The 140,624-nt window shown below is 42.2% G+C and overlaps 13 protein-coding genes across 38 annotated transcripts in view; 8 read left to right on the top strand and 5 right to left on the bottom strand.

The window, feature by feature from the left end:
- Positions 1-1,315, bottom strand: part of ube2l3a (ubiquitin-conjugating enzyme E2L 3a) — a 4,915-nt gene extending 3,600 nt beyond the window's left edge. The window contains exon 1 of one of the 2 annotated variants that reach the window (XM_070924667.1): positions 1,192-1,315. In XM_070924667.1, coding sequence (XP_070780768.1) covers positions 1,192-1,218 — 27 coding nt within the window. In that variant the 5' untranslated portion in view covers positions 1,219-1,315. The remainder of the gene's footprint in view (positions 1-1,191) is intronic. The other variant, XM_070924669.1, reaches the window with a different exon arrangement.
- Positions 1,316-6,802: 5,487 nt separating this feature from the next.
- On the top strand, positions 6,803-20,666 carry zfyve16 (zinc finger, FYVE domain containing 16). Its single transcript, XM_070924640.1, has 17 exons — positions 6,803-6,872; positions 7,275-9,331; positions 10,191-10,287; positions 14,055-14,231; positions 14,328-14,467; positions 14,644-14,863; positions 15,247-15,369; positions 15,450-15,605; positions 15,686-15,910; positions 16,637-16,719; positions 17,807-17,911; positions 18,654-18,804; positions 18,916-18,996; positions 19,111-19,273; positions 19,921-20,026; positions 20,122-20,298; positions 20,386-20,666. Exons 1-17 carry the CDS (start codon positions 6,803-6,805, stop codon positions 20,542-20,544), a joined length of 4,290 nt encoding a protein of 1,429 aa, XP_070780741.1. The 3' UTR covers positions 20,545-20,666.
- Positions 20,667-25,688: 5,022 nt separating this feature from the next.
- On the top strand, positions 25,689-35,026 carry sec14l7 (SEC14-like lipid binding 7). Of its 2 annotated transcripts, XM_070925051.1 has the most exons (12): positions 25,689-25,759; positions 26,728-26,803; positions 30,535-30,578; positions 30,716-30,778; positions 31,288-31,476; positions 31,635-31,730; positions 31,808-31,868; positions 31,956-32,039; positions 32,475-32,581; positions 32,667-32,806; positions 32,991-33,160; positions 33,764-35,026. In XM_070925051.1, exons 1-12 carry the CDS (start codon positions 25,706-25,708, stop codon positions 33,892-33,894), a joined length of 1,215 nt encoding a protein of 404 aa, XP_070781152.1. In that variant the 5' UTR covers positions 25,689-25,705; the 3' UTR covers positions 33,895-35,026. The 2 variants fall into 2 exon arrangements, with proteins under 2 accessions (XP_070781152.1, XP_070781153.1); XM_070925052.1 differs by lacking the exons at positions 30,716-30,778; positions 31,288-31,476.
- A 1,522-nt stretch (positions 35,027-36,548) lies between these two features.
- Positions 36,549-52,279, top strand: LOC139301613 (metal transporter CNNM4). The gene is made up of 8 exons (XM_070925050.1): positions 36,549-38,055; positions 42,968-43,111; positions 43,922-44,056; positions 44,307-44,476; positions 46,689-46,785; positions 49,261-49,350; positions 51,391-51,566; positions 51,737-52,279. The coding sequence occupies exons 1-8, from the start codon at positions 36,549-36,551 to the stop codon at positions 52,277-52,279; spliced, it is 2,862 nt and encodes a 953-aa protein (XP_070781151.1).
- An 8,821-nt stretch (positions 52,280-61,100) lies between these two features.
- On the top strand, positions 61,101-68,928 carry LOC139300947 (metal transporter CNNM3-like). The gene is made up of 11 exons (XM_070924160.1): positions 61,101-61,808; positions 61,886-62,220; positions 62,317-62,493; positions 63,054-63,211; positions 63,891-64,034; positions 64,108-64,266; positions 64,589-64,758; positions 65,572-65,668; positions 66,359-66,489; positions 67,075-67,201; positions 68,832-68,928. The coding sequence occupies exons 1-11, from the start codon at positions 61,101-61,103 to the stop codon at positions 68,879-68,881; spliced, it is 2,256 nt and encodes a 751-aa protein (XP_070780261.1). The 3' UTR covers positions 68,882-68,928.
- A 5,919-nt stretch (positions 68,929-74,847) lies between these two features.
- On the top strand, positions 74,848-81,836 carry il1b (interleukin 1, beta). The gene is made up of 7 exons (XM_070925008.1): positions 74,848-74,923; positions 76,920-76,968; positions 77,277-77,328; positions 78,208-78,397; positions 78,666-78,842; positions 80,295-80,431; positions 81,138-81,836. The coding sequence occupies exons 1-7, from the start codon at positions 74,848-74,850 to the stop codon at positions 81,351-81,353; spliced, it is 897 nt and encodes a 298-aa protein (XP_070781109.1). The 3' UTR covers positions 81,354-81,836.
- A 9,139-nt stretch (positions 81,837-90,975) lies between these two features.
- purbb (purine-rich element binding protein Bb) lies at positions 90,976-92,279 on the bottom strand. The gene has a single exon (XM_070924494.1). The coding sequence runs from the start codon at positions 92,246-92,248 to the stop codon at positions 91,337-91,339; it is 912 nt and encodes a 303-aa protein (XP_070780595.1). The 5' UTR covers positions 92,249-92,279; the 3' UTR covers positions 90,976-91,336.
- A 3,390-nt stretch (positions 92,280-95,669) lies between these two features.
- Positions 95,670-96,996, bottom strand: ved (ventrally expressed dharma/bozozok antagonist). The gene is made up of 3 exons (XM_070924082.1): positions 96,786-96,996; positions 96,231-96,490; positions 95,670-95,984 (listed from the first exon to the last, which is right to left on the bottom strand). The coding sequence occupies exons 1-3, from the start codon at positions 96,994-96,996 to the stop codon at positions 95,670-95,672; spliced, it is 786 nt and encodes a 261-aa protein (XP_070780183.1).
- Positions 96,997-107,841: 10,845 nt separating this feature from the next.
- On the bottom strand, positions 107,842-112,316 carry polm (polymerase (DNA directed), mu). Its single transcript, XM_070924675.1, has 11 exons — positions 112,097-112,316; positions 111,313-111,478; positions 111,098-111,196; positions 110,805-110,975; positions 110,639-110,710; positions 109,518-109,638; positions 109,307-109,439; positions 108,576-108,678; positions 108,164-108,490; positions 108,011-108,094; positions 107,842-107,928 (listed from the first exon to the last, which is right to left on the bottom strand). Exons 1-11 carry the CDS (start codon positions 112,300-112,302, stop codon positions 107,842-107,844), a joined length of 1,569 nt encoding a protein of 522 aa, XP_070780776.1. The 5' UTR covers positions 112,303-112,316.
- A 2,658-nt stretch (positions 112,317-114,974) lies between these two features.
- Positions 114,975-124,245, top strand: gnsb (glucosamine (N-acetyl)-6-sulfatase (Sanfilippo disease IIID), b). Its single transcript, XM_070924504.1, has 13 exons — positions 114,975-115,332; positions 116,293-116,352; positions 118,152-118,355; positions 119,690-119,755; positions 119,839-119,937; positions 121,245-121,412; positions 121,508-121,590; positions 121,757-121,875; positions 121,966-122,069; positions 122,192-122,293; positions 122,375-122,485; positions 123,239-123,349; positions 123,437-124,245. Exons 1-13 carry the CDS (start codon positions 115,144-115,146, stop codon positions 123,584-123,586), a joined length of 1,566 nt encoding a protein of 521 aa, XP_070780605.1. The 5' UTR covers positions 114,975-115,143; the 3' UTR covers positions 123,587-124,245.
- A 1,993-nt stretch (positions 124,246-126,238) lies between these two features.
- On the bottom strand, positions 126,239-128,568 carry mrps24 (mitochondrial ribosomal protein S24). The gene is made up of 4 exons (XM_070924995.1): positions 128,388-128,568; positions 127,511-127,588; positions 126,849-126,960; positions 126,239-126,667 (listed from the first exon to the last, which is right to left on the bottom strand). Exons 1-4 carry the CDS (start codon positions 128,427-128,429, stop codon positions 126,384-126,386), a joined length of 516 nt encoding a protein of 171 aa, XP_070781096.1. The 5' UTR covers positions 128,430-128,568; the 3' UTR covers positions 126,239-126,383.
- Positions 128,569-128,918: 350 nt separating this feature from the next.
- nudcd3 (NudC domain containing 3) lies at positions 128,919-132,541 on the top strand. Its single transcript, XM_070924943.1, has 6 exons — positions 128,919-129,257; positions 129,772-130,082; positions 130,703-130,835; positions 130,922-131,065; positions 131,151-131,339; positions 132,208-132,541. The coding sequence occupies exons 1-6, from the start codon at positions 129,060-129,062 to the stop codon at positions 132,316-132,318; spliced, it is 1,086 nt and encodes a 361-aa protein (XP_070781044.1). The 5' UTR covers positions 128,919-129,059; the 3' UTR covers positions 132,319-132,541.
- Positions 132,542-135,537: 2,996 nt separating this feature from the next.
- The window catches only part of LOC139300883 (calcium/calmodulin-dependent protein kinase type II subunit beta), a 33,460-nt gene continuing 28,373 nt past the window's right edge, over positions 135,538-140,624 (top strand). For all 24 annotated transcript variants that reach the window (XM_070924075.1, XM_070924074.1, XM_070924070.1 and 21 more), the window contains exons 1-3: positions 135,538-135,599; positions 138,965-139,059; positions 139,981-140,040. In XM_070924075.1, coding sequence (XP_070780176.1) covers positions 135,538-135,599; positions 138,965-139,059; positions 139,981-140,040 — 217 coding nt within the window. The remainder of the gene's footprint in view (positions 135,600-138,964; positions 139,060-139,980; positions 140,041-140,624) is intronic.

Raw genomic sequence — 140,624 nt, 5'->3', positions numbered from 1 at the left:
GATGAATATATTTTCCTCCAGGTGGTTGGAGGAGTCTGGAAATACCTTCAGAGCAGCAGTAAGTGTTGTTGAATCAACCTCGCTGGGTTTTTATTGACTCACTCATCATGGTGGTCTACATGAAGTCACTGTAAGAGCTGTGACTGTAGTCGATCAAAGGAAAATTAAATTGGCAACCATTTTGCTAATAGTTAATTTAAAGCAGACATTCAATACTTGAAGGTGGTGAAAATTTGCTGCTTTTCTTGGTCTTATAGGAGAAGACATTTGATGATGCTGCCTTATGCTGCAGGATGTTGTGGTGGACATATTTCACTGTTTTCTGATGTTTTAGAGGCCAAATCGAGAAAATAGTTGTATTGATTGATAATAAAAGTAACCATAAGTTCCAGATCTATAGTCATGTTACTGTGGCTGCAGGTGAGCACCACCAGCTTCAACTGACAGCGGCCGGTAAATCTCTGCAGACCGCTCCTCCTCAGGTCCGCGGACCCTTCACGGTCACCTGCTGCCCGGAATCATAAAACCGGATCGTTGGGAATCCAGGGAGCGCAGACATGACACGTTGCTGACGTTTTCATGCGGGAAACTCCGCTTCAACGAAATCAAAAGTAAAAGCTGGCGTCAAAGTGAGGGCGACAGAAAGCCTCTCACTGCGCGCGGCCCTCGACTCAAAGAAGTTTCTAAACACATTTTAAACAGATTTAAACATCCGCCGTGACATCACTGACTGTCATGACGTATTATAATTATTTACTGTGTGAGATATCGCCCAGCTGAGGTCTGACGTCACGTCCCAGCCCCAAAGTCTCCATGTTTTCGCTGCCGCGTCCGCCTTCAGACGGTGACAGCGCGTAAAACAAGCCGCCTCAGTTTTCACCCTGGAGGGGTCCGATAAGCCCCCCCATCAAGCACACACATGTCGCGCGACCTCGTGCTCTATCTGCCGGTTTTGTTAAAGTGCTGATTCACGGCCCGCCGGAGGCTCAAACTCACTAACTAGGTTTACCTCTCTGTCACCGTCTGACGGACGTCATTATCCTTTCATTTTGTCGGACGGATGAACGCCAAACACTCGCGTCACCGACATTTTCTCTTGGTCGACGGGTCTGTAGCCACGGCATAAAGCCGAAACAAGTTATTTAAACCCTCGCAAAGTGGTATAAATTCAATAATAAGGGGGTTTATTACCTTGCTTAGTCTCTTGGCCGTATGCATTGTGGAACCTCTGCTGTCTTCTTCGTCTTCTTCGTCTGCTTCTTCTTCTTCTGCCTCTTCTTCCTGTTTCTTTCCGCTCCTCCTCCCCTTCTTTTGGCTTCGCTTTAAGCGGCTGACGCCCGGTACCCAGGCTCGTTACCGCCACCTACCGGCGTGGAGTGCGAAGGTCAGACTCAGGATTAACGGAGTAGCACAGATTAAAAAGCAAACAAATGGCTTGCAGTACATGACTAAATAACAAAGAAAAAAACAGATAAAATAAAAAAATAAATAAAAATACACTTTACAGTTTATCATAGGTACACCTGTTACCTCTTTAGAAATATATTATTGTACGTAGGCGACGTCAATCCACACACCTGTGGGTAAAGCATATACACGACAAACTTACTGCGCTTACCTGATCATGTCAGCAGCACTACAGTAAAGCGAGCAGTGATCACGGATTCAGGATCATCACCCCCACCCCACGGTGACATCAGCCTTTACTGATCCCGAGAGGACAGAAACAAGAACAGATAAATAGAGAAAGTAACCAAAAATAGATGTAATGTGGAATAAATAATGAGTATAGTATGATATATAACAAAATATGTAATATACATATGTATAAAATGTTCAGTTTTTATTGAAACTGTTTCAGAGACGTGTTGATTCAACTGTGTGTTCATTTCGGAGGTTGCAGCTGAACTTTTTTAACTTTTTATTTCATTATACAGCCTCCAAAATGACCGTACAGTTGAATCAACACGTTTCAACATCAGCTTTATTAAAAAGCAGTGTGATTCAGTTGTTTGTAACAGGCCTGACTCCATGTTATTTGCTGCCCTTTTCCAGATTGCTCCATCATTTGCACACAATGAAGACAGTAGCCTCTATATGTTTCCTTGCACTTTCAGAAAAGTGATTAATAATAAAGGGCTAATGTGTGCCATTTCACAATGTAGTTTCTGAACTTTCACTTTGATAAACGTCAAGTATATATAAGTAACTGTATATAGTTCATATTTTAATTTTAAATATTTGTATATGTTCTGTGTGTGTCGCATGACGGGAGCTACAACTTTAATTTCCTTGTGCAGCTCTGTGTTGTAGAATGGCAAATAAATGTGCCTTGAACTTTAATTTGTAAAATGGTGTTTAGTCTTTTCCATACTGGGGAGACTAAAGAGAAGCATTGATAGTGAATGTTACAAGGAAACATTAAGATACCAGTCAAACTTGAAACACAAGGATGCAGCAGTCATATCAAGTATGTCACAGTGGAGGAAGAAGAAAAACAAAGTCATCAACGTGAAATTCATTGGAGCTCTGGAGAAATGTGAGAGGTTACTTCCACCTGGATTTTATTATCATTTATTTATTTGAAAGATTGATAACAGTTAGATGAGTGAAACAATGAGACGCTCATATTTCAACTTTAGGATTACGTAAGAATTAAAAAATGATTATATGTCTGAATGCAGCTCCAAGCTCCAAGCAGCCATTGTCAAACTGTATCGTCTCATCACAAGTGAGAACTGCTGTCAGGTGGTTGGACTCGAACGCAGACACACAGGATGTTTGTTTAAGATATAACAATGCACCATATCTTATAATCATTTTTAAACATTCTTTGTGTGTAAAATCTTCATCTCAACTAAAGACTTCAGATATAGGAACATAGGCCTCTAGAATGTAGGTGAATACAAAGTCCAATATGTCCCCCTGAAATGAAGTATAAAGTACTCAAGTAAGTACATCAAAATTAGACTTAAGTACAGTACTTGAGTACTTAAGTGCAGTTAAATGTAACTACTTTCTACCAACTACTGCTGAGGTGCCCATGCCATTAGTTATATCTACAAACAAAAAAAACAAAATAATGACATTTTTTAATCAATTATCCAATAATGGTTTACAATTTTCAAGAAAATACATAATTAATAAAAATAAAAGAAATATGAGATATCTTTAAAGAAAAGTCAGTGGGCTCACCCACATAAATAAATAAATAAATAAATAAATAAATAGCTGTTGTACCACCACTTATCTGAACTATAATCCCGAATAACTGCAGTTTTGTACACAGAGAAATCACACGGCAGTCTGGCTTCAACACTTCGGCCGAGCAGATCCTGTGACCTCCCGACGGTCTGTTCAAGATGGCCGCCTGAGTAGAAAATTTACACATCTCCAATAAAACTAATCCAACAGCTAGCTTCTTATGCAACTTTAACTGCCTTAACAGAGAATGAGACGAGGACACGGGCGACGTTTGTTCCTGTTTTAAAACTGAGGATGAACATAATTGCTGAGGACGACGTCGGAGTTATGGAATAAAACAGTGCTGGTAAGGAATTCAGAAACAAACCAGGTTAACCCACAGTAAGCTAGCTACATTAGCCAGCTAACGCTTTCAATAATAACCAGCAGGCTAACGTTAACTTTAGCTACACCTGCTTTAATCGCGTTAATTCCAGGTGACAAACAACAGGCTGTTTGTCGATGGTTGCCGTTTAAGAGTCTTAAACAGTTAGCCACAGGCGGCTCTGTTGTGAACACCCAAGCTAAGTGTGAAGTGTGTTTGTTGTGGTGAAATGTTAGTTGCTAATGTTACCTGCTAACGTCAGCGGTTGCATATATGTATCATTCGCTCACTGTTGTGCTATCTAGGTTAGTTAGCCTGTTTGCTAGGTTTGTACAGGTTTTTAACGGTTCACAGAAGGCAACCACCCGCCTTCATGTACCGTTAGACGTTGACAAATGTCACCCAAGCTGCCTTTTTGTGGTCTGTGGATTATTTTGAAGTGAATTAAGGTAAAGCTAAACGCTCTTTAAATGACAGGAAGGAGGATAGATTGAATTAGTAAGATGACTTTAGCTTGATAGGGTTGCTGTCGGTGTTACAACCGTATCTGTGACCTAAGATTCTCTGACCTGATCTTTCAGCTGTATTACAACTGCAAACATCTGTACCACAACTGCAAACATCTGTACCGGGTTACACTGGATGCTGACAGTATTTAACAGGGTCTCTTCATAGTATTTAGACACACTGATAGCTGTGACAGCAGAACTCGTGGCTGGTAATGTGCAGCTATGTACAGAGGTGAAACTGAATTAAGTTATATTTATACTCAGATACATTTCAGAGGGAAATATTGTACTTTTTAAGTCCATTACATTTATCTAACTAAAGTTACTGCTTACTTTTCGGATTATGGTTTTAAATACTGAACGTATGATCAACTCATAAGATGGTTAGAGGTTAAACTAACCAACAGTGTATAAAGTAGTTCAAACTAGCTTCACCATTATTAAAATGTTGCTTATGTGTGAATGCATCAGTTTTCAATAATATCTCTCTCTCAGGGGGCTACTCTGTCCCTGTGTGTGTACTTTCACTTTTGATACCTTTTGCTGATAGTACTTTTGTACTTTTACCTTTGAATTTTGGGCTTTTGCTTGTAACTGAGTATTTTTGCTACTTTTACTTAAGTAAAGGATGTGAGTACTTCTTCCACCTTTGGCCATAACATGCGTTATTGTAGAGCGTTAATCTTTTTCTCATAGTTTCCCCAGTAACTTCACTGATTCCTCTTCCTGGAAAGACAAATCCTACCTGTCACCTGACCCTGGGTGATAGTTGTATAACATTTTTAAGAAAGTTGGAGAAATGTTTATAATGATTCTTAATTGTCAGATAAACAGACTGTTACTAACAACAGGTAACTCCAAATCCAAGGAAGTGCGTGTTTTACAGTGATGATTAACCAGAAATTGTGTATTGAGTAAGACTGACTTCCTCATTCACTTCCATATTTAGCCTGCATAGTTGCCAGTGTGACACAGCAGTACAACGAGAATTACTGAAGGATTAGGTAGGAAAAAAGTTGTTTGCTACACAAACACACACACAGACAGTGACGTCTCTAGCAGTCTTTAGTGTCCTTTGTGTTGCGGAGTCACCGCAGGCTGCAGTCCACAGTACTTTTCTACTTAGGCACGCTGCCAGGGACGAAGTAATACAGGGTTGTCTGGAGAAAGTTAATTACAATATTTGCAGGAAAACAAAGAGTCAAATCCGTCATCTGATCAAAACACTACACTAATGTGTCAAAAATAATCTGACACATGCCATTTTTGGCCTGATTTCTATTGCCAGGATCATCTAGATCTTAAGTAAGCTGCCAAATATTGTCTTAGGCTGCACCTCTGCTATATAAAGTATGGATTTAAAGGTTCTTTTAAAGGAAACTGCTTGTCATTTTTGGACAAGAAGGTGTTTGGTGATGGCCATGCAGACTCCGTTTATCAAACAGCTGTTTTAAGAACATATTTGATGTTTGTCCTCAGTTTTAACAGAGAGTTATTTTCAACCATGCTATGCTTTTCTAAAATTTGACCCATTTTCATTCCCAGTAATAATACCCCATTTCTGTTATTCCAGTTTAAAACAAAAGGCGTCTTAAAGTTGATTTGATCCTTTTACTTTAGAAGTGAAGAAGTAAGAAAGAGTTAAACTCGCAGGGAGGATAATTGGCAGTTATCAGTAATACTAAAAACATGTTGACTGATGGTTGGAAAGGGAAACAAAAGGTACATAATGCAACATGACATGTTTGCTGTGAAACTGGTCTGTGTGGGGATAATGATGACAATTCCTGTTTGACGCTGGTTTCACGCTGTACTTAAAACCAGAGATGTTGTTTTTCCATTCCTGTAGTTTTGAATTACACGGCTAATTAAGAATTACTAATTAGATGTAGGATATACAATACAGCATGCTCTAAAGAAGGTTGACTTATTCAAGGATGTTTTGCAAAGACATCATACTCGCAGGAGCTTCAGACTAGTCATTGTCTTGACAAGAGCCGGACGATATAGCAGCATAGTCTCGATTGTTACACTATACAGTATGTAATGTAGCAGTTAGCTTAATACAATACTGCAATACAGATTAAAAGTTGTCTTTTTGGCTGACACAAATGCCTCCACCTGTTTGTTTATCATATCCACATAATCATTGTCTGTTTATCATCTGACAAACAGTCTGATGAACTTTGCTGCAAAAGCAAAACATTTTATAATTTTGTCTTTGAGCAGTTTGCAGGAAAGTGTTTGTTCCTCGTCTTTCATCGTCTCCTGGCACATATTTATACAGTTTGAAGGTGTGGTCGGTACCTTGCAGTTTCTCTGATTTTGAAGCCTGATTTTGAAGCCTGATTTTGAAGCCTGATGTCGGCGCCAACCCTCCTGTCCTGGCAAAGCTACTGTCATGAACTCCTGCTTTAGAAGCAACGGCTGAATAATTGGTTTCACTTTATAAGGTTTTCACGTGCTTATATATCTGCAGCCTTATTCTTTTTAAATGTTTCTCTTTGGTATTACTATAATTGTTCATGTTCGACTTTGTGTTATAGTTTGCATTAATCCTTACAGCTGTTGCTATAAAGATATACAGGTCACAGTGGGTTAATGTGCCATGAACCGAGACTTTTACACTACCACTAAAAGAGGAAAAAACTATGATGTTTGAAATAAATCTTTTTTTCTTTGTAGGAATTGGAGGAGGGTTAAAGGCCCTTTGTTTTAGCCCAGCATGGACAGCTTCTTCAAGGCAGCTGTATGTGATCTGGACAAACTGCTTGATGACTTTGAGCTCAATACTGGTAAGATATTAAGCTGCAACTAATGATTGTTTTCATTACTGATCTCAATCTGTCTATGTTTTTCTCGATTCATCGCTGTTAAGTGTCATAAAAAGTGAAAAATCTCTTGTTTTGTCTGACCAACAGTCAATTCAATTTACAATAATACAGAAGAGAGAAAAACATCAAATCTTCACTTTTGAGAAGCTGGAAATGGAACATTTTGGACATCTTTACTTAGAAAAATAGTTAAATGATTGTTGTCAAGTGATTAAACTATGAATTGTTTTAGTTCAAGTAAGAGCTGATCCATCGTTTTGAATGCATACACTTATTTTGTATTTTTGTATTCCTCATAAAAAGTCTTCTAATTGTACTACTTCAGATCTGTGTTTAACTTGCTTTGTTTTTTTCTTCTTACAGATGAACTTGAATGCAAATCTGTTTTCCTGAAGCCTTCTGTGTACCCCTTCTCCTCACTGGGCTCTCAGTGTTTATCCTCAGAGGCGTCCACTGTCCCACCAAACTTCCCTGACCTTAATTCTCTTCATTATGGTTCTGCCACCAGCTGCCCTGACCGCTCCGTCAGTCAGAACCGCAGCACCGATGACAGAGAGGTCAAAGGTCAGCCGCTCACCGCAGTGGACCTTCTCTCCTCTGTGGATCGCAGGCCGGCTAAGAGCTCCGTCCCTCCCTGCCCGGATAGAGCTCTGAAGCCAGTGTGTGACCTTGTGAATGACACAAGCTCAGCCATCCTGGTCAGGGCCAACAGCCACGATGCTTTCAGTGAGCTGGACATGGTGGAAAAGCAAATGGAGGAGGAGGAGACGCTGCTTGTGGACTTTGACAGCCCTGTGGTCACCGTACATGGAGAGGAGCAAGGACGGCCGAGCCAAAGTGCTGGCTGTAGAGACGCCAGGGAGGATCAAGGCTCTGCGGGGAAAGACGAGCTGCTGGGTTTAGATTCCCACGAGCAGAGTGGTGAATACTCTGCCTCGCTCAGTCTGCTGGACGTTATTCTTCCTGCTGCAGTGGAGAGGGGCTGCGAGTCCACAGATGATTCACTGGCACCGAGGACCACTGAGTCGGCTGACAAAGAGGAGAGGGACTGTGAGGAGGGGGCTTCTACAAACCAAGTGGTGGATAACTGTGAACCGGAGGGCTCGCTGCCTGTTGATAGCATTAAAGAAACAACAACAACAACAACAACCTCAGTAAATAAAGAGGACGAGTCACAAGACGAGGCAGAGTCTCCTGTAGGTCTAAAGTGCGACCAGGTGGGCTTATCGTGCCTGCCCATAGCTGTGTCCATGTGTGGAGCTCTGGTGAACCCAAAGACTACAGATGATGAGGCGGCGGAAGCTACAGAGCAGTGTGACGCGGCAGACATCTCAGAGAGCACAGAAGCAGACTCCCTGTCAGCCTTAGAAGCCAGTGAGGACAGGTCCCGTTTAGAGGAACCTGTTGACTCGTTAGTGTCCCAGCAGATTGCAGAGGGCAGGGTGTCCCCAGAGGGCCAGCATGTCTCTCTTGAACCTGCTGCTGCTGCTGTCCCTGTCCCTTCTGCGGACCTCGCCTCCTACGATCGCTCAGAACCCAGCCCAGTTGATCCTCCTGAGTTTGGCTTCGAGTATCTGCCTGAGAGCGACCAGGCTGAGCTGCTGGTCACAGACGAGGAGTTGGATGCATTCCTGCAGGCACATGCCGAGGCAGAGCAGGGTGGAGGCGTCTCTTATTGCAGCAGTTCTGGAGATTTTTCTCAACCTGAGGGTCTCTCAAATGGAGATCTGGAGGGCAGGCTTGTAGAGGAGGAGCTGAGGAGCTGTGGACGGGAGGATCTAGAGGGTCTGGCTTCTCCAGAAAGTGACAGAACTATGTGTGTGTCTGTGGAGGGAACTTTTAACCCTGGTGCTCCTTCCATATTGCGGGACTCTAGCCGGCCTTCCCAAGAAGAGCGAGAACTCTCATCTGGGGAAAGCCATTCTTTGACCAGCAACACTTTCCAGTCCCAGTACAGCAGTAGCCCTGATCAGCAGCCCTCCTATGGAGGTGCAAGACCTAAACAGCTACACTGCCAAACTGCCAGATCTCCACCAGCGGGGGAAGAAGGAGAGGAGCAGGCTCAGACGCTTAGTGGTTCTACAAAAGGGCCAAGTACAGCAGAGGATGAGGAGAGTTCACCCACAAGCCCCAGTCTCACAGAGGAGCATTCCGACATTAGGGATCTGAGCCCTACATACGCCACTCAGGAGCATCAGGATTACAGTGTGGGGTGTGATGAACTCTCAGAGCCCCCGCCTTACCCTGGGGAGTCACCCACAGATGGCGCCAGGTCTGTGAATTGGAAGAGAGAGGGAGTGGAGGAGCTGGGGAGCAGGCAGCCTGCCTGGGTTCCAGACTCAGAGGCTCCCAACTGCATGAACTGCTACCAGAGGTTCACCTTCACCAAGAGGCGCCATCACTGTCGAGCCTGCGGAAAGGTTTGTCAGCCAGCTCGAACTGAGACGCTCCACTGAAACTGTTATGTTGCGCAGCAAGTTTGACTTCAGTGTTGTTGTTTGGTCTGTCGGCTCGTCGCTGCAGCTCGAGTTGAAAGGTTCAGTTTTATTGATTACAAAATGAATCCATCTGTAGTGCTTTGTGTTATTCTCTCAGCATAGCTCAGCTGTTTGAATGAACAGTTAATCACGTGAAGATTGCATTTGTATTCAGCGCTTGACAGCCAGTCAACACCTCCCATTTAGCACATGTTCCCTGGGCCAAAACACAAACCAGTTCTTTAAAGTTGTTATTTTCCTGTCAGAACACACGCTGTCCGTGTGTTTACAGGGAACTCTATGAATGTTATAAGAAATATTCCTAGTTAAGTAACTGGTGTTAAATTGTCTATATTCAATAATGATGCATTTGTTTTTTTCCCTACAAATTGTATAATTGTAGAAATGGAAGAAGTACGTGCATTTTCATTTATAACGCTAATATCGTGAAGTGAAATGAAGGTTCCCATGAAGGGTGCATGTTTCAGATATAGTCCGTTAAAACGGGTTACGTCCGCGGACCAAATATAGCTCCGTGGATTCATGGACGCGGAGAGCGTGAGTCAGCAGTTCTGTTTTCAGCTCTTCTATAGATCCCCACTGAGCCGTGTGTCCTAAAGATGGTGCTAAGTCTGATTAAATCAGCATTAGAGAGGATGTGTTGATGTTCACAGCACGACTGCTACGACTTAAGGGACAACGTGGACCAGCGTGTTTGGATAACCCGTTGTATCTTAGACGTGAAGTTGTTGCGGATGCTCGTTTCTCTGTCGTCACGCTCGTCCTCTCTCCTCTGTGGCAGGTCTACTGTGCCGTGTGCTGCAACAGGAAGTGTAAGCTGAAGTACCTGGAGAAGGAGGCTCGCGTGTGTGTCATCTGCTTTGATACCATACACAGAGGTAAGGCCCTGGTTCCTGATCCGAGATCTGACGATTCGCTTGCACATGTTCCTACAGACGTGAGCAACGACTAGCTCCAAGCAGCATTCTCAAAAGGGAAGTTTTTACCTCTGCAGGATGATTGTGAGCAGAAATGCACAGTCATTCAGGAGCTGTTTGATGATTTATTCTTTCCACCTCTGCTCTCATGAGTTATGAATTACTGGCGAAGCCCTGAAATGGGATAAAGCTGTTGAGTACGCTCAAATTATTTATACGTGTGCATCTCCTGGAGGAACATATAGTCTCAGAAGACTGTGGGCTTTGAAGGACTTTTTTAATGTTGTGATTTAAGTGATATTATATTTTTTTCTGCTGAAAACATGTGAGTGCACATGTGATTGGCTGCACAGAAAAGCATGCAGTTATTTGCCTCCGTCCCTCCTTTTCTGAAGTGCTTTTGTTTGCTGATGGAGGACAGATGGAGTAAATACAAGTAATGAATACGGATCAGGTAGGAAAAAGCAGAGCGGTAGAACAAGCTTTTGACAGTTGACATACTTGAGTAGCTTGACTGAAAGCTTTTATGTGAGACCCCCTAATTGATTTAGAACATGTACTAAATCAGTATACACAACAGTCTAAAGCTGCACTAATCAATATTTTTGTATCAACAATGGATCAAATGGCTTTGTGTAATGTACAAGATGCTGTTTGTAGTGATGAACCCACGGAGACTTATTACCGGACTCTGTGGTTCCCCTCGGCTCTTCGGAGCATTTTAGTGTCTTTCAGCACGAGGAGATCACAGAGTTTCAACAGGAAGTGAGTAACCATAGCTTTAAACGTGTTCAGGGTTACTTTATTTTGAAGTTTAAGATCGTTCTGCAGATTATTCCAACCAGTAGGTGCAGAAGAATATTTCAGTAGAAAGATATATACAATATTTTACTTTCATTCATCAGATGGATGTTAATGTTCCTCTGTGTTTGCTGTTTGCTAGAACAACTTTATTAGGTGATAATATGTCAATGTTATGTTTACAGCTTGCTTTGCTGCCCACAAGTGACCAGAAAATAATCAGATAATGTAGCTTTAATATTTCGGTTGTCTCCGAAGAGATTTTACCGCCTCTGAATGAAAGTGAATATATGAACAGAGTATTTTCATCCCCTCAGAGGAACAGACTGAACCTCCGAGTCATCTTTAAATCCTAAAATAGACAGAATCCACTGGTTGTCATTAAAACTTAATAACATCACAGTAACATTTTCATTATGCAGTTGATGAATATTTAGGGCACGAAACAAAAAGAAATGTCCTGTACAAACTGTCTCAGGGGCTCTCTGTCGTGTTGTTGGCATGTTGTTGTCTCTCGGTGTACACGAGTGTACAAAAGAAAATGTTTAAAATCAGATGTCAGTGGTTTCTGTAGTTGTTTTTGTCTGCTTTGATGATAAAAGGCGTTTCAGAGAGGCACCTTTTTATAGTTGTAGACTGCAGCACGGACATGGAGGGAGAGACGGGAGGGGGAAGATGGATGGAGAGGGCAGGAGAGAGGGAGGAGAGTTATAGCAGGACACCGGCATTTGTCCTTGATTGTGTGTGTGTGTGTGAGTGTGTGTGAGTGTGAGTGTGAGTGTGTGTGTGCTACAGGACGCGCCTAACGCAGTAGACATGTGATGCTCACACACCATGTCTAAATTAAGAAGAAATAGAAAGAGGTGATCCACTTCTTGTGGCTGCTGGACGCTCGAACGCTGTGATGCGATCCTTCTCTGCTCTCCGTCCTCTCTCTGTCTCCCCCCCCCGTCCTTTTCTTTGCTCTCCATCTCTCACATCAGTATGGTGAGCTGCATGTGAGGCTTACCGCACAAACCTCAGCCTCAAGCTAACAGGCTATTACGGCTAACAACAGACAGAGACTCGTGGAAATGGGCGAGGAGCAGCTTCAGGAAAGCTGTGATGGGAGAGTCTAAAGTCAAACTAAGGACTAGACTCGCTGAGATGTGGACTGGTTGAGTTTAGGAAGAGGGGATGATGAGGACGAGGTAAGATGCAGCCGACTTCTTAACAGGTAGACTGTTGTTATTGTGTTGCTTAACTGTGTGCTGCTATTTGTCGTAGTATTGATATTGAAAATCACCATTTTGACTAGATTTTAAAGAAGAATATTTGCGTGTATTACTTAAAGTAAGGTCACCAGTGAAATTTAAATTATACTTGAAGTAATTTGCCTCAAGCCCTGGATGACTTTTTTGTGCCTTGTCATCGTTTCCTTGCTGAACAAGGTGAAACAACTGACTGACGAGGGACTTTGTTTTTTTCCATTAACAAGCGTCTGAATTATTGTAATGTCTTCGCAGTGTGCGTCCTCCTGATGTGGCCGCGTCCCCGTGCTTTTGTAAGCCACTGTGTGGTTGTTGTCGGTACACAGAACAGATCGATAAAGATCTATGATGCCTAATCAATATAATGCAGACGAGTGCCACGTCAGCATTTTCTGGGAGTGCAATCAGAAGGCATTGAGAAAGCCTCTCAGTCATAACCAGCTTTAACCAGCAGTAACAACTCGTGTCTGTAACCTTCAGTCATCTGCACTGTATAATGTGCAGGAGGTGAAGCCGAGCTGTCATTCGAATGTTAACCGAAGCACACAAAACAAGCTTTTTATCGGAAACCATGAAATGTAGCTACAGGAATGTTCTGGGATGTTGTTGTTGTGCGTTGCACATCAGCAGGCATTAGTCATTAGAGTCACTGCCTTGTGGTCATTGCAAACATGGCTGCTGCGCTGCATGCAGCAGTCCACTGTTTATCTGTCGAGCCTCTGAGCTAGCACAGTCACGCTCGCGCTCCAGTTCTGCTTCTGAATGATCTGATCTGATATCTGATCATCAAAAGTATAAACCCTCATCATCATAGCCTTCATCCTTGTGTCTGCATTGATTTATAGTGTCAGTGACACAAAATGGGTCCACACAGGAAAGTAATATCAGCACATTAGCGCATTAGCAAACATAAGCGGCTATTCCCTGCTACCTGCATACTGTCGAAACAACATGACACTCTTGTATACCTCAAGTGTCTGAAGACCTTTAAACACAAAAAAGAATGAATTAAGAATTATTTTGATTCTTTGACACCAGCCAATTGTTAAAAGCAAATAGTTTGATGAAGGGACGGGACAGCGTGTCATATGGTCCTGGGACACGCATAACAAATGAAGACAATTCAAAGAAAAACTAAACAAGCATGTAGCTCCGACGCTGCTACAAGTAGCTTTGAGCTTAATGTGAACATTTGTATGCTAGCGTGCTTACAATGACAATGCTAACATGTTGCTTAGCAGGTAATGTTTACCTTATTAGTTTAGGATGTCAACATGCTACCATTCGCTAATTAGCCAAAGTAAACCAAAGTATTGGACGAATAACGACTTTGACCTGACGACGGCGCTAGAGTCAAGCACAAAGTCATTACAGTTCATCCTGACAGGAACATGAATGTCTAAACCAAAATTCACAGCAAAGAATCCAATTGTTGTGGAGACATTTTGCGCAAATCTACAAATATCAACCTCATGGCGGCGCTAGAGGAACTCAGTAGGATTCATTGTTAACAACAATTCACGACGCTGCATCCAGTAGTTCAGATATTTCAGTCTCTCCGCCGCGCTGGTGAGGTGAAGTCACATCAGGACCGATATTTGAGTTCAGAGTCGATTCAAAGCAACTTGAAATCTGTGCTAAAATGAACACACCTCTGTGACATGTGTCTCCTTGTAGCCCAGGCCCTGGAGCGGATGATGAGTCCTGCGGGTCCCAGTCCGAACCCCAACGTCCCGTCTGAGTACTGCAGCACCATCCCCCCTTTGCAGCAGGCTCGTGCCGCCGGCACTCTTAACTCTCCTCCACCGACCGTCATGGTGCCCGTATCCGTTCTCAAACACCCAAACAACGACAGTACGGTTACTCTTAAATGCGGAACATAGTCTGAACTTTACCGTGAGTTCGTTTTCCTGGACTGAACCCTTGAAAAGACCTTCTGTGTGTTCTCAGGTTGTCCTCGCGAGCAGAAGCGCGTGTGGTTCGCTGATGGCATCCTGCCCAACGGAGAGGTGGCCGACACAACCAAGCTGTCGGTGACGAGCCGCAGGAGCTCCCAGGAGTTCAGTGGTGTCAGTCCAGACCAAACACCAGTAAGACCTGGACACAAGATCCGTCACTGTTTCTTAAAGCAGTTAGCTTGTTTTGAGAAAGTTGGGATGAGTTCTTCCTCAGCTGCTTTATAGGCTGTTTGTTTTGAGCTTTCTACAGAAAGATTAGACATATTTAAGTGTTGTGTATTGTGTAAGTGTTGGCCCTCTCGTTCCAGCCTGGCTCAGCAGGGTCAGAGGGCGGGGTCGGTGTCCCCTCCACAGCCCCAGAAGCTTCGGGGGCTGTGGAGGTGGTTCGACCTCCTGTGTCTGGACCCTGGGATTACGCCCTGCTCTCTGGAATCAGTTCTTCAGTGAAGAGGGTTCCCAGTCTGCTGCCAGAAAATGAGAATGAGCTCCCTCCTCTGCTCATCACCACCGGAGAGGATGAAGCAGGAGGTTTGTGGGTTCATCCTTTAGACGCAGCATGTGAGCAACGAGGAAGTAGATGAGAGTCCCAACGTAACATGTCAGTGTCATTCTGTCAGTTTTTATGATTCAACTGGTTCAATTTAAGAGACTCACTAGAATGAGGAGGATACAAGTGCTCCTCACACTCACGTTTATTTTGGCTTTGATGGCAAAATCAGGTTTAAATCTTATCTCATCTCATCTCATCACTGTTTCCCAGCAGTGATGTCGCTTCCTCTCGTGCACCAGGTGCCACATATTGCTTAAGCACGCTTCTCTTCTCTCTGTCGATGTGCTGTCATGGCTGAATAAAGTTGTATTGTCGCCGTCACTTTAAAGGACAGATGATTCCAGCTGTGTTTTCTTTTTAGATGTCTTGGTGGAGGAGAGTCCTGCCCCGTGTCAGATCCTGCACCTGTTAGAGGAGGGAGGACCCCGGCCTCTTACTTTTGTTCTGAACGCCAACCTGCTCGTCAACGTCAAACTGGTTACATGTGAGTAGAATATATCTGCATATACAGTATAAAGTACACGGCCGAGTTCCTGTTAACTCTGTGTTTGTTCTCACCGTCAGACGGCAGCCGGCAGTGCTGGTGTTTCGGCTCTAATGGGCTGCAGGCTCTGGGACAGAGGGAGTTGGTGTTTTTGTTGGAGTGTCTGTCAGAAGAAAAAGCTCTTCCTAAAGACCTCTTCACACTCTATCTCAACATTTACCAAGAAGCCCAGAAAGGTAGGCGGCACAAACAGGACATTTGTTTGTAGTTCTTGTTTCCGAAACAAAGACTGCACAATCGTCATCTTGTGTTGCAGGGAAGTTCTTAGAGGAGCTGGATAATGTGACGTTCACCAGCAGCTTTCTGGGCAGTAAGGACCACGCAGGGATGCTCTTCTTCTCCCCCACCTGTCAGCCTCTAGAGGGCCTCACCCTCCCCCCTCGGCCTTTCCTGTTCGGCCTGCTCATACAGAAACTGGAGGTGCCCTGGGCCAAAGTCTTTCCTCTCAGGCTGCTCCTGCGGCTTGGAGCTGAGTACAGTGGTGTGTGTCTCTGCTCTTCTTCTCTGCTTTACTGTTCAAGGTCTTTGTGGTCTGGTCCAGTTTCATGTTGCCTCGAGTTCACACCAATTCAGTCAGAATCAGAATCAGGTTTTCACATACAGAGTAAGAGAAAAGAAAAAAACAAGTACCGCAAAGTCAAGAGTCATAAATATAAAATAGAAATGTATAATAACAATATAGAATAACAGCCATTTAACACATATAATATAATCTGTTCGTCCAAAATGATTAGAGATGACGTTATTAGTTGATTAATTAGTTGTTGTTAGTCGATTAAAAAAAATATTGCCCAAATGATCTGAAGTGTGAAGATTTGTTTAATATATTAAACTGAATCGTCTTAGTCAGACAGAACAAGATGCTTGAAGAAATTGTGATCTTTCAGTATTTTATGACATTTTGTTTACCAGATGATTAATCAAGAAAATAATCAGCAAATTGATCGATAATAAAAACAACTGTTAGTTTCGGTTCTAAAGGTTAGGTTATTTATGTATTTTTTAATTATTTGAGGAGAAACGTGTCTTAATTCAGTCTTTTTACATTTGATTCATATTTTTATTTGATGGATGATGCCTTTAAAGCAGACCTTGTACATTATTGTCTTTAAATTAATCACCAAGCTATTTATAATTAGCAGATAAAGAGGAGTAATTGTCATTTCATGCAGTGATAATGACAAACTAAATATCCTCTCTCTTTCAGTGTATCCCACCACGTTGACAAGTGTCCGTTTTCGGGACTCGGTGTATCGAGAGACGGGACACACCATAATGAATCTACTGGCTGTGAGTATTAAAACAGTCTGAGGTTGTAAACTGTTTTGTTCTTAATCCCACTGAAACCACAAAAGACTGTTAACTGGTGGTTAAATCTAGCTCAAAGAAAAGGAAGTTCATCACTGTGGAAACCAGTGAAATAGTTATTAAGCTCTTCTACCACAGAAACATTCCTGTCATCGTTTCTCTGGATCCACATCAGCTGTGATGACACGCTGAGTTAAAAGCACCAGAATGAGACTGGATGCCAAAAATACTTCCACTCTGGTCCAACTTGATCTGAGAACATTTGACGCAGTTGATCACACGCCTCATCTGAGGAGATAAATATGTTGGCCGAGTCGTCAGCCGGCTCCACTTCTGCTCTAACAGGAACAGAGTTTATGTGGTTTTCACAGTATGACGTTTTCTGCCTTTAGGGTCAGTTTTGAATTTTCTTAATGTACGTGCCAAAGTCTGCGCTCTAATATTAGTAGTGACGTGCGGACGAAGCCTCATGAAGGCCTTCCTTCTGTTTTTTGAGTCAAACCTTCGGGGCTTTAAAGGCAGCAGCACAGTGACATCTGGTGACGTGTCAAACTCACAGCAGCCCGTCAAGACCGGAGCCGGAGCACCACGAAGAGGTCTGCGTGTTAGTACTGGATCTGCTGCATTAAATGCAATAAGTCATTGTTATGGTGCAATAAGTTGCAGTCAAATAAATAATAAAAGCCTAAATATAAGATGTTTTTGTTGACAGGAAATACAAATGTGCCTTATCGGCGTAGTTTGGGCCTAAAGTTACTGTGCTTTAACTTCATGTTGTAGATTTATGTAACATTTCATACGAATCACAATAAGATGTGTTGATTACTTTTATTACATTATTACTTGGTATCAGGTGGAAATGTTAGTCTCCTCTCTTCTTCTCCCATGATGTTCTGATCACATAGTTTCTAAACTGAATGAATCTCTCTGAAGCTTCAGACGTCATCAGTCACGTGACGTTCTTCTTTTGACACAAGCTGCGGCTCAATGTGCTGAAACAAGCTTTGAAGCTTTGGTGTCATCCGCCTGTTGGCCTTTTGTGAGTTTCCCCCAAACTGTTTCCCCACAGGACCTGAGGAACTACCAGTACAGCCTGTCAGTTGTGGAGGGCCTGAGGATCCACATGGAGATGGGCCACAGCTACATTGACATTCCCAAATGTAGCTTCAATGAGGTAAGAGAGCAGGAAAGGAAGAATTCAACATGTGGGGGACATTCGCTCGTTGGCTTTCTTGCCGAGAGTTAGAAGATGGACTCCAGTCCACCGCTCACCCGTCTTCATGTTTACTGTGCAGACATGAGGGTGAATCGACCTTCTCATCTAACATTGGCAACAAAGCCAATCAGAGTATCTCCCAAAAAATCTCAAACTAGCACTTACAAGTACACGTCCCTGAAGGGGCCTGTGTCATCCATCTGCGCCGCTCTCATGTTTAGAAAATGTGGGAAAACGGTGAACAAGCTTCGGCCTCAGAGCCGTCGAGAAGAGGGAGGAGTCCATTTTATTCATCTATCTAAGTTTGCTTCGGGGGGGGGGGGTTTACACCTTCTGTCCTTAGACCCTCGAGTCAGATAAGGACGAACCCTCCTGGAAAAAACCCCGTCAGCAACAGAGGAGGGACCCCTCTCCCGGGACGGACAGACAGGAAATGCATGTTGCATGTAGAGAATAGACCCACGTAAAATTACAGTTTGGACAATCAGAATGACAGAGTTATTGATTGGACGTGGAGACCTGGTCCTCACGACCTCCTCTCACACAGGCAGCACACAGGTAGATATTTCTTTAGTTTTGAAGACGCGGGTCGTTGGATTGACGACCGCAGACCACGTTTCTCTCACAAACTCGGTGTCTTTAGAGTCAAAATAAAACACACAGGCGGTTCTCTGTGAATAAGGTTGTCTGTGTGTCACAGATGCAGAAGGTGGTAAACGCGTCCAACGAGCACGTCATCAGTATTGGAGCACGTTTCAGCCCGGAGGCCGACTCTCACCTGGTGTGTTTCCAGAATGAGGAGGGGAGCTATCAGACCCAGGCCAGCAGCATGCCCGGGAAGACCCGCACAGGTGAGAGTCATCAGAGGACCTGCCGACTCCTCCGTCTTCTGCATCACTACCATTCAGTGATGTGATGGTTATTACTGTCTCTTGACCCTCTGCTGGTCTGCGTTGTTACAGTGACTGGGGCCAGTTTCGTGGTGTTCAATGGAGCCCTGAAAGCCTCCTCAGGCTTCATCGCCAAGTCCAGCATTGTTGAAGGTAAAGTTACCGATGTGTCGACTCTTTATTGCATCAAATGAAGGCTGTGAAGAACTTAATACCTTATGCTCGATTGTTTTTGGACCTTAACTGGAGTTTGTCTTTGTGTGTCAGATGGGTTGATGGTGCAAATCCCTCCAGAGACCATGGAGTCTCTGCGCTCTGCCCTGAGGGAGCAGACCGACTTCCACATACCCTGCGGCAGGAACGACGGAGGGGAGCTCCGAGAAAACGTCACTGTCCGCTGGATCGACTGGAGTTCGCCTGTCAACACAGGGTAGCGGCACACACACACACACACACACACACACACACACACACACACACACACACACACACACACACACACTCTTGTGCTATCTGTCCACCATTGCACTGCACATCATGTCACACACTCTAATCCAGCTGCTCACATGTGGAGTAACCTTCTGCTGCAGTGAAATCAGGTGTTTTGCTCCTCTTTGTTGTCTTGGGTTCACACAGTTACTGTAACCACAGAGACGGCGCTCATCAGGTGGCAAAAAGTACGATAAACAGACCTCAGAGCAGTTTTTCACTGTAGTCTTTAAACCTGCTCATACTGGCCATTAAGAGATCTCTTTCTAACGGAAGAGACGGTCCAAATCCACAGTCCTCGCTGTGTGTAAAGACACGTGAAGACATCAAATTGAGAAAGTTTTAGGACAAAATGTCCTCCTCCTGTTTCCCCGGACTGTTTCTGTGCTGAGCTGCACACAAATACATAAATACAAACTAAGAGCGCTCTGAACCTTAAAATTGTGCTCAACTTGCCAGGTGCAGTTGACGAATGAATGATGGTGTAGGTAGGGAAGTGCGTCAGATTAGTCGCTAATAGCTCCTAATATTAGGCTCACTGTTTAACGACTCGAAAACTATTAATTTATTTTTAATGCTCCTCTGCAGTAAAACTAGCGGGGTTGACGGGAGACCCCTGGACGGGGTCCGCAGCGTGAGGGTGCAGCAGGACACGGAGTTTGAGACAGACGGACGCACCATCAGATGCACTGAGGTGAATTTTCCTTTTGACTAACACCCACCTGGTACAGTCTGACGCTGGCAGCCAGTGGACAGTCCAGATGTGTGAATGTGTGAATGTCCCTCCAGGTGTTTTACCAGCTCAAGACTCCAGACTGCAGCCTGGCGTCGGTGCTGTCGTCCTGCAGCGTGTTTCAGAGGGAGATGGCTTTGGCCACCTGCAGCGCTCTGACTCCTCACCTGGCTGTTCTCACCTCCAGCGGCATCAACTCGCTGTCTCTTCGCATCTCTACACAGGCTGACATGGTAAAGGAACAACGTTTGTAACACAGTACAGAATGTCTCCTGCTCGGCTGGGAAAGGCGTGGTGAGTATTTCTGTGTTTGCTCTCAGGTGGAGTACCAGGCCGGCTCCGGAGGCAGGCTCCTCCCTCAGCGCTACATGAACGAGCTGGACAGCGCTCTGATCCCCGTCATCCACGGAGGTAGCGCTAGCGTCCCGCAGACCGCCATGGACATGGAGTTCACCTTCTACATCACACACACCATCTAACGCACACGCAGGCCAGGACACACTTCACAGTCCTGAATCCGAATCGGTGGTTGAGCACAGAGAGAGGAGCTGTTGACGTGGCAGGAGACGCTAACGCTACGGCTCAGTTTGCACAGTCGGACAAGCGGCCGCCGGCTCGACACCCCCGCTCTGAGGTCGGGGGTGTGTTTCGGAGGGATGTAAACTGATACGATGGTATTGGTTAAGGAACTGTTGTGTGTTTGTGTGTTTCGTGCTCACCAAAGCTGCTTTAACACAAGAAGCCAAACGCTAAACAAGGACTACGACAACACGACCAAATACAACCAAACTATTCAAACCGTTCTCTTCTGCTCTGCCTTCCAGGCTTCCTGCTGGCCCCCGTCAGCTCGGAGCACCTCAGTGAATGTTTCCCACAGACGCTCTGTCGAAATGTCTCTCATTTGGATGTATTTATTATATTTTAATACGGGCTTATTGAATGAAATGACGATGTTGAAGCACGGGACATTACTGACTGCAGTATTCAGTACTTCGGAGGTGATACCTGTGATCAGGTGCTGCTGTACGCAGCCGGCCCGTTCTAAAACAAACGCAGGGATGAAAAGAAATCGCATCTCATTTCCTCTCCAGGTACTTTGCTTTCATTTGATATGCTGATTCATGGCGACACTGGGCCTCCTGCAAGAAAGAAACGCTTGTGTTCTTAGACTGAACCTTTCTCTCCAAGTCAAACTCATTCCTCACTGTTCATCCTGATGAAGGACACCTGCTCGTCTGTGAGGTGGCATCAATTAGTGACAAGAAGAAGTTAAAACACGACAGTAGTCGTATTATGAGACCCGGCACAGTGACGTTGCCAAACACTACATGTGAACTGGCAGACGTGACGGTGAGGTGGTGAAGAGAAGGTTCATTTAACAGGAAGCTCCTTTAAGATCTTTGTAGTTTTTGGCAGCATATTTAAACAAAATATTTTTGGAGACGAGCCGACTGTTTCTACGAGACTCAGGTGACAGTTTTGTTCAAAAGAAAATTCTAAATATGAGAAAAATGGTCTGAATTGAGTCGTACGAGACTCTGGAGAAGGATTGCGTCTGAACGTTTCTTGCACGAGGCGTCATTGTGTGTCAGGAACAGCTTTTGTGTTCGGATGGTCGGAGTTCTCACGTTCGTTACCTTTGGTCGCTGCAGAGGTGCTTCTGCTTTACTTCCTGTCTGAACGTTCGTACTCTCTGAAGGAGCAGCCGTTGGGTCCGTTGCAGAGCGCCCCCCGTCTGTGCTGACCAGTATTTGCCAGCTCTAACTCAAATACCAATGATTTGTCTTTACTTGAAGAGATTTCTCGTGTCTGCTTCAGTTTTTGAGTCTCAGTTAAATGATCACATTTTGCACAGCTGATGGATCTTCACATCATCTCATACCTTTTTTTTTTATTCTTAAAGTTTGCGATTGTAAATGTGCAGGCTGTCTGAAAACTTTTAAATGAATAGTTTGACATTTTGGGAAATACGCTTATTTGCTTTCTTGCCAAGAGTTGGAAGAGAAGACCACTCTGATATCTACCCAACAGCTGCTTAGTTTAGCTTAGCTTAGCATAAAGACAGCTAGCCTGGCTCTGTCCACAGATAATAGCACCTCTAAATGAACATGGCATATTTTATTTGTTTACTTTGTACAAAAACTGAAGACAAGTTGTGGTTTCACGGAAACAGTCCGACATGAAACCTCTCGTAAAACCACAACTTTTCCTTTTTATACTAATTATACAAAAGAAGCAAATAAGCAGATTTCCCAAAACATTGAGCACATAACTTAGAAAGCGTTCGTTGTGGAGGCCCTGAGCCCAGCGGCAGTCCTCTCAGGTGTCGCTTGGAGCAGCAACCCACAAAGTGTTTTACCACACAGTGAAAAGCATCAGACCGATTTCATGTTTTGAGTTTATTTATTGTATTTTCACAGCAGCTGTACGGCACTTTAGAACCACTGACACAGCCTGAGGGTTTTCAGTGTGTGGGTGTACAGCCGGTGTCATGTGAAGGGTTTAACCGGGATAACGTCGCCCCCCTTTTTTCTTCACCAGCCCCTCATCGTTTCCACAAAATTTAAAGCTGCATCACAGCCGCCAGGTTCCATGTACGAGTGGTTGAAGGCGGGCCTTGTGGTGAATAAATGCTCTTTAAAGACAGAATATAGGAGCGCAGGTTAGCACGTCCTGTTTAAAGTAGCTTTGTGCTTCGCAGCTCGTCCCAGAGTCGGAGTCTGTCGGCTTTGTCCAAATGTATAAAAGAATAATGCATAGAGATTCTTTTTTTTTTTTTTTTTTTAATAATGAAGAGTTATTTTTGGAATCATTGTTATAAAAGTTTTAATGAACAGAATAAGAGTTCATATTTTTGATAGGACGGAGGCTACATTCATGTTGCAGTTTGTGTAGCACAAAAAACAAACAAACACTAACTCCACAGTTAATTCCAGAAATAAATAAATCCAGTATATCGTTTTGTCATAAAGTGGAAAATATCTAATCCCAAAGTGCAAAGCATAAAGATGGAGGTGTAAAAATGTGAAGCTTTACAAACCGGCCGTCAGCTTTGACCTGTTGGATCACATGACGTCTTCATGCTCAGAGGCGAGACGTTCGATCTGAAGCGGCTCGGAAACAGATCTCAGTTTAAATAATCAACAAAACATTATTTTCATCTCTTCATCATATAAAACAAGAGGCTGTTTCTGAGGCTCGTAAACCTCCACAGTGGGCTGTTGGTAACCCCCCCCCCCCGCCACAACTGACTGTTGTTTTGATGTTAGCCATGTTAGCAGCGCAGCTCTAGACCACTTTGGTGTTGGATGAGTTGTTATGAAATCTTACGCAGACCTTCATGGTCCGCAGAGGATGAAGCCTGCTGACTTTTCCTCTAGCGCCACCAGCAGGTCAAAGTTTCCAAACATCAAGTGAAATATCTCAACATGTACTGGATGGATTGGCACAACATCCTGTAGCCATCTTTAAATATTAACACTATATTAACAGTATATAAACCTTTAATGAATAGCTTGTAACACATGATAATGTAGTTTTAGTGTTTATTACTGTACAGTTTGTCACAATTGTAACTTCTCCTATGAACACTTATTATTCCCACTGTGTTTTACTATATTGTCATTCATGACCTGTTCATAGAGCAGCCTTCAGAGGCGTTCATTATATTTACAGCAAGTCTCCACAGGAGGAGTTCTAGTTGTTGATAAATACACTAGTAAACACTTATATCTGCTTTTAAATGCTTAATATGTGTGGGGTTAATTAATTAATTAATGTTACCCAGACTTTCATAGTTTCTAGATAATGTATCCTAATAACTTTGGTGGTCTTTTCATCTAGCGCCACCTTCAGGTCAAAATCTTACTTTGTCCAGTACACCTGCCAAACTAATGACATTCCCATCAGCCTCAGCTGTTCTTATTTATTACTAATTAGCTAATGTTGCCACTTTGTCTTTAAAGCCCCCAAAAAGCTGGTTTCAAATCTTGTTTCTCAATAAGATAAAAACCAAAGTCCTGCCTGAATCAGCAACAATCAAAGTTAACGATCCTGATTGGTGCAAGGGAATTCGTGACATCACCTTTTTTTTTTTCCATCTATGCCCCGCCCACTTCAGGCCAGTGAGAAGAGCTCAGAAAAAAAAAACACAGATTCAGAAATCTCTCATACAAAAACAACCGAAACCGCTCAGACTGTTAACGATTGCTGTGTTTTCACGTCGCTCATGAAGAAGCTGATTTAGAAAATATCTTTAATGTGCATCTTCACTTGAATCAGAAGCTGTTAAGGAGACGTTTGAAAAAACATTTTAAATCATTTTCTGAGGTATTTTGGTAGTTTTGGAGTTTTGATGCAAAAGGAGGGAAAGCCAACACGTTTCACCTGCTGTGCAAATGACTTCACAACATACGTGGATATGGATAGTTCCTGGACAGCTGATTGATCTGAGACCGTACACGCCAAGTTATTCTCATTATTTCAACTTTGGAAACAGAACGATTCAGTTTAGAAAAAAATGTCCTCAAATCAAGTTGATTATATTTTTCTTCCATATTGTCCATCAGGGCAGTATTATCTTGGGAGGTAAATTATTATTATTATTATTACTATTTTCTTTGTAGGGTGATCTAAACAACTTTCCACTCTGTCAAAATGAGAAGTATTTTCATGCTTTGATTGTTTCTGACGTGTTGTTTTGTGTAAATCATCTATTTATTCATAAACACCAGCTTTATTTGGTGAACCTGGTATCTGGGTCCTGATCAGTTTCTGAATAGCTCGTGTATTTAAAGAATAAAATGAGTTTTATCAAAGTCTTTGTAATCTTTCTAATCTTTGTGCTCCATTCGTTTAATTTAGATTTCATTTCATTTATCCCAGAATTCTACTTTTCTACTAAAACAAAAATACAAAGAGAGCCGTCATATCTCCTTTTTCAGAAGTACATGTACTCAAGTACTGTACTTAAGTACAATTTTGAGGTACTTGAACTTTACTTGAGCATCTTCATTTTATTCTTCTGCTCCACTACAGTCCAGAGGGAAATATTCTTAAATATATTCTTTTTACTACATGTATTCGATAAGTTTAATTAATAATACAAAATATGATCAACAAATAAATTATGATGTATTATTATAGATTAAGATTTAAGACTTTATTGATCCCAGGGGTAGAGTAAATAATTAAGTTATTAACCCATGAATGCGTCGATAGTTATAATCCAGTAATGTACGGTATAAATTATTCTGGAACATTCTGCGTAATGAGTACTTTTACTTTTGGTACTTAAAAGTACATTTTGATAATAATAAACTTTATTTATTTTATACTAATAAAATGATGAGATAAAACCAACAAAAGTAATCATAAAACGATGCTAATATTTTTGTACTTTTACTCATTGTGAATTGTTGTGTTACTACTTTTGTTTTCTTCCATCTCTTCTTTGTTCTGAGTGTGTTGTGTTGCAATAAAGAGCCTCCAGCTAAGGGATGAAAGTCCACTGTGTGTGTGTGTGTGTGTGTGTGTGGGGGGGGGGGGGGGGGGGCGTGGTGTTTCCTGGTCTACCTACTTTTCCCTCCAGTTCACTTCACTCAGACTCGGCTGCTGTCGGAGCAACACAACACAGGAGACATGAGCGGACGAGTTGGAGACTTGAGCCCAAAGCAGGCTGAAATATTAACTGAGGTAAACAACATTTAATCAACATGACTCCTATGATTTCCCTGAAGGTATTGATTAGTTAATAACACTGAGCAGTGGCTGTTTTGTACTTGGTTGTATCCATGGTTGCTTTTGTTGTGGTATCACAGTGATTCTATGGCAACTTAAACTGTCTGATGGTGTTTATAGTGACAGTGTGAGTGCACGTAAATACACTTTTGATATTAATTACATATATTCAATTAAATTTAAAATGTAAGTATAATCCAATAATATAGATGACATAATAATATAACTCTGAATGGCATAAGTTTATTCATTATATATATTTTACATCAAGTACATTTTAATAATGCTTTTTTAATGCAGGACTTTCACTTGTAAAGGAGTGTTTCTATATGGTTGTATTAGCACTTTTACTTAATGATTTGAGTACTACACATCTGTACCGTAAATATAAAGCTACGTCCAGCAGCTGCTTAGCTTAGCTTAGCACAAAGACTGGCATCAGGGGGAAACAGCTAGCCTGGCTCTGTAACTCTAAAGCTCATTAATTAGCACGTTATATGTTGTTTAAAGTGTAAAAGCGATAATTTGCTGTTTTGCAGGAGGTTGTGTGAGGGACTATTTCTTGGCTGGAGGCTGTAACTGTTTGGAGGCTCCACCTGGCATTTGTTGTTTTTACACAGTTTGTAGAGATTAAACAAACAAGATACATGTCAATTAGTGAGCTTTAGAGGTGCAGGTAGGTGGTGCATTTTGTTAGCTTTAGACAGAGCCAAGCTAGCTGTTTCCCCCCCAGCTTTCAATCATTATGCTAAGCTAAACTAACCAGCTGCTGGCTGTAGCTTCATGTTTACAGTAGAGACATGAGAGCGGTATCAATCTTCTCATTTAAAGTGAATAAGTGTATTTCCAAAGACCTCAAAATGTTCCATTAGTAATAAAATTGTAATGTTGATGTTATGTTCCTTCTGATTCTCTGGTTCCAGTTTCGGGGGAGGATCCAGGACGTCCTCCCCCACCTGCCCGCACAGCACGACCACTACCTCCTCCGCTGGCTCAGAGGTGAGACCTGCAGCCCGCCGTTGAAACCTGGACAGGCAGGATTTAGTATTTAGCATTTTGTCTGTGTGGGTACGATGCTGGCAAAACAACAATCACACGGCCGTCCAGGTACAAGGTGACTTCTTCAATACAAATACAAATGAAAGAAAAACAACCAGCGGGCTCACTGCCAGATACACAGATTAGACAGACGAGATAAAGAACTGACAAATAAGTACAGAGTAAAGTCAAATGGAAAAACACCAGGAGGATATAGAAAGGAAATTCAACTATAGGTCACCTTTAGTTTGAAGAAAGGCTTTAGGGCTCGTGACCTCTTAGTATGTCCTCCAGCTTTTGTTCAGAATTGATTGATTTATCCATTTTCAATGTAATACAACATCAAATACTGCTGTTAGCAGCTAATGTAGTGGTAAAGTAGTTCAAACTAGCTAACTGTATATAAAGTAGTTAAACTAGCTAACTGTATATAAAGTACTTAAACTAACTAAATGCATATAAAGTAGTTAAACTAGCTAACTGTATATAAAGTAGTTAAACTAGCTAACTGTATATAAAGTACTTAAACTAACTAAATGCATATAAAGTAGTTAAACTAGCTAACTGTATATAAAGTAGAAAACTAGCTAACTGTATATAAAGTAGTTAAACTAGCTAAATGTATATAAAGTAGTTAAACTAGCTAACTGTATATAAAGTAGTTAAACTAGATAACTGTATATAAAGTAGTTAAACTAGATAAAGTACTTAAACTAACTAAATGCATATAAAGTAGTTAAATTAGCTAACTGTATATAAAGTACTTAAACTAGCTAACTGTATATAAAGTACTTTAACTAAATGCATATAAAGTAGTTAAACTAGCTAACTGTATATAAAGTAGAAAACTAGCTAACTGTATATAAAGTAGTTAAACTAGCTAACTGTATATAAAGTACTTTAACTAAATGCATATAAAGTAGTTAAACTAGCTAACTGTATATAAAGTAGAAAACTAGCTAACTGTATATAAAGTAGTTAAACTAGCTAACTGTATATGAAGCAGTTAAACTAGCTAACTTTATATAAACTACTTAAACTAGCTAACTGTATATAAAGCAGTTAAACTAGCTAACTTTATATAAACTACTTAAACTAGCTAACTGTATATAAAGTACTTAAACTAGCTAACTGTATATAAAGTACTCTAGCTAACTGTATATAAAGTACTTAAACTAGCTAACTGTATATAAAGTACTCTAGCTAACTGTATATAAAGTAGTTAACAGTAAAATGCTGCTCTAACATTGATGCAGATAGAATCAGATATCAGTCACATTTTACTGCAGAACCAGTACTTTTACTTTTGATGCTTTAAGTGTATTTTGCTGGTTTTATTTCTGTACTTTTACTGAAGTAAGATTTTGAATGCAGGATTTTTACTTTTATATTGGAGTATTTTTACTTTGTTGCATTGGGAGGATGTATAAGGATACCTCCGGATCTGAGTACTTGTAATTCCCCCTTGGTGTTGTGGTCACAACCTCGGGATGATTGACGATCATCAGGAGAGAAAACTGAAAAAACACATTTCTGCTGTGGGTTTTTTCAGGAAACAAATGTGAATTATTGAACAACTTTACCTTTTAAATTAAACCTTTTAAAAAAAATTTAAATTAAAATGAAAAAGTAAGTCTTTTAATTTAAATGGCCAAAACAGTAGATCTGTGATGAGGCCTCACAAGTGCACATGGCTTTGTTTTAAAGGGAAACAAGCTAAAAAGGTTGTAAACACTGAGTCATATAGAAGAGGATCAAATCAAACAAATACAAAACTGAATCTCCAGCGTGACCCTCTGACAGGTGTCGATACCGAGGCCTCCAGCTCTGGTATTTCCCCACGGTCCTCCACTGAAACTGGCTGTAGTATAAAAACATGGGAACAGGTTTGTTTGTGAACCAGCTTCAAACCTTAGAGAGTTCAGCAGAGACTGAGTGCAGCCTCAGGTGTTCACGCCGGCATCTGAAAAATGTTCAATAATGACGGCCAGTGTTAAGCTTGTTTCAGAGGAAAGTTACATGAGACATGAGGTCCGATACCGGCCGTGGGAGAAGAAGTTCTCTGATCGTTAACACAAGTAAAAGTACCACTACAACAATGTAAAAATACTCCGGCTTAGTCCAGTGGTTCCCAACCGAGGGGTCGGCCCCCTATATAAATCTGAGGGGTCATGAGATGATTAATGGGAGAGGAAAGAAGACAAAACAAGTTCTGACACAAATCTGTTTTCAGTTTTTGGACTTTTCTTTAATCTTATAGAAAAATCCAAAAACAATATTAGAGACTTTTTACCACTTTGGGCCTCAAACAGTCGTTTAAATGAAATCATGTGAGAAGTTCAGAGTGGAGAGAGACCCAAACTCAACCAACCAAACTCAAGACAAAATGTTTGGAACAGTCTTTGACAACGCATTAACTAGTAACCATAGCAACAAACAAATGTAGTGGAGCAAAAAGTACAATATCTGCCTCTGAATTGTAGTTTAAAGTAATCAAAGTATGGAAATACTCAAGTACCTCAAGAATGTTGAGTAAATGTACACGTCATTATGCTAAGCTATGCTTCATATTTAACGGACAGACATGAGAGTGATATCAATCTTCTCACACAATTCTTGACATTATTATTATACGTTATTAAGTATTCCTCGAGTCATCTGTCTAACATTAGCTAACATTAGCTAACATTAGCTAACATTAGCTACTGGTCATACCAGACCTCTGAGTGTCTTTCGTGTGTTTTATTTCTCACAAATTCAACTTTTCATTTGTAAGAAGAACAACGTTTTATTTCTTCTTTCAAAAGTTACATAATTGATTACATTTCCAGGGCTCTCTTTGTTAATCAGTCATTTATTTTCTATAGTATTCCTCCCTCTGACCCTGTGGCCATGAAAGCATACAGTATTTACTCAGCCAGGACGCTGAACTCGCCTCCACTCAGCGGTCTTATCCTGCAGTAAATGTTTGTTTTACGCTGTACATAGTCAGACTTCAGTAAAGCTGCAGAGATTTAAATTCATTTACCTTCCCCCTTAAAACTAAGCTTGCTTTCTAAAACTTCAACAGCTGATAAGATAAAAATACAGCATGTATAGGTTCATATCTGCAAAACAATTATGTGTCATAGTAATATTATCCGAATCATCTAGTACCTCCGCTGTTGTCGAGCTGGTATTTGAGGGACAGGACATCAGGACATTGTGTCTCATGACTCTTCTGTTTAGTGATCCATAGTTCAGGGAGGCTCAGATCGATGGGGGACTCTGTGACTTCAATATTTGCATTGGCTGTTAACCTCAGTTCAAACTCTCTCAGGTTTTCTATGGTGCGATTATCGGACGTTGTCAGTCTAGAGCCGCTGCAGCATTTATAGATCCGTAATGATTAGCAAAGGAAAAAATAGTGCTCAACGTTTCATGTGTCGTACCCCCACAGCCCCACGGTGTTTTCTCAGTGTGTTTGCTCGTTGTCTTTTATCTCTTATCTTTCTATTCTGCTGACTTTATCTACGTTGCTGCTTATCGTAGCTGGTAACTGAGCAAAAAGTACAAAACTGTAGTGGAGTAGAAGTATGTATGTAATTTAAAGTGCCGTGAAGTATTAGTTCCTGTCCTCTGCTGCTGCATGTGAAATGGGTTTAAATCATGTCTCTACTTCACCAGTCAGGACTTTTTCTTTCTCTTTGCAGCTCGAAGCTTCAATGTTCAGAAAGCTGAAGCCATGGTCAGAAAGGTGAGGTCTTCATCAGTCGTGCTGTTTCCTGTACGAGGCTCATGTGGTCGGTGAGCATGTTTCTGACCTCCCTCTCTGTGTCTCTGTGTCTCTGTGTCTCTGTCTCTCTGTGTCTCTGTGTCTCTGTCTCTCTGCAGCACCTGGAGTTCAGGAGGAAGATGAACGTGGACACCATCATCAGTGACTGGAAACCTCCGGAGGTGCACGGGCTCTGTTCGTCACACATTTAAAAAACTACACACAGTTCAGTGGTAGAAAGTAATTAAGTACATTTACTCAAGTACAGTTAAGTATTTTCATCTTAAGCTACTTTATACTTCTACTACACGACATATCAGAGGAAAATATTGTAGTTTAGTTTTTTCTAGTTTAGAGTTTCTAAAATGATATTGTTAAACAACCAAATAGTAATTATATAAAGTACGTAGTTAAAATTAGCTCCAAAGTAAAGTAATGATAATTCGATAATATAGTATATGATACTTTTACTTTTGATACTTTGTTGCTAACACTTTTGTACTTTTACTTAACTAACTTTTACTTGTAACAGTAGTATTTTTACAGTGTGATATTGCTACTTAAGTACTTTCTCCACCACTAACTATAATAATTGTCGATTTAATACCCGAACATCATCATCACCATTATGACGAAGGGGAAAGCATGCATGCTGATAATAATACAACGCTCTCCGCCATGTGCTCGTCAGGTGATCGAGAAGTACGTCTCTGGAGGGATGTGTGGATACGACCGAGAGGGAAGTCCCATCTGGTACGACGTCATCGGCCCTCTGGATCCTAAAGGTCTGCTGCTGTCGGCGACCAAACAGGACTTCATGAAGACCAAGATCCGGCACACGGAGATGCTGCAGCGGGAGTGTCGGAGGCAGTCTGAGAAGGTCAGGAGGAGATTCTCTTCTCCTCTCTCCTCCCCTGGCCTCCTCTCCTCTCTTGTTTCCTCCTCTATTCTCCTGTTTCGTCTCCTCCTCTTTTGTTTCCTCTCCTCTCCTCTCCTTCTCTAAATCCTCCTCCTAAACCTTTTCCATCTCCTCCTCAGTTGGGGACGAACGTTGAAGCCATCACTCTGATCTACGACTGTGAAGGACTCGGACTGAAACACATTTGGAAACCTGCTATTGAGACTTATGGAGAGGTTTGTCAGCTACATGATCACTAGGTTTCATCTGTCCATGATACACATTAAATACCTGCATATCCTCATGTCTGCAGATCCTCGCCATGTTTGAAGAGAACTATCCAGAGGGGCTGAAAAGGGTGTTCCTCATCAAAGGTACTTCAGCAGATCTGCATGTTCCAGGTCTGACTTGGTCCCAGGTTGTGTTCACGGTCTTTGGTTTAAACTCTGTCTTTGCCGCAGCTCCCAAAATGTTTCCGATGGCCTACAACCTAATCAAACACTTTCTGTGTGAGGAAACGCGACGCAAGATCATCATTTTAGGAGGTGAGACTACTTTTCTTTTTATCGCAGAGTTGCAAACTAAGGCTAGCAGCTCTCAGGCAGAGCGGTGCTTTGAGCTGAATGCTAACCTCAGCATGCTAACATGCTGATGTTTAGCAGGTATAATATTTACCATTTTCATCATCTTAATTTAGCATGCTAACATTTGCTAATTAGCAGCTGAGGCTGATGTCAGAAACAAATTCCATGGCAGTCCATCCAATAGTTGTCAAGAACCTTTGCACAAAACCTCATGGTGGTGCTAGAGGAGAGCCCCGGGAGTCACCAAAGTCAGGAGGATTCATCCTCTGGACACCATGAATGATGGCTGAGATATCTGTCTGACTGACATGGCCCTCCTTACAGACGTGCTGCTAGCACGGCTAACAACACCGCTCCTGTTTACCTAAATCATACTTTACGCTCCTCTGTTCATAGGTAACTGGCAAGAAGTGTTACGTAAACATATTGACCCAGATCAGCTTCCTGTGGTGTATGGAGGGACCCTGACTGATCCTGATGGAGACCCTCGCTGCAGAACCATGGTTAGAGCAAAGAGACGGATCGGCGAGGCACCGAGTCCTTTCCGAATGATCGTGACTGAAATGACGGATGTTTTGTGCGTTGCAGCTCAAGTACGGCGGTACGGTGCCCAGGTCGTACTACGTTCAGGACTCGGTGAAGGTTCAGTACGACAGCAGTGTGACCGTCAGCCGCGGTTCGACCTTCCAGCTGGAATACGATGTTACAGCAGCCAGCAGCCTCCTGAGGTACAAAACAACCAGCAGCCTGTTTTAGAGGCACAAAACTGAGTGAGAGAGAGTGAGAACGTCACACACAGCCCTTCATTTATAACAAAACCTCACATTAGTTAGAGTGCGCATGTGTTTTTTGGTGCAACTTGTCACAGGTACCATTTAAAATGTAGTAAACTTTGCCCCTGTTTCTTGCCAGGTGGCAGTTTGCCAGCGACGGAGCAGATATCGGGTTCGGGGTGTACAGACGGACCAAAGAGGGCGGCGGTCAGAAATTGGCTGAGATGCTGCAGGTTCTTCCCAGCGAACGCTACAATGCTCACCTGGTCCCTGAAGACAGCTGCCTCACCTGCCCCGAGCCCGGAGTCTGTGAGTCGCCACACTGTAGGGTACTAGAGTTAAAGGGTTAGTGGATTACATGCTGCACCCCACTACAAAAACCTCAGGATTAAAGGAATAGTTTGACATCATGGGAAATACATTATTTATGCTTGAGCCAGGAGACGGTTCGCTTAGCTTAGCATAAAGCAGGGGGAAACAGCTAACCTGGCTCTGTCTTAAGGTGACAGAATCCTTAATTAACGCGTTATATCTCATTTGTTATATGAGGGACTATTTCTTGGCTGGGCGCACTGACTTCCTCTAGTCTTGTTGTCACCATGAGGTTGTCAGAAAACCAGCAGAGCCGACAGGAAGTGACTGCTGACAGCAGTGAAGTGAAATATTGCACATAATCCATGTAAAACAGCAACTTGTCATTTCAACACTTCAGTTTTTGTCCGGATTAAACAAACGTGTTAATCTGTGAGCTTTAGCCCTCAGACAGTGTTTTCAGTCTTTATGCTAAGCTAACCAGTTGCTGGCTGTAGCTTCATATTCAACGGACAGACATGAGGGTGGTATCGATCATATTTAAAGTCCTGCAGGATGCTAACGGCTAACGGTGTTCCCTCTGTCCTTCGCTCTGTGCAGACGTGCTGTGTTTTGATAACAGCTACAGTATCCTGCAGTCCAAGAAGGTGAACTACAACGTCGAGGTTCTTCCTCCTCCAGAAGGACAGACGCAGAGTCCACGAAGCAGAGGGGACCGGAGGCTGCAGTGATCAAGCCCTAACCCCAGGAAAACCCTGATCCCTGTGTGACAGAGCTAAATCAATCCTTTTCACCCAGTGACATCGCCACTTCACTGCCCTCTGTGGCTGAAGTTCAGTGTGTGTACATTCACTTAAAGAGGCTATAATTAATATCATGTAGAAACATGTAAAAAGCTGATTAGGAACTTTTAAGATGTTTCCAAATGGAGGAGAAATCTTCCTGTGGAAACAGTTTCTCTAATTGTCTACCAGGTTTGTCGTGTACGTGATGTTTAAACGAGAAAGCAGACTGTAACACGGTTACTTAAGTGCATGTAAACGCACTGAGTGATGTCACAGGGTACTCACACACCCTGGAGTACACTTCTACATCACTGCAGCATGGTGAGAAACCACTGGAGGTCAGCAAAAACAAGATTCGTGTTAAGTTACTCTTTAAGCACAAATGTGTCATTGATTTTAACGAATTTTAGGCTCCTGTCATCGTGCTGTTCGTGGTGCAGTGTTACCAAAACAAATTTCCATTCATAATTTTTCACAATTGTTGACACTCATTTCTCTGTACTGAGTTCACTTTTTCAAAAACCAAAACACTTCATTCACATCAGAATCAACTCTTGTACCAGAACACTGACAATACAAACACGTGTAAAATTGAGTGTAAATACACAGAAGTCTGGTGGAGGTTGAGTTTGAGTGAGACGCGTTGTTGTGCTGACTGGGTGAAGAAGTGAACTTAGTGTTGAGAAATGACCACAAACCCCCACACAGTGACCCTCGAGCCTTCGGGCCCCCTGGTGGCCTGGTGGCCTGGGGTCCCGGGGCAGGGTCCCGGCCCTGCCTGGTAGATAATCCAGCCGTCTTCTGCATTGCGGTGTTGAAAGATTTACAGCATCTGACTGTGAGGATTCATTCAACGAAGACATAAAGGTTGTTTAGTAAGAACTTGTTTCAGCAGCATTTCAAACCAGAAGCAGTTAAACTGTTTAAACTCATCTTCTCATGTCGAAGCATCACATCAAGTGTTAGCATGTTAAATGTCTACATGTATGTTTATGTGCTACTGCATCAGTTATGCTGCTCATATTGTTTGACTTATTATTAGAGGCTGAAAATGGCTGACGCACTAAAATGTGTTGAAATTTCACAAAATCATGTAAACAAAGTAAGTTTCTTAATTTATGAAGAATCTTCAGTTTGTATGTTGATGTTACTTGTAATAAAAGCAGAAATTGTGTATTAATATGTTCATGGATGCATTTAGCATCTTTCTCTGTGGTGCAGATTAAGTTCAGTCTGATGTTAATGAATGAGACGAACAGGAAATATAAAACAGATATTTATATTTATATTTTACATCGAAGCTGCTTCACTTATTTTAATGTGGACTTACAGCCTCAGTTTCAACTGTTATAATAATGTAAACAAATACATATTAATGAACAAACAGTATCATTATGATTAAGAATTAATCGAATTAAATGAATTCCTGTCACAAAAATTGTGAAATAACATTAATAACATTCATTATAAATAAATAAATAAATACATAAATAAAACATTACACATTCCAGCTTCTAAATATTCAAAAATCTGCTTTTTTGTGCGTCTTATGTGATATTAAGCTGAATATTTGGGGGTTTTGAACATGTGGTCAGTCAAAACTGAGCCCAAGGACAACCAAACACTTTTAACTATCACATGACATTTTCAGTCCATCAATTAATCGATAAAACAATCGTTATTTAGTTATTAATGTACTGCAGTCATTTTCACCAGCTTCTCAAACCGGGATCTCTTGAACTGGTTTGACCACTAGATGGAAATGTAAGCAAGGACAGAGGAAACTGTTACAGGCTGTATTACATAACAGCAGATCACTGAATATTAGGACCTAATAATAGATAAAGATGGTTAATAAACTTTAAAAACATGTTCGCAGGACTAATTATCAGATTAGGAGTTTAATTTCATGGTCAAACACAAACAGTTCTTTCTCCTGTTTGACACATTTAATGAAAAGTAACACATTCCTATGCAGAGACAGGAAGTTAATATTATTATTATTATTATTATTATTATTATTATTGTTACACAGATCAACCCGCTGCAGAGACTCCATCTGTGCAGAAAATGCTGAGTGTCTCTGCAGCCAGCAGCCAGGGCCGGGCTCGGTGCCAGAGGGATGCGGGATGGTGCAGGATGAGGATGAGGATGAGGATTGGGGGGTGGGGGGGGGGGGGGGTGCACAGATGCCATGTGCCTTTACATAACAGCTGCTGGCTCCGGATACAATTGGATGAGAAACCGCTGGCCACAGCAGCAGCATCCAGCCGCTGAGTGCCGCATCGCCCCGAGCTGTCAGAGACAATAACAAGGCCGGGGAGGGAGGGGGGAGGGGGGGGGTGACGCAGGGTAGATGCATAATTTGGGGGTGTTCACCATCACGAGCTGCGGCAGAGTGAGCATCAAATAACGGGCTGTAAACTGTGTGTGTGTGTGTGTGTGTGTGTGTGTGGGGAGGAGGACGCGGGAGTGTGTGTTTGTTTATTAGCTCTACCTGTCGCTGTCCGGTAGGCGGTGATACCGGTGTGTGTGTGTGTGTGTGTGTGTGTGTGTGTGTGATGGGGCGGCGGGGGGCGGAGCCGCTCGGACATGAGTAAATGACGTCAGCCCCCAGGTCGCCGAGCAGTGAAACAAACATGGCGACAGAATGGAGCGGGCAGCAGGGTTACATTCTCACTCTCATGATATTCCTGTGGAGCGCCGTCGGGGGCCGCACGGAGACGGCGGCGGGGTCCGGTGTCAGCGGCGGCGGCAGGGGCGGCGGCGGGAGCCAGGTGCTCGGCATGCGGCTGGAGAGGAGCGACAAGCCGGCCAGCACCAATGACGACGGTGTCATCCAGGTGACTGAGGAGAGCTCCGTGCAGCTCCGGTTTTACGGGGTGCAGCTCCACTCGGGCGCCTGGACGCAAATCCGCTTCACGGAGCTCACGGACGGCGACGGGGGGGACGAAGGGGAGGATGAGGAGGAGGCGGTGGCGGCGGCGCGGGGCGGCAGCGGCATGATGGACGCGCCGGACAGGACTTGTGCTGATTTCACGAAGGACATCAGCGTCGGGACCTTCATGAACGTCAGCAGTCGAGGCACGTCAGGGCTGCTGACCGTGCACATTAAGCCGCTCCGCAAGAGCGAGCCGCAGAAGGAGTACGCCCTGTGCACGCCGGGCGCGGACGGGAGCAGGTGGGTGCTGCTGGGGGACAGTGATGGCAGGGTGCTGGTGGTGGAGGAGAAGAAGTCCCTGCTGCCCATATGGCTGCAGGCCATCCTGATCTCCTGCCTGCTGGTGCTCTCTGGGATGTTCAGCGGCTTGAACCTGGGCCTGATGGCTCTGGACCCCATGGAGCTCCGCATCGTCCAGAGCTGTGGCACCGACAAGGAGAAGAAAGACGCACGAAAGATCGAACCCATCCGCAGCAAAGGGAACTATCTGCTCTGCTCTCTGCTTCTGGGCAACGTCTTGGTGAACACCACCCTCACCATACTCCTCGATGACCTGATCGGATCCGGTTTGGGCGCCGTGGTGGCCTCCACCATCGGGATCGTCATCTTCGGCGAGATCGTTCCTCAGGCGCTGTGCTCCCGCCATGGGCTGGCCGTAGGAGCCAACACCATCCTGGTGACCAAGTTCTTCATGTTCCTCACCTTCCCGGTGTCCTTCCCCGTCAGCAAGCTGCTGGACGTCCTGCTGGGTCAGGAGATCGGGACCGTGTACAACCGGGAGAAGCTGGTGGAGATGCTCAAAGTGACGGAGCCCTACAACGACCTGGTCAAAGAGGAGCTGAACATGATCCAGGGCGCCCTGGAGCTCAGGACCAAAACTGTAGAGGACGTGATGACGCCAATAGCCAACTGCTTCATGATCCAAGCGGATGCTGTGCTGGATTTCAACACCATGTCAGAGATCATGGAGAGCGGGTACACCCGGATACCCGTGTACGACGACGAGAGGTCCAACATCGTGGACATCCTGTACGTGAAGGACCTGGCGTTCGTGGACCCGGACGACTGCACCACCCTGAAGACCATCACCAAGTTCTACAACCACCCGGTGCACTTTGTGTTTCACGACACGAAGCTGGACGCCATGCTGGAGGAGTTCAAGAAAGGTGAGTCAGCATATAACTGTGATCTCTGCAGCTTCCTCAGACACATCAGCTGCTGTCGGGTTTGTTTGTTTGTTTGTTTGTTTGAAACCTGCAGCCATCACTGCACCCCCCCACCCCCCCCACCCCCCTCCCGCAGCAGCCTCTGTCTGTATCGATCAGCTCTATTGACGGGTGGAACAAACCAGCCTACATCTAAACACACATAACTGAGAGCAGCAAAACTGTGACGCACAGTTCAACAATCGTCCAAACACGCTGCATCCTGGAGCTCAGTGGTCCAGGTCCCAGCCTCATCACCCCTGATCCCAACAGGAGGGCTGTTATCAGTTATAGTCAGCGGTGGAAGAAGTATTCAGTATCAGGAGGGTTTAAATAGTTTATTTAGCTGAAGGAGGAGGAGGAGGAGGAGGAGGATGTTCTCAACACATGAAGGAACTCTTCATCACAAACATCTGGAGATACATGGTTTTCACTGGACAGGAAGGGGATGAAAAATCTTAATTTGTAGAGTAACGAGTACACAGTGGTGGAATGTAACTAAGTACATTTAGTCAGTTACTGTACTTAAGTATATTTTTGAGGTACTTGTACTTGAGTATTTCCATTTTATACTACACATCAGATGGAAATATAGTACTTTTTACTTCACCACATTTATCTAACAGCTTAAGTTACTTTACAAATGAAGATTATTGCACACAGAACACATGAAGAGCAAATAAAATACGATGTTTTGTTATAAATGAAACTAACAGTTTATACTGAAGTACAGCTGAAACGATTAGTCGATTAATCAATTAGGTGATAGCCGTCGTTTGAGTCTTTTTTCATGCAAATGCAGGGTGCATTATTATCGATTAAGATTAAACTTTAATGATTAATGTCGTTTAAATGAGCTCCACCTTCAGCAGCTGCAACTTTAAAGTGATGAACACATGAATGCATCAATAATTATAATCCAATGATTTGCTGTTTATATTATTCTGAATAATGAGTACTTTTACTTTTGGTGCTTTAAGTATATTTTGATGCTAATACGAATGCAGGACTTTTACTTGTATTTTCACAGTGTTGTATTGCTCCTTTTACTTCAGTAAAAATTGGAGTACTTCTTCCAACGTGTGCGTTGATTAAATGTGAATTTATTTAAGAATCAGAATCATTTAAACAGAATGAACATAAGATGAACACATGATCAGACAAAGTGTTTGTGTCAGTGAGCGCAGAGAAACGTGTTACTATGCTAATATCTTATAATCATATACACCAGACCCCACTACAAAAACTCAATATTAAAGGAATAGTTTGACATAATGGGAAATACATTAGTTGGACGAGAAGATTGATTCCACTTTCACGTTTATCCATTGAATATGAAGCCAAAGCCAGCAGCTGGTTAGCTTAGCTTAGCATAATGACTGGAAACAGGGGGAAACAGCTAGCCTGTCTAAAGATAACTAAATCCACCTCTAAAACTCACTAATTAACATTTTTAAACTGCAAACAGTTTTTGAGAAGCGAGAACGAGTGGATTTTTCCTTTTGTTGAAATGATTTGTTGTTCAAAGAGTTGCTGATATTTTTTGACAAATTGTTTCAGCTCACAGGAAGACAATAAATGAGAAAATGTCCTGATGTTCTATCCAGACACAACTGGAGCGTTTCCGCTGAACTACATCGTGTGGTATTTTATTTATTGGTTTCACCAGTGTTTTAATCTGGCAGCAGGTTTTTTATTCCAGCAGCTGATGATCGTCTTTAATCGGAGAGCAGGAACTAATCAGTGAAATCAGCTGATGGGATGAAAATCTGCACATTCAGGCGCACAGGATTAGTGCAGGAAATCTCAGTGCTGACATCCACACCTTCCAGTACAAAGCGGCTGTCACAACAACGTCGTTCCTGCAGTGAATTACAGCTTATGATGATGATGATGATGATGATGATGATGCTGCTGCTGTTTCAAGATATTTACATTCGTATCAAAAACAGGCAAACACGGCTCATCACACACAACCGCTTGATTAGACTCCAGTTTTATCCGATTTATGAACTTGTGCAGAACCGTAACACTTATTATACAAATAAGCCGAAGCGCCGTCGTCGTTTCCCCATCAAACATCACAGAGCTAAGCAGCGATTTAGCTCCAAACGAGGGACGATGCAGAAGTTATAAAGGTGCCTTTGAGGGACATTTTAGAGGTCGTTGGGTAAATCACGTGTTTGTTGTTTTAATTATGTTGTTATTTTATTAATCGTATCGTCTGTAAAACGTCAGAGAATAGTGAAAGCTCTCCTTCAGCTCGAGCTGACGATTCAGAGAGAAGAGAAGCATCAAATCCTCACGTTTAGAAGCTGGATCGTTGAAAAATGACAGAATAAAATAACAATTGATTATCAAAAGTCATTAGTTTACTGTTAATCAACTAATCGTTTCAGCTCTGTTCGGTCACCGTGAACAGGAAACGTTCCCCTCAGCTTCAAGGTCGAATGTTTGAATGTTTATCCTGCTGAAGTGCTGCAGGGGGGGCTGACCGTGACCTCTGACCTCCCTGTGGAGTGACTGAGGGAGTTCAGAGCAGCTGAGGATGATGATGATGGTGATGATGATGATGTTTGAGGCGTTCACGTGCCGGCTGATGTTGGAGGATGACTCATGACAGGGCCGTCCTCTGTCCTCTGTCCTCTGTCCTCCAGCTTCTGTAACTCAGTTCAGTCTCTCATCGTGAACAAGTGAACGCAGAGTTTATTTTAAAATAAATCTGCATCAACGACAGCAGTCGGAGTTTGAACCTTTCACTTTGTGAGCAAACAAGAAAACTACAACTCCCATGAAGCCTCACCAGCGTGTCTACAGACCTCAACAGCGTTCAGTGTCCTGCTGTTATTATGTATTATTACTGACATAACAGGTGGCCTGTGGGCTTATGGGAAGTGGTGTTATTTCAAATCTGCTAAAAAAAAACAGACATATTGAATAAACAACACTACACTGATTTTAAAATGGCCGCCCTGTTCAGTAAGACTCTGATCCAAGCCTGGAGTTCGAGTTATTTGCATTATTACAAATGTTAATGTGATTTTGAATCGGGTTTTCATACGTATTGTGTGGAGCAGAACCAGTTCCATTTAAATATGTCATTTAAAGGTAGCTTCACGACACCAAGTCAAGATTAAAGCTCAGGCTAACGGTGGCTATCTGTTAAGCTAGCTTGAACTCGATGAGTTTCAGTGAGTGTGACATCAGACTCACACTCACTATAATGATTTTTGTGATGTAAAACATTCTGGACTAAACGTGTCTGATGTCTGCCATGTTGTCACATGCCTCTGTGAAAGTGATTCGGTTCAGATTCACTTCATTTTGACTTTAAAAGGTCACAAATAGAGAAGAGAGCGTTTGAGAAGAGACCAGGATGATGACCGGAGTCAAAACGGTTGAAAACCAGCAGCCATTTTGGACTCGTTTCCGTTAAATATTACATGTTTTTCTGTTTCACAATGTCATGCAGGTCTGTATCCAGTTTGTTGCACACGATGACATTTTTGGACACTTTGGGCCACACATGAACACACACACACACACACACACACACACACACACACACACACACACACACCGAGGAGGCCGGGAATAGATGACGTTGGTGTTTTGATGCCGAGTAACTGTGACAGGTTTCTGTCCTGGCAGCCTCACCAGATACTGTGCCGAGGTTTGTGTGTTACCTCACTGTGCTGCAGAGCCGAGCAGGCTAACGTGCAGGCTAACGTGCAGGCTAACGTGCAGGCTAACGTGCAGGCTAACGTGCAGGCTAACGCTCGGCCTGAACATAAGCAAGAAAAACACTCGTATGGTTTTTTAATGAGGAGCTCAGGAGAGGATTAATCTGTTGCTGCTTCTCTTTTTTTTCTTTCTTCTCGGCCGTCTCCTCCTGCTGCCTCTCCTCCTGCTGCCTCTCCTCCTCCTCCTGCTGCCTCTCCTCCTCCTCCTGCTGCCTCTCCTCCTCCTCCTGCCTCTCCTCCTCCTCCTGCTGCCTCTCCTCCTCCTGCCTCTCCTCCTCCTCCTGCCTCTCCTCCTCCTCCTGCCTCTCCTGCCTCTCCTCCTCCTCCTGCCTCTCCTCCTCCTCCTGCTGCCTCTCCTCCTCCTGCTGCCTCTCCTCCTCCTCCTGCCTCTCCTCCTCCTGCCTCTCCTCCTCCTCCTGCCTCTCCTCCTCCTGCCTCTCCTCCTCCTCCTGCCTCTCCTCCTCCTCCTGCCTCTCCTCCTCCTCCTGCTGCCTCTCCTCCTCCTGCTGCCTCTCCTCCTCCTCCTGCCTCTCCTCCTCCTGCCTCTCCTCCTCCTCCTGCCTCTCCTCCTCCTGCCTCTCCTCCTCCTCCTGCCTCTCCTCCTCCTCCTGCCTCTCCTCCTCCTGCCTCTCCTCCTCCTCCTGCCTCTCCTCCTCCTGCCTCTCCTCCTCCTCCTCCTGCCTCTCCTCCTCCTGCCTCTCCTCCTCCACTCTCTTTTCCTGGATCTGGTTTTGGCAGTTCTTCCAGCCCTCCTCTCTCCAAGGCTCTTAGTCCAGTCTGGGCTATATTAAGGCATCAATCTGTCCTCCCGGCGGTCAGAATAAATCCACCGACAGATCGAACGGCAGCGTCACTGTAGCTGCGCTGCCTCCAAAATAGAAAAACAAGAAAGGATGTTTGATGTAGCCGATTGTGTTTGAAGGCCAGCTGCCGAAGCTGCAGCGAGATTCACGACGTCCCGGCTTCACCTCCTCCTCCTCCTGGTTGGAGCTGCCCTACTTTCCTGCCAGTTCCATTTCTTAACTGTTCAGTTTGAGGGAACGTACGAGTGTAAAATCATCCAGTGTTGATTTCAGCAGAGCACTGGTTGGCTGGTTGTAACCTTCAGGTGATCTCTCCCTCCTCTCCAGGTAAATCCCACCTGGCCATCGTCCAGAAAGTAAACAACGAGGGGGAGGGAGATCCTTTCTACGAGGTGCTGGGGTTGGTCACGCTGGAGGACGTCATCGAGGAGATCATCAAATCGGAGATCCTGGACGAGTCTGACCTTTACAGTGAGTCAGCGGGTGACACACACACACACACACACACACACACACACACACACACACACACACAAACTCACACGCGATGGTAAACACACTGACATCGATGTTACAGGTGATTTAAGGGAATTTAACACATTCACCTTTTTTATTCTTTCAGGGGTTCATTCAGAGGCCTGACTCAAAGAAAGACTAAATATGAAGCTACAGCTAGCAGCTGCTTAGCTTAGCTTAGCACAAAGACTGGAAGCAGGGGGAAACGGCTAGCCTAGCTGTGTCCATAGGTAACAAAGCTCACTGATTGATATGTTAAATCTGGTTTGTTTAAAACCTGAAGTGTAAAAACAACAAAGTTGTGGTTTGAGGGGAGTCTTGTGCTGGACTATTTCTTGGTCGGGTGCGGTTATTTCCTGGAGTCTCGTTGTCTTCATGAACAGCCAGCGGAGGCTACAATCATACATTTATTATGTCTTCTTTTAACTCCTGGTAGGGTTGAGTGATATGACGATAGATATCGTAGTAAACAGTAGACAGTAGAAATGTGTTTCTGGATTCTCGCAAATCGCAAGGTAACAGTTGGTGGCCGTGATGAAAAAGACGGTGACGTTATTAACACAGAGCGTGAAACATGGTTTGGGTATTTTAAACCATTTCTTAACACTCTGTTGTGATAAATACCATTGCCGTGACATTTTGGCCCTAACTCCTGAGTGAATGAAACTAGGTCGTCTTTCGTAGCACCGACGTGCACCGACTGAAACCTTCTGTCGTGGTGTCCGTTGTTCTCTAACGCTGCAGTTCTTTGTCTTCCACCTGCAGCCGACAACAGACACAAGAAAAAGGTGGACCCCAATAAGAACAAGCCCGACTTCTCCGCCTTCAAGCACGACGCCGACAGCAAAGTGAAGATCTCTCCTCAGCTCATGCTGGCGGCTCACCGCTTCCTGGCTACAGGTGAGCTCTAATCTCACAGCGAGCAGCGCAGGTTTGTTTTCACTGGCGTTCAGCCGCTTGCGGATTAACACTGTGGGACTGACCTCGGGGGGGGGGGGGGGGGGGGTCTTCTGGTCTAAAAAGTCTCAGTACACAAATATATTCTGGCTTCTTTTTCTGTGGTGGTGAGTTGTATTTACTGACCAGTTTGTTAACAATCAATCAATCAATATCTAAAACATGTCATGACCCCCCCCCTTCCCTCCCCCAGAGGTGAGCCTGTTCAGCCCGTTCCAGATCACAGAGAAGGTCTTACTGAGGGTCCTCAGACACCCAGACGTCATCCAAGAACTCAAGTTCAACGAAAGTGACAAGCGTTCACCGCAGCACTTCCTGTACCTGAGAGGAAAACCTGTCGACTACTTTGTCCTCATCCTGCAGGTACACACACACACACACACACACACACACACACACACACACACACACACGCACACACACACACGCACACACACACACACACACACACACAGTGATCTGATCTCCTGATGTTGATTTAAACTGTTTATCTTCTAATATTTTCCTTTAAATCTACACAAACGTCTTTTTATGTCTGTTTACTCGAGATGACGAGCACACAGTTCACTTATTAACTTATTAACTTATCAACCGATAAACTGATTAACTGATTAACTTATCAACTCGTTGACTCGTGTGTTGACCTGTTTCATAGCAGCGTGCCATCTGCTCATAGTGCAGTGAGATTAGTTAACACAGGTTGACCTGTTTTAAAGAGGTGATGAACTCAGGTTTATCCCGGGTCACTGCGTCAGTCTGGAGGGGGTCTTAGCTCAGCTCCACCTTTGAAGACTGACTTAAGATAATTAAGTATAATTGTTTGTTTTACTAAAAACAACCTGAATGTTTTATTATTTGTCTCGTTGACAGTTTTTATTCAGTCAAAGTAGAAAATGACACGATCAGACAAATACTGACACTGACACTAATGATCATTTTCATTAGCAGTTAATCTAATCTTCTTTATTTATTACTGTCATGTAAATATTAGTCCAAGCTGACATGTTGCCCGACCAACAGTCCAGAAGCCAAAGAGATTCAGTTTAAAAAGCAGCAGATATTTGGTGACTTAATTAACTGATTATCTGTCGATTGACTAACTGGTTTAGCGACTCATCATCTCGGTACTAAAAGTAATCGAATATATTTATATAAGTTATATTATAAAATCTAAATAAACAGTAAGATGCTTATTTTCTATTTAAGTCATTTTCATTATCAATTAATCTACTGATTATTTTCTCAGTTAATTGACAAATTGTTTTGGAAACAAATAAAATAATAAAATATGTCAGGAACGTGTCTGTAACAACAAATGTCTTGTTTTGTCCAACTAACCAAAATATTTAGTTTAAGAAATCTGACGAACGATTAATCAGTTAATAAAATGGCAGCAAATAGTTGCAGATACATTTTCTGATTCTACTGCAGATTAAAATGATCACATTTTTGTAAATATTCAGCACAATATGCAGAAGAGCTGCAGAACAACGCGTCTCTGGAGGTAAAGGAGATGTGCAGCTCAGCCGAGCCGTTAATAAACATCCATCTCTGCATAAATACGGTGATCCGGGCGCATGAAGAGCTCTCGTTCTGCGATCAGAGGGGCTCGTCGCTCTGCGAGACCTTCACTAATAGATCCTCTTACGTAAGAGACAGACAAATCGAGGGGATTGAAGGGTTAAGGAGGATGGAGGGGAAGAAAAGCAGATGAGAAGAGACGGCGTTGAAAGTCAGCAGCAGAACAAACAGCAGAGAGGCGTTCAGGGACGGAAGCCGAGACGCTGTCTGTCAGTTAATCCCTCCTCTGCACCAGGAAGAGAGGTGACCGAGCTTCACTTCTCTCTATCACCTCCTTCTCATTGTAATAATAACAATAACAATATCATCACTGCAGCAGTGACCTTCTGTGTTTCTGTGAACTGGAGAAATGATTGAGGTACAATAAGCAGAGACTGTCGTCATGCGAAGGTCAAATTTGATCACAAATGCCACGTTTGTTGGTTAGAAAACTGGTTGGTATCGTGTTTATTTATAGATTTGTGTATTTGTGAATTATTGTCGACTCTCAAGCTCGATTTGTAGTTTTCATGTGGAGCCATAAAAGTCGTCATCATCTGTCCATGTCTGTCCACACACACACACACACACACACTCCTGGTCTGTCGCTGTGTGTAAATGTTGGTGTTTGAAAGTGTGTGTTTGTGCTGGGAGGCTTTGTCGTCGACACCTGAGGTGTGGATGAAGTGACTTCAGACACTCAGCATGCAACCTGAGCCCAGCTGCTCCTGTTCCACTGAACTACACACCTGCGTGTGTGTGTGTGTGTGTGTGTGTGTGTGTGTGTGTGTGTGTGTGTGTGTGAGGTAAACAGACACTGGACCAGAGCACCTGTGGCAGCCTGTAATATTTATAGGGCGTCAAAGTGTTTCTGTTACCTGCCACAGGAGCCACAGCAGAGCTTCCTGACTCTCTCACACACACACACACACACACACACACACGTGTAATGTACACTGTCAGATATTAAAGAAACTGTCCTCTGTGTGTGTGTGTGTGTGTGTGTTTGTTTCAGGGGCGAGTGGAGGTGGAAGCTGGAAACGAAAACATGATGTTTGAAACCGGCCCGTTCTCCTACTACGGAGTCATGGCTCTGAGCTCACCAACACTGGGTGAGACCGCACACACACACACACACACACACACACACACACACACACACACACACACACACACACACGGGTTTCATTTATAAAGAATGAACATGCAGTTTGGTTGGAGGAGGCAGAACACCTCCTCTATAATGTTGAGGTCTTCTGCAGTGTGACATGTTTCTTGTTGTAACGAGATCCTTTTCTCATTATAACAAGATATTTTAGATCTTATAGAGACGTATTGTTCTTGTTATTACTACATAACAGAGGAATAAGTATAAGTACTAATACCTCACTGTAAAAATACTCTGTTACAAGTGAAATTCCTGCAATGAAAATGTTACTTAATTAATATTAATGAACATAATAGAGTAAAAGTATTCGATGCATCATAAAACACCATATTTTATATCATATGATTTAATCACATAGTTGGGACGAGACACAGCCGAAGTCTCATCCATCCACCTTTTATCCATAAGGGCTCGTTCACACCTGCAGGCGACACATATACAGACCATCATACTCACATTCACGCCTGCAGGCATATTTCATGTCTTATGACGTGAAAAGGACGCCGTTAAAACAAGAAGACGCTCTGGTCACGACGAGAACGACACGTCGGCGTCTTTCTGTTTCCCACAAAGTGCTGTGTCAGCGGGGTGGTAATAAAGCTGCGAGGAGAGCAGTGGAAAAGTCAAGAGGCTTACTCCAAATGAGGAAACACTTCGAGTTCAAATAGAGTTCGTCTTCTGTCGTCCGAGCCGACAGGTGACGCCTGAGGCTAAACAGAAGTCGACTTTTTTAAATCTTTAGATGTAATTGATGATTTAAGCTCCTGTTGTTATTAATGTGTCCGAACAAACGCTGCAGAATGTGAGTGAACTAACACTTCGGTCGGGGTTGAATAGTGCTGCTCCTCTCAGCTCTCAGCCAGGCTGAAGGTTAATTTGAGTACATTTAATTTAGTCGATCAGAAAGTTCATCACTGCAGTTGTGACAGCGGTGACTCCTGGTGGTTCAGCATCGTAACTGCTGATAAAGTCTTCCTCTTCTTCTTCTCTGCTCTCCTGTTTCCTTCCTGTTGACCTGTTTCTGTCCTGATAATCTGCTGTCTGCACTCCGTGTGCACATGATGCCGCTCAGTGTGTGTGTGTGTGTGTGTGTGTGTGCATGTGCAAATGTGTCCGTCAAACACGCGACCATTTCTCATCCCGAACGCACAACGTTTGTTTTAAACTCAACGTTTCTCAGTCAGGAAGTGTCAGATGGTGTCAGTGACGGGCAGCACGACGTGCTGTGATACAGCTGTTGTACTGATGTGTGGCTGTATTTTAGGCTCCAAACTAAAGACAAACTTTTATCTGACAGAAATATTGTCATCATCGTTCGTGTTATTTATTAATCAGACGACAGAAACAAGATATTTCAGGTAAATTAAAAGCATACAGTGTACATGTCCCCACCAGAGAGCGCTGCCACGCTCAGTTATAACTTTAGGTGACTGTTTTTAAATACTTTGGTATTTTACTGGTTCTTAATGTGCTTATAGAGAACAAATTATAGTTAGTTATAGTTATTTAAGTTTACTCAGTCGTGTTGTTAGTAAAGTTTATAGTTTATAGTTCATTTAAATCCAAGTGAATAATTATTAATTAGTTATTGAACTTTTTTCTCTATATTTGTTAAATTATATGTTTGCTGCTGTTCACTTACTAAAAGTTATACTGGTAATATATAATAATTCAATAAAAATGAATTATTATTATTTATCGTATGATTAGTACCTTCCTATAAATGTACTGTTACTCTAAAATGACCCGCTCAGTTCACGTTGTGGTCTCAAGCCTTTAATAATCAGATCTGAGGGATCCCTACCAGAGATGTCTGTTTGTGTTTTGTGTTTGATAATAAAAACTGCTCATTATCAGATCTGTATCTGTGTAGTCGGCCTGAACTCCAGCTGTTTTCAGTAAAGATGCTCACCAGCCAGATCTCATGCAGAAAGTTACGTTTTTTTAATGAGCCAGAACCTTTTCTGAACACTGACTGTTTAAACTCAGATCTGGACCGTATGTGGAGCTGATGTCAGGTGGTGTAGTCCCTGGATCATCCATTCAGATTAGTAAGTACTTAGTAAGTAACTAGTATTAGTCTGGATCCTTTCTGGGAAACACTGAGAGAAGACAGTTTCATTGTTTTCAGTTGTGTTTTGGAACAGAAGATGAAGCGTAGAGTTGCTGAACATTTGAATGAGCTTCTGTTGAACAGCAGTGGATCTCAACCATGTGACATTAGTCCAGCCAATCAGCCCCGAGGCTCATTCTGCTGATAGTTTGTAGAAGAAGTCGCTCAGAGGAATCAGCTGTTGTGTCACCGAAAGAGAACGACGCAGTTCACTGACTTCCACTCTGCTGAAATGAAAATCCAATAAACCAGCATCTCTCTCTCTCTCTCTCTCTCTGCTCCTTCCTCCCCCCTCCTCTCTCTCAGCCGTCACCCCTCCTCTCTCCCCATCAGTGGCGTCCCCCCCTCCACGACGCCTCTCTCTTAAGAGGTTTTCTCTGTTCTCTCGTTTCCCAGGTAAACACTCGCATGGGCCAGAGGAGGGAGGGAGGGAGTGGAGGGAGGGAGTGGGGGGAGGGAGGGACGGACGGGGGTCCTCTTCAAGCCAATCTCACCATTTTCCTTTTTCCCATCATCTTCAGAGTCCTGATCCAGCAAGGCCCTTTGACCTCATTCAGGCTGACAGAAACAGTTTTGTTAGCTAGGACGGTTTTATCATTTGTCAAAATCAGAGCTGTACTTTACGTCAACAAAAGTTTTATATTGTGTAAATATAAACGTCTGTACAAGGATTTTACCTAAATACAACACAGTCTAAAAGTGCCCCAAATTTTAGATTGAAATCAGAATTGTCTGTTCGGACACACGAGATCATGAACCTGACACGACTTGGTACATGACAGTGTTGAGGACACAGTCAGTCAGAACCGGACCTTGTTGGACTCCTCCATCTCTAAAATGCTAAATATTTGCTGTTCCCAGCTTCTCAGATGTGACGATTTGCTGCTTTTCTGTTTTGGACTGTTGGTTTAACGAAGCAAGCGATTTAAAGACATCACCTTGGATACATTTTATTGCATTCATTACATTTTATACAGTAATTAGACTTGTATGAATATGAAAAAAAAGAATCATTGGGCCTTTATTGATTACTCACTTCAGTCTTCACAACTGTCATTAGGTGAAGACATAAAACATCGTCAATAGTTTTTTCACTTTAATCCAAGTTGTGCAGTGATATTCTAAAATATTGAAAATCACAAGTTCCCAGAGGCCGAGACGATGTCTTTAAATTGATTGTTTTGTGAAACCAACAGTCAGAAAGCCAACAGATATTTAGTCCAGTTACGTGTCTAGAATCAGTGATACTCAGATTACCACAGCGTGAAGACAGTTGGACAGACTTGCTGGGTGGGACTCTCGGTGCGGCGCCCTCTGTTTTCTAACCCTGTCGCCACCTCCTCCCCTTTCACCACTGATCTAAGGTCAGATAATAATCATAACTCCTGTGCCTTCGTACCAAGAAGTGGAGTCGGCCAATCTGACCGCAGACCTCAGGCTACAGGACTAGTTTGACGTTTTGATAAATACGCTCATTTGCTTTCTTTCTCTGAGAGTTAGGTGAGAAGATGGATACCGCTCTCATGTCTTCCATTTAAATATGAAGCTGCAGCCAGTTAGCTTAGCTTAGCATGAAGACTGGAAGCAGAGGTAAGAGGGTAATATCTTGTTTGTGTAATCTGCACAAGAAAAAACAACAAAACAGTGTACAACGTTTTGATTAGTGCTTTTCTTTTGTTTCCAGCGTTTATGCTAAGCTAAGCTAATGAGCTGCTGGCTATAGTTCCGTACAGACATGAGAATGGTATCAAGCTTCTCATCGAACTCTCTGAATGAAAGAAAGAAAGTATTTCCCAAAATGTTGAACCGTTCCTTTAAACACAAGCCCTCCCTCGTTCCCCCCTCTTGATCTCTTCGGTGCGACGCTGAACTCTCTGATCACCACCGACTCTCTCCTTTAACACAACAACCCTTCAAGCAAGATGACCAGGATGCTTTCCCGCCCCCACATCACCCTCCATGACATCACTAAAACCAGCCAATGAGAGAGGTTCCTCCTCTGAGCTCAGGCAGTCCTGTTTCAGCGATGCACTCTACCTCATCGCACGGCATGTTTGTCGCATTCTTTGCATAACAAACACAACCTCAGCTCCACCATCGATCCATCGATTTACTGTGATCCATCGATCGATCGATGGATCGATGGATCACAGTAAATGTGTGATGTTGACATGAACATGTTGTGTATTTGTGTGATGTGTTGCAGTGTGTTCCTGCTTTCTGCTCTCATACTGTCCACAGCTGCTGGCTTCCTTCATTTTTTCATGTCTTCACAACATTTTTTTCCTGTTTCTTGGTGTGTTTTCTGCTTTTGTTAATGTTTAAGTGTGTGTGTGTGTGTGTGTGTGTGTGTGTGTGTGTGTGTGTGTGTGCGTGCGTGCCCTTGCCTTTTCTTTGTTTTGCTTCCTCCCTCACTCTCTTCTCTGTCAACCCCAGAGTTTCGTTCTCCGTCACACGGGGGCAACCTCAACCGCTCGGCGTCCCTGAGCTGCACTGAGCGCGCTCCAGAAAGCTGCTCCGTTGGCGGGAGCATCACTCAGATCCCAGGGACCCCCTTCCAGTACATACCAGACTTCTGCGTACGTGCCCTCACAGACCTGCAGTTTGTTAAGGTAACTCTCAGTGTCTATCACTGTATATTAACTGTAATGGGTGGAAGAAGTACTCGGACCCTTTACTTCAGTAAAAGTGTAAAAATACTCGCTCACTTAAGCAGCGGGCAGGATCCATGAAACCTGTCCTGTGTTAATGTGTCTCAGCGGTGGTGTTTCGTCCTCCTCAGATCACTCGTGCTCAGTACCAGAACGGCCTCCTGGCGTCCAGGCTGGACAGCTCGCCGCAGTCTCCAGAGGGCAGTCGCGCTCGTCTGGACACGTCTGTCTCTTTGCCCCCCGTGACGCCTCCGGGGACCCGTGTTCCACTGCCGTTGGCCACGCCTCCTGCAAAGCGCCCGCCGTCTAACACTCAGCCGCCGCAGAGCAGCCGCGGCGCCCTGCCCCAAACCACCTCCTCCTCCAGCCGCAGGCCGAGCCAGTCTCTGCCCCAAGCCCCTCCCACTCCGAGCAACCACACCCCCCTCTCCCAAACCCCTCCATCCTCCATGAGTACGGCGACGAGCACCTTTAACCCCCACCCAACTCTGACCTCCTCTAAGTCCCAGCAGACCCCGCCCTCTGCTGGCCCGGAGAACGGTCCGGGAGAGACCACCACTCTGCTCAGTGAGCAGCAGAACTGTGTGGGCCCACGCAGGTCCAGCCACACCCAGGCACACCCCCACCCACACGTTCACACCATCAGTCACGCACACACTGAAAGCACCATCTAACACTCACTCGCACTACTTCCTGTTTCCTGTTTGCTTGTTGTCTCCTGAACTCTCCTGTAGACGTCTGCGGGACGCTGAGGATCAGCAGCACCTCATGTGTATTTTGTAAACAGATCCTCCTTTTTTCTTCCTGCATGTTCCCCTCCCAACACTGACAAAGAGCAAGACTGCAAAGAGGGCAGCGGCACGGGGAACACTAGTGAGTATGATTACAGAGGTGGACGGGGTCGTGGACGGGGTCGTGGACGGGGTCGTGTATGTGTGCTCTTAAAGGATCAGCTCACCCAGATTACAACAAGACTACTTACCTCCAGTGGCATCTAGCCTTGCAGATGGTTTTGAGATTTCTGCCTTCACCTCAGTTCAATGAAAGTGAAGGGAACTTCATATGTGAGGCTCACAGCGTTGAAATATTAACTCAACAGCAGCGAGTCTTCACAGAAACAATGTCCCGGTTTCTGTGGATCATCTACAGACCTCACGGTGAACAGTTTCCATAGGAACTACGTTATTCAGAGGAAGTCATCTGTATGAAATCTGTTCACAGGGAGTTCTGTGGATTATCCAGAATAACTGGGACATCGTCTCTGGAAAGGCACATTGCTGTTGAGTTAATATTCCAACTGCAAACGATTGTCGTGTACAGTCTGCAATTTAAGTACTACCTACAGTACTTCAAGTCGTGATTTTCAAATCATGAGGTAACGTAACGAGTGCTGATGAAAGACAGACAGCTAATGCTAGCTAGGCCTTCTCATGAGAGAGAGACAGCTAATGCTAGCTAGGCCTTCTCATGAGAGAGAGACAGCTAATGCTAGCTAGGCCTTCTCATGAGAGAGAGACAGCTAATGCTAGCTAGGCCTTCTTCTCATGAAAGAGACAGCTAATGCTAGCTAGGCCTTCTTCTCATGAGAGAGGCAGCTAATGCTAGCTAGGCCCTCTCATGAGAGAGAGGCAGCTAATGCTAGCTAGGCCTTCTTCTCATGAAAGAGACAGCTAATGCTAGCTAGGCCCTCTCATGAAAGAGACAGCTAATGCTAGCTAGGCCCTCTCATGAGAGAGGCAGCTAATGCTAGCTAGGCCCTCTCCTTTGTAGTGTGACTCAACAGGTGTTGACATGAAAGAAAAGAAACATCTAGTGGGAATTGGTGCTAATGTTCGCAAGCTAGGCTAACAACATCTTTCCGAGTGGAAAGCAGTTAGCCCAGTTGCTTGCACACACACAACTCAACAGCACGATGGGTCCTCAAATGTTGAGTGTTGTAAGCCGTCAGATGATGAATGGTTAAATATTGTGTCCAAAAAAGGTTTTTATCTTGTTTCGAAAAATGGAAAATATGCACATTAGCTGCAGTATGCTGATATCTCAAAACCTCTGCACATAAAGTATTTGCAGGTTTTGTTTTCTAATTTATGTGAACTGACCCTTTAAGTCATCACTGGTGAGACATTAACAGATAACTCACATTCCCACCTGGCGTGTTCCTCAACACTGCTACACAGGTTCCTGTTCAGAGGAGTCGGTTTACTTTGTTTTTTATCAGTTTTCCTCTCAATTTCCGTTTATTTGTGAGTGAAACTTCCAAAAACTATAAAGTTGACGGTCATGGTTTTATTTTCAATAAGTTTGATTTTAGTCTCGTCAGAGAGCGACAGTTAGTTTGAGTGTGTACTTTGGAGTTGAGACGGCTTTTATTAAGAGCCGTGACAGATGTGAATGAATTTATCTGTCCGCTGCCTCAGTCAGCGCTGAGCTGTCAGTGAGTCAATTCATCTACCAGCAAACTGACCTGATTCACTGTTCTGAGTGAAAGTTAAACGACCACACCAGTGATTTTGCGTGTTTTCGCCCATTTAATTCAAATCCTGAATACTTTGCATCAGACTTTGCGAACCATGCTCCAGTTTTCTAGATGTTTGGATGTATTTGACCGACTCCAAGGCATCCATTGGTTTCAAATTAATTTCTGAATGGCTTTAAATTCATTGAGTTGTGTTAAAGTTGTAATATTAGACTTACAGTACATTACTACACAACAATGAGAAGTGATTGCAGGCTTCTATGGAGTCTGGAGTGTTAGTTTCCATTTCATGATCACTTTTATGTCTCTCTCTTTAATATAAACCTGAAAATTAAATTAACAACTGGAGCTCTGATTGGCCAGACTCCTGCCGACACACAACAGCCGGCCAATCAGAGCTCCCTTTGCTGCTCTTAATCTTTAGGTGCCACCAGCTTAAAGAGAAACGTCTTTTAAAGTAAAACACTAAATATAAACTGTGAATGTTAAAGCGGGACACACATGAATTGAGGTGTAATATAATGTGCAGACTAATAAGTGAATGGAATAACAAAAACTACACTTTTAAAACTACTTAATAATGTTATTCTTAAAACTTAAAACTTCATCAGTGATATAAATTCCACATGATTTGTAATTAAGAGGCTCAAACCTGAAGAAACACTGTTGTGGTCCTTTCAGTTAATGTTACTAGTGATGTGAAGGTGGGTGTCTTCCTGCCGACCTCTTGACCAAGGCAATATGTTTTAAATTATTTAATTTCCAAGAGTGAAAATATTTATTTTACGTAATATTAATTTATATATATTTGACGTTGTTTTAGATTGTAGAGATTTTATTTGTTTTCTTGCTTTCTTTGGTTCTTGGAAACATTTGAAGCTGTGCAGACTGTGTTTATTGTGAACAGCTTCCACTTTACGTCTCCACTAAATGTTCCTCACTGTGACTCGAGCTCGGTGCGACACTGGCTCCTTCTCGAAGCTTCACAATGTCCAGACACGAAGAGCACTGTGCATTCACTGACAGGAAACCACGGACTGATGTCAAAACTCTTGGATGGAAGTCACACTGGGCTTTTAATTTATTTCCACTGAGTTATTTTATGTCTAAAAACGCAATTTGGGTTCACTTTGACACAACAGCAGAACAACATGTAGTATAATGCTCACAGTTTTCAGTAGCAGGTATGTTCACAGCACAGTTGGCTGGTTATTTAATGAAATACCATCCGCTGTCCGAGTTTAATGAAGGCATTTCTTTATACTCTCTGCACAAGGTAACATACTGACCGAACTCTTTCTCTCAGAGGCTCTGGACTGTTCAAAGCAGGCTCATAGCCATGAGTCAAAGTCCCCCAATCCCATAAAAAAAGAAAGTCTTCATTGTTAAAAGAATTATCTGTTCAATTATGTTTTCTACTGATCTTGTATAATGGAACAGATGTTTTCAAGGTATAGGTTGACATTTTGGGAAATGTGTGCGTTTCTGGCGTTTATGTTCCACATTCTGAGACAAATCAACATCCATTACAGCGCTTGCTATTCAAAGTTAAAATCCCCTTATCCATAATATCCACAAATGGGCTATAATTTTCCTTTCAGTCGTAATCTGTGCCTGTGGGAAATGGTGTTCATTAAAGGCTGCTAATGATACGGAAACATGTTGTATCTGTATTTGTTTAATCTGTACAAAAACAACAAATTGTGGCTTCATGAGGAGTCATGTAGTAGAACTTTTCTTGGCCCTAAGATGTTTGTGTACGGATTAAACAAACGAGATATAATGTGTTAATTAGTGAGCTTTAGAGGTGTCGGAAGGTGGATTTTTAAACATTGCACAGAGCCAGGCTCGCTGCTTCCCACTGTTTCCAGTCTTTGTGCCAAACTAAGCTAACCAGCTACATGAGAGTGGTATCGATCTTTTCATCTAACAAGAAAACAAAAAAAGCTAATTCTTCAAACTGTCTTACTGTCTTATTTTTTCATCCTTTGAGTCATTATTGGTAACTTTTGCTTATGTGATTGGTTGCGACATTACAAACAAAAAGACTTCTCCCAGTTGTATTTTCTCAGCTCTGGGCTAACGTGAACCAGAGGCTACAGAAAACACGGGCCTAGCTTAAAAGAATAGTTTGACATTTTGGGTAATTAGCTTATTTGCTTTCTTGCCAAGAGTTGGATGAGAAGATCGATACCACGCTATCTAAATCTGAATATGAAGCTGCAGCCAGCGGACAGTTAGCTTAGCTTAGCATATAGCGTGGAAATGGGTAAATAGCTAGCTTGGCTCTGTCCAAAATTCAAAAATCCAAAGTGTTTAAACAACAAGTAATGTAAGAAATATTTTTGAAATCACTGCAGCCAAGAAATAATCCAGCATATAACCTCCTTTACGACCACAACTTGTCGTTTTAACAGTTTTTGGACGGATCAAACAAACGAGACATAATGTTTAGTGAGCGTTAGCTGTGCTTTTAGGCCATTTATTTAACCTTTGGACGGCGCCAGGTTAACTGTCCTCTGCAAACCACCTCTTGGCCGAGGCTTCATATTTAATGGTCAGATATGAGAGTGGAATTGATCAAGTGTCACCGAGAAACGCAATTGTTTCCCAAAAATGTTGAGCTACTCCTTCAACCTGCGTTCCACATTGTGTGTTTGTTAACCTTTGAAGCTTTGCAGTAAGCCCACGGTTAAGGATTGACTCTTTTGAGTACTGAAAACACTCACAGCACAATAACTTGATGAGACTTAATGGACAACAAACATTCCACAGCACGTCTTCACACTAGTGATGTTAACCCTGTCTTATCCCAGGGCTAAATGTAGTGTGAAAAACCCTCCTGTTGTTTCCTGTGACTGAACAGCGTTCCTCGCAAATGTACGTATAGCGTGTGTCCGTATGACGTTCCAAACCAGGGATTCGTTCATATACGTGGCACTTAATACAATGTGAAGTACATTTTATTGTGTAAATGATGCTGTTCAACCCGTGCTTAGAGCAGACAAGCAGTTGGAGGCCGTTTGTTTGTTCTCCGGTGGACTGAAGACGCAGAGATAAAGAGATTAACATGAAGACGACTGTAGCAGCTCACTCCTCACTCTCTGTGGGTGTCGGGCTGAGCTCAGGTGTTAAAGCTGCTAGCATGTAATCTATGTTTCGTTTTTGTTTTTCCCTATGTATGCAGTGACACTGAAACAATTTAAGTGACTGTGAAGATGAATTATTTCGTTGATGATATAGTGATTTATTTGAAAAGATAAAAAAAAATGAACAACTGTTGTATAAGCTAGCACTGATTTGAAAACACTTTAAACTTGTGAGTTACGCAGCGTAAGACTGAAAAAGTGAATATTCCAAAGCATTTCTCCTTTTGTGGGATGATCAGCTGGATTAACAACCGGGCGAATCGGGCACCTGCCCCCTCAACAGCCCCAGGTTCACTGAGTGGTAAACTGATTTATTTAAAAATTATTGGGTATATGCACCAATAAAGCCCAATGTGTAATGTTATGGGTATGAGGGAGGTTTATTTTCTTACCTTGAGGTCTCGTCTTGAAGGGGATCCCAGTGTCAAAATCCAGTTTTAAGACCTTCATTATTTCAGTTTTGTGCTTTCATGTTGCATGTTGCTTTATTTATTTGTGCTTTACCAAATGACCACACAGCAAACCTGGGGCCAGAGTGGGAGGAATTTGGGGGTTTAATGGGGGCCCAACAGCTCATTTTTACCCAGGGGTCCCCCTACCAGGTAAATCCGGCCATGGGGAAGATCAGCACTCTGTGAAAACCATAGATTTTAATTTAGCAGGTGAGGAAACACCTGCAAATATATAGTGGACATAGCCTTACCCTCTATTTAAAGAAAATTTAGACCTGCCTGCTGGTTCATATAGGTCTCGTGTAGCAATTGGTCTTATGCTGGTTTCCAGTGAAGCCACTGGTTGGCTGTGTGACTACCAGTTTGTGTACTGGGAAATGTGCAAACAATTGTTCTACTTATTAATGTTGTATTTATTGTAAACATTGTATTTATTGTCGTTTTTTTGTTATAGGCACCAGAAGGTGTGGTTCTGTGAAACGGGCTTCCAGCTGTGAGACGCAGCTTTCGTTGGGTTTCTTTACCCAGAAACACTGTGTTCAGTTCCCTGATTGCTGTTTGTGTTCTATTACTGTAAATACTCTGTACATGAAGACACGAGGGGCATTTGTGCGATGCTGAAAGAGATGTTGAAAATAGCTCTATTTATAATGAGAGATGTTCAGATGTGTTATGAAAGATTTATTCCGATTGTTTTGCTAGGAAAGCATTCAATAGCAATAAACATTGCACAGAGTTGACCTCAAATAATAATTTACTCCTATCTTCTGTAGCTTCCCTCTATTTTTTTTTGTCATTAGACGTGATAACCAAAGCTTTTTTTTTTCTCAGCCAAAATCCTTGTCTCTCCTCCGTCTTTCCCATCCTGCTCCTTTCCTGTCATCCTTTGCCGTCCCGGATCTCCCTCCTCTCTCCTCCCACGCTTCCTTCTCACTTTTCACTCCTTTTCCTCGTCTATTTTCCACCCTGCCCTTATCTCGACTCCTCTCCCGCCGCTCAAAAAGTATTGAAATTCCTCCGGCTTTGACCGCCGCTCGGATCTGCTGAGCCGTTTTATTGTTCAGACCTTTTCTATCGTGGGACGGCAGCGGGGGAGCGGGGCTTATCAGCAACTCCTGTAGTGTTGTTTTTAGCCCTGCAGCGGTGTGATGATTAGACCTGTATGAAGGTTAAATATTTTCTGGGGCCGGGTTCTCAGGCCAGTCGGTTTTCCACACTGTGTATCATTCACACGTGGAGTGTTTGAATTGTTTGAGGTTTCGTGCATGTGCAGAGATGCAGAAATAAAGGCGAGGAGGGTGAAGAAGAGTGCCGCAATACGTCTTTTTGCATCTATTATCTTCCTTTTCAGATATATTTAGGTTACGATGTCTTTGCACACAGAGAGATCAGGCAGTATTTATCAGGTTGTTCAGAGTTGCAGTGCAGATATAAGATAATTCAAGGGACAAAAATATTTATAGGTAAGCGTTGCAACAGTACTTTAAATCCAGGCAATTTGGTCTTGGATTCATAAACTCATATTAAAGTGAAGTTATTTCCCCTTTTCATTTCCCCAGGGTATGTGCAGCAGTAGGTTTTAATATCCAGACACAACGCTGCAACATGTTTGTGATTTTTCTTTTCTTTTATTTCAATGGTTGAACAAAGATGGAGGATGCACTTCCAAACGTGGACGGTGTAACTTAAAGCAATGTGTACATACTGTTTTATAACTACTGTTAAGAGGTTAATAAACCTGAGATATATTTCTCTACAGAACATCTGCCTCTGTTTGATTCATATTCAAGCTGTCATTTCTGCGGTTAACTAACGGCAGGATTTGCCCATTTCACATTAACTGATGGGAGAAATGTTTACAGGATAATGTGGGTGGATCCTTAAATTATCCTTAAATTAAAGGACACACACACTTAAGTGCACAGATATATTATTATTACGACTTCTTAAAAACCATTGTGCTAAAAGTGCAACTCACTCTAAAGGATAGATTCGCCTTTGTTTCAAGTCTATTAAAATAATACTCACATGCATTTCCATTAAAGGAGTCATTGGTTGCTATAATAATTCCTCTCTTCTCTGTTCTGAGGAGCCGTCATTTTTAGGCAAGTTACGAGACGGGAGTTTATGGTCCTCTCTTGAATAGACTGAACTTATGCGTGCGTGTCTCTTGCTATAAACCAACATTGTAAGAGATTAGTAAGGGCTATCTTCGCAGTTCAAATTGCAAAAGAACGAAGGGAGATGGACGTTTCAAATGCAGTTTGAGTGGTAGAAATATGTTCAGCCACTTTGGACATATCAATGTCTAAAGTCAAGAAAACTGTCTCAGGACGTAGGTTTCAACATCAGCAGGCTATAAACTGTAAGTGGGTGACAACATATATTGATCCAGGGAAACATACATTGAACATTTGAGCTACAGAAGACATTACTGAGAACATAAAACCCTTCGAAAGGTCTCCTCAGTGTGTCATATTAAGAGGATATTGAGCTGGGGAACATAGATTAGACCCGCTAGCGACCTAGCAAACTGCCAGAAATAGTAAAACTAGCTCAGGGAGCTTTTTATCCCCTCTTCAATAACTTCAATAATTCAATAAAAAATGATGTACCAAATGTCAGGAGGGAGTAAATGGCACAGAAAAGAAAACAACAGGAAGAAGCACAGAGAGCTTTTGTGACATGACTAGCTAGCAAGTGTGTTAGCCGTTAGCTTGCTAAAGTAGCTCACTAACTAGCCTCCAGCTAACAACTTACTCTTATCTTCCAAAGTTCAGCACAAAATCTACCTCTTTGTGTTTCCATTTCTTCCCTGCTGACCTGCGACAGATAGAAACACAACGAGGGACTTTCATACTGAAAAGACTTTGGAAGATAACTGACTCGACTACATGTTAGCTGTTGAAGCCTTATTTCAGTTTTTAGTTATTTTAGACTTAAGAATGCGTTTGTTCACAGTGAACAACTCATTCAGTTACACCAAACCAGTTGAACCAACCCTTTAAAAGGCTTGTTGTTCGGATTGTGTACAGTGTGATGACATTTGCATTAATTCGATGAATAAGCGTCTTGTAACAGAGGCCCAAAGGGATGAATGACTTGTTTTCATGAAATCTAACAAAGATGGAAGTGAGCTCCTCCTTGTTTCCTCGTCTTTTATTGGCTGTGAGGACACACTGACTCCAATTGGCTGCTTTTGAGAAGAGGCGGCGCCGTAAAAAAAAAAACACTCAGAGTCGAGCCCCAAAATGTACACTGATCCCAGAGCTGCTCCTGTACGTGGAGAACCAAAATGGCCGCCACGCAGTTCAGTTGCAGTGTTCGTTTTGTTTGGCTGGCTCAGCCCCCGGTGGGCGGGGCCGCTGCGGGGCTAGAGTCACATGATCCGCGCAGAGCCAGGCTGACCAATTCCAATATGGTGGCCAGCTTGGCAGGTCTACGGTTCCTGTTGATGGTATTGTTGTTCTGCGGGATCGGGTACGGCGCCTGCAGCCAGGAAGCCCCGCTGGTTCTGGGGCTGCGACTGGAAGACCCGGCGGGTCTGGTGTGTATGAAGGATCGGATCATCTCGGCGCCAGAAGGAGCCACGTTCAAGCTCCGTCTCTTTGGGACTGATCTGAATGGAAGCTGGCCGTGGGTGGCGTTCGCAGGGGCAGCTGGCGGAGCGGCCGGGGCGGTCGGGGATGCGCCTGACCCGTGCGGGGACGAGTCCAACCGTCACGAGTCCGCTTTCCAGGTGACGGATGAGTTCGCCCCGGATGAGGACTACAGCGGGCTGATAGAGGTGCAGGTCCGACAGAGGAGCATCTCTGCGGGAGCAGCAGGCAGCGAGCAGACCTACCACCACCTGTGCGTGCTGAGCGGAGGGAAATGGGCATCTGCGGGCCCGGACAGACTGCGGATAAACCCCGACAAGGGTCTGCCCGCAGACTACATCCCGCCGTGGGGTCTGGCCGTGCTGATAGTGCTGCTGCTTCTGGTCTGCGGGGTGTTGAGGACAGTGAACCTGAGCCTGCTGTGGCTGGACCCCGTGGAGCTTTATGTCCTTCACAGCTGTGGATCCGAGGAGGAGAAGCGGGCCGCCAAGCGCCTGGAGCCGATCAGGAGGAGGGGGAACTTCTTGGTAAGTTTCTGAGAGCTGGGGGGGGGGGGCTGCTGCTGCTGCTCTGTTTCCCTGATGCCAAAATGTCTTTTTTCCAGGTTTGTTCTCTGCTGTTCCTGTGTGCTGTGGGACACTCGGTCCTGGGCGTCCTCCTGTACCGGGCGCTGGGCTCCATCGTGTCCGCGGTGTTCACCAGCGGCTTCCTCATCTTCTTCCTGGCTGAGCTGGCTCCTCACGTCCTGTGCTCCGGTTACGGGTTTCAACTGGCTCCGGCTCTGACCTGGCTGGCCCAGGTTTGTATGGTGCTCACGTGCCCCCTGTCCTGCCCTCTGGGGCTGATCCTGGACCTGGGGCTGAGGAGGGACATCAGCACCTGTGGGATAAGGGAGAGGGCCATGGAGATGATCCGCACAAATGTCAACGACCCTTACAGGTAATTAAAGACACACAGGTCAGTATGATCTGTACTGGACTGCACGTTGTTGTCCGTATCTCATCCTGTGTTTGTTTGTTTGTTTGTTTGTTGCAGTGAGTTTGTGAAGGAGGAGTTCAGCCGTGGGATGCTGCGCAGTAAGACGGTGGAGGACATCCTGACCCCTCTGAAGGACTGCTTCATGCTGCCCAGCTCGGCCGTCCTGGACTTCTCCACCATGTCTGAGATCATGCAGAGCGGGTACACCCGGGTGCCCATTTACGAGGAGGAGAGGTGGGAACAGCAGCGTGGAACTTTCTAAACTTTGTCCTCAGAAGACCAAAAGTTATAGTTTAATGAAGAAGACGACCTGATCAGACAGACTGAGGGGGAGATCCAAATCTAAGATTGGTTGTTTGTGTTTACATTTGGTTTGTTCAGTAAATCTTTGACTTTACATTTTTACTCCACTACGTTTATCTGTTACTTTTCACATTAAGATTTTACACAGAGAACAACAAACTTTTTAAAGTTATATGTGATCGAGGAATAGCTACCCAACAGTATGTACACCACACTGCTGCTTATAGACTGCATATTAATTATAAATGTTATAATGTGAAATAGATTCTGTATCTTAACTGCAGCCACAATGTTTAAACTTTCATGATGTCTAACCACAAAGAAAGAACCTGTTACTGGTTAAACCTCCGGTCACTGGTCTTGTAAAGACTCACGTACATGCCGGTGAACGTGGTGCATTCAGTGCTTACATACTTACAGTATATTTGGTATTTGGTTTCTCTACACGGCAGTACACGTGTCCAATCATCAACATGTGTTTGATTTTCCAGGTCCAACATCGTGGAAATCCTTTATGTGAAAGACTTGGCTCTGGTGGATCCGGACGACTGCACCCCCATGACGACTATCACCAAGTTCTACAACCACCCGCTGCACTACGTCTTCAACGACACCAAGCTGGACGCCATGCTGGAGGAGTTCAAGAAAGGTGCGCTCACACTCACGCTCGTGGATGGGAAGTAAATCGTAATCCATCCGTCCATTTTATTCCACTATCCAGGCTGAATGAATTCAATTCCAACACCCCCTCCAACTGCTCTCCCCCAACACCCCATGCTGTCATGGAGTCAGCACCATTTTAAGCTTATGTTTGTTTACATTTTGGTAAATTGGAGCTATTAAAAGTATGCAGAATTAGCTATTAGCAGTTCCTGTTTGCAGTGTACCCATGGACGTACAGACAGCTGCCACTGGATGACTTTGATACTGAAGGAAACTTAAAAACGTGATGATTTTCAGGCAAGTTCTGGAGTCATATGGAGCGATTCTGTTCGGTGATTTCTAAGCAGATTTATCTACATTTGTTCACAATGGACATCGTAAATTGTGCAGTTCACCTAACGCAGTAATCTTTGCCGCACGTCTCTGTCTTCAAATGAAAGAGTTGACACGGTTTGAAAACCTCTGATCCAGAGTAACCAGGACTGAAAATTAAAAAGCGATCCGTTCCTCCTCCGAGTGGAGACAGAAATCTCAAAACCTGATCAAATAAAACCAAAGCTTAAGCGTGTGTGTTTCGTTTTTGTAATGTGAGCGAACTGGTCTTTTAATGAAGAATGAAGGAGTCCATCCTGTGATTTGACCTCTGACCTCTCCCCTTCTATCAGGCTACTCTCACATGGCCATCGTCCAGAAGGTGAACAACGAGGGGGAGGGGGACCCTTTCTACGAGGTGCTGGGATTGGTCACCTTAGAGGACGTCATCGAGGAGATCATCAAATCGGAGATCCTGGACGAGTCTGACGGCTACTGTAAGTTTCTGTAAATGTGATTATTGCTTCAGCATCTCGTGTCTTCATTAAAACGTCCCGCCTCCTCCTGCAGTGGACAGGAAAGTGAAGCGTCCCCTCGCTCCGCTGGAGATCCCTCTGGAGCCTCGCAGCGTCCACGAGGAGTTTTCTCTCTTCAAGCCTCCTGAAGGAGAACCCAAGATCCGTACCTCACCACAACTCCTGCTGGCGACACACCGCTTCCTGTCCAGAGGTGTGTGTGTGTGTGTGTGTGTGTGTGTGTGTGTGTGTGTGTGTGTGTGTGTGTGTGTGTGTGTGCTTGTGGTTGAACTTGTAACTCGTACCGATTCAATCAGTCACAGTTTAACACCACACATGTAATGATTGTGTTACTGTTCTACATTCTCACTCAGCTGAGGAGCCTCAGGCTCAGCGTTCATGGTCGAGTTCATGTCTGAAACTGAAATCAAACTGTTTGAGGTCGCCCGTCTAGACATATTTGATCCTCTGTGTGACATCACGGGCCAGACGGCGAGCTTACTGTATCCCGTGTCTCTGACCTTTGACCCCTGTAGAAGTGGAGCACTTCAGCCCCGGGCGAGTGTCCGAGAAGGTCTTGTTCCACCTGCTCCGTCACCCGAGTGTCAACCAGGAAGTGCACTTTGACCCAAACAACCGGCTGAGCGCGGGCCACTATCTCTACACACGAAACCACCCGGTGGACTACTTCATCCTGCTGCTGCAGGTTTGTGTCAAACTGTCTCTCTCCCAACTTTCCAAGAAAGGAAGCAACGTTAAAGGAAAGGAATCGGACAAGAGACCAAGAGTTCTGACAAACCAGCATTAAAGGAAACCCAGTTCTTTATATCTTTACTAAATATTCGTGTGCGTTCACACTGAAAGAACAGATGCTGAAGGATCGAATGTTCTCATGTGCCGAATCCCAACAGGGTTCTTTTCATTCAGCCTGTAACTTGCATGTCTGTAAGATGAGATGGAACTTTAATGGGAAGGAAATTGTTGTGCAGCAGCTGCAGGACAAAGTAGGAAAGACTGCAGCGATAAAATATCAAGAAACAGATATCCAAAATGGCAAAAATATGGGATAACTAGGATAAGATGGGATCATACGGTGTTCAGTACATACGCTGCTACAGCCAGCAGCCGGTTAGCTTAGCTTAGCATAAAGACGGGACACATTTGCTCAGCATTTCTCAAGATTTTTCATGTTTAAACAAACTTCTACAAAATATGCAGTTTTATTCTTGTCATAAGGAATCACTTCCTCTTGTTACGTCATGAAACCTTCTTATTATTACACAAAAATGAACTCAAACCTTTCTCTTCATAACGTGATATGTTTAAAAGGAAGGAAAATATGTATTTTATAACCCTGTTGTCACAAAGAACTGCAGTATTAGGAGCTCTGCAGTATTCTAGTCTCAAGAAAAGAAGTACTTTCTTGTAGAAATCAGTTTCAGGCAGTTTTACGGTTCACATTTTCTTTATTTAACAGAAACTATTGACGGTCTACAGCTTCCTGTGTGTTTGTCCTCAGGGCCGTGTGGAGGTGGAGATCGGCAAAGAGGGGCTGAAGTTTGAGAACGGGGCGTTCACATACTACGGTGTGTCTGCTCTGACGCTGCCCTCTTCAGGTGAGACCAAGAACTGCAGGAGTTCCTCACATTATAACACAGGAAGTTGTCTCCGTTAGCCGTGATGTTGAGGATCAGTCACGTGATTGATTATTCCATCTGCTGACAGTGAATTAGTGATGGACACTTTTATCCAGAGATGTTACATCACGAGTTTTATTTGGACGTGCCAGTTGTGAGTGTGTTCCTGCAGCCCAGTTAAGACTGCAGCTGTTGATTATTTTCATTATTGATTAATCATGTAGTCTTGTTTTGTCAGAGCAACAATCTGAACCCCCAAAAAATATTCAATTTATCGAATAAAACAGAGGAAAGCAGAAAATCCTCACAATAGTGAAACATGAGGATGTTTAGTATTTTTAAATAAATGACTTAATTAATTGATCAATATTGTTGGAGAGATTAATTTCCTGTGGATCACCTCAGCACTAGTCCCACAGCGTTAATACCTCGTGCAGTATTAAAGAAATAATATATGTGAAGTCAGTTTTAGGTTACGTGTTCTGTCAAGTTTGATTATTTTTCATGCAGATTTCTGTTGAGCGATGAAGCAGTTTCCCTCCATGTTTACATAACTGACGTTTATACGAGTCGGCACATCGTGGCTGAGCTTTGCAGATATTGTGCTGACTGTGTGTGTGTGTGTGTGTGTGTGTGTGTGTGTGTGTGTGTGTGTGTGTGTGGTTACAGTGCACCAGTCTCCAGTGTCGACCCAGCGTCACTCTCCCAGGGATCCCTTTGAGTCAGCAGACGCTACGAGCCCGTCCAGCTATTGTCCCGACTACACCGTCCGAGCGCTCACTGACCTGCAGCTCATACGGGTGAGTGTGTGTGTGTGTGTGTGTGTGTATGTGTGTGTGTGTGTGTGTGTGTGTTGTCACCCTGCCAGCTGTCGGCACTAAAGGCCGACGTACACTGTGTGATTTTGGGGCTCGCAGATCAAATTTGTGTCAGAAATATGATGAAATCTTTGGTCGTCGCTCAGAAACGCGTCCACCTCACGTGTATCAAAAGAACCGGATATCAGACTCCAAGATGGCGCCCGTTCAGCTGCTCACTGAGTGCCCCACTGCACATGCTCACTGGCGTTTCTCTCCTTGGCCCCGTCCCGCTCGGCTCACAGACTCTATTTGCAGCGATGAAAAACAGCTTCTCATTCTTAGCAGTAGTTTGTTAAAGTCACTGGTTAAAAAGACATTTAAAGAGAAAGAATAAAAACAGTGTAAACGTGTCTAACGTGCCTCGGCTTGCGTATATTTTAAAAAAATAATTATTTGTCTGTTTACATTCAGCAGGAACTGATAACACAATCTGACACAAGCCTCAAAACACATGCAGGTTTTATTCCACCCGTCACACGGGTTCAGTTCCTGTTATTTTCATTCATTTTGTGGGTGTTTTTGCAGGTGACTCGTCTCCAGTATTTGAACGCTCTCATGGCGTCGCGGGTCGGTCAGAGTCCTGATCCTCCTGAGATTAAGATCCTGCCCAACAGTCAGACGAAGCTGCTCAACGACAGAAACACCACACAAGGTAGCTTTGCTCAAAATGCCGTCTGACCTCCGGAGACCTCGACACTAACAATCTTTGCTGATGATAAATCGCACTAAAACTCTTTTAAAAACGTCTTTGTAGTGTTGCTTTCCTGTTTGCCTTCAGCTGAACTAAAATAACTTTCTCTTTCTCTTTCTTTTCCCTCCTTCGTGCCTCCACGTCTCCTCTCTTCTCTGTTCGTCCAGAGTTCCCTGTAAACTTTTCATTCTTTGATACCATTGAGAACTACTGTTAGTACTTTGTTTTGCATGAGGTAAATGAAATGCAGCCTGTCTGTGGCATATAGCACACACACACACACACACACACACACACACACACACACACACACACACACACACACACACACACACACACACACACACAGATCCATGAAATAATGTCCTGCTCTTCGTTTCCTGTTTTTACTCTTAACCTTGTAAAATCAGCCGTCCTGGTGGGTGCATTTTATTTTCATGAGACATCCATCAGAATCAGGTGTGTGTGTGTGTGTGTGTGTGTGTGTTACTGTATATGTGTGTGTGTGTGTGTGTGTGTGTGTGTGTGTGTGCTTCTTCATCCCGTTTCATTCCTCGTCTCTGCTTTTCCCTGAAATCAGCCCCTTCCTCTCTGTTGGAGTCTGTAAACTCTCACAGAAAAGAAACACGCAGTGACAAGATGGCGCAAAAGTGACGAGAAACAGCCTGAAAGAAGCTTGAAAATGAATATGATGGATATTCCTCTGAAAGACTGAAACTTATTAGACAACGCAGATGTTTCCTCATCTGGAAGGCATGATGTCACTTCCTGTCTAGCTTCTGTAATCTCTCATTCAGCGTTTCGGTTCTTTCTGAAAGTGTTTTCTTTAAATCAGCGCCGCTGCAGCAGCTGCTGTTAGATTTTTAGAACATTTGTTATTTTAACAAACAGAAAAAAACTACAGCTCCCACGAACATTTACCAGCACGGGGACTTGCGTCATTCTAACTTGGTTTCTTATCAATAAAACTCAACAACGCTCGCTTCTAAAGTTCCAATTTTCTGTTGTAATCTCAGTTGTCTAAAAACTTCTACAGCATGTCAGACATGTCTAAACTAACCTTGGCCCCTTGACTTGCTCATGGCACCTGAAGAGCCGTGACTTTTAACCCTCAAGTGTCTAGGGCTTATGGGAAATGTTGTGAAAGGCCACCAAAAAAACAGAAATATTAAATAACAACGATATTAGATCGTGGAGCGAGCCGCACGGCATTCTGTGAAGTAAGACTCGTTCCAAGACTGGGTTTATAGTTAATAGAATTGGTAAAAATGTCAATGGGGTTTTGAATGGAGTTTTTTTTTTTTACTTCTGAACCCGGAGGTTCTGGTGTCTGTATGCAACAAGATCGACTTCTTCTTCTATTTCTTAAATTCTGGCTCTTCTTCTTTGTCTCCTTTTGTGCCATCTTTCATGTCAGCAGTCACTGTTGTTTCCTGTCTTTATGTTCCCTCCGTCACTTTATCACCGCGCACGTGTGTGTGTGTGTGTGTGTGTGTGTGTGTGTGTGTGTGTGTGTGTGTGGTTGCCTCGGTGTGTCGTCATCATCCCCTCACTCACCCACGCTCTCCTCTCATTGGTCGGGTTTCCACAGGTGGCAGTAGAGCCCAGGAGAGCTCCACAGAAGAGGAGGCTCATGGGTAGTGCGGTTCTGTCTGCCCCGCTGTTAAAGGCAGACGGCTTCAACCAAGTAGACATTTTAGTTTTTGTTTGTTTTCTTGATGAATCATCTATGGCTGGAACGTAGTTATTGGACAAGACTGGAGTGACTTCATTTGTCTGTTATAGATCCACTGCTCACACTTCATCTCCATCCCCATTCCATTATGTGCTTTGCAATTATTATTTGATGTTGTTTTATACACTATGGACTATAGGTGTGTATATATACATATATATATATATATATATATATATATATATATATATATATATATATATATATATGTATATATACACATTATATATAAATACAGTTTATTTTAATTTGGCAGTGCCTTTCTTCCAGGTTTAGCCTTTCATACTAAACTCTGCATTGCCGTTCCTCACTTTTGCCTGTCTGGGTGCCAAAGCTTACATGTGTGTGTGTGTGTGTGTGTGTTGTCTGTGTCTGTGTGTCCTGAAGCATCCGTCCGTTTGAGACACTAAGAACACTCAAGTTGGTTAAAAGCGGATTTGCACATTAAATTTGTGCACTGTTGATAGTTTTAAGCTGTAAGGTACGTCCAGATTTTCATACCCTCACATAATATCGCTGTCAGACGTAGAGGTGTGTGTGTGTGTGTGTGTGTGTGTGTGTGTGTGTGTGTGTGTGTGTGTGTGTGTGTGTGTGTGTGTGTGTGTGTGTGTGTGTGTGTGTGTGTGTGTGTGTGTGTGTGCGTTTAAAATGAGATGAGAAAAAAGATGTAACGCTCCGTGCTGACAAAGTTTTAGTTTTGTATTGATGCTTCAGTTAAGTTAGCGAAGAATCAGCAAATATTTTGATAATCAATTAATCATCTTAGTCAACTTCTCAGCTGTGAGGATTTGATTCTTTGTCTCATGTGATGATAAACCAAATATCTTTGACACAACAAGACGTTTGAAGACGGCATGTTGGGCAATTTTCCCCCTTTTTTTTTTTTTAACATTTTATAGACCAAATGATTAATAGAGAAACTAATTGGCAGACTAATGAGACAATAATTGTTGGTTGCAGCCAATTGAAGTCTAAGAGGTTTCAGTCTCAGTGACGAGCTTTGAGACCTACAGGAGTACTAATAGAGATGACTGGTTAGTAGCGCTGGGTATTAAACATCAGTATTGTTTTTAGCACCAACTGAAATGTGTCCATATCACCAAATCATCAAATATCATCAAAAACTGTCTGTGTTTGTTGGGGACTATTTTCAGCGGCGGATGAATCCACATGTGGTGCTGTAGTGAGTACGTGGGGCAGCAGGACGGTGTGTGTGTGTGTGTGTGTGTGGGACTGAGTCACAATGAACTACAGTGTGTGTTCATGGTGATGAAGGAAACAACAGTGAGGCTCACTGATGAGTGTTTAATATATATTTTTATGGCTCAGAGGAAGAAGATGTATCAGGCTGTGACACACACACACACACACACACACACACAGTACATGTTAGTGGACACATTCACTGCTACTTTTTGTCTCTCAATGGGATTTAATAACAATAAGGAAAATACAGATCTGGCTGATCCTTTGTATGATGAGTCATGTGGGTTCAGGTGGTTCACAGTGATTTACTTTGACATGTGAGCCCACGACATTAAGCTGCACTGGATCTGTGGTCCAGCAGAGGGCGCTGTGGGTCTGACGCCTGCTCTGATCTCATTGTGTGTAATTTAAACTTTAAATTTGTTGCTTGTTTGTCCTCCTGTCTGTGTTGTCTCTTATATTTGACTTCTGTTAACATTCCAGTTCGTGTTCACATCTGTGTTGTCTGTCTATGAATGTGTGTGTGTACGTGTGTGTGTGTGTGTGTGACATAAAATATTATCAATACAATATTTCACAAGTACATATCAGAAAGCAAGCATCCAGTCCGTAACTCCATTACCCATATGTGTGTGTTAATAGCATAACATGCATTTTAAGCACCTGTCCGTCATTGTTGCATGTGTGTAAACATGTGAAATATGTCAGAAATGGCCTCTAAATAAACCCCCCCCCCCCCCCCCTTGTGCTCCCTGTGTTTGTACATTAATATATTAATGATAAGGATGAACATGGTGAGGCCGACTCTCTCCGAAAAATCAGTGTTTTAAAGATCAGGTTCAGATTTCTTCTATTTTAATGTAACACTCACAAACCCAGACGCACTGAGCTGTGATCGCTCCTCCTGTCCGACTCCTCTGAAGTGCGACTACACTGTGAAGAAAACAAAGCGCAGACATTGTTCTGTGCAAAAATACATTCTTAAGTTTAAGGTGGCGATATGCTCAAAAAGAACTATGAAGATTTGTTGTCGGCAGGCTTTTCTAGATTAATATGTGAACAATTTCTTACAATTATACAATAAAAAAAAAAAAAAACAGAATACAAAGAGAAATAATTGACCTTGTTGTTATGTAATGGAGGTCTGTGAGGAAAATGCACAGGATTTTTTTGGTTGCAGTACCGCAGGTGACCACTGGGACACATTGGCAGCAGGGCGGAGCAGTGGCACCGTGTCGCTCTCTCTAAGCCTAGTCACTGTTGCTAAGCTGCCCGCTAACTTCCCTCATGTTAGCTTTGACCGCTAACTTTGACCGCACAGAAGAAGAAGACCGTGAATCTTACCCCCCCCCCCCCCCCCCACCCATTTCTTACAGTGTAGTCGCGGCACACAGGGGGGTTTCCTCGGTGCCGGTCTGAGGAGAGGGACGAGTGTCCTCTCAGTGCAGTCCGGTAAAGGTCCGGTCCTCTCAGCAGCAGCAGGGCTGTTCAGGCGTCACATCAGCACCGTGTTTTGTCTCTTTTGCATTTTGATTCCACTTGTGTGTTTTGATTCGTTGTCATCACTCTCCAGCGTTTTGCCATATTCCAGGAGAAAAGTTTGTGATTCTGAGTAAATATTTTTCAGCTGTTTACTTCCATTTTGTTTTGTTGTAATAAGTTCATTTCTATGGTATCAGAAGAATGAATGTAAAAAGATAATCATTACTTCGTGCTACTTATGCTGATTGAGAGAAACGTTGGCTGATGATGTGGAGAACTGTGTATTAATATATGACTGCTTAGAGTATAATTCCAGGAAGCATTTATTTTTAGGTAATTGGTCTCAGTTCTCAGGTACAACAATACTGTTACTATGAACTGAACCGTTAAATCAGTTCCTTCTTTCTGTCCGCGTCACATTTGTATAGAACTTCCCAATTTTATTATTATTATTATTATTATTATTATTATTATTTCCAGGTTTGCTGCCAGTTTTGGGTGCATTGAGACTCCATTTCATTTAACACCTTCAATAATCAAGTTTCTTAGGAAATAAACTCAATCCTGTTCTAAATGTGTTATGTTTGTTTGCCTTTTCTTTTCCCACACGTTTATTTTAGACATGTTTTCCACACAAAAACGAACTTTACTCAAGTACAAGTACCTCAGAATTGTACTTAAGTACTGTGCTTGAGTAAATGTACTTAGGGTGTGCATCTGTGTGTCGTTTGAGCTCAGTTGCTGCTCTGTCCATAAAGGCCAAAAAACCAAGTTATTGGTAATTATTACTGATGAACATTATGGAAGAATTGACGTTTTAGGCGACTTAGCGCCCCCTACAGTTTTCAGAGTGCAGTTCACCCTCATGGACAGCTGTATGCATGTGTTTGTTGGCAAACTGACGGTAAAACTAGTGAGTCAACTTTGCTAAGAGCCAAACAGACGGACACATTTACATACTGAAACCTGAAGCCTAAACCTTTAGCTCCCCACACATTTTCAGTTTATATCATCGAAAGGCAGCTGCAGAAGCAACTAGGTCATTTTTTATTTGCTAGGCAGTCGGTGACAAGCGTGTGACCACACACACACACACACACACACACACACACAGAGTGAAGCCGCTGTGGTTGAAAATGATCCATCTGCACCACACATCAACTGATTTTAAAGTCATTTAAGTCAAGTCAGAGTTCAAAATATGCCTCAAAGGGTTGTGAAATAAGATAAAACCATAATAAACAAACGTTTCAAATATATAAAAGGTGAGGTGGAATACAACAATACACAAACGTGTAACGTGCACAACATGTACGTAACTGTGCACATAAAAGTGAACTGAAGTCTGTTATATCAGACTTCATATTAATGTTATTCATATATAAATCAACCTCCACAGAAGTATTTGTTGTTGTGTGTCAATCCACATGAACTGAAGTGGATCCATCGTCTCCGGGACTCGCTGACGTGACCTCCGTCGGCCTCAGAGGGTTTAGAGCTCATTGTGGACGTGGTTTTCAGATCCTCTGTGGTTTATTGCAGTTCTGTTAATTCAGAATTGAGCTCGACACAAAAGCCTGAGCCAACAGTTTTGTGTTTGTTTATCTCAGTGCTGATGATCGTCGCCATCATTGTGGTCTGTGGGGGTTTGTACTCACACGAGGATGTGGGAGATTTTATTGATATTGTAATGTACGCTCAGTGTCAACCTTATTAGAGACGTAAGTAATAATGTTCAGTTTTTATATCTCGGTGCACCGCAGCGCTCGACTCAACTTCAGACCATATTTTGTACTTTTAGTTAATTTATTTAAATTATTTATTATCTTTTATTATTGTGTAAGCTGCCACACGTACAGTTTTTGCAAGATATTCATTTTTCTATTTGCACCGTAACTATGCAACATTTTACTCCTCATTGGTCACTAGCCCCCCCCCCCCCCACTCTATATATTATATATATATTATATATTGTTTTTGTTAAATCTTTTTTCTGTTGTCTGTTCTGTTTTATATCTATTTCAAATCTGAATTGAAGCTCGACATGCACTTGTTTGGAAACTCAGTAAATAAAAAGAAATCGCCTGTTTTCGCAGATTAGCCTGGCAAAAACTGTTCATTTATTTATTTATTTTTAATTACCAGATTGTTTTTTTCTCACTTGCCTCTCAGGGCTTCCGTACAAATGCCACGGAAAACGATGAAACCCTGACTTGAAGGTGTAGATAAACTGCAGGGTCGTTACGTTAAGGTGCTGTATTTCTGCAAAAGCCCTGATTTTGTGATTTTGTAGAAGTTTTGTGGATCCAATTTAACTGTTTAACTGTTACACAGAGTCGTTTTAACACTTTTAAGTCACTGGAAACATATTCTTCTCAGTCAGCTTCTTACTATGAATAACGATGAACATGTACATCAACACTAAAAACGTTTGATTGCTTCACGAGACATTTGTGTTTCTGTTTTTCCCCCCTGCTCTTCTCGCTGGTTCATGTGTGTTTCTGTGCATCAATCAAAGTTGAACAACATTTGAACAACATTTGAACATGAACATGTCTTCGTCTTTCTGAGTCGGGCCTCATGTCAGTGTGTCGCTCGCAGTGTCGCACTTCCCCCTCAGCTCTTCCAGCTCGTTGTTTTGGCTTTTTGGTCAACAGCCTTACCGCTGTGGTTCACTCTCACTGATCTCATAGCTGCTTTTTATACATATGTACATACATATATATGTATGTACATATGTATAAAAAGCTCTACAAAGTCTCTGAACAGCAGACAGCTGATGAACATAGAGCAGCATTTAGCAGCTGAAGAGCCAGATGTTTCGCTCAGGAGGTGGAGGAGAGCAGAACCAGCGCTAACAGAGCTAATAGCGCTAACAGCGCTAACAGAGAGAGACGACTGGACTTCATCCATCAGGTGGAAACAAACACGACTTCACATGTGTTTGCTAACTCAGCGCACACAGTGATGATATCAGTGTTGTTTCTGCTGCTCCTGCCCATAAAAATCAGTTATTGCAGGTATATGGTGTGTATGTATTTCTGCAGGAGCCCTGATTTCATGTTGATTACTTAAAGTTTTTTAAATTTTGGTCACTCTGTTACCCGCAGCCCTGGTATCACTTCAGTGGAAAAGCAGTGAAACTATCACCTCTCTTTCAGCAACTTGCCTCTGCGTATGTAGCATGTGGACAACCAGCACCACATCCTGCCACAGGAACACCTGCATCAGTGGCCGGCTTCTGGTAGAAAGAAAAACAGGTCAATATATTGTAAAGTATTTAAAGTAGAAACTTTAAAATGAATCATTTCTAAATGTGCACTTTAACTTTTCTGCATCGGGATGAACTCATCAAAGCAGCAACAAGATGAACACACAGTACACATCTGTAGCGTAATTTCCTTCCTTGGAAATTACACCAGAAGTTCCAAGACAGAAGGGAAGAGCGTCACCACCCCCTCATGTTTTGTGGCTGAAACCACACAACTCCTTTTCTCTCGTGTTAACATGCTGCAGCATCTTTTTCTCACATTTCGCTCATCCTCAACTAACTAACTACCTGCTCAGAACCTGGAGGTGGGGGAAAGTTGTTTTCTCGGTCAAATGAGCTCATATTACTGGCATCCACTACAAAAACCACATGAAGTCACGAGCAGCAGTGTCGCCCAATAGAACGGAGTAAAACAGTGAAGCAGCAGCTACATGTAAAATGATTGTATTTTATTCAAAATGTGAATTTCTGCAAACAAACCTTGTGAATCTGTTTTTACAAACTCACTCGCCAGTCATTAAAAATAAAACCTTATGTCACTTTAGACGTGTCTAAAGTGATATTTCCATTTTGTGGAATATTGCAGGGCTAAATAAGATGGAGTCGGATGAATAACAGAGTCTTTCGGTCTGTGTAAACATCGTATAGCTTCAGTGAAGAACTACAACAACATGTTACACACAATATATACGAGATACTGTCAGACAGTTTGGAATAAGATGATTTTAACAACCTTAAAGCTACTAAAGGGAGAAAGCAGGCCAGCCGAGCTTTGGATTTCTCCACATGTTGAAACAATGTGCTTTCTGTAGGTTGGTGTCTTTTTAAAATCACCTTTCCAAAACCAGAAATAAAAGACAGTGTAAGACAGTGTGTAAGGAATGGATTCAACTTACTGTAGTGTGTCATTAACTATATTATTATGTAGGGATACAGGTGTTGGCTTGTAAATCTACCTGTTTATCAGCGTGTTGGCTGCCGTCAGCAGCTCTGTCCTGCTCTTTAGTAGATTTGTGGAAGTTTACGCTCCAGCGACTCCAAGCAAACTACCAAACATCCAGGTATGTTTTTCTGCGGTAAACATTCAAACCCTCCAAGAGTTATGTCAGAATTAAATAGCATTTTAAGTTAGCGTTAGCATGCGTTAAAACAACTTTGTGCTGTGAGCCTGTTGTTTAAGGTGCCGATGAGACGTTGTTCACGTTGCAAAGCCATCTACTAGGAACGTGCGCTGTCGTGATTGGCTGACGCAGCACCTCGCCACATGGCATCAGTTTGTGTTGCGTCGAAAGTTGAGCCAGTTTCAACCTGTTGCAGGACGACCCTGCGTCGTTCCCCCGGAGCCCCCTGCTGCATCGACCGACTGGGTCCAGTCAAATGAATGAATGTATGTTTTCTTTTTATCACACAGGGTTGCTGGACGTTCTGAACGCGGCCTAACTCGTCACATTCCTCTCGTTTTAACTCACGGCCAACAAAACCTACAATCGTCGGCTGGAAAGTGACAGTGAAAAGCTCGACAGGCGTAGCAACAGGAACTAAGGTCGGCGAGCTTAGCATTAGTTCCTCTCATAGAGTACAAAGTGTTTGAATGCATTCGTCGTCATTGTGTCCGGTTTCAGAAAATGAGCGAAAACAATACAGATGTTTCATTTCAGGAGCCCAAATGAAACCAGCAGAACAGGTTTTACTTATTGCACATCGTCCCTCTCCAGAGATGAATGGGGTTAAATGTTAAAATTGTTCCATTTGCATTGTGTCATGTGGGTGGGGGCCTTCACGTGGCTTTTGATGTCATGATGAGAGAATGTTTGTGTGTGGAGCTACAACTACAACGAGGAAGCTGAGGGGCTGCCGCTGCTGCCTATAAAGAGACGCTCAGTCTGCAGTGCAGCAAGTGGGACGAGACTATCGACAGGAAGCTTCAGTGAAATCTGAAAGAAAATATTTCAGTCACTTAACTTTTCATCATCATTCTTTAACAGCTAACATCGCGATCATGTGCGACTTCGATCTGTCTCAAGCTTTAGAGAGGTAAGTCCAAGAGAGTCCACGAATCTGAATGCTCTCTTGTCTAACTGTCAATATTACAGTATGATTTTAGATCATTCTTGGTGTGTTTAGGGGAGCCGAGATCATCAAACCTGTGGCATATTTTACCACAAGTGAACCCATTTGCAAACTGTGTTATATTATGCTTGTGAAAGGGGAACAGTTCCAGGCGGTCGGGAAACGCTTCACTTCTCACTCACAGCCTCTTGTTCATGTGTTGGTGAACGAAACGTTCTTTATCGAATTAAGAACATGCAGAATACTTGATATTTATCTGTTTTGTATTTCAGCTCACCAGAATTAGACGTGATGGGATTTGAAGCCTGCTGCCTCGACACGAAGGTAAGATGAATTATCATTTATGGAAGGCTGTGCAGGTCATAATTCACTTTCATATTCCTATATTTTTACTGTTCGAGGTTTACATTTTCACACTCATGTACATGTAGTGTCACTTTCAGATGTCCTCCTTAGATAGTATAAAGAATATATGTACACATGAATACAGTACAATATCATTATTTAACAATCAAGTTTTTTTCACCCCAATCCCAATCAGTCCTTTAATATTGCAGATTTTGAGTCTGAAACTTATATTTACCTAAATGTTACTAAATATGTATCTGACGCAATATTTGTACTTTTGAGTTGCTACTTATTTCCATTTTCTGCTACTTTATACTTCTACTCCGCAACATTTCAGAGGGAAATATTGTACTTTTTACTCAACTATGTTTATTTTCAGCTTTATATTGTTACATATACAATACAAAATATATATCAATCAATACACCTTTCAGTTGCTTCTGTTGTGGAAACATAAAGCAACGACTGATAGAGCATGGACTATCCACTGACTCGTCACGGTCATCCGTCCACCGCACTCTCAATAAGCACTGAGAATGGACCCCTTTTTAACCTAATTCTTTATGAATTTACCCAATCATTATATTTTGCTCTTCCTTCATGTGTCTGTGGCATTGGTGGACTGTAACTAAGTACATTTACTCAAGTACTGTGCTTCAGTGGTAATACATATATGTGAGAGGCCCAGAATGAATTATGTTCTACGTATCCTGAGCTGCAATTTTATTTATTTTTATCTATTTATTTTCACTAAATTCTTGAAGCGTCAGGACAAACTTTGGCTTTCTGTAACTCAGAGACGAGGAAGCACCTGCAGGAGGACACGACGTGTGATTTCTACTCTGTTCTTTGCAGGAAGTTCAGGAGGAGACCTTCAGGCTCGATGAGGGACTGGATCTGGTGGTTTCCCACAACCCAATGACCATGCAGAGTGTAGGTACCCTGCTGCTGGCGGTGAAGAGGATGAAAAAGTCCCTAACTTGCGGTGGAAGGGAGCTCAAAAATGATGAGCTCTGCAGTGTGATCATGGACACCCTGGTGGAGGGTGGGTAAAAACAACACAGTTTCACATCAGTATAAGTTGTCCTATAAACATTTTAGAGAGCTGAAGTGAAACCAGAACTTCCAGGTTCAACCTCATTCAAAATCCGGCTGACATTTGTAACAACACTAATAACTACAAGTCCAGCCATCAAACAGAACCTTACTCAACAGTATGTTGTGTGGCTGATAATTTGGGCAACTTTTTGAATCACTTTCCTCCTTGTTTGGCACCCCCTTTTCTGAAAACATCTGCCTCCACCTTTCCACAGAAACGACTGTCAAGAAGATGGAGAACTCCTCCGTGGAAATGAAAAGAATATATCACCGTGTCAACAGTGTGAAGCTGTGCACTCTGTGTGACATAAGAAAGAAAGATGTCGTCCACAACTCAGAAGAGTTGACACTGCAGGCCATCACTCTGAAAGGAGGACACAGCGATCGCAAAGGTACCAGGAAAAGTACATTTTACTCAAGTACTGTACTTTGTACAGTTCTGAGGTAGTTGTGCTTAACTAGAATGTTTCCATTTTATGAGACCCAAAGTTGTAAAACATTAGAGAAAAGTTCCCCAAAAATGAATACAAATTTGTGTATCAAAACTTTTTTCCTTCTTCTTTTATTTCCCATTAATCATCTCACGATCCCTCAGATTTATCTGGTGACCCTTTGGAGGGGCCCAACCCCTAGGTTGGGAACCACTGGACTAAACTAGCTAACTGTATATAAAGTAATTAAACTAGCTAACTGTATATAAAGTAGTTCAACAAGCTAACTGTATATAAAGTAATTAAACTAGCTAACTGTATATAAAGTAGTTCAACGAGCTAACTGTATATAAAGTAATTAAACTAGCTAACTGTATATAAAGTGATTAAACTGGCTAACTGTATATAAAGTGATTAAACTGGCTAACTGTATATAAAGTAGTTAAACTAGCTAACTGTATATAAAGTAGTTAAACTAGCTAACTGTATATAAAGTGATTAAACTGGCTAACTGTATATAAAGTAATTAAACTAGCTAACTGTATATAAAGTGATTAAACTGGCTAACTGTATATAAAGTAGTTAAACTAGCTAACTGTATATAAAGTAGTTAAACTAGCTAACTGTATATAAAGTGATTAAACTGGCTAACTGTATATAAAGTAGTTAAACTAGCTAACTGTATATAAAGTAGTTAAACTAGCTAACTGTATATAAAGTAGTTAAACTAGCTAACTGTATATAAAGCAGTTAAAACTAGCTAACTGTATATAAAGTAGATAAACTAGCTAACTGTATATAAAGTGATTAAACTAGCTAACTGTATATAAAGTAGTTAAACTAGCTAACTGTGTATAAAGTAGTTAAACTAGCTAACTGTATATAAAGTAGTTAAACTAGCTAACTGTGTATAAAGTAGTTAAACTAGCTAACTGTATATAAAGTAGTTAAACTAGCTAACTGTATATAAAGTAATTAAACTAGCTAACTGTTTATAAAGTAGTTAAACTAGCTAACTGTGTATATAGTAGTTAAACTAGCTAACTGTATATAAAGTGATTAAACTAGCTAACTGTATATAAAGTAGATAAACTAGCTCCACCTCGAGCAGCTACAACAGTAACATGCTGCTCTAACATTGATGCATCAGTATTAATAATCTTGTCAGGTAGAATCAGGTATCAGTCACAGGAGACATTTTACTGCACAATAAGTACTTTTACTTTTTATACTTTAACTACGTTGATTATTTACTTAAGTAGGATTTTGAATACAGGACTTTTACCTGTAATGGAGTACTTTTACATTGCTGTTTTTGGTACTTTTACATGAGTAAAAAGATCTTTCTCCCACCAATACAATACCACGAACATTACATCATGTTCTTTTCTCTGTCTCTTTTTCGCACATTAGTGAATTTCAAACTGTCGAAGTACATCATTGCCCCCGTCTCTGATGGTGATGGTCAGGCTGTTCTTCTGTCCATCCCCAATAACAACTTGCACATTTCCTGCTCTATGAAAGGCGACAAAGCTACTTTGAAGCTGGAGGTAAGCAGAACATCCTACGCACACACACAGTCATGTTTCCATCACTACAGAGGACATTACATAGGCCCTTCTCACAGCAGACATTTTGACATTTCTTGGAGATATAACCTAAACTTACCCATAACCACTACTTGCCTAACCCTAACCCATATCCCCCACCCATTACCCTAAGCTTAAACCCCACCCTCACTCTGATCCCCATGCTCACTCCGACCTCAATGGGACCAGTAGCTCACAAGCAAGACTACAGTAGGCCTGGTCACAACCTGAAGGGGAGACCATATGGATACTGAGGACAGAAAGGCTAGGATCATTGTTTTATTAAAAAAAAAAACAATAATCTCAAAATGTTTACATTTAATCTCACAATTTTGAATTTAATCTCATAATTTTGACTTTTATCACATAGTTGGGAACTTATTAAATCTTATTTTATTTTATAATTTTGTCTTTAATCTGATAATTGTGTCTTTAATCTGATAATTGTGTATTTTTGTCTGCTAAATTTGATTAAATGAATCCAAATAATGGCTTTAGTCTCACAATTTAGATTTTTTTTTTTATCTCATAATTTTGGCTTCAATCTATTAATTTGGACACCGTAAATGAATGTTTTGAATTACCATCTATTTTTATCGGCAGAATTGTTCTTCCATACATAAAATAATGAACATGAAAATGAATATGAGACATTGTCTTCTGGCAGGAGCGCTCTGAGGACGACTTAAACATCATCAACAACAACGGAAACTTGGACCGTTTCCTCTTCTACAAGAGAATCAAGGGAATGTCTTTGACCACGTTTGAGTCCGTCCTGTGCCGTGGTTGGTACATCAGCACCTCCTATGAGGATGAGAACCAGCCTGTGGAGATGTGCAAAGTGGACACTAGCCAACGTCTCACCAGCTTCAACATAAACTAAGAAGTATTGCTGGGTTTAAGGTGTCGTGTACAGTTTGAGTGCATCCAGAATTACGCTGATCTTTATTCTGCCTCAACACTAGATGGAGCCGTCGTCTGCAGTGCGCTCTCTGTGGGTGGTGAGGTGCTGATAACCAATAATTCAGTGTAACCCACTAGAAATAATAATTATCATTTTTATTCTCTGGCAAAATGCTTTGTATAAACTAAATGAATCTCCTTTGGTAAAGAAAGAGAAAGTTGTAACAGGATATTCCTCTAAACTCATGATTATTCATGCTATTGTTCCTGAAATTCAATTTATTTCTTTACTGTCGACAAATGTTCTTTTGTAACGGGAAAATGAAGGTATGAGAATGTAAAACTCCTTTAGTGTAACATGCTTCGCATTAGATTGAGATTATTTATCTGACAGCTTTAGTTATTTTTCAGATTGCAGTTATTCATACTCTTCATGTATCTCTAAATGTGTTGATTTTGAATGTTTGTGAGGAGGATGAAGAGTTCATTCATGTGCTGAGAACATCCTCCTCCTCCTTCTTCAGCTAAATAAACTATTTAACACCTTTAAAATGCAGCGTCGCAATGCTGAAAACAGGAAAATAATTTTTAAAGTAGTAAATGTTTACAGGACAGCGACGCTACAAACACATGATGATCTTATGGAATATGATGCAAGAATAGAAACACTGACAGGAGACATTTTACTGCTGAAACTGAGAATACTTACATACTTTTACTTCAGGAAGGCTTTGAATGCAGGAGTATTTTCACAGTGTGGTATTAGCACTTTGACTGAAGTACTACTGTTTTTTCCCCAGTAGGTTAGCAGCTAAGCTAACCTGCAGGTTTTAGATGTCAAATATTCTGATGAAATGATCAGATATCAGAAAAAACTACCGTCCTTATCTAAACATATGAAGCGAGCCACACGACATACACGATCTTTAGTTATTAGCTTAGTTATTAATGAGAATTTGCATGAGGATTTCCTACTTCTGAAACAGAACCCAGATGTTGTAGTTTCACGCCAGCTGTTTATCGCCCAGACATGTATTGAATGAATCTGAGTAGCCGTACGTCAGCTGCACACAGCCGCTGTGGGAACAGCGTGAGCCCTCAATGCACAAGTACAGATCCAGCTCTGAAGTTTGTTACAGAGTTAGGCTAGCTTTTTATTTATTTTATGCTAAGCTAAGCTAAGTGGCTGCTGGCGGTAAGAAAGAGTATTTCCCGAGATGTTAAACTGTAGTGATGAGCGGACCGGTTCTTTTTCGGTATCCCGGTTTGTTTTGTTCACCTGCCACTAGTGAACCGACTTGTGAACGGCTGTTTTGGTTCTTTATTTTTTAAAGAGAGACTCTCTGAGTCGGAAGTTAACCGAGCTCTCATGCACCGAACGGGAGCAGTTAAGAGTCGTATTGACGTGTTGCTTTCAGTCACTTTGTCTGCGTCAGATGCAGTTCTGTGTTCTGAGTCACTTCTGTTTTGTTGAACTGGCCCAACATTTATATTTTCTCTTTTTTTTTAAAAACCTTTTTTAAAACCCTGCTCAGTCCCTCACAGCTGTCCATACCTGTCTGAGAGCACTTACAATATCATTTAGTGATATGTGTTCTGACGCAGACTCGCTCAGTTTAGAATCAGCTGAAGCTTTGCTTTATTTATTCTCCATAAACTAGAGACTCTGTGATCTGAATTTCACAGCACTCACCAAATTAAATGCCAATCTTTTCGTACACTTCACAATAACAGACTTAAAGAAACTCAGCCAATCAGAGGCGGTTCAAAGGAGGTCGACGTCCTCTCATTGGTGCAGCCTGCGCGGGTTTGCATGGCGACAACTTGGAGCTGTTTCTTGACTGACTTCACGCCGACGAGAGATGCTGAGCTCCGCTCTGCAGCTCTGCTCTGCATCATGGGAGCGGAAAGCAGATTATGGAGTGATGTTTAACTTTAAACAGGCAAAATGGTACAGGCAAGCTGTGCAACACACACACACACACACACACACACACACACACACACACAGTATAAGTCTGTGAGCATCCAGGCCGCCTCTGTCAGCCCGTTTTAAAGGAAATCCAACATAATTAATTCAGTCCGTCTTCCACTGGAGCTCCACTTTCACTGATTTACAGACACGTGCAGCACCAAAACCTTTACAGCCCCTTCCTCCAGTTTCAGCCGTCGCCTGAGATGTAAAAATCACGTGTCAGTGTGTGAAAGGGGAACACTCATGTTTATGTGTGTGTGCACGCACGCATGCATGCAGTACTTGCATCACCTCACATCTAATACGAGCGTAAGGAAACTGGTCATGTCTGAAATCACGAGAAAAACTTAAATCACATCCTTGAAACAACTGAGTGAGTGAGTGAGTGTGTGTGTGTGTGTGTGTGTGTGTGTGTGCGTGTGCAGGAGTTGCATGACCAGTAGTGAACCTATTGTGTGTGTGTGTGTGTGTATGTGTGTGTGTCCCTCTGCCATGCACATTCCCGGCACATGGCAACAGAAGCTAAATATAGCCCCCGCAGCCCGGCTTCACAGCGGGATCACACTTCCTCTTGCTAACGTAGGATCCCTCCCGCTGTCCCTGTTTCTCTGCTTCCTACAAACATGGGTTCCTCTCGTGCACCTCTCTCTCCTCCCTTCTCTTCTTTTCTTTCCCTTTACTACCCCCCTCTTTGACATTACCCCCGCCCCCCCCCCCCCACCATCATCTCTCTCCAGATACTCTCGTTCTGTCTCCATGCACCTTTCAGCTCCTCCACAGAGCTGCAACCTGATGAAAAACTGGGTTTTGTTGTTCGTCTTCGAAGCTGTAAAGAGACGAGCAGATCACTTCAACACACACACACACACACACACACACACACAAGGGCATGTAACGAAGTACATTTACTCCTGTACTGTAGTCGTGAGGTACTTGACTTGAGTATTTCTATTTCATGCTACTGTATACTTGTGCTCCAGCGACAGTAAAATACAGACTTCAACAGGCTACATAAGTAAAGCTAATCCTCGGATATAATATGTAATAATATGTATATTTTTCTGCTTTAAGTACTTTTACTCTGGAAGTGCATTGAATACTTTCTCCACCACTGGTTTAAAGTAATTTTGTGATAATTACTACTCCCACAATATTCCCTGTAGGTACCAAACAGTGAATTTATCATTGTTACTGTTTATTATTTATTTAAAGGTTGAAAAACATATTTATTTTCAGGGGTGGAAAGTACATTTACTCAAATACTGTACTGTACTTACAAAAATTGTACTTTTTACTTCCCTACATTTATTGAATTTGCAGAAATAGACCTGAGTACTTCTTCCACCGCTGCCTGAGGGCACGACACATACGTCGTCATATTTATAGAAGTCAGCGGGGCTGGACCTGACTGATCCGAGCAGGATAGTAATGGACTGCTGGGAGCATGTGGTGTAATCCTGGCTTGATTTGGCACACTGCCTAGTGAGGTATTACATTGCTCACAGGCTGCATTAGTCCCACTGTTCACATGTGCATGCTTGCACACATTACTGCTGCGCTGCCCGGGAGGTGAGAGTGGGATGAAAGTGGTGATGGGAGGTCATCGGGGACGCGGAGCTTTCCGGCTCGGAGATGAACGAATTTACAGCGTAGGAATATTCATGGAGACTTTACAGGGTGATGATGGATCTGTTGAGGATTTATGCTGCTTGGAGAGAGAAAATGTTAATGCTAATTATGGGAATCTCATAAGTTTGGGGCGTGAGTGGAGCTGGGCTATAGTGACCGGCCACCTTGATTACAAGGTGAAACATCTGCAGTGGAAAGTAACATTTACTCAAGTACAAGTTTGAGGTACTTGTACTTTACTTGCATTTTTCCATTTTATGCTACTATGTATTTCTACTGCACTACATTACATTTGGCAGATATTGTTACTCGTCACTCCAGCCTTTCTGGCTTATAACCACTTACAAAAAAAACTCCTTGTTACGTTTACGAGTACTTTTACTTTTGATGCTTTAAGTATATTTTGTTATATTTTAAACAATGCATAACAAACTAATCCTGGCCTGTAATCTGACTTTTATTTCACTTGAGTAAAATATTTCAGGTGGAACGATGTATTCAATAAGAAAAATCAACGTAATTAAAAAAGCCACCACATTAGAATGCGTAAGATTAGCATCTGACATGTCGGACTGTGCAGGCAGACGCAAACACATGCTAATTTGTGAATGTCTAAAAATAGATTTGAATCATTTGTGAATCGAACCGTGTACATAAACTGTGTTAGCATAAGACACATTTTGCAAATGTGAAAAGTAGGTTGCCAAGAGCTCTACGCACCGACCACACTGCTCTACATTTACATGGTTTCGAGGCCTTCCAGTGAAGAATATGAAACTACATGTAGTTGCTTGTTTTTATTTGGTAAACCTGCTTTGACTGATCTTTTTGGCCACTTTAGTGCAGCACAAAAAGCTGTAAATAAAACCTTATAGAGATATCGTACATTTACACATCGACATTATCGCTCACCTGGAGTTGTGTTTCTATGTCAGTCCAGTATTCACTCTCTGTTAGCTCTGCTTTGGTCTCCACCGACTCCTGACGAAAACATCTGGCTCTGTAGCCTCTAGATGTTTTGGTGCTGGTCAGGTAGAGTACCGTGGGTTCGGACCACTGCCTACTGGACAAAGACTAGCACCATCTGGAGTCAAGGCCGTGGAAATACCACAGTAAAGACCTAAAAATAGTAGCTAGTTATATTTATGTTTTAGACATTCTGTGAAAATATTTTGGACCTCAACCAAAAGCATAAAACAGTTGAGTCACTTGGCTGTCACTCGGTTCACCTCGTACTCTCACAGAGACCACATCACCACAAGTCTTGTATGTGATCTCTTTTCATGTGCTGTTGGTTGCAGCCGGTGTGGAGGGTTTGTTCTCTGCAGCTGCAGCAGCCTGCCGTCAGCTCTCATTAAGGACCGCGAGGATCCGGCCTCTCACCTCAGAGCCGGCGGAGTGAACTTGTCTTCTGAAATGCGACGTTACGTGCAGTGCGTCTGCTTGAATATGCACAGCAGGCCTCTTTAATGGAAGTGCTAGATGAGTGCCTCTTAGAGCATGTTCAGCTGCACTATCATTTCCAAGAGCATGACATAACATGATGACACCCAACCTGATCTAATCTCTCTTAAAACCCCTTTTTGTCTTGTCTCGTCTTGTCTCGGTCAAACTCATCGGACTTGATTTTTTCCCCCTTTTTGTTTTAATGAATATTTTAAGTGATTATTCTTTCAGCGTCTGTCTGTTTATTTCAACAACTGTATCAGACAGAGGCTCGTTAAATCCAGCTGTCTGTCAGAGGAGGAAAAACTACAGGTTGCCAACTTTCCATGGCACAATAACAAAGCTGTCAAACTCAGCCACAGCCTCCAGAATGGACTGCAGATAAACAGCTGAGCAGTGTTGCTGCATTTCGCTAATGTTTGCATGAAGAAAAAGGGAAATCCTTCCGTGAATAGTGTGAGGAATGCTTTAATTTGTACCCTGATTAATGGAGTTTTTGGTACCGTAATACAGAGGTTTTCAAACAGTGAGGCAGAGCTGAAGGGGGGGAGGTGGAGGGTGAGTCATAACTCTGACCACACAGACACGATACACATATTTTTAGATTCAGACCTACACTGCCCGAGGACATCATCATCTCTGGTGTCCTTCACGAGTAAATGTCCATAAAGACGCTCCTCATAACTGCAGAACTTGCCTGAGAATCATCATGTTTGTAAGTTTCCTTCAGTGTCTCAGTGATCCAGTGACAGCTGTCTGTACGTCCATGTGTACACCGCAAACAGGAGCTGCCAACAGCTGATTCGGCACATTTTTAATGGTTCCAATTTAGCAAAATGTAAACAAATACAGGCTAAAAAAAACAAAAAACAGGCCCACAGCTAACTGACTGACTACTTCCTGTTTATATTCTCCAAATTATGGGAGCTGTAGTTCCAGACATTTACAGCATGATTATCTCATAAATGGGAGTAAGACGAAGAATAATAACCGGACGTTGCTGTATATATTACACCTACCTTAACACACTTTAATAATTCATTATTCTTCATCTTAGTCTTGCATATATTATCTTGCTATACAGGAATGTATTGACTCACTGGTTTAATCTCTTGTTGTATTTTATAAACAAATCTTATGTCTTTAATGTAAAATCGTAATCCAACAAAGTTACTAACTAAAAGCCCTGAACTCTGAGCGAAAGTCCAGAAGTATCTTGAGCAAAATGTACTTAAAGAATCAGAAGTAAACATGGGCTTCATGCAGGATTATCAACACTAATGCCTTTATGTGGAGCAAGTCGAACGATTCTAATCTATAGGAATACATTATATTCTATGAACTGATCATAGGTTTTGTGTATAAAATCAGCTGTTGAATAAATGTACAGTAAAAAGTACAATAATTCTCTTTGAATTGTGGTGGAGTAGAAATATAAAGTGGCATAGGATGGAAATACTCAAAGTGTACAGTAAGAGTAAGTAAAGTACCTCAAAACTGCGCTCGAGTAGTTTTGGAGACGATGAAAACAATAAGTGAGCACAAACTGAGCAGCTGACCTCTCACCGCCATGAACACACCTCTCTTATGTCGTACCTGCCGAGCGTCTTCCTGCCACATGACGGCAGATCGCAGCACAGTCACGCTGTTGTAGGACCCGAGTCCCCGGGCGGCGAGCTCCTAATGGCACAGCTGACTCCTTGACCAGGAATGTCAAGTCTGTGGAGGCCTCCCACATTAAAATAGCCGGCGTGCCCTGTCAGCACACCCTCACAGCGAGCGCATGGCCGCCCAACAGCTGCCAGATTACAGACCGACTGAGGAGCAGAGAAGAAGAAGGAGCAGCAACAGGAGAACAGATCAGCACGAGGGGAGGAGGGAATCAAATTACCCTCAAGTCTTCTTCTTCTTCTTCGTCCCCCCCTTTCTGCTCCTCGCTCCAGTCAGGAAACAAGTTCAGCTGTATGTTTCCACACAATACATTCATCTCACGAGTGCAGCGAGGGATGAGGTGGTTACAGACTGCAGGCTGACCGCGACTAAACAGCACAGCGTTTTGATTTGCTGTGGATTCGAGAACAAGCTCCTGTTGTGTGGAGCCGTTTCCTGCAGACCGTCTTCATTAACTTCAGAGGCAGCAGCTGCCAAACTGTGTGTGTGTGTGTGTGTGAGGAGAGCAACTGTACAGCACATGCTCCTCACACACCACTGTGACACTGAGTTCCTATTAGGCATGCAACTAACAACTTATACGTCGGTTATTATCTACGTTTCTGAGTCACAATTCTCAGAAAGTGATGAAAAATGCTCGTTACAGTTTCAAAGGGACCGAGGTCTTATATGGCAAAGAAACACAGCAAAGCCTCACATTTGAGAGGCTGAAATTCGGACATTTTAGCAAGAAAAACGACTCGACTGCAGCCGACAATTCATTTGCATTATTGATTAATCTGCCAACCATGTTCTCGACTAATCGTTCAGTCCATGAAATGTCAAAAAGTAGAGAAACACGAGTGGCGTCTTTAGAGACCTCGTTTTATACGACCATGCGTCCAAAACCCAAAGATATTCAGGTAACCATCATATGTGACCAGTGGTGGAAAGTAAGTACATTTACTCAAGTACTGTACAGTTTGGAGGTACTTTACTTCAGTATTTCCATATTCTGCTACTCAATACATCTGTTTGCTTTATATTGGCCATCTACAACATTAAAGTTAATACATCAGTAATAGTGATCCAATAATATAACAGACAGAAGCCGTTCAGCATGACGAGTACTTTTACTTTTAATACTTGAAGTTTGTGCTCAGAGTAAAAAAACATATATATATATATGATATAAAGAAAATAGATTAGCAACAATTTTGATAATTGTTTGAAGTTTTTGTCATTTTTAAGCAAACAGTTGGTGAAATGTCATTTTCTGGATCAAGCGATTGATCGATAATGAACAGAATCGTTAGCTGCAGCCTGAGACCAACTCAGTATGTGGTTTTAAAGCCTCACACTGACCTCTTAATCCCAGTCTGGATTTGACATTGCTGGATTTCTCAGCGGATCACGCTGCTTTTCTGTGTCACATCATCGTAAACTGAATAAATTTGGGTTTTAGACTCTTGGAAAGAAAAAACAAGCAATTTAAAAGACAGAAAACATTTTTCTCTGTTTTCAGACATTTTATAGACTGAAGGGTTAATCAATCAATCAAGAAAATAATCAATGAAAATAATGATATTTCATTCTTTAAGTATGAATCCAGGGATTTAAAAATATACAGTCACAACATTGGGTATTGCGTTTAAAGTTGTTTTAATTAAGGAAGTGTTATACTTTCACTCTAGGAAAAACAAAAATGAAAAATAATCTGGAGGTTCGAGTCACAACTTTGTTTTAAGAAATTAACCTTTTCTTTATTTTTAGTCTTGAAATTCCTTTACATAATACATTTTCCTTTATTATAAGTATTTCAAAATATCTTTTGCTGGTTTGTTCGGTAATATTTTTCCTATAAGTAGAATCTCATTTCAATATAGTTCTCTTTTGAAAAACAAAAAACAGCAACAACATCCATTAATGTGTTTCTGTCCAGGGTCTTCTTCACGTGTTGGACGATGTTGTACATTACGTCAGAAAATGGCCTGCGGCTGGTGAAGACGGCCGTCTGTCCAGCTCTGACCACGACAGAGAGGCTGATGGGGAAACTCATCATCACTGACGCTGTGCTGAAGGTCAGAGAAGCTTCGCTGTATCTGATGCGGCGCTCCCATCTGACTGCCAGATATTTGGACCCTTGAAGTGGCACGTGGGAGCAAATGAGCACCGTTAAAGTCCCCTCTATATCTGTGTGTTGTCCCTGGTGTGTGTGTGTGTGTGTGTGTGTGTGGCGGACCCCTCCACGGTCACAACACACAGTCCTCTCCCCACTTGTTGGCTTTCCAAACACCAGGGATGCTCTGGTGTGAGGAAACACGCTGCTCTTCCTCACCGAGTGAATGTTACTGAACACAATATAACGTATGCTTTGAAAATATTGCCAAGATTGTATGTATAACATAAAACCCTGCTGATCCACACTGTAATTGACTACTGGAGTCAAAGCTTTAGTTTAGTCCGCGAGGCCCTTGTTGTTTGGGCTTAAAGATAATCCTCTCGGTAACTTCCCCTAACATTTTGGGTAATCTTTTCGATTAACTGCCTGCTGCTGCTGCACAGCTCCGTGTAGTGCGACAAGCTCTCCAATACGCTGACATATCTAACGCAAAAACATCCAGCAGCTTTCTATACATTCCTCTCAGGTTCATCTGGCTGACTTGCACAAAACCCCACAAACTGCCCACTGAGGAGAGGCCTGGACTGGAACAGGAATACAATGGATGCTAGCTCTCTCTCTCTCTCTCTCTCTCCTTAAAACTGAGCAAGGAAAACATCTTAAACAGGTTGACTCCTCACTCTTTAAATATAAACTATGCTGCAAATAGGAAAGCATTCATTGGCTTCATTTCTAGTTATAAAAACCAATTTGCTGGTTTTAGTAGGTTCTCTCTCTCTCTTTTCCTCTTTTTTTTTTTTTTTTTAACAATAAAGCATAACTCACTCTTTTTTTCAGCCAATGAGATTTGATCTCATTCACACATTTAGTCCACTTTTTTTTTTTTTCTTCCCACTTTCAGATTCACACAACCACTCCAACCCTCATCCCCACAAACTTTAGGATAATACACCAATAATTCCCTGCACATGTACTTTTTTTTTTTGACGCCACGATACTTTAGTAGGCTATTACAGCACGATTTGTCATGCACTTAATCTGTCGTTTCTGCTTCTTTTTTTTTGTTTTTCTTTTTGCAAAATACCCCTATGTTGCAGATCTGTCGTGTAACTTGACTAACAGCTGTTTCGTGTCTGAGCTCTCAGTCGTCATCCACCTCCTCTCCCTCGGACTCGTCTCTCCTCTCGTACATTTTATCCCTCTGCCTCTCCTGGATCTCCTTCATCTCCTCGGCGTATCTGCTGAAGGCTCCTCCAAACTTGCCCCAGGCTTTGAACGGGATGGTGATAGAGTTCCTGTAGCTGGGCTTCACCTCGCTCACGCGCAGGAACACTCCGTATTTGTTGGACCCGACGTCGAAGAAGAACCGCTTGGAGTCCACCATGATGGAGGTGCCCTCGGGGAGCTCGCTGTAGCCCCCGGCGGCCATGCTCCCGGCCAGCTCCTCGTCGTCTCCCCCGTAATCATCTATGAGCTTCGCAAGGGCGTCCCTAAACTCTATTAGCCCCTGGGCCGGAAGGGCTATGGTCTGGCCGGCCAGCATGCCGCCCACAGGGCCCCCAACTCCAAAGCCAGGTCCGCGGTTTACGGTCTGCCGGATCCGCAGGAACCTCCCCCGCTGGTTCTCCTTCAAGTCCAGGTAGTACTTGCGGTTTTCCCGGACTAGAAACTCGCTCTTGAGAGCGCGCCGGGGCCCGCCGTCCTCACCCGAGCTGGCCTGGGCGATCTGCTCCGGACTGCTAGGCCCCAGCTGGGCGTAGTGCTCGATGAAATCCCCGAGGTAGTCACGGAACTCCGCCGCCACTGACAGGGAGAGGGTCAAGCGACTTTTGGAGCCCCCGGCCCCTACCTCGGCGATTTTGATGAACCTGCCCTTGCTGTTCTGCTTGACGTCCAGGTAGAAGCGCTTGTTCTGGATGTCAAGGCGCTTGGACGCCAGCTCCTGGGTCTCCTGGTCCCTCTGGAAGTGCTGGAAGCCGCCTCCACCTCCTCCCCCGCTGCTACCGCCGCGCTCACTCCCGCTGTCTCCATCCGCCATCTTCAGCTCCACCATTCGGCTTCAGCCCCTCTCTCCTGCGTAGCTGCTTTCTGCGTGCACTCGGCCAGCGCGCGCCCCCTTCACTCTCACCCTGGGTGCATTTCGGGGGAGCGTTGCGATTGGCCCAACCATGTGCCACTTTCACGTGTTCACCGGGTTACGGCTTTCCCATTGGCGTATTGATTTTGTCTTTCACGCCCACTTGTGATGTCTCTCGTTAGCCATTGGTCCAGATTGAGGTTCCGTTTGCGTACTTCTTGTTGCTCCTTCTGGTTGTGAAATCTTCTTGTTTTTATGACTTTATATGTTGAAAATGATGTTTTCATTTTGTTTTTGGCTTCAGTTGGTAAAATGTGTCGACATATTTTGTTTTTCTCCACAAAGTTATAGCGGAAAGGAATCTGGTAATATTTCAGGGTCGTGTTTTTATACTTGCAAACATTTTATGACGTACTTCTAATAGCAAGTGAAGTACATTGGCTAAATTTACCAATACTATATATTCTGTTACTGCCAGCGATGCGAAGGAGATTTAAGTAAAATTATTAATGCTACAGTGTGAAATACTCCATTACAAGTAAAGGTCTCGCATTAATTTTTTTTTACTTGAGTAAAAGTACACGTTATCAGCAAAATAACAAAAAGTAGTTATATTATCCTATATTATATTATGTGATAATTAATACCCATGCATTAATGTGTACATTAAGTTCATCTCACTGGTGGAGCTAATTATAACCTAATACATAATACCTAATATAATCAGAATCAGAATCAGAAATACTTTATTGATTCCGGGGGGGGGGGGGGGGGGGGGGGGGGGTGCTCACACTCAAGAGTAGAGGAGACGCATAAATTTATAATGAACAGTATGTACAAATAAGATATTAAAAAAATTAAAATAAAATATATACATTTACAATATTTAAGGGAATAAAAATATATACAATAACAATGTAATGTATATATATACCATCTTTTAAAAGCTAAGTACATGTTTTATATGTAACATCTTATTTTGTCAAGTAAATGTAGTAAAAAGTTCAATACTCTGAAACATAGTGCAGTAGTAGTCTAAAGTTTTCCATAAATGGAAAAGTATAAGTAACTGAAAATTGTACTTAGGTACAGTACTTGAGTAAATGTAGTTAGTTACTTCCCACCTTTGGTTATGGCTCCACGTTGTCTGCATGCGAGCAGTTTTCTATGATTTGGTGGCAGATAAATAGGCTTAATACATGGGATTGTTTAATGCTAATGCAAATATTAGACAATATTAGCTGTATCACAGCAGTACAGTCATTAAATTCAGTAATAAAGGGAACCAATGTAACTTGTACAATTACAATCACAGCATGATGGTAATTGCTAAAATATAGTTCAACAGTAGTACAAGCAGAGAAGAGTAATAAAGTCCATTATAATCCAATACTGTAAAATATATAATAATAACTATATAACTCTCTGAAGGTATCCATTCTGCATGAAGAGCACTTTAACTTTAAGAATGCTTCCATCTTTAGGCAGTAGGTGCTGCCCTGGATGTTTAGCCCACGTCCAGCTACATGAATACAATCTTTACATTATTATTGCATTACCTTTCTCTGTCCACAGGTGGCAGTATTGTTTCATTTGCCTTACAGGTAAGTTTTCAGGTTGAGTTTCCTCTCTCGCTTCCTCCCAGCTGGATGTATCAGCAGCACCTGTGAGTTTAGAGATGAAACCACAGCTGCAGTGTGTTGTGTGAACACAAACCTCGTTAATCTGTGAGCCTGTGTGTATTATTAAAGGTGTAAATCAACCTTACAGCTGGATAAGTCCAGGATAACAAGCTGGATGCTGGAGAAGGAGGTGTGATGGTTTCCTAAAGTCCTGAAAACACCAGAAGAAGTACTTGTACACAGGGGTGTAGTAAGGATGGACTACACCCAGCAACCAGACTCTATACAATTTTAGTATTTAATAAAGAAATCACAAAATGTCACATTTTATTTATTAATTTAACTGTTTAATTTATATTTTCTGTAAATGTTATCTTCCTATGTTACATTCTAAATCCTGTTTCAACGTTTTATTTATATCAAAGTTTTATTTAAATCTGTTTGTTTTAACTAAAAACAGTCAATTCTAAGACATTTTACCTGACAAATAATAACGTCAAGTCTCCTCTTCGGGTCATTAAAGCCGCTAAATTCCCTGAAATATTACCAAGAACATGACCTCACTGTCCTCAGTCAGCTACGGAAAAACACTCTGTTCTAAATATATTTTCTCAGTAATTGTGCAACATGGAAATAATATGCTGAAAACAGAATCCAGTGGCACTGGTGCACTGAAACATACACAGCATCTACCTGTAGTCTCCTAGTAACTTAAGTTAAAGTACTAATACCACACTGTGAAAATACTCCACTACAAGTCCTGCATTCAAACCCTTACCTAAGTAAATGTATGTAAGCATTATCGCAACATTTACTTGTAGTAGTATAAAGTACAGTACTTGAGTAAATGTACTTAGTTACATTCCTCCACTGAAGGAAGGACGGGATCATCTGGAAGAAGGATCGCTCAGAAAAACACAAACTTTTGCAAGCAGAAGTCGTCCAGTTGTGGAAGTATCCAGATCCTTTAAGTAAAAGTACCACAATGTAAAATACTCCATTACAAGTAAAAGCCCTGCATTCAAAATTGTACTACAGTTTAAGTACAGAAGTATTATCAACAAAAGTATCAAAAGTTTAAGTACCAGAAAAATGGCCCCTGTGATTGTTACATATTTATTATATTATTGGATAATTAATACTGATGCAGTAATGTGTAAGCAGTATTTTACTGTTGTAGTTGATGAAGGTGGAGCTAGTTTTAACTGCTTTATTATCTGTAAAGCATGTTTCATGTTTCATTAACTGATCACATGAAAAGTACCCAGTAACTATAAGTAAAAGTAGTAGAGAAAAAAGTACAATAAATAAAATGGAAATACTCTAGTACAAGTACCTTAAAATGTACAGTACTGGAGTAAAAGTATTTCATTACATCCCACTTTATTTTACTTCCAGATGATACGGATGAAAACACGTCACCTGTGAGGTTTTAATAATGATTTTATTTTAGCGATCTGATTTCAGTGACATAACAACACAAATCTAATAAAGCACTTCATAGATTCAACTTTAAATATATCCAAACTATACATCAGTGACAAGCAGAGAAACACACACACACACACACACACCACAGTATTGCACACCACCCTGTTCGATTCAAGAGTAACATTCAAGCTTCACGGCAGGAATCGTGCCGTGTTTCTTATAAACCATCTGTTTCTATTAGCATTGATCCTATTAGGATAACATGTTCGAAAAGTAAAATCTCATTTTGTCTCCGTGGGACAAAACATCACAGTGAAGATCAACGTAGCGACTGAAGGACGGGATCAGTAATACTGAGGATACGTCGGGTAGGAGCCCATGAGCTGAGTCGTGGCAGGGGGCAGCATGACTCCCGGGAGGCTGCTGTACTGGTAAAAAGAGTCCAGGGGCAGCGTGGGGACGCTGGGCAGAGGGGAGCTGTACTGCAGGCTCTCCTGTGCTGCTGCTGAGTGATACCTGGCGTAGGGTCCCGGCCTGTAGGCCTGCAGCTCGGGGTAATGCATCAACTGAGAGGCCACGTTTGCCTGGCAGGCGTGAGCCAGGGCGTCCTGCACCGTCCTCTTCAGCTTCATCCGCCTGTTCTGGAACCAGTTTCTGATCTGAGAAGGAGAAGAAGAAAAAAAAGTCTCATGAGGAGAAGTTTTCACTTAAAGTTTCTCTTCATCAGCGACCGTCAGGGCCGAAGCCAGGACGGCTGAAGACACTGAGGCCAAATGATGTTACTGGGAAATAAACAAACACCCCCCCCCCTGAAATAAATAAGATAAAGCCCAGAGGACATGAGCTCAGCGTCCATCATCTATATATCGTCATGTATGTCCTTCTATATACTGATCGGTTGTTACCTGTTTGTCAGACAGGTTGAGCTTCTTGCAGAGCTCGGCCTTGTCTTGTGTTCCCAGGTAAGCGTTCCTCTTGAAGGCCCTCTCCATGCTGCTGATCTGCTCCGCCGTGAAGGCCGTCCGAGGTCTCCTCCCCAACGGGGGAGACGCTGGCGAGGTGGAGGCGCAGTCGGCGGGGGCTGATGGGGAGAGGGAGTGACCCCCTTCGCTCTCGTACCCGGAGGTCTCCTCCTCCGTCCCGCTGCTGAAGCCTGCCTCCGTCACTGGGGAGAGGAACAAAGAAGAAATCAGTTTCAAGTATTCAGATCCTTTCCTCAAGTAAAAGTACTCTTGTTACAAGTAAAGGTCCTGCATTGAATATGTTACTTAAGTAAAAGTATACTCAAGTATTAAAAGTCAAAGTGACTGTTTAACATTTTATAATCTCTTCATATGTTAAGTGACTAAAGCTGTCAGAAGTTTCCCTCTGAGATGTAGTAGAAGTAGAAAGTGGCAGTGAATGTGAATACTCAAGTAAAGTACAAGTACTTGAGTAAGGCACTTGTGGAGAGATCTTACCTGGATTACTGAGAGAGGTTTGGTGCTGCAGAGCGCTCAGACTGAAAGCATCGAGGCTCCTGTTTTCTTGCTGCTCAGGAACATTTTCAGACTTCTGCCTGCAGTAAAACCCCGGCAGACTCTCTGAATGTGTCCCGCAGGTAGAGACGGCCTCCGTCTCTGCAGGCTGGCTGCTCTGAGCCATCCATTCGATAGAAAAATGTCCTCTCATGGCTGCTGAGTGCTGAAGGTTTTGTCCTGAAAGAGGCCAGGGAGAGTATATCCTTTGGAAAGTTCTGTCCAGAGTGCAGGAGGAGGTTTCTCAGGAGCCTGCTGGTCTGTCCTGGTGCTGGGAGAGTTTAAACTGCCCCCCTCATCACGGCTTGTCTGTATTTATAGGGGGCATCCCTCCTCATTTCAAACTGCCTCAGCCCCAAGATCAAAGCACACATCCTCCCGTCCCTCCCACCCTCCCCTCCTTTAGTTTTCACAACTGGAGTAATTAAGACGTCTCATTCAGTCTCAATGAGGCTGTTACAACATGGCTCCAGTGAGTCTGGGAAGGACCCCCCCCCACACACACACACACCCACCTCCCCTCCTTCCTGCCTCCACAAAAAGATAATAGACACACCTCACCCCAAACATCTCCTCTGCAGCCGCGTACTGTAGATACATGGAGTCTGTTTCAAGTCCAAAATCATATTTACAGAGAATTTACAGAGAACTCCAACTGATCATCAGTCAAACATAAAGCAGCGCAGCTTGAATTTTGTTTTTTATGTAACATGATAATATTCATCAAAGAGTTTCGGGTCTCTAACAGTGCAACTACATTTAAAAACTGTAGAGAATCAGTCAAAATGGACTCAAATGAGACCAAAGAAATGAGATGAAGTTGAATTAAATACAAATAAAAGACCAGAAATGCTGTAGTTTTCGGAAGTTCCCTGAATTCTGTAAAGAAAAGAAAAGCACAGTCGAGAAATGAACCGATCAGATGATTTAGATTTAGAAACAATGAGTCAGCTGACCAGCTTTTCTTCATTTTCTAAGCTCGTAAATTGAATATGTTTGTGTTTTGGCCGGTTGGTCGGACAGAGAAAGAGATCTGAACACGTCAACTAGCATTCTGGGAAACTGTAGTTTTAATTCTGATATTTTAAAAACACTGAATCACTTTGTGAAATGGTGACGAGCGTTTTTCACCATGTTCTGCAGATCCAAAATAATCTTTCTTTTCCAGACAGTCATTGATCAAACTGTGGCGCTGAGAGTCGAACTGCTCATCGCCTTAAAGTCACTTAGGACACAAAAAATAACATCTGAAGTCCCGTCAGTCAAACTGAAGCTTGATCTAAAAAGAATCCTTGAACTTAATAACCTACATAATGAGCAGTGAGTGGCTTAATATCACAGCAGGAGTTAATCCCGGATCATCCCCAGATTAAAGGTCACAGTTACTGATATGACAAGAGATTTAACAGTGATGAGCTTTCAGCTTCTCTTATATTCTTCTAATTGATCAGGATTTCAGTAAAAACAATGATCTTAGATCAATAACCTGATAAAGAACTGTCCGGCTGTCTGGCGTCATGTTAGAGGAAGTTAAAGAAATACCAGAAAGTAATTAAAACACAAAAACACACATTTAAAGTACTTAAAATATTACTACTTATAGGACGACTGTGGTGAAAGAAGTACTCAGATCCTCTTCTTAAAAGTACCACAATTTTAAAATACAATTTACAAGTAAAAGTCCTGCTGTACAGAAGGATTATCAGCTAAATGTACTTAAAGTATCAAAAGTAAAAGTACTCGTTATGGAGCCAGAATGTGTGTACTGCAGCCTGTAATGTGTCCTGTATTTTATATCCTCATTATAAGTAACATCTGTCAGAGAATTGTAAACAAGTAAAAAGTACTATACTAAAAAGTACTATACTCAAGTAAACCACGTACTTGAGTAAATGTACTTAGTTACTTTCCACCACTGCAAATAAATACCTTTTAGTAGGACTGCCTTGGAGTAATTTACGGTGATATAAACTCACTTTAAGTACCCATGACTTACTGGAATATTGTGTTAATATCTGATGCAGAAATAAAATATCACAAGAGTACTACAAACTAGTATTGGAGGAAGTATTCAGATCCTTTTACCAATAGAGCGATGTAAAAGTATTTGTTGCTAAAGTAAAAGTATGCTAGTATTATCAGCGATGAAGTACTTCATGCAGACAAATGGCTCCCTGATTACATATTATACAGATATTAATATTACTTCTGTAGCCTATGATAACAGCGTTAATCATAATTTATTATTTGCGTGATGATATGAATCAATATAAATGTTTACTTGTACTTTTATTTATTCTTATGGAAAAGCACAAAAACCAGTTGGGATGAAACCACTTACTGTTATACTGTTATTATAGTACTATCATAGTTTTGCTGTATTTGTGTATTAATAGTGAAACGATATTTTCTTACAGCCTTGAACTGTTCTGTAATAATATTCTGAGTGATTATCAGTTTTCCTGTGTTTGGGGTTTTATACTTTATAGACTTTCAATTAATTAATAAATTAATAGTTTGTGTTGAAAACAATAATCACGCAGGATTCAACATTAATATACAATATTCCATATAAACATGATGCTGGAGAATAAGAAGAAAGTAGCATTAAACGGGAGTACTCAAGCGAAGTACCTCAGCCCTGTACTTAAGCGCAGTACTTGAGTAGTACTGAGGTGCAGTACTCCATGAATAAACTGGTCGTTCATCTATTCTGCGGCGCCTTAAATCATCTCGAACTATTGTGTCGCTTTCAATGCTAAACTGCGGATTCTGGGATCCAGTTAAAGAGACTGATAACGACCTGAAGACGATGATCCCACCTGTGAAGTGGCCCATCACCTCCTCCTCCGCTGGACGGACCCGGGTCTGCCTCTGGAGGAGGACGGGGAGGCAGGGAGGCGCTGTTTTGTGTGCAAATGCTGCGCGGGCCGAACACACTGCGGCTGTAAAGGATTAATCGAGTCAATCACGAAACGGAGCCATTGATAAGATAATGAGCTCCCGGGCCGGTGAATGGATCCGGGGCCCAGCGCGCCGTCTCCGCGCCTCCAGACGCGCTGTCTGTGGGCGCAGCGGAGACCAGAGCCGCGGTGCTCACAGCTCATTACGGACCCTGAGGGACTTCAAAGGCCTCTGCGCTGAGACAGGGGACCATAAAAGCCGCTCCTGTCTTCAGGTTGTGTAAATAAACACGGGAGAGACTCTGTCAGGCTCTTTGTATCACCGGTACTGCTGGTTAGAGGTATTTCTCTACAGTGAAGTACTCACTTTACCTGAGTACTTTGATGCTACTTTATACTTCTACACGCTACACCTCAGAGGGAACTACTGCTCTTTTTACTGCGTTTATCAGACAGTTTAACTGACACAGTACTCACATCCTTTACTTAACTAAAAGTAAAAGTACTCCATTACAAGTTAAAGTCCTGCATTCAAAATCTTACTCAGGTGAAAGTATTATCAGCAAAATGTACAAAAGTATCAAAATGAAAGTACTTGTACTGCAGTAAAACTCCCCCTGTGACTGAACTATGAACATATATAACATTATAATAGTGATGCATCAAAGTTAGAGCAGCACTTACATGTTAAAATGAAAACTATGGCAAAAGGCAGAGATGGAAGAAGTACTCCGATCCTTTAATCAAGTAAAAGTACTAATAAAAATACTGCTGTATAAGTCCTGCATTCAAAATCCTGCTGAAGTAAAAGTGTATTAAAAGTATTATCAGCAAAATACTGGAGCTGCAGAGTATCTGTCTGTCTGTCTACCTGTCTGTCTGTCTGTCTGTATCCGTTAGTCTGTATCTGTCTGTCTGTCTGTCTGTGTCTGTCTGTATCTGTCTGTCTGTATCTGTCTGTCTGTGTCTGTCTGTATCTGTCTGTCTGTCTGTCTGTATCCGTTAGTCTGTATCTGTCTGTGTCTGTCTGTCTGTGTCTGTCTGTCTGTCTGTCTGTCTGTCTGTATCTGTCTGTCTGTCTGTATCTGTCTGTCTGTCTGTCTGTATCTGTCTGTCAGACGCTGATACCTGTCCACCCCACGATCCACGACAGACGGAGACGGACGGAGGTGACGGAGAGACAACAGCTGATCAGGACCTGTTTGACCTTTGACCTGTACCGATCAGCTGCCTGTTGTCTTTTCTGTTAGTGATGTTTGTGTGTTTTAAGTACAAGTTTGAGGTACTTACTGGAGTATTTTATTTTATTTCTTAGTTATTAGTTACTCTTCAGATCAGGACTGATTCTCCACTTTGTTTTTATTAACACACAAACGTTTCCACCTCCGCCAACAGGAAACGTTTTATATTATATGTTGTGGCGTTTACAAACTGAATATGAGAATAAAAACAGGTGGATGGAAACGTACCTACAGATCTCAGTCACAGGAGACATTTTACTGCAGAATGAGTACTTTTACTACTGACACTTTAAGTACACTTTGCTGATAATACTTCTGTACTTTTACTGAAGTAAGGTTAAGTACTTTATCTGTGAAAGCAAGTTTATTTGTATAAATCGAAATAAAAGCGTTAGAATTGCATCTAAAAACACACAAAATCAAATAAATTAAAATGAGATACTGAATGAATAAAATAATATAGAAGACCAGAAATAGTTATATTGAAGTATTAAGATGTCCTGAATTCAAAAAATGAAAAACAACATAAATGACTGTATTTACTTAAGATTAAAGTTGGTTGTAATATTACATACATACATATATAATAAATTCTATACAGCCATCTCTTGTACATTTCTGTATCCACTAGAACATCATTTGTAAACACTATTTTCCAGAGATGATGGTGCTGTTTAGTTGAGTTGTGTTTTAATTCCAGAAGTTATTAGAAGGAATTCAACATATAAAAGCATTTGAAATGAGTGAGACATGACTTTACATGTTAGCCTCCAGCTGCTGGATTGTTTTGGGGAGAAATTTAAATTTCACAATCTGAAGACATGCCTCTCTCTCTCCCCTCCGTCCCCCATTTGATGAGGGGAGTCGCAGCGCCTGCTCGTCCACCAGGACCAGTCCCGCTGGCCCCATCAAAGCCCCGGGAGCCTTTGATGAGGTTGATAGGGATCAATGGGAAGAGGCCTTAACTGACTGTGTTACAGACGGGGCGGGCAACTGCTGGAGACTCCCGGCAATGGAGATCAATGATTATTGGGCGTCATCACCGCCTTGATCTGCATGTAGGGATCCATTCAGCACCAGAAACACTCACTTTTTAGGTTGTTTTTCAGCTCCTTTGTGCTAAACTGCACCTCTTTTAAAGGTGATATTCTATCATTTACTTCTCGTCAAGTACTTTTTAGGGGAAAAACACAGTTCAAATTAAAGAAGGGAAAGTATTAAATATGTATTTCTCCCTAATATTTTCACTTTATTTCTAATCTTACTTTCCCTCTTTTAGGTGTCAAGGAATGTATAATATAAATATAGAAATAAAATAAGTTTAAATAAAGTATTAAAAATGACTTAAAGAGGATTTATGATGTTCTCGTGCAGCTTATTGATCTGTAAATTTGAATAAAGTAAAATAAATACTGAGATAACTTTATTTGACGCTAATACAGAAAACAAACTGTTTGACTCAACTCACTCTAGAGCACCAAATGTGGATTAATCCGCCGCTGAAAATAGTCCCCAACAAACACATTATTTCCTCCCGTTTGCTCCATAAAAAACTGCAGCGAGCAGAGAATTTCTTTACAAAAACACTGAAGCTATTTATTTGTGAGGCGTTTTTAAAGATGTACGTCTTCAGCAGGAACCGGTGGGCTGTGAGCTGAGAGCCACAGACAGGAAGTCAGACAGGACTGAGACATACTGACATGTTGTTGGTTTTGGTGATTTGTTGACAGAAAGAAAAATATAGGATATCACCAGACTTGTCCTTTAAAGCCTTTGTTAAACAGAGATTTATTGGGCTCAGTGTGTGATTTTATCTACAAAAACTGATAAAGACGGACCCAAAGGAGATATTAGCTCTTACATGCAGAGATCTGACCACCAGGTTGGGACATGTGTCTCCCTCTGGTCTCCTGTCAGGGCCTGCGGGGGGGGGGGTTCGAGGTGTGTTTGTGTCCATAACAGAGCAGCAAACAGGCCCATTAGAGATGAAAGAGTCTGAATGGAGCCAATCAAAGACGGGCCCAGCAGGAGACTGTTACCCCACAGACAGCAGCAGCCTGGGACTGGGGCCGAGGAGGACGAATCACCCCTCATCCTGGATAAGGAGCATTTACACACACACACACACACACACAGTCGGGATTACAATCTGGTTTACTGGCCTGGTATGTTCACATATATCTTGTGTGTTAGCTCAAAAGATAACACAGATGTAAACAAAGACACCTGAGAGCACAGATCACGCAGAAACCCTTGAAGCAAAAGTAAAGTGCTAAAAATAAACAATTTAAAGGGTCAGTTCACTCAAATAATAATAATAAACAAACACATACTGAGCTTTTCTAAAAACAAGTCCTGGTTACTCAACAACAGACATTTGTTTTCACCATTTATTGATGTTAAGAGAATAGATGTTAACGGTGATGTTTATGGTTTATTGGACGCTGTGTTTTGAAGAGAGTTTTTCAAGTAGTTTCCTGTTGTTCTCAAATAAATCCTGTTCTTTGGGAACAAAAAAGTCTAATTTCACTGAGGAGAAACTTATAGATTTAAAGGAATATAGTTATATAGCAACATTTAGGGAAATGCCTTCATGTGCTACCTTGCCAAGAGTTAGATGACGAGATCGATATATTAAATATGAAGCTCCAGCCAGCAGCCATTTAGCTTAGCTTAGCATAAAGACTGGAAACAGGGGGAAACAACTAGCCTGGCCATTTCCAGAGGTAAAGATGTAACGTTAATGAATTCAGTAGCTCGCCAGAAAGGAGGTCAATTTGTCCAATCCCCATTATTATTAGCAGCTACAACAGTAAAACACTGACACTTTAAGTACATTTTGCTAGTAATACTTTAGTACTTTAGCTTTTCTATTATTGTTTTGCAACTTTTACTTAATCAAAGGGTCTGAATACTTCTTCCACCACTCAGTTCTCTGGCTTGTATTAAATCCTGGAAAAGAATCTAAAGGATACCCCTGATGCAATCTTGCCCTTCAGGTTTTATATAACAGAGATCCTCATTTACAGTAGACGACTGTGTGTGTGTGTGTGTGTGTGAACTCTCAGGCGTTTCCTTCACCTCTTCCTAACAGCCTCATTAACCTCTAAATACCAGTTTAACATCAAAGGCCGTGTCAGCGCTCACACCTCCGTCTCCTCTCACATCCACTCCCTTTGACATGTGCACACACACTTCTACACGTACGGCCGCTTTCTGCTAAATAAATATCTAGTTTTCAAATTTAAGACGGCTGAGCTACATGACACGTAAACACAATACAATACATAGTGTGTTTGTAGCTGCAGGAAATGCAGTGAGGAGAAAAAAGGAGTTTTATTTTATGTCCCTAAATCACCATTGACACGTCACTGTTTTTGACACCGAATGTGTGAAGCAAAAGTTTCTGAGGGAGCAGGAGACATCGTCCTGCACTGAGGAGACTACCAGTCTGGACTACTGTGAGAAGGGAGGACAGAGGGGATGTAGTTTGTGTAAATGTAAATTCAGTTAACTGTGGATGAAGGACTTACAGCTCCTGGGAAAACTAATGGAGTCTAGTTTTTGTTTATTTGAAGGAATTCATAGAAATTTAAACTCTTCTTCAGCCTACACCATGATTCATTCACCAACATTTCACAAGGCCATATCAGTAAAAGTGCCAATACACCAAAATGTACTTGAAGTATCAAAAGTATTTAAGTACTCATTCTACAGTAAAATGTCTCCTGTAACTGAATTCTGATTCAGAAAGAGACTGTTAATACTGATGCATCAATGTTACAGCAGCATTTTACTGTTGTAGCTGCTCGAGGTGGAGCTAGTTTAACTACTTTATATACAGTTAGCTAGTTTATCTACTTTATATACAGTTAGCTAGTTTATCTACTTTATATACAGTTAGCTAGTTTAACTACTTTATATACAGTTAGCTAGTTTATCTACTTTATATACAGTTAGCTAGTTTAACTACTTTATATACAGTTACTTAGTTTAACTACTTTATATACAGTTAGCTAGTTTATCTACTTTATATACAGTTAGTTAGTTTAACTACTTTATATACAGTTAGCTAGTTTATCTACTTTATATACAGTTAGCTAGTTTAAGTACTTTATATACAGTTAGCTAGTTTATCTACTTTATATACAGTTAGCTAGTTTAAGTACTTTATATACAGTTAGCTAGTTTAACTACTTTATATACAGTTAGCTAGTTTATCTACTATATATACAATTAGCTAGTTTATCTACTTTATATACAGTTAGCTAGTTTATCTACTTTATAGCTAGTTTATCTACTATATATACAATTAGCTAGTTTATCTACTTTATATACAGTTAGCTAGTTTATCTACTATATATACAATTAGCTAGTTTATCTACTTTATATACAATTAGCTAGTTTATCTACTTTATATACAATTAGCTAGTTTATCTACTTTATATACAATTAGCTAGTTTATCTACTTTATATACAGTTAGCTAGTTTATCTACTATATATACAGTTAGCTAGTTTATCTACTATATATACAATTAGCTAGTTTATCTACTTTATATACAGTTAGCTAGTTTAACTACTTTATATACAGTTAGCTAGTTTAACTACTTTATATACAGTTAGCTAGTTTAAACTTCTCATATACAGTTAGCTAGTTTAACTACTTTATATACAGTTAGCTAGTTTAACTACTTTATATACAATTAGCTAGTTTATCTACCTTATATACAGTTAGCTAGTTTAACTACTTTATATACAGTTAGCTAATTTATCTACTATATATACAATTAGCTAGTTTATCTACTTTATATACAGTTAGCTAGTTTATCTACTTTATATAGTTAGCGCTAGTTTATCTACTTTATATACAGTTAGCTAGTTTAACTACTTTATATACAGTTAGCTAGTTTTAACTGCTTTATATACAGTTAGCTAGTTTAAACTTCTCATATACAGCTAAGAGGTCACAAGGCAAAAACTAGGCTGGGAAGCATTGGTTTAATCTCTAACAATGCATGACATTTTGTAATGTAAAATCTTAATTGTAAGAGTAACAATAGCTGTCAGATAACTGTATAACTGTAGTGGAGTAAAAAGTACAATATTTCACTCTGATATTTAGTGAGTGGGAAGTGTAAAGTAGTATAAAATGGAAGCCGCTGGTTCAGTTCTTCAGTAAATGTGCTTCCATCACCAACTACATGTTCCTCTTCCAGTATCTGCTGTGTGGTTTTCTCTGGAGTGAACGTACAGATAAGGCGACAGGAACGTTGAAGAATACAGGTCACTAGTACACAGGTGTGTATGTGGGGAAACAGTCCTTTTACACAAGGACAACACAACACAGAAACATCTTTGAAAAATGACTTTTAACATGATCTCCTGCGAAACAGCAGATTTAATCTCATCACACTGTAACCGTTCAGGAGAAACCAGGTTCTGTTTAGAATAGGAGCTAATTTCTTTGCACCGTTTGTGAATAGAAATAATACAGGAACATCTCCCCCTTGGAGAAGTACAAAGTAGCATAAAATAGCAATACACTTCTTAAGTACAAGTACCTCAAGATTGATGATGATGATGATGTTGGTCACGTGGTCCACCACTTTGGTCCAGACTGAAATGAGATTTTGTTGAGGATGAATCCCCTGACTTGCCCTCTAGCGCCACCATGAGGTTCACATTTGTGGTCTTTTCAAGAGAATAATACTAATATAGAATATCACCAGCTTTATCCTTCAAGACTTCATCTTTTATTGTAAAATATATAAGCAGTGCAAGACCAGATCGTACAGTTCAGCAGATTACAAATAAACACCCTCATACAGGCAGATCACAGATCACTTAATATCTCAGTGTTGAATTTCTAATTAATAAATTAATAAATCCACTCAGCTGTCAGTTTATTAGGTACACCCAGGAAACGCTGATGCAGTCCAATTCAACAGTCCTGTAATAAATCCTCCTTCATGAAGGTCATAATGTTCGGTTTGTGTGCTGATTCAACTGTCGGATCATTTTGGAGGCAGGACACAGGTTTATTAGAAGTATTAGTACAACAATTAAGTGGGTTTTAACATACAAGGAATGTGCCTTATTACTAATAATAATAAGTAAGAATAAAAACAAGTACTGCAAAAGCCAAGCAATCATAAATACAACATTAACATTTATTAAAAATATGTCAAATATAAATATTCTGAAGTGAAAATTGCTTTAAAGTGTAAAGTGGATATAAATGGGTGGACAAGAAAATAATAAATAATGGAAACACCTGTCAGTGTAACGCAATACAGTTCAGCAGCACCACAAACAGGTGTTTCTATTATTCATATATATATATGTATAATGCAGAAGTAAAAAACGGAGCTTTATAACCTTCATGAAGGGAGGATTTACAGCAGGACTGTTGTATTCGACCGCAGGGTCGTCCAGTGGAAAGGTTTTCATTCTGTATATACACATATATATATATATATATATATATATATATATATATATATATGTACACAAATGCTACAAATGCATTACTGGCAACATGCAAAAGGAGAGATTTGACATTTCTACACTAGTAACAGGACTTAGTTATGTTTTTAATATAAATTTTTTACGCTGTATTTCTACGACGAAAGATAAAATAGTTGCTGATGACTTTCCAGAGTTGTAAAATCGCGTTTTGACGTCTGATAAACCTTTAAACTCGTGGATTTGTTACTAAATACTCCTGGATTTCATTGTCTCAACGTTACCTGGAGCCGCGCGGCCATGTTTTCTGTCCACTTAGTCTTCTACCGTCCTGTCTCCAGGTCACAACCCTCCTCCTCCTCCCTCCTGCAGGAGCTCTTCAGCTCTGGTCAGGCGTTTCTCTCAGACGGAGGGATGTACTCCAGACCAAGATGAGCAAATATCTCCTCCTCGGACGTCGCTCTCAGATACTTACTCTGTAAGAGGATAAAAAATGAAAAGACATCCAACTAATTTAGCAAGAAAAAGGCGTTGATACGGCGAGGTGTATATTTCTACCTGTTTGTTATCGTACAGAGCGTGGCTGCTTAGAGACATGGCCTTCTCGTGTCCCGCCCAACGTCGCAGCTCCCTCTCAAACAACTGTGGAGGACACGGAGTCAGCGGACGTATTATTCACAGTGGAATATCCGATCAGGGACGACAGCTCACCTTGGATCCCGTCCAGCCCAGCAGAGCAAAAGCGAACTGGCTGATCGGAGAGACCACCAGGTCCACTCTCACGGCTCTCCACGGTTTGAGTCCCGCGGGTTTTGTCTGCTCCACCTCCAGCCCTTCATCCTCACCAGACACCCGGTGACTGCATGTGTCCTTTCCTGTCAGTGTCCCTGGCTGTGTGGTTCCTGGTTTCTCCTCCTGGGCCAGTTTAAAGATGGAGAAACACCTCTCAAAGCGGTCCATGTTGGAGGCGGGCCGAGCAGGACCGTCCTTAGACTCCAGGTAAGAGTTTCTTGTAATTTTCTGGTACAACAGGAAACCCTGTAGAGACAGAGAATGTGGCTATAAATGAATCCAGATTATTAAAAAGAACAATGTTGACATTCCTGACATAAACACCACCTACCTGTGATTCCAACCTGGAGACCACTTTAGGCATCAGTCCCACCTCTCTGCCCTCCTCTGGGTGTGTTATCAGGAAGTCAACGTCATGGCCCGTCAGCTTTCCTCTGGAGAGTCACGAGTGATGTTTCCATCAGTTTCTACAATTTCAACCAAATAAACTGGAGGGAGGGAAGTGGGAGGAGCTGCTTGTTCCAGGAGGGCTTTTCCACTTCCTGTATTCCCATTTTAAATGTTCCTTAAAACGATGACCTCAACGATACTGAACATACAAACACGGGACCCTCCTGGATAATCTAACGATGCAGCAGGTTTATGTTCAGACCCCCAGTTAGCATTATTTCAACTTCAGAGAAATTGTGTTTCGTCGTGGACGTCTCAAAATACTACAATACCCATGAGCCTCGGCTACCTTTGCTGTGAAGAAGAAGACAGTCAGAGTCGATTCAAAACTCTTCATCGCTGAATTTGTGAACAAATCACGGCGCTAAAGTTACTGAATTCATCTAAAATTGACCCAGAATTAATTTAAGCTGCAGATTGTGTATCTTTAGCTTTCACACGTTTTTGTACTGAAATGCACCCTGGGAATCGTAGTTATGGTTTTAAGGCTTTTGCCTTTGACTTAAAAAAACCTGATCTTTTCTAACACAGTTGTTAATCTTGTAAAATGTGTCTTTTTAACCTTCATGAGAGCGTCAGCGCCTTAGATACGCTGAATGTTTGCTCTTTTACCTCCTGAATCCTCCGATCAGAGTCATTTGTGACCCTGGTAACGCAGAACCGACAGCTCTTTCCACAATCTCACCGATGGCGTCGGCTTCGGCCTTCGTGACCGGCTGGTTGAGGTCATCATAGTGCTCCAGACCTGAAAGACACACAAACTATTGATTAAGGGAGAAACTTGATCAAATACAGAATGAATGCAGAGCGCAGAGACACACACCTGCTCGTTGAGCTCGATTGAGTGTTTGCCCTGAATCCTGGAGCTGGTGAAGGTCCTGTATCCCCTCTCTGATCCACCGGTCGGCTGTTTTAGCTCCGACTCCAAAAATACCTGTTAAAACCTGAAAAAAACAAAAAAAACGTGTAATACAGCACACAACAAACATCGTTAAAAATGACCTGAAGCAACAGGGATCAGTGATCATTTTAACAGTTTCTTTAAAGGATAAACATTCAGTGTTCTCGTCCCGTTAAAAGACCAAAAGCTCAATACTTCCTGACTTCCTGTCAAGCGCTCAACATCGAGCCCATTTGGTTCCTATTGAACTTTTTGTAGAATTTTATTTTAACTTTCTACCTCATTAACACCAAAATAAAAAATAAAAAAAACACACACAATCTTAACAAAGACTCACAGAAAGAATCTCAACATGAACATATTCAGTTCATTTTCACCAAGAACACACAGATTCTGGCCTCAGCATTATTATCAATAAGATATTTCAGGCTTTGGATAGACACATAGTACTTGTTAGTAGATACATTCATTGTATATATATTATATAATCATATATATATATATAATCACCAGCTGTGCTCTTTAATGTGAGTCAACGCAGCGCCCTGAATGAGCACTAGGAGGTGCTAAAGAGAAAACAAGATGCACAAACAGCTGATCTGTTTTGCTGGTTTTGCTAAATTAACCTAAACTTCCATTCATCGTTTTATTTTAACTGCTTGATAAATCAGTGGGTCCTTAAAATGGAGGCGATGTCAGTGTGTTTCTTTATTAAAGGAAGCAGCCACACAGACGTCAGACATGTTGGAAAGACTGTGGATCGTTTGATGTCTTCGTTTAATGTTGCCGACCTTTTTTTTTTCCCAGTAAAGATTTAAGTGGAAAAAACATTCAAACAGAGGACTTTTTTTCTTCTCATATTGTTTAATTTGAAGAGTTTAAGAGCCGTGGAGACGTGAAACTGTGCCACAGTTCACCCAAAAACAGCAAAATGTTAAGAAAAGTGAGCATCATTTATGTAAGAGCAGCACTTCTTTCTGTCTTATCTCTTTAACTGTCTGGTGGTTGGAGACCACTGTTTCAGGGCAAAACCGCTGACATACCTTCAGCGCTTTAAACCGCTCAGACCGCTTTGTGGATTCAACTTCACTTGATGCTCCGTTCTCCAAAATGTCCTGCGAGAATAAGAATGGATTATTAGATTTTCTTCGAGTGTCATAAAGTAGCCAAAAGAGGGTTAGAAAGCTGGACAGAACATTTTCTGCTGACTTTGACGACTCTGAGTGAATGACCTCCCAGACAGGGAAGCCCTCCGAGCTGCCTCATGCTCGTCACCGGTTTGGGGAGAGCCTTCAACACGGCGGCGGCCCGTCGAAACGCGACGCCTCGTCCTTCGTCCTCACTGAGCTCAGCGCTTTCAGCCAGCAGCGACAAAGCATCCTGCGACAGAAAACACACCTTCAATGTCTCCGCTCCGCAGGTCCACCTGGATGTTGTTTTCTTTTCTAACGTCAGCGTTTTAAGTGAAATAGCAGAGGTGTGTGTTTGCTGGGGGGACGTACCGTGAGGACGGCGTTGTGGTTGTCCAGAGTGGTCCTCCTCTGACAGGCGTAGCTGGGGACGGAGAACACCACAACCTCTGCTTCATCAATCTGCTGCTCCTGAAAGACACAGAGTCATCAAACAGCCGGCAAACTAAGACCTGTATTCATCGAACTGCTAGAGGACGCTGGAAAGATAAAAGTAAATGTCCTTGGCTCTGCAAAGTACAACACACCTGTAGTTTGTGTCTGTCCAGTACTTCAACAGGACGGCCCTCCCGCATGCTCTCTGTGTACCAGCTGATGTCCAGAAGGTGAGCAGGAGTTCGGCCCCGTGAGTCCAGCCACGTCCGGACCTCCTCACCACAGTTGTTCTCCGAAATGACGTGTGTGACGCGTTCACTGCCAAAAAAAACGATATTCAACAGCTAAAGTACTGCACTGACACGACATAATAATACATAATAATATATGACATAAATACACAAAGACAATACATATACGACTACATTTAGTTTACAGGATTCATCGTCTGGACGTCTGTACAAAATGTCATCCATCCAATAGTTGGTGAGATATTACCAGAGGTGGAGGAAGTATTCAGATCCTTTACTTCAGTAAAAGTACTAATACCACACTGTGCAAATACTCTGTCCTGCATTCAAAATGTTACTTAAGTAAAAGTACAAAGACCCAGAGCCCAAAGTGACACCTTCACTGTGCTTGTTTTATCCAACTAACAGTCCAAAACTCAAGAATATTAACAACAAAAAATGACTTAAAAGACTATAAAAATAGTTGCCAATTAATTTTCTGCCATTCGACTAATTGATTAATTGATTAAAATACACTGTTGGATACTTTCATTTATAACAAGACATCATATTTTATAAACTCTTCATATGTTTAGTGTGCAAACATCTAAAGCTGTCAGATAAATGTAGTGAAGTAAAAAAAAGTACAGTATTTCCCTCTGAGAAGTAGTGGTACAAGTACTTCAAATCTGTAAGTGTATCTTACCTGAACGAGTCCTCCACTTGAAAGCCTTTCTTCCGACCGAGCTGCGAGAGGAAGGCTCTCCGACTGGCTCCCATCTTTCTTTCTAACAGGAACAAAACGACCTGAGGGAACTTGGTTGGTACTTTATCCCCAGTGCAGTCACTCCCAGTAGTCCCAGTAGTCCCAGCACTCGAGGAGACAACTTTCCTTCGCTTTAACGGCACCATGTTTCACTCTGTAGTTAAAATAATACGTTGAGAGAAACAAAATATTTGGCTAACTTTGACATTAGCTCTGTTCACTTCTGTCACAATGCATCACTTCTGTGTTGCTAGCTTACTCTTAAAAAGCTATTTATCATAAAAAAGTGATTAAAATTCATAAAAGGCTCCGACGTAGTGACGTAACGCTGTCTAACGTGACGGGCTTCACTTTCTGAGGCAGTTTAGTGGGAAAGAAACAACACTGTGAAAGAGTGCAACCGGATGCAGCTGTGTTGCCGCTGCGCCGGCTCCACCTGTGCGTTACCAAAATAGTTCCGATTGGAAACAATGCACGATCAGGCTGCCCGGTATGGAAGCCCATTTCTGCCATTACAAAAAAAAAAAAATCAAAAGATAAAAATGTTATTCTATGTTAAAAGCAAAAATATGAATCAAAATAAAGACATAGATAGTGAGTCATAAATTATTATTATCAAACATATTATCTCTTACTCCCACATAATTTTGACTTAGTATTAGCTTCTTATACATTTTGGCTTGGTTTTTCTATATTTTGACTTCCTAGCTCATAATTTTGATTGAATATTTCACAATTGTGTTTTGTTTATGATTACGTATTTGTATTTGCATGTATGACTGTGACTTTCAAAATGTGATATGTCATAATATTTTCGTTGGAAGTCAAATTTCTTTGTGAAATATTGAAGAGTTTTAACTCTTTGGGCCTCAAATAATTATTTCAATGACTCGATCTGAGAAGGTTAGACAGGAAATTACTCTTTAGTGGATCTTTCAACAACATCAACATAACAAGGGGCCCCAACCAGAAACTGCTTTATTGTAATGGGTCAAACATCAAAAAGGTTTGGAACCACTGGCTTATTTAAAAAAAAATGCATTTTATGCCGTAAAAGTACAATATTTCCATCTGAAATGAGGTGGAAAAGAAGTATAAAGTAGCATAAAGTGGAAATACTCAAGTACAAGCACCTCAAAAGTGTACTTAAGTACAATCCTTGAGTAAATGTACTTTGCACCATTGAATGTAGCTGAAGGAATTTGTAAGTACAGCTGGTTCTACAACTGTAAGCCCATCACAGCACAGATGATGAGGATGATAAGCTGTCTGCAGTTACAAATAATAACCCACCCTGTCTGATGCACAGGCTACTATCAGCTCAGCAGAACACCTCCAGCTGTTCGCTCATTTCATGGTTCGTCAAGCAGCAGGTCGGACACGTCTGTACTGACTGATTGCTACCTGCCTGTACAACACCTCGTTATAAACACCTGCAGAAGAAACATTTCATTCTCACCTCTTACCTCAGTAACAGAATAATCCTCACGGCACAATATGTCAGTATAGGAATGTCATATCATATTGATTTCTTGTATTTATTGATTGCTTCCCAATGTTTTTTTTAGATCATCTTTTGTTTTCATTATGTTTAATTCTGCTGATAATTACATGCTAATTGCTCTATATTTCCCCTTTAAGGAGTTATTTAAGATTGAAAGAATAGTTTGACATTTTGGGAAATACAGTTATTCACTTTCTTGTTGAGAGTTGCAATTGCATTTCCTAAAACGTCTTTCTATTTTGATCGTAAAGAAGTTGCACACATCACAGCGTATTCTGCGGTTGAAACTCTTTAAATATAATAATATAATATAATATAATAATGTCAAACACTGAAATTAACAGTTTGATCCACAGTAACTCTGAAGCTGCTTGATGGGAAATTACACAGAAATGTTGGTGTTTGGTTTCAGATCCTTCTTCTGTGCACATTTAGGTTTTATTTTTCTTGAAAACAAAACTACACCCACAGACTATAAATCTATTAGAGTCAGACGGATAAATTGGCCAGACCAACACATCGATATCAACTGATACGTAACAAGAAAATGTCTGCAGAGAAAAAGCAAAGATATGATTTGTGTGTACATGTTTGACGTAATTTAGAAACAGTCTCATCGTTTGATATTTCAACTGTAAAATCTCCTACTCAGTACATATTGATCGTTATGGATCCTGAAAAATGTCTCTTTCTGTTGTGTGTTTCTGTAAAAAAGAAAAGTCTGAACGTTGACCAATATCTCATTATATGATTTTTAAAGCGCTCAAACGTCAATATTCATATCGGTCTAAAAGATCCAGTATCGGTCTGTGATAACGTCATTGATCCCCGGTGGAATTCACTTTTTATTTGATTTATTTTATATTCAATCCAACAGAGAGAGACCTTTATATCTTTTTTTTTTTCATGCCAAACATTTTACCAAGAAGTCATCAGATGTAATCACAAGTTTATTTTAAGATGAACTGAAATAAGCAAAACTAGATAAAACAGTAATAATATAACATAATAAATTATGAAATAACTATTTTATTAATGTAATCTCTATTCGATTTAATATAATAGGATATAATATAATCAAATTAAACATCCATGTATGTTTATTAAATGGGATTATTGTATCCATGGTGACTCAGCATCCTTCCCCAACGTTTTACTTTAAGTTATTTAAGTTGGTAAAGAGTTGAAGCTGTATAAAAGTTGTATAAGTCCATGTGGTACAACATGTTCTCGGTCCTCACTCCTCCCACTCAGTCTGATCATATGACCTCCAGCTCTCGTCTCCACTTCCTCAAACTCTGCAGCTCTCGGTGTGTCGCTGCAGCCTGCGCACACTCATTCAGACTCATTCCTACTCCCTCCGAGCAGGAAACCAAACCGAGCCTCGCTTCAACGGTGCGTGAGTGTGCGGGAGTGAGTGTGAGTGTGTGTGTGCGTGTGTGTGTGCGTGTGTTGCAGCTGGCCCGGTGCTGTGGAGGCCCTGATGGCAGGTCTGAGGAGCGGAGCTGGAGCGACAGGAACCCGGCAGAGAGGACAGCCAGCAGCCCTCACACTCCTCACGCTGCTCCCGGTGCTGCTCACCTGCTGCGTCAGGTGTGCGGAACCGAGTGCCAAACCGAGCAACATCATCCTCATCCTCGCCGACGACCAGGACGTTGAGCTGGGGGGGATGGTGAGTTGACCCTTTATAGTGATCACCTGTATTGATCCCGAAGAGACCTTTATAAACACTCACCTGTAAGGTGTGTTTATTGTCACCTTATCAGACTTCACGGTGTTTTCATCACCTTATTATCGCACATATCCAGCTCATCATGTTGATGTGCCGTCAGCTGTGAGTGAAGGAAGAAACAATACGTCCATTAATCGATTTCAAAGTAGCATCACGCTTCATTGATCCACAGAGTGGATATACTGTAGGTGCAGAGCAAAGGGAACCGAACAGGAGGAGAGCTCAATACAAGAGAGAAGACAGCCTCTCTGCAGCCATGCTAGCTGCTCTGCGAGGCTGTACTTAATGCTAACATGCTAACATGCTGCAAGCTAAGCAGCTATAATGTTCACAACGTTCACAATCATAGCTTAGCGTGTTAGCATGCTAACATTTGCTAATTAGCAACAAACACAAAGTACAGCTGAGGCTGACGGGATCATAAACCAAAATATTGGACGCTGGAGGGAAAATCAGAAGATCACCGAAGTCGGGAAGATTCATCCTCTGAGGATCAGGAATGTTTGTCCAACATTTCAGGACAATCCATCCAGTTATTTCAGTCTGGACCAACAGTCCAAAATACACCAACGTCTGGGAAACTGTGACGGGATTTTACACAATATTATAAACCAAAAACACGCTGCAGCTAATGATTATTTTCATTAGTGATCAATCTGCCAATTATTTTGTCCATTAATCGATTGGTGCTATGAATCAGAAGCAGATTACAGTGTGAGAAGGCAGCAGGTCTCTAGAGGAGGTTCACAGGGCTGCTAACAAGCTCACAATGACTCTGTTAGTGCTCAAAGACCTACACAGTTTACTATTTATGGAGCAATTAATTCACAACGTTTCTGTCTGGGCTCATTTCATGTCGGGAGATGTGTCACTCTGCATGTCCTTGTTTCTGTTCTGCAGACCCCGATGAAGAAAACTAAAGCCTTAATAGGAGCCGCAGGAGCAACGTTTGTGAATGCTGTGAGTAAATGAATCCTCTTACTCAAGTACAATATATAGGTACTTGAGTATTTCCATTTTATGCCACTTTTTTTCTTCTAATCCACTACATTTCAGAGGGAAATATTGGACTTTTTACTCCACTACATTTGTTTGACAGATTTTACATTAAAGACATAAGATTTCTACAATACGATACACTGTTCAACATTAAACCAGCGGTTGCCAAGCTTCTTGGCTTGTCAGGCCCCTTGTGATGTTTCACGAGTTGTCAGCACAGTAATTTCACCTCTAAACTTCTCACAAGGTTTCATTTAAATAATGTTTTGTATATAAACCAGTTAAAACTAGCTAACTGTATATAAAGCGGTTAAAACTAGCTAACTGTATATAAAGCGGTTAAAACTAGCTAACTGTATATAAACCAGTTAAAACTAGCTAACTGTATATAAAGTAGTTAAACTACCTAACTGTATATAAAGCAGTTAAAACTTGCTAACTGTATATAAAGCAGTTAAACTAGCTAACTGTATATAAAGCGGTTAAAACTAGCTAACTGTATATAAAGTAGTTAAACTAGCTAACTGTATATAAAGTAGTTCAAACTAGCTAACTGTATATAAAGTAGTTAAACTAGCTAACTGTATATAAAGCAGTTAGAACTAGCTAACTGTATATGAAGTAGTTAAACTAGCTAACTGTATATAAAGCAGTTAAAACTAGCTAACTGTATATAAAGTAGTTAAACTTGCTAACTGTGTATAAAGCAGTTAGAACTAGCTAACTGTATATAAAGCAGTTCAGACTAGCTAAAGGTATATAAAGCAGTTCAAACTAGCTAACTGTATATAAAGTAGTTAAACTAGCTAACTGTATATAAAGCAGTTAGAACTAGCTAACTGTATATGAAGTAGTTAAACTAGCTAACTGTATATAAAGCAGTTAAAACTAGCTAACTGTATATAAAGTAGTTAAACTTGCTAACTGTGTATAAAGCAGTTAGAACTAGCTAACTGTATATAAAGCAGTTCAGACTAGCTAAAGGTATATAAAGCAGTTCAAACTAGCTAACTGTATATAAAGTAGTTAAACTTGCTAACTGTGTATAAAGCAGTTAGAACTAGCTAACTGTATATAAAGCAGTTCAGACTAGCTAAAGGTATATAAAGCAGTTCAGACTAGCTAAAGGTATATAAAGTAGTTAAACTAGCTAACTGTATATAAAGCAGTTTAAACTAGCTAACTGTGTATAAAGCAGTTAAAACTAGCTAACTGTATATAAAGCAGTTCAAACTAGCTAACTGTATAAAGCAGTTAAAACTAGCTAACTGTGTATAAAGTAGTTAAACTAGCTAACTGTGTATAAAGTAGTTAAACTATCTAACTGTATGTAAAGCTGTTAAACTAGCTAACTGTATATAAAGTAGTTAAACTAGCTAACTGTATATAAAGCAGTTAAAACTAGCTAACTGTGTATAAAGCAGTTCAGCTCCACCAGGAGCAGCTACAACAGTAAAATGCTGCAATCTAAAATAAATAATCTGTCGTAGGAGAACGAGTGCATTTCGCTGATGATACTTATATAAGTTGTAATGGAGTATTTGTACATTGCTGTAGTGGTACTGAAGGACCTGAGTCTTTCTTCACCTCTGCACTCACCTATGATTTCACATGTGTTTAAGATGTTGAAACTGAAGGAGTTACACATCCTCCTCTTCACTGTCGTGCTTCTCTTTCATCATATTTTTCCCCTCTATTGTTCCCCTATTCTCATCTTCCTCTATCGCTGCTCTCTGCTCTCGCTTCCTTCTCCTGTGAAGTTTACAGTCTCGCCGCTGTGCTGCCCCAGCAGGAGCAGCATTTTGACGGGTCAGTACCCCCACAACCACGAGGTGAGGAACAACTCCCTGTCTGGGAACTGCTCCAGCCCTCTGTGGCAGAAAGGCCCAGAGTCCGAGGCCTTCCCCATCTACCTCAGCAAACAGAAGTACCAGACCTTCTTTGCTGGGAAATATCTGAACCAGGTTTGAACACGCAGTTTTCTTTGCAGTTTAAGTTCTGGGTTTGATACGTGGTCACTATCACTTGCTGCACTTCCTGTTTCAGTACATTCAGCACATTATAACGACTGCTGATTAAATATTTTAACCTAACCCAAACATATAAGAAGTTGTAAATATTAGAAATAAACATTTAGTGTGTCAACTGCATGAATCAACGTTCCCCTTTAAAGTTTTATTTTAACCCAATTTACAACAGTGCTAGTGCGAGACTACACCCATGCTAGCAGCTCCGTGAGGCTGTACTTGGACACAACAGTGCTTTGAGCTAAATGCTAACGTCAGCATGCTAACAAGCTGATGTTTAGCACCATGTTCACCATCTTATTTTAGGGTGTTATCAAAGTATCGGACAAATTTAAATTAAGGTCACTCAACCAAACCAGAAATGCCGACTTCATGGTGGCGCTAGATGAAAAGTCAGGTGATCACCAAAATTATTGCAATTCCTCCTGAAGGGAGTCATGAATGTCATCGCAATCCATCCAATAGTTGTTGATCTATTTCAGTCCGATTTCCACCAGCATCTCCTTCCGGACACAGCGTCCTCGGTACTCTGGACGATCAACAGAACAATTGTGGACAGTTGTGGGAAGTAGATCTATGCAGAAACGGTCTCTATAATATAACAGTTGCAGATATAATAAATAAATGAATACATTTTGAAAGTGTAACACCACAGCCACCGGAACAAAAAGACCCCAAACAAACAAACAAAACTTTGCTTGAACAAAAAAACAAATGACCAGACAGACACATTTCAAAATATATCATGAGAATAGTGCAGCACCACACAACATTGTAATAACAGCTGCTGTTGTTGTTCATGAGAGTGCCACACTGAAAACTAAACACCTGCCACAGCAGATCAACAAAAACACATGGCACACAATACGATATATTAAAGGTAACCATCAGAAAAGATTAATAATTAAAGGATGATTAAATACACAGATGTTGGGGGTGACTGGAACCAGTAGAGGACAAAATGATTGCAATAATACAAATATAGCTCGTCTCAGTCACTTGGGGGCGGGGGTGTTTCGGCCCCCCACTTCCTGTAACACACTTGCAAGCTTCATATTTGAGAATATGAGTCATTTTTATCAACCGTCCAAATGTTTTTGTAGCCATGCGAGCTGAAATAACTGAACAACTACTGGATGGGTTGCCGTGACATTTTGTTAGCACGCATTTGTTAGCATTTAGCTGGAGGCACCTCACAGAGCTGCTAGTGTGACTGTAGACTCTTCATCATGTTTCTCATCTGTGTGGGTTTTTTTTCTTTCTGCCATCAGTACGGTAAGAAAGACGGAGGAGAAGTTGGTTATGTTCCACCTGGCTGGGACCAGTGGCATGCGTTGGTGAGTCACGCACACGTCAACACACACAAATACATACATTAACAAGTACTTGTGTTGTCACAGCCTTTGCTGTATGGTTACAGGTGGGGAACTCGCAGTACTACAACTACACACTTTCAGTCAACGGCAAAGAAGAAAAGCACGGGGACAGTTATGACAAGGACTACCTCACAGACCTCATAGTGAGTTGTGATCACACACACTCGTTGCCTGTGATCAGCAGTATTTCATGTATCCGGACATCTATAGGGAAGTTTATGTTAGGATTTATGGGAAGATACAGGACCGTTTACCTGCAAACTGTCTGAATCAGCTGCTGTCATAGAAATATAAAATGTCTAGTAAGTCTTCTTTGTCGGCCAGTCAGCAGTGTGGAAGGTTAATCATCAACAGCTCGATGATGTTCTGGAAATGCATGAAATGAACTCATATGGCTAATTTAATTTCTGTCAGAGTATTTACATTTAGATTGTAGAGTGTTTGAGTGAAGCCGTTTGGCTTCTTTGTGTTTTTGAAATGTGTGAAGTCATCTGTTTCATGCTGCTGCTGCATGTCGTCCTCATCTGTCAGCTGATACATTTAGTTTATGAGTGCTGAACTTTCTCTTGTCACAGTGGTGCAACATCAGCATAATGTGTGCCGTGCTCACCATCGTAGCGTTAGCGTGCTAACATATGCTAATTAGCATTAAACGCAAAGTACAGCTGAGGCTGTGCCAAATTCTGTGCCAATCCATCTGCTAGTTGTTGAGATATTTTAGTCTGGACCAAAGTGGTGGACCCACATTGTCCCTAGATCCAGGTCGCTAGCAGGGCTAAAAATGACTGTGGAGCAGATTTTAGGTAAAAACAGGGTTTAAAAAGGTGTCGTCTTCAGATTTAGAGGCAGCTTCACTGTATATACACTGTGGAGGGCTCTATCACGTTTATATCTTTGCAACAAAATGGTGGTCGCAAGCTTATGGGCTGTTCAGTATTACAACAGATCTGGAACTGAAACGGAAATAAACAAAAATTTGAATGACATTTAAAAAGACTGAATCGGCCAAAAGAAATCAAAACAAAACCCGCTCTCCAGTTAGTCGGACAAGAAGTTTCAGAATGTCATAAGGCAGTTGATTACCAACCAAACTAAATGAGGAAAAAGACTGATTTAACACAGTGTGAGACTTGGAGCATTAGTCACATCTTAAAGCATGTGTTTAGCAGCCGTTACGTCTCCTGGGGTGATAATGACTCACAGATGCAACACATGCACAACCCTCCCTGTTCGTGCGGCTCACGGAGTGTATTTTAGTTTTTATTCCACTTTTTGTTTGTTTCCTGATGTCTGATCCTGCGTCTAACAAACAAAGACGCTGCTGCTTTCTCTGAGATTGGGTCTTTGCCCCCCCCCCTTCTGTGTGTGTGTGTGTGTTTTTTTTGTTTTTAATCAAATGTAAAATTTAGCAGCAGTCGTGTGTTCAGTGGTGGTTTGTTCCTCGATCCAGACGAACCGGTCCCTTCGCTTCCTGGAGGACCGGAGCCCCCAGCATCCGTTCTTCCTGATGCTGTCCCCCCCTGCTCCTCACTCCCCCTGGACGGCAGCACCGCAGTACCAGAAGGAGTTCGGCGACGTGAAAGCTCCTCGAGACGGGAGCTTTGACAAACCAGGGAAGGTTTGTCCAAGTTAACGTCAAACATTATTCCGTTTGATAACTGTTATTATTTCATAGTCTTTTCCAGTGAATCTCTGTTTGTCTGCGTGTTGCAGGACAAACACTGGCTGCTGCGTCAACCTGTCAACCCCATGCCTAACAGCTCGCTCACCTTCCTGGATAACGCGTACAGGAAGAGGTGCCACCACTTTGCTTCAGACTGAAATGTCTCATTAAATGTGGTTTGAAATGAGATGAACTAGAAGTGATGTTGGAGGGGACATTTATATATGGTCTTATTTTGGAGGTGGAAGAATCCGCTCCGATGTTTTGTGACCAAAATAAAAGTGTAAATGCTGCTGCAGGTGGCAGACCCTGTTATCTGTGGACGACATGGTGGAGAAGCTGGTGAAGAAACTCGACAGTATAAAGGAACTGAACAACACCTACATCTTGTACACCTCAGACAACGGCTACCACACAGGTCTGAGCGTCCCCCCCCCCCCCCCCCCCCCCCGGTCCTCTTCCTGTCTGTGTGCTGCCTCACAGTGATCACCTGTCGTCTCTCTTCCAGGTCAGTTCTCTCTGCCCATTGATAAGAGGCAGCTGTATGAATTTGACATCAGGGTCCCGCTCATGGTCCGGGGTCCAGGCATCAAACCAAACCAGACGCTGCAGGTCACACACACACACACACACACACACACACACACACACACACACACACACGTTTTTCCTTGCATGTGTAATTCAGTTTCACTTTGCTGTTTAATCCTCTCTTTGTTTCTCGACTCCTTCAGGCTCCGGTGTTGAATATTGACCTGGCTCCCACCATACTGGACATATCTGGTGTCAACCTGTCTTCTGTGAATGTGGACGGCCAGTCTTTCCTCTCTCAGATGGTCAGCAGTTTCCTTAAATGTTTTCCTAAATGTTAAATTTCCTTCAGTCTTAAATGACTAACATTCAGATTCTCTGACTAGGCTCCGTCACTGCGTAATGGAACTGCTCGTCCCTTTTTCCTTGTTGAATACACCGGAGAGGGACATCCAACAACAGATCCTGCTTGTCCCAAACTCGGCCCTGGACTGTCTGTGAGTATCTACCACAACAATCATCTGCTGAGGAAGCTCGTGCCATATGATTGAAAGCTCCAGAACAGTCATGACTCCTGGTCAGGAGCCCACCTAGTGAGCAAGTTAGAAAACAAAACTGTATAAATACAACTGACCTATCAATAAAAGGCCAATCACAAGTGATGCATCTAAAAACAAGACAAATACACATGAAATTACACCTTAAGAATGATGTAAATACATCCAGTGTCTCAGAAAACAGTCACTCAACACTTTTTAAACTCCTCCTGGTTCTTTCCTCCATAACAGCTGATCGAACCAGACTTTTAATACACTCGTTCATCCTGTTCCTGTCACTGTCTCTGCAACATGCAGCAGCGCAAAACCCATAAAAACATCGTCAGATTCATGAGGAAAATCAACCTGGATTGTCCCCTTTTTAAGCGCAGCACTAACTAAAGGTCCACTTACAGTACTAGCCTTTTCCAGAGCTTTCAGTGGCATTGCTCAAATGTCAGATGGTCCACTAACTAAACTTTGCAAACTGTTTTACGAGGAAGGAGAAACATTCCTCAGTCTTTTATAACTTGCATTCCTGCAGTAGGCAGGGAGGTGTATGATGTCATCTTGTGCACATGATGGTAGTGAACAAACATACCAACAAAATGGCAACCTGACAAACTCCAAAACTCCCCAGGGTGGCTTTAATCTGAGAAAACAATGACATTAATTCTTAGTTGCAGCACTCACTCAACACTTGATTTCCTTCAGCAATGTTTCCCAGACTGCGTGTGCGAAGACGCCTACAACAACACCTACGCCTGCGTCAGGACCCTCGACGGTGAACACGACCTGCAATACTGCGAGTTTGCCGACAGCGAGGTACGGCGGGACTGTGTTTGTTTATCTGAGTCGTTTGTGTGAAAACAGATGTGAAGCTCAGCGTCTTGTTCTTCTTCGTGCCCCCAGTCGTTTGTAGAAGTGTACAACCTGACGTCAGACCCCCACCAGCTGGAGAACATCGTGAAGAAGGTGGATCCAGCCCTCCTGCAGGCGATGAACCAGCGGCTCATAAAGCTCCAGTCCTGCGAGGGCGACAGCTGCCGTAACATCAAGTAAAGAAGACGCAACGAGCTCCAGGAGGCTGCCAAACGTGGACGACTTCATACTGACGGTGGAAGGTGGGGTTGGTTTGTCTGACAGTCGGAGAGGCCTTTTGCTTCCTACTGTGAAATTTTGACATGTCTCAGAAGGGAAACGCACAGGTGTAAATAATAAAATGAATGATGGCTGAATTCTATTTAGCTGCTGCAGTTTGAGGGTCCTGCTGGCTCACTGCCACTCTGTCATGGTTTACTGGAACACCTGAATGGAACAGAGCCATAGTTAAAGGAAAAGTTTGACGTTTTGGGAAATGCAATTATTCCCTTTCCTGCCAATTATTAGTTTTCAGATTGATGTCACTCTTATGTCCGTACATTACAAATGAAGGCACAGCCAGGAGACAGTTAGCTTAGCACAAAGACTGAAAACAGGGTGAAACAGCTAGCCTGGCTTCATGCAGCAGTGACAACATGTCTGCCAGCACTAAAGCTCAGTAATGAAGACGTGACATCTTGGCATTGTGTCGTTTTCCCACTTTCATACTTTTACACGTGCGAATAAGCATATTTCCCAAAATGTCGAACTTTTCCTTTAATGTCATCAATGACACCTGTGCTCTTCCCACTAAGTCACTGTGAAAAATATCTTTTTTTTTTCCTGAGCTGTGCTCATATGTCTCGTAATTTCAAGTTTATTATGTTTTCTTTTAAGATTTCTTCACTTCTTGTTGTGCAGATTTGATTTACTATCCTGTAACGTGTTTCTGCATATAAACTGCACTATAAACGTTCTTCTGTTCATTATGTTCAGGGTTCAAAGTGCCATCTGAACATTTTACCAGTCAGAGAAACATAAAATGTTGGGGGTGTTAGTCCGATGTGGAGATGTGATTGTTTTGTTCTTAAACGAACCACGTGTTTGCTGGTACTCTGTAGCTGTCATTAATCGAATCATCTCTGAAGGAACAGTTGGACATTCTGGGAAACGCTGGCTGCGTGTTAGATAAGAAGATAGCATATAAAGCTATCACCGGCAGACTGTTAGCTTAGCACAAACGAATTGTGGAAAAAGGAGAAAACGGGTAGCTTCACGTTCTGTCTTTTTTTTATTTAACTCGTACGTCATTTTATGGAAGCTTCACAGAGCTGGAGGCTGTTTTCAGTCTTTATGCTAAGCTAAGCTAACTGCTGGCTCTATCCACATATTTACCGTACGCAGAGTGGCATCAATCTTCTCATCTAACTCGACAAGACTTCCTAAAATGTCAAACTGTTTCTTTAAGGTGATCCTGTACATTATACAGCTCTGTTCTCTTTAATACGTTTGAACTGAAATACTTTTATCTTAAGACAAAAAGTCTTTCTTGGTAGGACACTCTTATTGCTCCAACTTTGTGCCTCAGATTTAAAGAACGGACACAGCTTTTTACATTTTTAATCCTGATGTTTGGTTATCACAATATTTTACACTGAGTATTAATTTGTTGAGAGCCTTTTTTTAAGTGGAAGGTGGAAGAAGTGCTGGGATACTTTTTGGATGTTTTCTGTGAAGCGTGAGGACTTCATCAAGGGAAATTTCACATGGTAACATTCGAAATGAACGCTTTAATCCTGTGTACCTTGTGTTTGCACTGACGAGACCCGTGTGCCTTAAATGTGAATGTATTTGCACTTTGATGAAATTTAATTAAAAATAAATCAAAAGAAGCACTTCAGTGCACTTGTTGTGGTTACTTCTAACTGGTGTCACACACAGAGTACAATGTAGTATTGAGCATTTATCAACAGTGTAGAAACATTTAATTAATGGTCTATAACACACTATAATGAATGAATGTCTCATAGGACCCCAGCCTTTCCAGGAACATGCCAGCCTCCGTATGATGGAAATACTTTATAAATATCTTCAGACTGGTGGTCAGTTTAATTCGTTTATTAGCCTTATTATATATTAGCTTTATGGGATTATATTCTAGCATTTTCCATCTATTGGTCAGTCGATAGCGAAGAGGCAGACGGGGAACACGAAGGAATGAGACGATATGACGCGACAAAGGCAATAATGGGGCGTTTCTACAGTGCATTTAAAAGCGTGTTGTGTTGACTGGACTGCTGTGCAGACACGCAGCACGTCATGTCATGTTCACAGGTCAGCAGTAAAAAGGAACCCTCAGGGAGAAACACTGCGTTTCCTTTCAGCCTCACATGAAGCCTGATCAGGAAGTCTCATTGTGTTATTGTTTGTGTTTTCAGCTGTTTTCTGTGTATTTTAAAAGCTCGTCGAGGTTTGGGCTTCGCAATCAAGCTTAGGCTCGTGTCCCTGTAAAGTATAGAAACAACATTAAATAGAAAAATGAAAGAAGTTTCCATAGTAACTTAAATCAGACCTCTTTAAACCTCCTTTATCAAACAGAACGCCCTGATAATGAGCCTGGTTTACTGAAGTAAGTCTGGTTTAACTCGTTATCTTGCTTTGTGGAATTACACAAACTAACTTTTCCCGCGACTTACAAACCACGATGATAAAAGGATGAAATCAAGACATCTTCAAAGGTAAATAACAGATCTGGTTGAAACGTAGTGAACTGGAATTGCAGTATATACATACATACAGTATAATAAACCTTGTGTTTGCTATATTTGTTAAACAATGTCAGGCATAAACACATGATTGTATTTTATTTAATTCTGAGAGTTTGTTTCACAAAAGCACTGAAGCTGAAAACCTTTGCTGAGTCAATTTTGGGGAAATTCAAACTGAAGATGGCATCGCTGGTGGGAAAGTATCTCTAGCAGAAACATTTAGTATTCCATCAGAGGTACTTGTACACAGCTTTATCCTGCAGGGTCTGCAGCTCTATCTTGACGGGGCATTTGTAGAAGTGCGACAGCAGCGACTCTGAGTAGCCTATTAAAAAGTAAAACTTCTGTGGCGGCAGTTTCTGTAACATTAAAGCACACACGACGAGCACGTTGCCGCGCCTTTTGATCACGATCTCGTTGGCCAGGCAGCTGTGGAAGGTCCCGAACATGAAGCGCCGTAAGAACACGTCCTCTGTGGTGCGCTCAGCCGCTCCACCCTCTCCTCTGAGGTTACCTGGCAGAAACAGGAGGGAGGGCTCAGACACACAGAACTAAACCCACTTTCATGGAGACATTCTCATCAAGGGTGAAAAGATTGATTGAAGATTAATTTAAGGAAATGTCCTGTTGTGTTTCACGTTGGGATCAGACTGGAGATCCAGAAGCTGCTCTGTAACGAGCCCGGTCATACTCACTGGTGTGCTGCGACAGCCATCCTTTGCGGTGGCCAATGTGATGAGGTGGAAGTGCTTGCTCATAGGTCAAAGGTTTGTCTCCTTTCCCCACTCTGACACGAGCTGCTCGATTCTGGACAACAAAAGAGAAAGAAAGACAGAAAGACAGAGGACATAATGTCAGTGAGGTCTCTGATGGAGCAAACTGATATCTGAGACTTGATCTGAAAGCAGGAGCACTGACGGTTGTTCACTTCTCAGCTTCAAGACTCATCCTCATTCAGACATTTCAATTATGTGAAGGCAAGACAGATTATCTAATTAGTATTTATTCAGATGTTTCCAGTACTACATAGTAAATGTTTTTGTTTTTCACTTATCCCAGACAATTAAGGTGTGATAAAGCTTCATGTATTAGCTTCAGCTAAACTTGAGACTGTATTTTAGCTCAGAATGGGGACTGTGGATTTTGTCCCCTCCATCTCTTACATTGAAAGAGCAATGGGACGGGATGTCTCAGTGGTCAACCTGTTTCAATGTTCATACGGGCATGCGAGTATTGTTTTGTGAGCCTGTGCTTTAAGTCCCTTTGATACAGCAGTCTTAAGAGGGTTACAGGTTGTATTTATATTTTTAACAGCCTGACAGTTGACCCTGGTGGTGTCTGGATGCAGTGAGTTTACCTTGCAGCACGCTGCAGTGACGTGGACGGCTCTGCTTCCAGAGGAGCAGCATAATGAGCCGGACCTGACGAAGGCACTCTGCAGAGGAAACACCATGAGAGTGGAAACCATCAGTTTACTAAGACTGGTGTTGAGAACAAAACGCTTCAGAAATAACTTCAAAGCCTGTCGTTCTCATAATCAACACAAAACAATAATCTTTGTCATCTCTGTATTGGATTACTGGATACTGTTATGGTGAATTTGTTATGTCAAATCATCCCAGGAGGATGCACCAGGGGAAAATGAGCTGTGGACCCATATTGAACCCCTATTGTATTAATTAGTAATTATTTGTGGTAGTTTGAGCACACATTTATTTAGTTAAATAAACCATGTATATTATATATAAAACCATATTTACACTGAGCTAATCTACAAGAGGACATTGCAGTATTAACAAACTAAATGTCAATATATTAAATGACCACAAACTAATAACCACTCTGTGAAGCTGTAATCCTCGGGGCCCATGAGGGTCTGGGACCCGGGGCAGGGACCCGGGGCAGGTGACAGTTTAAGCTTGGTTATGCCAATGTCAATACATTTTCACGGCCCATAATGTTGTCATTAAAACGAGACACAAAGAGAACAGTTAACTAGCTGACTGAATATGTGTGACACAAAGAACTGATCTGCTGGACGGTGTTGAAAAGGAGCGACTCATCAAAACATCCAGACTTGACACTGAAGCTATGTTAGCTAAACCGTTAGCTTCTAAATAAACACGCTCTCAGACTGTTAGCTTACAGATGAATTACCAAGAGCACACCATTATGTACAATGTCAACATGAGCTCATAGAAATGTATTAAAAGTTTAAATACTATTTCACTTACCAGCAGTCTCGCGCTGCCTGCGCTGCTCAAGGACGCCGCCATGTTTGTTTTAGAGGAATGAGATGTTTGGAGCGTGCAAAGCTAACTACGTGATTTTACACAGTTTTCTCTCATTTGTTTTGACTCCAGCGCCTTTATACTTCTAACATATAATCAAATCTGCCACACGGCAATGATTATAACTCGTGTCAACTTGGCAAAAGTGTTATTTATCTGGATAAGTGTGCCTGTACACTGGAACTATTTATTCGACAGTCAGGCATGTGTTTCCACCGGACAACTGTTGAACTGTACCAACCGGATAGAGAAAAAATAAATAGTTTTGAGAAAGTACATCTTCCAATAGAATGATCATAACAATTATTAGCTCTGTTGAAATCAACGTAATATAATATTGTATCTTTACGCTTGTGTTTTTTGGTTTTTGTGTGCGATTTATGTCGTCAAACTTTACGTATTTGTAAAGATTGCGCACTTATTTCGAAAAATTCGTGACCGGAAGTATTATTATAGTTCTGAAAGGAGGAACACAGCCGTCAAGAAACGTTACCCAGCAAGTCCCACTTATTTATAAACTTACATTTGTTGACAAAGGCTCTTCGTTTGGGCTCGTAACTCGTCGGCTGGGATCCTTTAAAGGTCAGTGAACACGGACAAACGTGAAAAGCCGCGATGGCGTCGCCGCTGGAGATGACAGAGATGTACGACAACGCTCTGCTGGGGATCCTGCAGCACGTTGGAAACATTCAGGACTTTCTCCAGGTCTATTTTGGGTTTCTGTACCGCAAGACGGACTTTTATCGCCTGCTGTCAGGTCCCAACGACAAGATGGGCTTCCCTCCTGGTGTGGCGGAGAAGATGGTGTTTAAGGTGAAGTTTGTCAGCATGTTAAAGGTTTTCAGTGTCATGGCAACGCGGCAAAGAGCGACTTCCTGAGTTAAGTTACAATCTGTGCGCTTGTTTTGATATTATTTGCCACTGCATGTTAGTGAAGCGCTCACTGATCCCTGACAGGATTCTAGCTGGAGAGGTGTTTATATTATTTTGTCCACCCCAATTACAACAATGAGGGTTTGCTAAACTACAGAACCTCTCTGTAGAACACAACATCACCACAAACTACAACCTCCAGAATGATCATACAGTTGAATCAACACGTCTCTAAAACAGTTTCACACCCAGTGATGTCACAGGGTCCTGGAGTACACATGTACATCACTGGAGGTCAGCCAACGTAAGATGTCCAGGGAATGTTAAGTTACTCTTTAAGTGTCCAGGTGGTGTGAGATCCTGTGCTGGACTGAGTTTTCAAGACAGTCTAACTCTGCAGCCGCAGCCAGTCTAGTTCCTCCTCTCAGTGAATAATCTTTCATCTCCGCTTCAGACTTTTAAGCTGTTTGAGAAGGTGGCCGATCACGACAGAGAGAGACGGCTGAGCGAGCTGCAGAAGAGAGAGGAGAGTCGATGTGTTCCTCCGGCCGTTCAAGAGCTGGAGATCGCCGCCGAGCCTCCCGAGGAGGCAGAGGAGCCCAGCACAGAGGCGGAGCAGACGGAGAGCTCCACCTCAGACGCTGGAGGTGTTTCAGCTCCGGCCTCCTCAGAGGCGACCGACAGCCTTCAGCCCGACAGCAGCAGCAGCAGCCGCCCAGGCCAGGTAGCTCAGGGAGGCCAGGCTGCTGCAGCCGGCTCAGAAAAGTGAGTGCAGTGGTTTTATCCCTCAAAGCTTCTTGTTTTTATTGGTGAATCTAATCTGTCTCATCAGTCTGTTGAAAATGACATTACATATTGGCACATGCTGCAGTAATAGTAACTAGGATTTCTCCAATATCAATATCACCATCATATTTACCGCAGTGACGATCGATAAACAATGTTGATTAACTGTTGGAGTCATTTTTCAAGCAAAAACTCAAAAATACGCAAACATTTCTCCACTTTCGGCTTCTCAGTCGTGATGATTTGCTGGTTTCTTCGTCTTCGTGACAGTTTTTTGAACTGTTGGTGGAACAAAACAAGAGATTTGGTTTGATTGACTTCATCTTAGACGTTACGTAAAGGTGGAGGTAGACGGCCCCACAAAACCTGCGAGGAAGCCAACTGTCATGTGTTCTTCTACCAAAACAAACATGGACGCCGACCAGCAGCAGCGACGTTTGAGCTGAGGAGTTGTTTAGTTGTTCAGCCTTACCGTGGTCGAATTAGATGATAATCTTTTTGATATTTTAAATGTGTAACGTATTACAGGAAACGAGTGAGGCTCAAAACATGTGACACATCGTGAGTTGTTAAATCATTCTGTGCCTGTTGTGTTTCAGGGCTCAGGAGAAGTTTCAGGCGGACCCCGACAGTTATAACGGGGCGGTGAGAGAAAACTACAGCTGGTCTCAGGACTACACTGATGTGGAGGTCCGCGTGTTTGTGCCAGAGACGGTCGTGAAAGGCCGACAGGTAAACACGCTCCACCTCCTGACCCATCTCACGTCAGCGATTGCGGCCGTGTCTCACGCTCGTTGTGTCTCGCTGGCTGTCCTCAGGTCAGAGTTAGTCTGCAGACCAGCGGCATGCAGGTGTGCGTGAGGGAGGGGGCCGAAGAGAAAACGCTGATGGAGGGAGAATTCACCCACAAGATCAACACTGAGAACTCTCTGTGGAGTCTGGAGCCTGGCAGCTGTGTGGTCGTGAGTACGCGCGCGCGATTTTGTCCGTATGAATAACTTTTAAGTCAACAGCGTTTGATTAACTCTCGGCGCGTTTGACTTCCAGCTGTCGCTCAGTAAGACCTCGGAGGTTTGGTGGAACGCCGTGCTGAAAGGAGAAAAGGAGATCGATATAAACCAAATCAACCGCGAGCGCTCCATGGCAACAGTCGATGACGAGGAGCACGCCGTCCTGGACAGACTCACCTTCGACTACCACCAGAAGCTGCAGGGGAAACCGCAGAGCCACGAGTTGGTGAGGACTCCACACACACACACACACACACACACACACACACACAGTGTTGTGGAAGTTGCAGCTTCTCTGCTGGAGTCTCTTATGAGGAAGCAGTAACCCGCCGCAGGGGATCCAGGAGAACCACACGGATGTCTTCACTTCCTGTTTGACCACATTCCTGCACGACTGTCTGGTGAATCAGTGGTTCTGTGTGAAATTAACACAATACACAAGAATAAACACATAAACAACACAAGAAATGTACACAGTGGCCACATGAAACGGCTGAATGTGACTCCTGAAACTGACGTGATCCGCTGGAGAGGAGACGTACGGAGTATTTCAGCTGACGCGATCCGATGCGATGGCTCTGATACGGGTCCTGAGGATCAGGTCGGGACCTCGCTGCTACTTCATCATGTCAGACCCGAACACACGAGGTTATGACTAACCCGGACATTCATTCATTCACGATGGCAGTTGTCATGAATGAAAATGTAAAACATAGACTTGTTGCTGCTCTGATTGGGATTGTGGCTTTTTTCAGCACTACGACAGAAGCAGAATCTCCTCTGCGTGAAATCGGCTCATTCACTGTGACCTTTATGTAAAAGTGGCTTATTCAGACGTAATATATCTCCATCGCATTAACGTGACGAGGTGTGTGTCTCAGAGGGTCTGTAGAGAGTTTGGAGACGCTCTTGATTTGACTGAATATTGAATGTTGACGAAGAAGTTAAGTTTGTGTCGAAATCAGCTTCAGTTTGTTTTTATGTTCCTTCATTTGCACTTTTGGTCAAATGCAGCGAGTTGTCTCACCTGTAGATGGCGCTGTGGTCGTATTAGAGTGGCTGGTGCTGATGTTCCTCCATGTCTCTCTCCACAGAAGGTGCACGACATGCTGAAGAAGGGCTGGGACGCTGAGGGGTCGCCGTTCAAAGGGCAGCAGTTCGACCCGTCCTTGTTTGACATCCCACCCAGTGCGGTGCAGTTCTGAAGAAACACTCAACCAAATACGAACTGAATCCTGGTTTATTTACAGACCTGCTTGAAGTAAAGTCAGCTTCTACCTGCAGCGCTGTCGTGTTGGAGGTTTGTCTTCAGCTGTGAGAGCTGACTTGCTTTTGTGTGGAGCGAGACGGACGACGAGGACGCGTCATTATATCATTTATTTGATGTTTTGGCAGTTTGAGATCTGATAAATGTGTGTACTTTGTTCACCTCTTTGCTCTTTATTTAATGACTCTGCGGTGCCTACATGTTTGTCTGCCCTACTGAGGTCATTCCTACAACTTTCCATCCAAACGTAGCTCAAATTTCAACCACATTTCCAGACAATCGCCAAAACAAAGTGCTAATTTCTGTGTGTTTCTATCCACTAACGTTCGTCAGGAGTTGGTTCCTCGAGATAAACAGCTGCTGCCTGTTTTTATTTTTTAAATTGAAAATGCTCATAAAAACATGTGGATGGAAACAGACTTCTGGTCACTTTCAGCCCGAAGACGAATCTTTCTCGTCTCCTCTTCAGTCGTCATCATCAATAAAAATAAAACAACATGGACGATGGTCTACTGCTGTTAGACTGGTTCAGCTGCCTCCAAACAAAACAAACAAAAACCAACAAACAACAAAACCAACAAACAACAAAACAAACCAACAAACAACCAACAAAACAAACAAAAACAAAACTATAAAACAAAACGAACAAACAAAAAACAAAAAAACACAACTGTAAAATATCAAACATTAAAATAAAGTACAAGTACCTCAAAACTGTACTTGAGTAGATGTAGTTACTTTTTAGAATTTGTAACTGTTTTATTAATGTTGACACAACACAGTAAAACGCTGTTAATAGGACATTAAATCATCTTGCAACTAATAATAAGAATGTTTATTAAAAAGTGGCGGAGAGTAGAAACTGACCATCTTCTGACTGCAGTACTTTAATCTCTTGTTCGTGGACCTGATCGCTCGTTAATACATTAATAATTAGTTTCCTGTTAGACAGAAGGGAAAACGTGACGTAGCTGCTGCGACTCCAGTTGTCTTCTTCTGCATCCGTCCGGAGAGAACTGTAATACCTTCTGTTATTAAGTCTTCATTAAATTCATCTCTCCGTCTTTCCGCTCCAGATGGAAAGATGAGTTGACGATGAAGAGGTGAGAGGAAGAGGAAGACGTAAAGATGGAAAGACAGGGTGGAGTGAGGCTGTGAGCAGTTTAATGAAAGCCGTGAATCTCCTCAGCTGGAGGCCGGAGGAGACACTTACAAATACTCTGTTAAATAATAAAATAATACTAATAATATTCACATCCTTTACCTCAGTGAAAGTACTAAAAACACACTGAGAAAATACTCCTCTACAAGTAATAATCCTGCATTCAAAACCTTTGAAGTGAAACCTAAAAGTATCAGTAAACTTTACTTGAAGTATGAAAGTAAAAGTACTCATGTCGCAGTGAAATGTTCCCTGTCCTTGTTTATATTATTAATATTATTGATTAATATTTCTGTTTCACTGCTGTAGATGTTTCAGGTGGAGCTACTCTTCATCCTTCAGTTTATCACCAAGTAAAGTACAAGTACATCAGATTTGTACTTACAGTACTTGAGTAAATGTACTAGTTAATACCCCCCGGGGCCCCCTGAGATGAATCCGGCCCCCCTGAATCCGGCCCCCCTGAATCCGGCCATGCCTAAATGAAGTGATTGTTTGGGGACATGGAGACAAGGTTTCTGTGCAGGTCTTGTTCCTTCATGAAAACCTTTAAGTAGATTCAGACCTGCAGCTTCAGTAAGTTAATCTGCTGTGATCTCATTATCTGCATTAATAATCAGGATGAGATTAATAATCAGGATGAGATTAATAATCAGATGATGAGATTAATAATCAGATGATATTAATAATCAGATGAGATTAATAATCAGAGGGTGAGATTAATAATCAGATGATATTAATAATCAGATGAGATTAATAATCAGAGGGTGAGATTAATAATCAGAGGGTGAGATTAATAATCAGATGATATTAATAATCAGATGATGAGATTAATAATCAGATGATATTAATAATCAGATGATATTAATAATCAGATGATGAGATTAATAATCAGAGGGTGAGATTAATAATCAGATGATATTAATAACCAGATGATGAGATTAATAATCAGATGATATTAATAATCAGATGATGAGATTAATAATCAGATGAGATTAATAATCAGATGAGATTAATAATCAGATGATGAGATTAATAATCAGAGGGTGAGATTAATAATCAGATGATATTAATAATCAGAGGGTGAGATTAATAATCAGATGATATTAATAATCAGAGGGTGAGATTAATAATCAGATGATATTAATAATCAGATGATGAGATTAATAATCAGAGGGTGAGATTAATAATCAGATGATATTAATAACCAGATGATGAGATTAATAATCAGATGATATTAATAATCAGATGATGAGATTAATAATCAGAGGATATTAATAATCAGATTATATTAATAATCAGATGATGAGATTAATAATCAGAGGATATTAATAATCAGATGATGATATTAATAATCAGATGAGATTAATAATCAGAGGATATTAATAATCAGATGATATTAATAATCAGATGATGAGATTAATAATCAGAGGATATTAATAATCAGATGATGATATTAATAATCAGATGAGATTAATAATCAGAGGATATTAATAATCAGATGATATTAATAATCAGATGATGAGATTAATAATCAGAGGATATTAATAATCAGATGAGATTAATAATCAGAGGATATTAATAATCAGATTATATTAATAATCAGAGGGTGAGATTAATAATCAGATGATGAGATTAATAATCAGATGAGATTAATAATCAGAAGCTGCTCTCTGATTTCTCTTCTTCTTTATTTCTTTTCCTTTTTTTCACGTGGGGGATCACGTCATGTGGTGAGCTCACATCGGCATGTTGAGCGGTATTTAAAGAGTCCGTCCTCCCCACCTGGCAGAGCGGAGAGTCCAGCATCCGAGCCGGGACCGTGTGTGTGAGTGCATGTGTGTGTGTGTGGATGCGCGCCGGGCTGCAGCTGAACCACTCAGCCGTCCGGAGGTCTGAGGTGGGCGGAGACTAGAGCCCGAGGTCCTCCCGTCCGCAGCGACGCACCGTGCATTTCGGACTCGGCACCCGCACCCCGTCCGAGGAGGATCCACCATGGCAACGACTACTTGTACGCGCTTCACAGATGAATACCAGCTGTACGAGGAGCTTGGCAAGTAAGCCGCTGTTCCATTACGCTTCTTTGAGTCTCCTGCATGCAGCCTGACCCTGAGTCCGAACCGCGCGGAGCAGCAGGGATGGAGGTCTGCGGAGACGGACGCAGCTCCATCCCTTCAAAACAAAAACGCACGCTGGTCCGGATCCTAAAGTCTGCACAGCCTGACCGGCGGTGGTGTCTCAGCGCTGTCACACCACCAGACTTCTGGAAAGGCAGGAGGCAGCACATAGTTAGATTTGGCATGAAGATGGAGCTGCATGAGCCCGGGAGCACTTCTGGGCACCCCCCCCCCCCCCCCCCCCCCCCCCTGTCCTCTGTCCTCTCTGTCCCCTCTGTCCTCTCTGCCCAAAGGCTAATTAGGGACAAACTGGCCTAATAGCCTATCAGGGAAAAGCTGATGTGTTGGAATTAAGCTCCCTCATCATCAGCTGGCTTTAATCACAGCGGCTCTCCGCTCAGCAGAGGAGCTGCTCCTCTAACGAGGTGTGTCCAGATTGGGGACGTGTGGCCCCCCCGACAGCATGCAGACACATTGAGAGGGACTGGAGAGGCTACGGGGGCCTCAGTGGGTTGATGCAAAGTGGACTCAGTGTCTCTGTCAGGTTGTGCGTGGGTAGAGAGGATCTCTCTGCAATGTTTGCCTCACAGGAACATTTATTCCACAGCACTGAGGGGGGGGGGGGGGGGGGGGGGGGTGCAGTGCGAGTGCAGTGCTGTGGATGGATCCTCTCATGGTGATATTTCATTTTACAGGCTGTGTGTGTGTGTGTGTGTGTGTGTGTGTGTGTGATAAGTTAAAGACAATAGAGATGCTGGAGTAGCAGCAGCTGCCCTCACTGATAACAGAGCTTTATTACCGTTTCGCTGGTGTTGTCACTTTTTTGGTATATGTGTGTGTGTGTGTGTGCGTGTGTGTGTGTGTGTGTGCGTGTGTGTGTGCGTGTGTGTGTGTGTGTGTGTGTGTGTGTGTGTGTGTGTGTGTGTGTGATGCAGATGTAAAGACAGGATGATATCGAGCAACTCAAGTGTTTTTTGGAGTCTTGAGTTTTGCTTGCAGCCGTTGTCCACCACTCCCTGATTTCTAGAGTTTGGCTTCAATTGAAGTTAGTTGATTAATAAATGAGTCGATGGACAGAATAACGATCAGCTGTTTTAATGCCAGACGTTCTCCAGTTCCGGCTTCTCAATCGAGAAGATTTGCTCTTCCAGTGGATGAAAGCGGGTTGGATGGACATCAAGTTTAGGTTCTTTTGACTTTAAATTAATTCATTAATATTACAAAGGGCATCGCGACGCGTTGAAACCTGCAATAACTGATTATTTTATTATTATTACATCATCAGCTTTAAGTTGATGTGTTAAACTTGTGATCAAACAGCTGATTATCTCCACATCCAGCAGTCACAGAGCAACATGGTCCTCCACGTGGATGAAGTCCTCTCTCTCCGTTAGCTCTGGGTTTGGGCTCCACCACCTCCTGAGGGAAACATCTGGCTCTTTGTTCAGCTCATGTTCAGAGGCTTTGTAGAGGTGGTGGAGACCAAAATCAGAGCTAGCAGAGAGTAAACAGTGGACTTACATTCGTCAGGTGACACTAACATGAAGGACCGTGCTGCTCTGTGACGGCTGGATGTGGAAATAATCAGCTGTTTGATCACAAGTTCAAAATATCAACTTAAAATAATATTCCAGTGTATTATATATATTATAATATTCTGCCTGAGTGGCCTAAAAATCTATCAATGCAAGTTTCAACAACAAGACCTGAAGTCCCAGATAAACATTCAAAGACTCAACTAACTTTGTGACCTTCTACTAATCGATCAGTTGACTGATTTTGTTCCTGACTAAAGTCTAAAAGTCATGAATGACTTAATATTTAAAACCTAAAACTTGACATTGAATTCCTCAAAACATTTTAATATTCAATCTGTTTGTTGTTGTTTTGTTGTTTCAGCTTTAATCTGCTCATCAAATCCTGCTGAATCTTTAAGCAACAAAAGCCACAAATAACTTCAAACATTACGTTATAATAAGTATTTATAACTCAAAGTGCTAATATTCAAGTCCACTTAGTAGCTTTTTCTTGAGCTTTCAGCCACGTCACAGCCTTCGTCCGAGTTAGCTAAGTTGAGAAGGGAGAAGCTCTAGTGAGTGGACAAGTGGACAAGTGGACAAGTGGACAAGTGGAGTGTAGTACGACCCCCGCGGCCTCATTTCTGAGACCTTTTCCAGATATATTACAGATTTGCTTTTTGGCTGAATGGCTTCCTGAATGATTCGAGGTTCGTGCAGCCCTGCAGGTAACCAGCCCAGTGTCATGCTACCCCCCCCCCCCCCCCACCCCCGTCTCCTCCTCATGTATTCATGCTGGAGAGTTTGTGGGGAGGGGATGAGTGTTTCATTGCGTAACAATACTGAGGTGAGATAAAATTAGCTCTGAAATGACAGAGGTGGTTATTTCTGTTTGTCTCTGTTGGGTTTGAAGAGCCCTAAAAGACTCCAGCACACACACACACACACACACACACACACACACACACACACACACACACACACACTTACTTCCTCTAATTCGTGCCGTTTGATCGACTCACATCTCTGACACTGGAGGAGCCTGCAGACTGACTCCTGTTTCAGACTGAATTTAGACGAATCAGGTGTCGCCACGTCTTCTGTGGCCACAGGGGGCGCTGCTGCGGGGTGTTACTTTATATACGTGGTTGTTGTTTAAAAACATGATTTGATCTTTATATCAGGTGACAGGAAGGCCAAGGACCTGACGGTGTTCACGTGTGATTGAAATATGACAGTTTCATAATAATGGTTTGGTCATTTTTCCTGCAGATTGTAAACTAAACAACACAGATAAGAAAGTGACAGAAAGAAGCCTGTTTCCTTCATATTTGCATATTTTATCATGCACCTTATTTGTTTGTTTGTCTGAATGTTTGAAATAATAATGGAGAAGTAAAACTGTTGCCATGGAGCAGACGCTTGTGTTATTTTCTGTTTATTTCCCCAGTTTGTTGTTGGAGCAGCTGATAAAATAACATTGCATGTTTCATAGATTATAATCTTTTATCTTTATTTTATAAACAGATCTGCAGGACAGATTTCTTGGTAAAAGTGTTTGAAAAGTGAAATCCTTTACATACATTACAGTGTTATACGTGGGTTTACTTCCACTTACCACCCAGACTGGTGTGCATCAGGCATTCAGATCAGGCTGCTGTGAAAGCAGAGGGGAGTCCAGGACAGCTGTGAGGTCAGTCTGATGGCTGAGGTTCCCCTTAGATGCTGACAAAGCTTATCTGGCAGCTGACCCGTCTCCTCTTCCTGTCTCCTGTCTTTGTTTCCCAGGGGGGCCTTTTCAGTGGTGCGCCGCTGTGTCAAACTCTGCACAGGCCAAGAGTACGCCGCCAAAATCATCAACACCAAAAAGCTCTCGGCCAGAGGTGAGAGGAAGACGTCAACAGACGCCCTGTAACATGTGTGTTTATAGGAGAATGTGAAGACGCAGAGGCGTCATCATCATCGTCATCATCATCATGAGGTGTATGTACCAGATCTGAAAGCTCACATTAGCATATCTCAGCGAGTCAGTCAGCAAGAGAACAACTTGTCACGAGGACGGAGGAACTCCAGACTGTTGTGACAGAACACAAACTGTCCCTTTAAAGTGCTGTTTGCAGACAGGACGTGATGAGGCAGCGTCCCGTGTTTCATGTCTTTTTCTCTCAATATAATTCCGTAAAAATGCCTCAGAAATCATCTAAAAATAGCAACAGTGGTGTGACTGGAAGTGAGCTCGCGGGTGGGACTCAGCCTCGCTCCACCTTTCGTAAGGAGCTCGTCTCTCAGGTCTCTGTGTCTCCGGTTCGTCCTGAGTTTGTGTTTTGAGGTGATTGACAGATTCTGACCTGCAGGGCAGAACTGACGGAGCTGCTGTCAGTCAGAGGAGCTGGACCTCCTCCTTTTCCTCTCCTCTTCCTCCTCACTTCCACATTTACTCTCCACTCTTCTTTCTGCTCGTTTCCTCTCCTCCTCTCCTTGTTTCCTCTCCTCTTATTTCCTCTTATTTCCTCCTCTCCTCTCTTCTTCTGTCTCGTCTCCTCTCCTCACCTCTCCTCTCTTCTCCTCTTCCTCCTCTCCTCCCTCCTCCTCCTCTCCTCTGTCTGGAATGAGGGGTTAAATGGGCATCTGGGCCAGATGCAGCCCTCGGGCCGCTCGCACAGATGCATGTTGGGAAGTCGTGTCTCACCTTGAGAGAAGTTCAGACTTTATAAACTAAAATGAGGTTTTCATTTTGACACACTTGTTATATGAACAGTCCCCAGTAACGTTCTCTGGTTGTGATCCACCCGTTTGTCTCGTAGATCATCAGAAACTGGAGAGAGAAGCCCGGATCTGCAGATTGCTCAAGCACTCCAACATCGGTGAGACTTTTTAAAGTGTTTCCTCTTTGAATCACGAGTCTAGATTCGATTTGAGTGCTTTACATGAGACATAGAGGGCATTTAGAAGATTAAAAAAGAAAACAGGAGAATAAACCTGACAGAGCGGCTACAGTGCAGTGCAACAAATGAATAAGCGGTCTCAAATTTAATTGAATAAAAGGCATCAGCAAATAGAAAAGTCTTGAGTTACAGAGCTGAGAGCTGGAGGAGGATTTGATGCTTCTTTGTCGTACAAGATAATAAACCGAACATCTTTGGATGTTGGACTCTTTGTCAGACAAAACAAGACGTCTGAAGATGTCACCTTGGTCTGTGGGAAATGTCCCTATTTTCTGGCATTTTATTCATCGGCTTCATCGATAATGAGAATAATCGTTGGTTGCAGCCATATTTCCAACCCCCTTAATGGAAACCACTGGGTTTGATAATTAGTTTCATGGTGAAACTGCAAATCAAATATACAAGCAAGACAGAAACATGAGTAATTTACAGGACTAGTACGTAATAAAAGTACATTAAAGTTTTTTGTCAACAAAAGATGTATTTGTACCGTCATGCTGTCT

Source organism: Enoplosus armatus, chromosome 18, assembly GCF_043641665.1.
Source record: "Enoplosus armatus isolate fEnoArm2 chromosome 18, fEnoArm2.hap1, whole genome shotgun sequence".
In the NCBI taxonomy this organism is placed as follows: Eukaryota; Metazoa; Chordata; class Actinopteri; order Centrarchiformes; family Enoplosidae; genus Enoplosus; species Enoplosus armatus.
This window is presented reverse-complemented; position numbering and strand designations above follow the sequence as displayed.

Excerpts from the sequence above, each read along its gene's own strand:
- zfyve16 (XM_070924640.1), top strand. The coding sequence starts at position 6,803 with ATGGACAGCTTCTTCAAGGCAGCTGTATGTGATCTGGACAAACTGCTT. Across the intron at positions 9,332-10,190 it reads ACTGTCGAGCCTGCGGAAAG|GTCTACTGTGCCGTGTGCTG; the intron begins GTTTGTCAGCCA and ends CCTCTGTGGCAG. Across the intron at positions 15,370-15,449 it reads CAACGTCAAACTGGTTACAT|ACGGCAGCCGGCAGTGCTGG; the intron begins GTGAGTAGAATA and ends TCTCACCGTCAG.
- sec14l7 (XM_070925051.1), top strand. The coding sequence starts at position 25,706 with ATGAGCGGACGAGTTGGAGACTTGAGCCCAAAGCAGGCTGAAATATTA. Across the intron at positions 30,579-30,715 it reads CTGAAGCCATGGTCAGAAAG|CACCTGGAGTTCAGGAGGAA; the intron begins GTGAGGTCTTCA and ends GTCTCTCTGCAG. Across the intron at positions 33,161-33,763 it reads CTGCCCCGAGCCCGGAGTCT|ACGTGCTGTGTTTTGATAAC; the intron begins GTGAGTCGCCAC and ends CGCTCTGTGCAG.
- LOC139301613 (XM_070925050.1), top strand. The coding sequence starts at position 36,549 with ATGACGTCAGCCCCCAGGTCGCCGAGCAGTGAAACAAACATGGCGACA. Across the intron at positions 43,112-43,921 it reads GGACGAGTCTGACCTTTACA|CCGACAACAGACACAAGAAA; the intron begins GTGAGTCAGCGG and ends TTCCACCTGCAG. Across the intron at positions 51,567-51,736 it reads CAGACCTGCAGTTTGTTAAG|ATCACTCGTGCTCAGTACCA; the intron begins GTAACTCTCAGT and ends CGTCCTCCTCAG.
- LOC139300947 (XM_070924160.1), top strand. The coding sequence starts at position 61,101 with ATGGTGGCCAGCTTGGCAGGTCTACGGTTCCTGTTGATGGTATTGTTG. Across the intron at positions 61,809-61,885 it reads GGAGGAGGGGGAACTTCTTG|GTTTGTTCTCTGCTGTTCCT; the intron begins GTAAGTTTCTGA and ends TCTTTTTTCCAG. Across the intron at positions 62,221-62,316 it reads AATGTCAACGACCCTTACAG|TGAGTTTGTGAAGGAGGAGT; the intron begins GTAATTAAAGAC and ends TGTTTGTTGCAG.
- il1b (XM_070925008.1), top strand. The coding sequence starts at position 74,848 with ATGTGGACAACCAGCACCACATCCTGCCACAGGAACACCTGCATCAGT. Across the intron at positions 77,329-78,207 it reads CCTGCTGCCTCGACACGAAG|GAAGTTCAGGAGGAGACCTT; the intron begins GTAAGATGAATT and ends TGTTCTTTGCAG. Across the intron at positions 78,398-78,665 it reads CATGGACACCCTGGTGGAGG|AAACGACTGTCAAGAAGATG; the intron begins GTGGGTAAAAAC and ends ACCTTTCCACAG.
- purbb (XM_070924494.1), bottom strand. The coding sequence starts at position 92,248 with ATGGTGGAGCTGAAGATGGCGGATGGAGACAGCGGGAGTGAGCGCGGC.
- ved (XM_070924082.1), bottom strand. The coding sequence starts at position 96,996 with ATGAGAGGACATTTTTCTATCGAATGGATGGCTCAGAGCAGCCAGCCT. Across the intron at positions 96,491-96,785 it reads AACCTCTCTCAGTAATCCAG|TGACGGAGGCAGGCTTCAGC; the intron begins GTAAGATCTCTC and ends TCCTCTCCCCAG. Across the intron at positions 95,985-96,230 it reads TCAACCTGTCTGACAAACAG|ATCAGAAACTGGTTCCAGAA; the intron begins GTAACAACCGAT and ends TCTCCTTCTCAG.
- polm (XM_070924675.1), bottom strand. The coding sequence starts at position 112,302 with ATGGTGCCGTTAAAGCGAAGGAAAGTTGTCTCCTCGAGTGCTGGGACT. Across the intron at positions 110,711-110,804 it reads ATTCACTCAGAGTCGTCAAA|GACATTTTGGAGAACGGAGC; the intron begins GTCAGCAGAAAA and ends TTATTCTCGCAG. Across the intron at positions 107,929-108,010 it reads CTCTGTACGATAACAAACAG|AGTAAGTATCTGAGAGCGAC; the intron begins GTAGAAATATAC and ends ATCCTCTTACAG.
- gnsb (XM_070924504.1), top strand. The coding sequence starts at position 115,144 with ATGGCAGGTCTGAGGAGCGGAGCTGGAGCGACAGGAACCCGGCAGAGA. Across the intron at positions 119,938-121,244 it reads ACTACCTCACAGACCTCATA|ACGAACCGGTCCCTTCGCTT; the intron begins GTGAGTTGTGAT and ends TCCTCGATCCAG. Across the intron at positions 122,070-122,191 it reads AACCAAACCAGACGCTGCAG|GCTCCGGTGTTGAATATTGA; the intron begins GTCACACACACA and ends CGACTCCTTCAG.
- mrps24 (XM_070924995.1), bottom strand. The coding sequence starts at position 128,429 with ATGGCGGCGTCCTTGAGCAGCGCAGGCAGCGCGAGACTGCTG. Across the intron at positions 127,589-128,387 it reads CAGGCAGCGCGAGACTGCTG|AGTGCCTTCGTCAGGTCCGG; the intron begins GTAAGTGAAATA and ends TTTCCTCTGCAG. Across the intron at positions 126,961-127,510 it reads TCACTGCAGCGTGCTGCAAG|AATCGAGCAGCTCGTGTCAG; the intron begins GTAAACTCACTG and ends TTTGTTGTCCAG.
- nudcd3 (XM_070924943.1), top strand. The coding sequence starts at position 129,060 with ATGGCGTCGCCGCTGGAGATGACAGAGATGTACGACAACGCTCTGCTG. Across the intron at positions 129,258-129,771 it reads CGGAGAAGATGGTGTTTAAG|ACTTTTAAGCTGTTTGAGAA; the intron begins GTGAAGTTTGTC and ends TCTCCGCTTCAG. Across the intron at positions 131,340-132,207 it reads AACCGCAGAGCCACGAGTTG|AAGGTGCACGACATGCTGAA; the intron begins GTGAGGACTCCA and ends CTCTCTCCACAG.